The sequence below is a fragment of the Pinus tabuliformis genome, chromosome 1_1, assembly GCF_031772625.1.
Source record: "Pinus tabuliformis cultivar Carrire ecotype Pingquan chromosome 1_1, CPIR1, whole genome shotgun sequence".
NCBI lineage: Eukaryota > Viridiplantae > Streptophyta > Pinopsida > Pinales > Pinaceae > Pinus > Pinus tabuliformis.
In genome coordinates, this window is record NC_142297.1 from 446,135,159 (window position 1) to 446,279,337 (window position 144,179).

Here is a 144,179-nt window from a genome sequence, read left to right on the forward strand (position 1 = left end):
AGTGGCTTCACAGTTCCCTCCAAATTTGTCGTCCAAGAAAAAGAGAATAATTATAAGAAAAAGCACACCATTCACTTGGATTGGGGGCAATCTCTTCAAGCTAGGCCCAAATCAAATTCTGAGAAGATGTGTCAAGGAGGAGGAATTTTTTGACATCCTTATGTGTTATTGATGTGCACTAGTATTGCAACAAGAATGCTGCAACTCTTAGGGCTACCAAGTTTACTTTATCAACTAGGGGTTCGTACAAACTTGGAGGTGACAGTGTTGTACACATAAGTAGATTCAATGGGTCCATTCTTTGTCACTGCTGAGCTAGCGATAAAACACTAGGGTTTCTCAAACCAACCTTCTGTTGATTTAGAAGAAGTTTGATTACCAATGGTGAAAGGGGAATTTTACCCTAATTGAGAGAATTGAAATATTATCTACTATAGGAATGAAAGACTAAAAGAAATGCTTAAAGCAAAACAATCATCTAGCTATCTGTTATGAGATCTTGCTTCAGAAGAATTGTAAGCTAAGACATGTGGAATTGTAAGCTAAGACATGTGGAACCCTAACTATCCTAAGCATGCCATATGATCTAATCAAACACATTACTTCTCTTCATATGCATGAACACAGTAAACTTTTTCTTTTTGTCCTTTTTGTGACAACATGAATTCTAATTATTCTTTATTATATGGCATGTGGGTTAGGTGTGGTGAGAGATGGTTGTGAAGGGTCAGATGGCTTGAGAGGCAAGAAAGGGTCTTCTCCTATCTTTCTGGATTCATTTTTCACAAATCGGCCTCAAAAAAGATCATTATAGGTCATCCTACAGGTTGTCCTAATGCACCTACAAGATGTCCTAATTCAACTAAACGATCCTCTGTATTCCTACAAGGTCAGGCCGAAAGCATAAGGAGTGATTTGGAAAATGGTATAAGGCTTAGGGAAGGTGAACGATGGAAGGAATAAGCCAAGGGAGTGGCTACGACTTCATCAGAACTCAAACCAAAGTTTCTAGGATGGTTGGATTTTCTCAACAGACATGGCAAGTTGTTCTTATGAAATGATGACTTGGTTTATGGACATAGTGGCATTTGGTGATCATGGATGGATGGGTTTAGACTGGGGCTACTAACATGAGATCTTCCTGCACTATTGAAACTCCTACAATACACACATCACTAGCATTCACCCATAAATCATGTCAAGACAAGAAATATCTTCAAAAACATAAGAAAACATAATTTCATCATTCATTTCCCTAGTTCATGCATGGAAATACTTGTAGCCTATTGTGAAACACCATGAAATATAATACAAAGCTGAAGATATCATAAATAACAACTGTAACCTATCATTGAAAACTGAAATATGCTGGCCTAATTAGCAGAAAGCCCTAAATTTCAAAGAAAGAAAAATTCTATCTTTTTGGTGCTGAGTGGGAGTTTTTCCTTCAAACCATGGTTCCTGAAGGGAGGAGTGAGGCAAGACCCATATGTTATCATCCTTTTTGGTATTCCTTTATCTCTATAAATCTACTGCTAAATCTATGCACAAATGGAAGCAAACTAATCAAATTCACGAATACTTGCAATGAAACAATGCCAAAATTAATTCAACAAGTAATCTATGAAATAACCTAAGCATACAAGTACAGTAAGAAGAACCTCTACTGCTAGGGTTGGGGCCTAACCCAAGAGCTTCAGCCCTCTAAGTCAACTCAGCGTTGGATCAAGGAAATGCTCATTTTCATTAACATATCAAAAAATACATAATAATGTTTTTCCACAATCCTTCAACTTGAAATTGCTTCGTTATCCTGCATAAACAATCTGAATCCTAATGAGGCTCTAGGCCTCCTTATTTATACAACTGAAGTCTCCAAAAACATCCTTAAATCTATGTATGCTTGGCTCCCAAACTCAAGATGAACTGGTTCTTAACTATCACTGGCTCGGTTGCCAATGATCTTCATGACTCGACTGCGTGCAACTCTGAGCTAGTGTGATTTGATTGAAGGATATTTGAATGACTGAGGATTTAATGTGGAAGATCCATCTCCTATAATCTCTCCTTATTGTCTCATTTGAGTTCTTGCACCTTAATTAGTCAATATTGCCATGATTTTCTCCCAAAAACCTGCAATCAATGCACATTAGACCACTAGACATAACATCTCAATTTTACTCATCTCATTAAGAAAAATATAATTAAAACATGTAAGGAATTATGAGAAGAGTTGGTTTTAGTAAGCTTGCAAGTGTATTAAGGTCCATATATTTACCCAATGATGAGCCTCATCATCTCCCCCCTACGGAAAGTGTTGCTCATCCTTTGAGAAATTTAATCTATGTCCATGTCCTTCATTGCTCTAGTGACTTCCTTGACATCCCATGCCTCTGCTGTAGTCTCCTCTTCCTGTGAATAAAATCCTTCCTTCCTCTCTATTTCTTCCCACTGCTTCCTTTCTTCTTTCTTTTCCTCCTTCCAACATTCCTAAAATAAATGGTGGACCAAGCCTCCAGCCAATCCAATTGATTTTGAGTCTTTGCAGAGCCTACTTATACATGGGGGTTCTATTTAATGCCTCTCTCGTTATGTCAGGAGAATGGTATTCTCTGATTTTTAGGCTGTAAGGAAAGGTTTTCCATCTCCTTTGGAAAGCTTTCATGATGTCATATCCTAGCAATATGAACATGTCTTCAACGTGTGTGACTGCTTGTTCTTGTACAACCAGGTACCTAGGTGCAAGCCTAGGATCATTTGCAATGAGGTTGTGGGTGTTGATGACAACCATTGGGTTAGATTGTTCAGCTCTGATCATAAGAGGTTACGTCTCTTCTCTTGGCATTACCTTTTTTTATCTCTATAGCTCTTGCCTCCTCATGATTCATCCATGATGCTAAGGCCATCAATTGCAAGTCCCCTACTTTTTAATTTGGGTCCCACACATTCAATTCGGTCAAGGCCAAGTTGTGTAGGTAAAACTCAGACATTTTTGCTCTATCATCCAAGGTGCTTTGATCACAGAGATCAATTAATTGTGTATAGTCTTGGAAGGGCATAGTGCCTTTCTATGTTAGAGTCTTGATTTGGAATTGTATCCATTGTTCCTTGAGATACAAGGCATAAGACTTTTCTCGCATCCTGCACTGGATTTCCTCCGAGGATAAACTCGCCATATTTTCCAACTTGATTTCCATTTCTTGTAGTTGTCCTTAGCTATGAATTCTCTACTTCTAACTAAGATTTCATCATTGCTTCTCTGTCCCTTATGCTTCTTAGATCTCTGCACATCTCCTTCAATTTCTCCTCCATGTGGCCTACATACTCCACTCCTTTTGACCTGGAAATTTTCATCCACCTTTGTGTCGTTTCCCTTTCTTTTTCAAGTTCAAAGAATAGGAGAATCGAAAACTTCTATGGGATTACCCTACCTCCTTCAATGAACTTGTGGTAGGAGCTAATATTGGGTTGTGGAATAGGTTCTCTCAGTTCTTGGTCTTCTTTCTTTTTTTCTTGTTGAGTGATACCTTCTTGATCCCTTTTCTATGTTTTCTGTAGGTTTGACAGAGTTTCCTGTAGGATGGCCTTTGCATCCTATAGGTCTGTTTGTGTCTCGTGTAGGAGAGCTTTTCCCTTTTATGAAGCTGACCTTGTGACAGGCCTCCTAATATAAGTGATGGGAGATTTGGGAAAGGCTTGTTCTGATGATCCTTCTCCTTGATTATTCTCTAGAGGGGCTATCTTTTCTTTCTTCTTTGGTGAATCTTCAATGAAAATTGGAGTTTTGGTGGGGGTTTGAGGTCTCCCTCATCTAATCATAGTCCTCTTTCTTGTCCTAAAGTACAGTGCGGTTTGTCTTTGCCTCTTCCCTTTTGATTTGATAGGTGTACTTAGGGTAGTAAGAGAAGTTGTTACCTCTTTCTCTATGGGTTCTATAGATACCCTTGGTGATTCTTCCCCTTCTTTGCCTTGAGCTGTAGACCTCTTTTCATCCTTCTATCTTGTTTCCTCTTTTCCATTTTCCTTCTCATTCTTTTCTTTGTCTCCACCTTCCTCTTCTTCTCCCTCCTCTATTTCCTCACTCTACCAATCTGTCTCTTATTTTATTTCTTCTTCTGTCTCTTCTTCATTCTCCTCCTATATTTCTTCTTCCTTTTACTCTGTTTTTTCTTCATTTTCCTCCTCTGTTTCTTCTCCCTTCTCACTAGCAGTAGGGCTTCTATCATATTCAAGAGCTTGAATTTATCCTCCTACCTACATGTCTCTAAAGGTTGTCCATGTAATAGGGAGTCTTAGGTTTTGTAGAGCATATTCAAGAATGAGCTTGATCAACCCATGATTGCCTAGTTGTTGATGTTTTCCCTCCTACACTTTCATGCTCATATATATCATTGATTATAGAAGGAAATAGGGTATTCTTAATCTGATTTGAGGAGGTGTGTTCTCTCTAAATCTTAGTTATTGGAGGAGTATTTAGTGGTATCCATACACCACACGTTATCTCCCTTCACATGATATGTATTTAATGAGGTGGTAACTGACTCCTCCATTGGCTCCTCTCCTAATATTTTCTTTGCAAGGGTATTGTTACCCTTGTCTTATTTTATCCAAGGTAACCCTAAAGGGAGTGTAGTGATTCTGTTTATAACTTCAGGGGTAATTACAACTAATAATCCTTTCACTGTAGTGGTGGCATTGGTCCTAGTGAGCGGTATGAGTGAGAGAGCAAATTCTCTAGCCACATCATCATTGTATCCTCTCATCCTCTAAAAGAACCCCATCCACTGGTGCCTTGTGAACATTTCTCCTACAGAAGGATGTTGGTGGATCCTTACTGTGTTTGTGGGTTCCCTCTTTTTGAAACCTCCTTTCATCTTTCCCTGTTAATTGTAGCGGCTTGTGTGGATAAAATTAAAGAATTTTGGTAGGTGAGGGAGGTATGAATGTTAATTTTTAGTGACATGAAATAAAACTCCCCTACACTGCAATTTCCTTAATCAAATTGAGGATTTTTTCTTCTTTCAACTGGAAAAAATAGAAGGTATAGCTCCTACCTCACTTTGCTATGTTTTGGTAAGGAAAACATTTGATTTCTCCTCCCTTAGTGCCCATTGATAGTCCTATAGGTTTAATCCTCCATATCATGTAGGTTTCCTTAGGCTTCATGTAGGTTTCCTATAGGTTTCATGTGGGTTTCATATAGGTCTCCTGCACTATAGATGTTGATTGTCTCTTGTATGTGCTACTTCAAGAAGGATGAGAGAAACCTCTTTGTTTGATGAATTCTCGAGATTGTTAATGCTCTCTTTGTATGGGGATCAGTGTTATATTTCCATATATGGATGATCCTCTGGGGTGGTGTGTTGGCTGTCTAAGTACGAGAACCTCCTTTTCGACCTTTGGTCCCACTACCAGTCCATCATTCCACCTTACCTCATAATCATCTCCCACTCCTTTCCTTCGTAACTTAGCCATTTTTGGCTTTATTCCCTTTTTATCCTGATTTGATTTTTACGACATGTGGAGTGTTGGCATTATGATGTATGTGTTGTACTTGATGGCAACCCACTTGTAGTAGAAAAAATCACTTGTATATGGTAACTAGGTGAATCTACGTCACTAGATGAATCTACAAGAGAGATCTCAGATGTGACAGAATGCATGGCAGTTGTGTTTACAGATGTGAAAAAATGTAGGGCAGTTCAAAGAAATCATTCTAGAAGTAATGTGGAAAATTACAGTGTAACAGGTCTATTCAGAGGTAACACGGCATTGGTACAGAAGAACAAGATGGAACTAAGGTCTATTGATCAAAATAAAGAAGGTAAAGTTAAAGATTGATGTAAAGAATTTTAAGAAGTATACACAGATACACTTAGTCAAAACAACATATACACGCTAATCCACAGAAAAAAAGAGTGTATACTTATACACGCACTCCCACAGGAGTAAAAGCATGTACATGTTGGAAAACCAAGGTTTTGGTTGGAGGTATTTGATCCAAGGTATTTTGGTCCAAGGTAATTGTCCAAGGTATTTGGTTGGAGGTATTGACCCTAGGTATTTGATCCAAGGTATTGGTCTTAAGTGGTCTTGGTCTGAGGTATTGACAAAGGATCTAATTATATAAGGAGGAGAAGGTCAAAGGGACAATTAGACAAGTAACATATATCTTATGAAGTGTTAAATCAAAAGAAAATATGCATGTTATGGATTTTTGATGATTTTGTTGATCTAAACTACGTATGCACCTGAGTGTTTGATGATGGATGAGACCTAATGATGGATCAGGATCATAATGACATATCATTATGAGATCTGATAATGGATAGGCTAGACCTAATTTCTAACACACATTTTATCCTTTATAAGTGATGATCTAGGTATGTCCGAAGTATGGAATTGCAGCGAAGTTATAAGTAAGTACTTGCAGATCTATACGCAGGTTCACTTTGAAGTTATACGCTGGTTCACTTTGAAGTTACGTATACACACTGCTTCGGCTCTTCCAAGTAGCATATGAAAAAGAAAAGCTTGATGTTCAGGGATGACTAATCTATCAAATCAGTATTGTTGTTTTACTATTGTTTGTCAACGATGTCTTCTTAGATCTAAAAGTAGAACTGAATGAATAAGGAAATTGAGTCTCATTGATTGATTGATTGAGAAAGAAGGGTCATCCTTACTGCTATCTATTTAGAACTCTGTAGTATGATAGTAGATCTTCAGAATGTCACTAATTGTTACAATTTGTGGTTCATAGGTTTTATGATTCAGTATCTTTAGAACTATAAGCGGGTTGGGTAAAAGGAAGTAGAGTATACACACATGTTTTCTTCATTAAAGGAGCGTATACATTCTGAGACATGAATTTTGAGGTTACAATTAGTTCTGGTTGTTCATACGGTGTTCTGGGTTCAAATGTGTGTACTGGTTGCAGTGATCTATCTGTTCTAGTTGATTGGTTGAATTTGATTAAGTTTGAATGAATGGTTGATTCAGTTGTGTCAGAGGTTTCAATGATTGATTGTTCAATTATATCAGAGGTTGATGATTGGGTTTCAATGATTTGTTGATGCAGATGTATTTTATGGTTGTATTAGAGCGGTGATTTATTTTGAGATTCAATGATATTAATGGATCCATTGTGAAAATTTGATAAAACGTGGCCTTCAGATTGTGGTGTTGTATTCTAGGAGTCTCTAGTCTGAAAATTTATGAATCGTGGTTCCTGGAGGAAGAGAGAAGGTCGTAGCCTTCTATGGGTTGGTGCCTACATACTAGTAAAAAAATTGGCTAGTACAAGAGCTAGGGGGTTGGAACTCCCTTCCAGTAGAAGCTGGAAAATGAGAGAAGGTTATAGCTTTCTGCAGGTGGGTTCCTGTGTACTAGTATGAGTTTGCACCAGCACAAGATTGTAAAGAAATTTTATTATTATTAAAAGAAGACAAAGACGATAGCAGTAGGTGGGTTTCACCCACATTGGGTTTCCACCTTAAATCTTGGTGTTCATGTGTGTTGCTTATGTGTGATGGTTTATTATATTATTACTGCACATGGTTACTGTTTAATGTTTAATAAAGTACTAATGCACTGATTAAAGATCAACATATGATGAATTAAATGAATCATAAGTTCACAGAATATACTCTGGTTTCCTTAAGAATAGTTGCATGCACATGCGAGTACCCTTCACTGAAGTAGCGTATATAAATCTGATTATGGAAATAAAAAAGTTATTGACTTGTAAATACTGATTCACCCCCCCTATCAATATTATTTCCAACAATTGGTATCAGAGCAGGTCCTTTGGTAGAAGCTTTATTGTTTGAAGGAGATCTATAGTAACAATGGGAAGAAGTTAAAGAAGAAAGCACCTCAAAAGAATAAGACATCTCAAAGGAACTATGATAGTGGGAGAGATGATTGGCCTTTATGTGGAAGCAAGTCTTCGGATTCAAAATCACCTCAGAATGAAGATGAACAAGCAAAAGAACTATCAGGTACGAATTTGTTGTCCTCTGGTGATACATTTATCTGTTCATTTGAATATAATGAAAGTGATAGCGAAACAACTGAATTTTCTCTTATGAGTGAAAGAGAAAGAAATCAAATAGAGGCGGATTTTAAGAAGCTCACAAACACAATTAGAGATCAAAAAGATCTAATTGATAAAAGGGAATGTTCCTACAAAGAAGAAGTTACCAGATTAAAATCTCAGTTGGAGGAAGGAAACAAAGTAAGGAAGCAGTACAAGGAAAAGGAAGAGAAATGTCAAAGGCTGAAGGATGAAGTAACATCATTGAGAAATGAGGTGAATGAAAAGGACACAACAACCAAGGAACTTATAGAAAGAACCAACTACTGTGAAGGTCTTGAAGCTGTGGTCATTTCTCTAAAAGAAGATCTCAAAAATTCAAATAAGCAGAATGAAGAACTACTCCAAGCATTTGAAGAAAAAGAAAATGAAGTTCTTGAATTAAGGCAACAAGTGGAAGAAGGAAGAAATGTTGAAAATAGCAACAAGAAATGCTAAAAATATAATTTCTAAAAATAGCACTGCTATAAATAGTAGTTCAGCCAATGTTGATCTTAGCAAAAATGGATGGAAAAATGGAAGTGCTAAAAATAGCATTCTGTAAGTAGAATTTCGGGATACATTCCTATTCTAGTCAATCCATATACTAAAATAGTGAAGTAAAATTCGAATTTGATCTTAGCAACAGTTTGTAAATTAATTAATTAATTCATCTTGAGTTAATTAGTTAAGGAAAATCAAACTTGAAGTCTATGTGGGGACATGAAACAATTTCTCCATTAATTGAGGAATTTATCCATCAGCTAAAGAGATAAAAGTGAGTTGTAATATTGAGTTGTAATTAGTTGACTTAGTTAACTGAGTCAAGTCCAGTTAGATTAATTCAAACAATTTGTTGAATTAATGTAAGTTCAGTTAGTTAATGCTTGCATGCATGTAACTACTGCACTTTAGATAACTGAGTATTCTCTCATAAATAACTCATGCATATCAGTTTAGTCAGAGACCCAGTTGAGATGAGATGGAGGGGAAGTGTACTATCAGTTGCTAGAATATTCCATTATGAATATATCTTGCACGCAGAAGGAATTCTTTCCTTGACGATTGTGCAGTTATATCAAAGTTTATAATGAGTGTGATGAGGCCAATTCACACATGTGACATCATTGGACCCCAAGAAAAATTACGCAAAGAAATAAGAGGCTTAGAGGGCTTGAGGAGGACATATATAGTGTCTATTCAATATGTGAGTTGTATTTTTTGATTGCAGAGAGAGCAGGATAGCTTGAGAGCTAATTCTTTTTGTAACTTGAACAAGATTTCCACTTGTATGATAACATAGAGTTGGAGTTTTAGGTTGAGGCTTTCCCCATGATATTTCTTCTGTGTTATGTGTGATTAATTTCTCATTCTCATTTATATGTGTTCTCTTGATCTTGCTCAATCCGATCAAGCTTCTGCAAAGTGTTGTAGAAGTAGATCTTGTATTTTGTTTTAGGATATTACATAATCTGTTGATCTACAGTGGGAATTTCTACATGAAAAGCTGAAGAAATCATGAAGAAGTAAAATCTTGAAAAGGAAGAGCAATATCATACTGAGGTAAATATCCTAAAAGGTAAATTAGCAGGAAAGGATAAACTTTTACAATTTCAAGATAGTACTAAGATTTTGGATGGTATTCTTAGTAGTCAAAGGTTTCCTGCCATCAAATCTGGTATTGGTTTTCATGAAACTATTAAAGGTGAATCTAGCTCACAAACTGAAGCAAGGAACTCTAATGCAAAATCTAAAATGCTCAACAAGGAGATAAGAGGTCAACCCCATCAACAACCAAGGAAAGAAAATATTCAAAGAAAATCATTTACTCCTAACTATGGAAGTGATAATTAGTTCTTTCCTCTAATGAATAATGTTGAATGTTTTATATGTCATAAGTTTGTACATGTTGCAGCTAGATGCAGAAGTAGAATGGTTCAAGCTAATAACCCTCACACAAAAATATCATCAGCTTACAGGTACTTGAAGGGATATTGTTTCTCTTGCAATATGTTTGGTCACAAAGCCATTGATTGCTATATAAGGAATATAAAACATATAATATGTTATTCTTGTAACAAGTTTGGGCATATAGCAAAAGTATGTAGGAGCAAATCTCGGTCAACATACCAAAAGGAAAAAATATCATCACACTCCGAGGTATGGAAGAAGAAGGAATTATAGTATGAAAGATGTGGCATAGCTGAGTGTACAAAAAGAACAGACTCAAAAAGAACTGAAAGTATGAAATTTCAATGTCTTAATTCTCATATGCAGTTATATTGAAGACAAGTCGTGTATATACGTGAGTTAGAAGCTGCAAAGTCTCGTATATGTTGGTTTGATGAAGAAGCAGTGGGACAAACTCAGAAAAATGATGAAATATGGTTCAAACAATTATTAATTATCTTTTTGGTCTTCATGATTGATGACTACAGTCTGTGGATGTTATTTAGAAGTGCTTTTTATCCTCATGAGTTGTTGATGGATTGATGTATATCTGATTGATGATGATGCCTTGATATTTCTTACTGATATATGCAATGATTAGATCTGACAATGAACAGGTGGCATAGGTTCAGGGGGAGAATATGTTATACTTCTAATAATGCATTGTTGGCATTATGTTTGTAAGTTTTTGGTACCTAATGCTTCTTGTCATTGGTGATGATGCTTATGTGGCTAAAGTATTTAAATGATACATCATGCTATGTTGAGGTTATGATGTTATTCAGATCAGGTTTATGGATGATTGTGGATGACTTTTTGATGATGCATACAGTACATATATGTTGCTTACATGGTGATCTTCATAAGGACAAGGAGAAGTACAAAGATTGTGTACACAACTTCATTATTTGATGATGAGCCACTCATTTCTTTTATGCTACTGTCATCATGCCTTCAAAGATGCATAAAGTTCATATGGTGTAGTTATGATGTAGGATTCCTATAGTTCTTGGCTCTCACATGGTTGAGGATTGTTGTTGTTGATGGTATCAAGAAATTTTGACAAGTGATTATGAGCTCATGGTTTGATAGATACATAGTTGATGGATACACATTATGTTGGATACATGGATGATTACTTAAGTTGAATATTGACAAATATCATTGGTTGGCCAAGAGAATGGTGTTATTACAGGTCTCATGAAGACATAGCTATTTGAAGACATGGATATTCGGATACATGGTTTACTTAGCCACATAATGATGATGACTTCTTACTTTATGATGATAGGTTGATACTCACATATGTTGGTTATTGTGGTTAATGCTTATCAGATGTGAGATGTTTGCTAGTGATGATACATGGTTGATATATTGAGGGTTCTTGTGGAAAGATCATGCAGTTCTTGTTGATGATTTTATAATCATAGATAATGACTATGGTGTTTTCACATACATATGATAAGATGTGAATGATTTTGTGTTACCTTTTGGAGATACAACATATCCTTAGTTGATTCATGGAAGGTTATGATATGTCTCTTTTTACTAAGGAAACAAAGCAAGTTGATATTGATGAGATCAAGAGGATGAGTTGACATCTATATGCATCATACTTTGTCACAGGTTGATGATAATTACATTTTCATATATTGGGAACTAATGATGGACATATACTGGTTGCTGGTCTGGATGTTGTTGATAGATGGTGCAAATCATACATGATGTATGATAGTTGCTGATGGCTATCATGTTCTTTTTTAGATCCTTGGTCTTTGTTATAAATGTCATATATATATCATTCGATGTAAAGGTCATATAAAGACCCATGATGTAATAATTGCTATATTTTTATTCATGTATAAACAATTGGTATATCCCCACTTAGTTGGGAGATTGATGTATGTATCAATCATTGGTGATAGGAAGGTCAAACTCACATAGTTGAGTTATAGAGTCATGTTATTCTTTTGGAAAATATTTTTGCAAACTTTGCATGTGCTCAGGGGCAGCATGGACGGTTTAGTGCATCACATCAAGTACAAATGTGGCGTTTAATCAGAGAATTCAACATGTACCTAGGGGGAGCATGATAAATGTTTATATTCAGCTGTTCAGATATGAAAGTCTTCAGTTTGGTCAAAATATCTTGGTCTACCCTTTGCCCTTAATGTCAAATGGGAAGAGTATTTTGGTGTTTCTTGTTATCTATAACAGTTTCTATAGCTTGCAATAATGAACACCAACATGGTTTCCATCAAGTCCAAAGGGGGAGATTGTTGGCATTATGATGCATGTGTTGTACTTGATGGAAACCCACTTGTAGCAGAAAAACTCACTTTTATATGCTAACTAGATGAATCTACGTAACTAGATGAATCTACAGGAGAGATATTAGATGTGACAGAATGCATGGAAGTTGTGTTTACAGATGTGACAAAATGTAGGGTAGTTCAAAGAAATCATTTCAGAAGTAATATGGAAAATTATAGTGTAATAGGTCTATTCAGAGGTAACAGGGCATTGGTACAGAAGAATAGGAAGATGGAATGAAGGCCTACTAATCATAATAAAGAAGCTAAAGGAAAATGTTGAAGTAAATGAGTTTAATAAGTATACGCAGGTCCACTTAGTCAAAACAACGTATACACGTTGGTCCAAAAAACAAAAAGAAAGGATACATATACACACACTCCCACCAGAGGAAAAGCGCATACATGTTGGAAAACCAAGGTTTTGGTCTAAGGTATTTGGTCAAAGGTGTTTTGGTCCAAGGTATTGGTCCAAGGTATTTGGTCCAATGTATTTGGTTGGAGGTATTGAACCTAGGTATTTGGTCCAAGGTATTGGTCCTAAGTGGTTCTGATATGAGGTATTGACAAAGGATCTAAGTATATAAGGAGGAGAAGATCAAAGGGCTAAGTAGACAAGTAATGAATATCTTATGAAGTGTTAGATCAAAAGAAAATATGCATGTTATGGGATTCTAATGCTTTGCTTGATTTGAATTAAGTATACACCTGAGTGTTTGATGATGGATGAGACCTAATGATGGATCAGGATCATAATGACTTATCATTATGAGATCCGATAATGGATATGCTAGATATAATTGCTAACACATGTTTTATCCTTTATAAGTGATGATCTGGGTATGTATGAAGTCTGGAGTTGCAGCGAAGTTATAAGTAAGTACTTGCAGATCTATAAGCTATTTCACTTTGATAAAGTTGCGTATACATGTTGGTTCAGTGCTTCCAGGTAGCATATGAAAAGGAAAAGCTTGATATTTAGGGATGACTGATCCATCAAATCAATGTTGTTGTTTTACTGTTGTTTGTCGATGATGTCTTCTTAGATCTGAAAGTAGAACTGAATGAATAAGGAAATTGAGTCTAATTTATTGATTGATTGAGAAATAAGGGTGATCCTTACTGCTATCTATTTAGAACTCTATAATATGACAATAGATCTTCAAAATGTCACTGATTGGTATAGTTTGTGGTTTAGAGGTTTTATGATTAAGTACCTTTAGAATTGTACACGGGTTGGGTAAAACAAAGTAGCATATACATGTAGGTTTGCTTCATTAAAGGAGCATACACATTATGACACATGCCTTTTGAGGTTACAGTTAGTTCTAGTTGTTGATGCGGTGTTCTGGGTTCAGATTTGTGTACTGGTTATAGTGATCTGTCTGTTCCAGTTGATTGGTTGAATTTGATTAAGTCCGAATGAATGGTTGATTTAGTTGTGTAAGAGGTTTCAGTGATTGATTGTTCAATTATATCAGAGATTGATGATTAGGTTTCGGTGATTGGTTGATGTAGATGTATTTGATGTTTGTATTGCACTGGTGATTGATTTTGAGCTTCAATGTTATTAGTGGGTCTAGTGTGAAAATTTGATGAAACGTGGCCTTCAGATTGTGGTGTTCTATTCCAGGAGTATCTATTCTAAAAATTTATGAAACGTGGTCCCTGGAGGAAGATAGAAGGTCATAACCTTCTGTAGGTTGGCACTTACATACTGGTAAACAAATTGGCTAGTACAAGAGCTAGGGGGTTACAACTCCCTTCCAGTAGAAGCTGGAAAATGAGAGAAGGTTGTAGTTTTTTGCAAGTGGGTGCCTACATACTAGTATGAGGCTAAACCAATATAATATTGTAAACATATTTTCTTATTATTAAAAGAAGACAAAGACGATAGCAGCAGGTGGTTTTCACCCATATTAGGTTTCCACCTTAAATCTTGGTGTTCATGTGTGTTGCTTATGTGTGATGGTTTATTCTATTATTACTACACATTTTTACTGTTTAATGTTTAATAAAGTATTGATGCATTGATTAAAGGTCAACATATGATGAATTAACTGAATCATAATTTTACTAGATATATGCTGGTTGCCTTAAGAACAGTTGCGTGCACACGCGAGTTCCCTTCACTGAAGTAACATATATAAATATGATTATGGATATAAAAAAATCATTTATTTGTAAATAACGATTCACCCTGCCCTCTCAGTATTATTTCCAACATGGAATGGTCTAACTATTTTCTTCTCGTCGACTAGCTGAAGGTGGCCAAGTTAACTAGCCACCTTTACTTATAAAATAAACTCTCACATAATCCTACAGTTTTTATCATATCGTACTAACGAAAGAGCATGAGTAAGATGAAATACCTTTGGGTAATATGCTTTGATGATGATGCATTCTGGAGAGTGATGTCTCTGTGTTGTGTTTTCGTAGCATATTATTTTGTGTATTTTCCTGTTTTGATGTTTGTTTCTTTTGATGTGTAGGTGCTGGAGAGTGATGCTAGTGATCTTGTTCCTACTGCTGAGCTATGGAGGAGCTTCTTAATCCTTGGAATCCTTGTGCTAAAGGTGGCTATGAACTCTGAGGTTTCCTTTGTGGGATAGGCTGCTACAGGATTTCCCAAAGGATACCTACAGGATGTTCTATAGCTACCTCTCCCCTAAAATTTCATACATTTTCCCAACTCTGAAGCATGAGGGATGTGGATATGAGTGGAGAAGGGTGATAGGGAATGGTAGGTGAGAGATGTTGTCTCTAGGTATTTCTCCTCTTTTCCCGCTTCTCTCTCTATTCTATTTTTTTTTTCTTTCGTAATTGTATTTTTTTGAATTGATTTCTTTGATGGATGCAAGGGTGACATGGCAATGAAAGGAATGGTTATGATGTGGTGGAGTGAATTATTTTTTATCCAGACATAGGCTTTTCATCCCCTTTCTTTAGGACTACCTTTTCAAGGCCACTGTAATTCCTATAGGAAATTCTTGTAGGTTTACAGGGAACTCTATAGGATTACAGGGAATCCTGTAGAAAACACAGAGCTTGCATAAAATGAACTGGAGGGGTTCACAAGTGGAAGAATAAGTGAATAATTAAAGATATGAAATGGGTGGATTGAAAAATGGCTCTTGTACATCCTTCTGTCCCTCTCATGTTGTGCTTATCCTCCTCTTGTTGATCTGCAAAACAAAATTTCCAAATTTTTTTGTATCTTTCTCTCTCTTTTTTTTCCTTCTCTTTTTGTAAAACAACTAGTTTGCCTCCAAGGAGGTTTTCATCCTAGTTTCCTGCCCTGGGTGCCTCAAAAGAGGTTTTCACCTAGATATCTTTTTATTTTCTTCTCTTTTTTTTTTAAAACACCCTTGGGCCACCTCAAGAGGTTTTCAACCCAACAGTGGGACTCAGGTGCCTCATGGAGGTTTTCAGCCGAGTCTCTTTATTTTTTCTTTTATTTTTTCTTTCTTTTCACGGACTTGGTGGGGTGGAAGCTGAGACTTGGTCCACCACCATCACTATCTTGTTGATGCTATTGATGAATTCTTGATTCCATAAGGGCTTCTTTAGTTACTTAATCTATAACCATTATCAATGGTTCTTATCTGTATAGAACCATTATCATGACATTTTTCTATGAAATAAGGCCCTAACCTTCTAGTCCTTAAATCACCTTTAAAATCCTTGTACCAAGAATCATACAACAAAGCCAAATCACCTTCTTGAAACTGTTTGTCCCTTATATTATTGTCATGCCAAATTTTCCTTTGAACTTAAGTCACCTCTGTGTGCAGGAGGGCTTGCATCCTAAATTCATCTAACCCATTCACCTGGAGCGATCTTTCTTGTTTTCCCATGGTGAGATATGAATCCAGTTTTGTTGCCATTCTTAAGGTGTTGTATTCAAATTCAATGGAGTAAAAGGCTTTCTTACCATAGACCATATCATAAGGAGTGAACCCAATGGTGGTCTTCCAGGTGGTATTATAGGCCTAGGTGGCCTCAACTAATCTATCTACACAATCCTTTCTACTGCTGCTAATAACTTTGGTCAGAGTGCCTTCCAGCACTCAGTTGGTTACCTCCACTTTCCCATTAGCCTGTGGGTGGTAAGGAGTGGTTTTTCTATGCTTGATCTTGTGTTGGATTAACAAATCCTCAATCATGTGAGATCTAAATTGACTGCCTTGATCAATGACCAATTCTCTAGGGTACCGAAACTTATAAAACACATTTTCCCTTAAGGATTCTGCCACCTTTACTTTTGTTGTTGCTTTGATGACCTTGGCTTTCAACCACTTGGTTAAATAGTAAATGCACACAATGATGTACTACTTCTGTCTGGATGGAGGGTCAATGCACCCAATGAAATCCATGCCCCACTTGCCAAATGGCTCGAAAGTCACTTGAGGTTGCAGAGACATTTCATCCCTTGGGGTAGGTTTCCCCATCCTTTGGCACCGATCACACTAACTAGTATACCTCCTCACATCTTAGTGAAGAGTGGGCGAGTAATAACCAGCTTGTAGTACCTTGAATGTTTTCTTCTGGATGCAAAATGACCTCCACAAGGCCCATCATGACAGGCCAGAAGGATGTCAAATACTTCCTCCTCCCTGTCACATATTCTCATAATTTGATCTAGGCCTAGCTTAAAGAGATTTCCCCCAATCCAAGTGAATGAGGCACTCTTCCTTACGATATTACTCTTTTCCTTGGAGGAAAATTTGGTGGAAACTGTGAAGACACCAACTAATTTTCTATGCCAACAAACCATGGAGAGAGAACTGAAATGGTGAATAAGTGTTCATCTAGTAATTGTTCATCAACCATTCCTTCCTCCCCTACATGCAATGTCAATCTAGATAAAAAAATATGCAACAACATTCTCCTTACCAAGCTTATCAATAATAGTTAAATCAAACTGTTGCAATAAAAGTAACCATCTAATAATCCAAGAATTTACATCAGGTTTACTCATCAAGTATTTAGTTGCAACAGGATCAGTATGTACAAATGTTTGGTAACCAATAATGAAATTCCTAAATTATTCAATGAATGCACAATAGCTAGGAGCTCTTTTGCAGTCATTGTGTAGTTCATCTCGGCTTTTAACAAATTCTTAATGATGAAGTAAATGGCATAAAGTATTTGGTCATATATCTAGCCTAGGGTTGCTCCTATGGCTTTGTGAGAGGCATCATCATGTATATGGAAAGGAAGAGCCCAATTTGGGCCTCGGAGGATAGGTGCAATAGTCAACTTTCCTTAGGATGTCCAGGGCTTCTTGACAACATTCTAACCATAAAAATTTGGAGTCTTTGGTCAATAACCCAAATAAAGGAGAAGCTAACTTGCTGAAGTCTTTTATAAATCTCCTATAGTATCCTGCTAAACCTAAAAAAGCTTCTAACATCCCTCTGTTTTTGTGGAGTCGAGACCCTTCTGATGATGGCTATCTTATTTAGGTCTACCTATAGTCCTTCCTGAGATATTGAGTGACCTAGAAAAATCCCTGAGGTCATCAATAACTCACATTTTTGGGACTAAGGGATAAGTTCATTTCAATGCACTTATTCAAAACCCTACCCAAGTTAGAGAGAGCCTCTTGGAAATCACACCCATAGGGTGTAAATTCATTGATATAAAATTCTATTGCATCATGGACTAGCTCGGAAAAGATACTCAGGACTGCCCTCTGGAAAGTGGCAAGGGTATTTCATAGACCAAAAGGAAGGACCCTATGAGCAAAAGTACCCCAAGGATAGGTGAAGGTGGTTTTATCTTGGTCCTCTCGAATAATCTGGATTTGATTGTACTCACTAAACCCATCTAGGAAAGAGAAAAAAATTGTCCTTTCCAGGCCATATAACACTTGGTCAATGAAAGTTAGAGGGAAATGGTCCTTCTTTGTTGCTTTGTTTAAGTCTCTGTAATCAAAACAAATCCTCCACTTTCCATTTTTCTTTGGGACCAGAAACAAAGGAGACACCCACTCATTGTCCAAGATAGGGTTAATGAATCCTGCATCCAACATCTTTTGCAATTCTTCTTTGAATATATCCTTGAGAGTTGGATTCATTCTCCTTTGGGGTTGTCAGACTGGTTTGCAACCTTCTTTGATATAAATTTGGTGAGTACACATTGAGGGGTGCACTCCCTTCATCTCTTTGTAATTCCAAGAAAAGGCATCCAAATAATCCCTTAGCATGTTACATAGTTCTTCTTCTTGGTGTACAGAAAGAGAGGGATTGATTTTCATAGTCCTTTTAGGGCTGAATTCTATTGTCTTGACACGAGTAGGGTTTCACTCAGCTAAGCATAGACTAATATGATGGTTTCTCTTGGCTTCCTTCACTACTTCCTCTAGAGACAAGGTGTTGGGAGTTGGATTTTGGAGTATGTGTTCAATCAAATCATCTTCATTAGGTTGTCCTCCTCCCATTGTAGTTTCTAGGGTATAGATTTGGGTAGAGTAGAATTCATCTTCTTCCTCCTCTTCTAGCCATAAAGGTAAATCATGTTCTAAAGATGGTTGAGCATGAGGATACAAGACCAACTTCCTGGATAGATGCCCATTTTTTATAGTCATGTTTCTAGCCCTGCAGCTTATGTGGGCATCGACAGTGGCTAACCGAGGTCTCCCAAATATGAGAGGATAACCATTAAACTTGGCCTTAGGTTGGAGAACTAGGAAGTTTGCAGGGCACTGCCAAGAGTCAATGCAGACCATCACATCCTCAACAATTGCCTCAAGGGCTATTGTGGATTGGTCTACAAGCTACAAGAATGTCGTGGTATTTCTTAACGAACCATGGAGTTTCAACTTGAGCATGGTGTCCTTAGTCATTACATTAATGACAACCCCAAGATCAATCAAGGTATGTGGGACAATGGTGCCATTAATGTGTAGATCTACAACAGGGATTCTAGGGTCTAAATACTTTGGCCAAATTACCCGCCCCAGCATTAAGTCAGATAGTTGTCCAATGACATTAATTATAGGGGTGTTTCTTTTTCGCCTCCATGGATGTTCGAAACACTTCTCTTTAATTAGTTTGTTGTAAATAGGCACATCTTTAATGACTTGGAGAAGTGGAATTTTGACACATAGATTTTTCAATTCACCCAAAAGTTCATTTTCTTCTCAGGTAGGATGGACTAGATGAGTTAATATTTCAAGAAAGGGTGGTGGATTCACTCTAGGCATACTTTCCTCTCTTTCCTCCTCACTATTTCTAGGTGGAGATGGGGGTTGGTTGTCTGGTAGTACTCTCCCATACCTCAGGTTGATTTCCTAAATTTCCACAACATAAGCAGGGTATGATGTCTCTCCACTATAGACTGTTGTGTCTATTTGTTTTTCGGGTTCCAATTTGGTTGGGCATGCCTCTGAGGTTGTTTAGTTGGAGCAAGGTGTAAAATATGTGATTGAGTAGGAGGTGTAGGAAATAAAGCTGGAGAATTGTTGTATGGGGGCCTCCACCCTTGGGGTGGTGCATTCCACTAAGGTTGTGGAGGAGTATATGGATGAAATGGTTGGTTGGTCGGTTGGGAGTGGTACTAAGGTGAAAAAGACCATGGAGAAGGTGTAGACTAGGAGGGATAAGTAGGGGGCCCCCAAGATGGATTGGATGTGTTTTGGTTAGGGTTTTAATATGCATAGGATGACCCTTGCATACCCTGTTGGTATGGTAAAGACCCATGAGGCATTCTTTGATTTATGTAGCAGAGTTATTCAGTCACTACTTCAATTCCATGATACATAGCTTTTAATCTAGGTAGAGAAAGGCACTTTTCTATGGAGTGGTTTTCTTCACAGGTCGAGTAAATTTCTATAAGGTTTAATGGACATTCATTCCAAGGGAAACTTCTTGTGCATATGAGGCAAAAGATTTCTAATGCTATCTTTGATTCCTCTTGCTTCCTCTTGATGTGCATAGTGTCCATCTGTAGGGAAAGGGTCTGCAACATTTCACTCTTAAAATCTTCCAACATGTTTCCAATTTCACCTTTTATAGATGTGTTGGAAGAGGATGAGCTGGCCACTGGTTGACTACCCCTACCCTTTTTCCTAGCTGCCTTAGAATGGTTCTTAAGACAATATTGATATCTTGATAGGGTAGCTGGTAGATGTCCCCTCTTGATAGCAAGTTATGGTATCCAGAAGATCTTCCCTGACCCCCCTTAGTAGGACTAGTTTTAGTGACTTAGGATCAAGTGTGAAACTGGCCCTTTTGTAGCTAAGATGGAATCTTTCCTCATAATCCTCTAAGGAATCATCATGCCCCAAGGTCATTATAAAAATTTCCTCTTTAGTTTCTTTGCATCTGCAGTAGTCCCTATACATGTTGAAATCTTGCTGAATATGAGCCTAGGTGGTGATGCTATCCCCAAGTAAACCCACGAACTAGTGCAGAGCTGCATCCTTAAGAGTGGATGGGAATAATTTCAACTTCTTATCATCATTGGTGTAATCGTAAGTTCTACATATGACATCGAACTCAAACAAGAAAGTATCTATATCTTCTGAGGTCAAGCCATGAAAGTGAGGAAGAGCATAGGGGCTTATGTTTTTCATCTTGGCATCCCCATTGGTTTACCTGATGGGAAAAGCACCCTCAATTATTTCTCTATCCCCTTTGTCATTTCTATTTTCAGACATTAGGTCACTTGGAATAGGTTCTTCTTCTTCTTCTCCTATAGGATTTTCAAAAACCTTTGGTTGTTCGCCTAAGGGGTCCTCTAATTCATAGCCACTAGAGACGAGGGAAGGTTGGCTATTTAAAATGGTGGGGATATTTGGTAGAAATTTTCCTAAATTATCCCTATTCTATGAGGCATGAAAGAAGTTTTTTTGTTTTTTTCTTTTGTTTTTCAAGCTTTAAGACTAATTGTAGAATCGAAAAGATAAACTGAATGGAAACTAACTGCTGAATGAAATCTCTTGCATAATAGAAAGGAAAGCAAACAAAATTACAACTATCTTGCAAAAAATAAAACTAATAGTAGAATGAAAGAGATAAGAAATTGAAGAAAGAAAGAAAAAATCACATCTACTCAGACACCTCCCCAGCAATGACACGAAAAAGTGATGAGCACCAGTATTGCAGCAGGAATGCTGCAACTCCTAGGGCTACCAACTTAGTTTATCAACCTGTGGTTCGTACAAACGTGGAGGTGACAATGTTGTATACATAAGTATATGCAATGGGTCCACTCTTTGTCACTGCTGAGATGGCAATAGACCACTAGGGTTTCTCAAACCATCCTTCTATTGATTTAGAAGAAGTTTGATTACCAATGGTGAATGGGGAATTTTACCCTAATTAAGAGAATTGAAATATTATCTACTGCAGGAATGAAAGACTAAAAGAAATGATTAAAACACACCACTCATCTGGCTATATGTACGAGATATTCCTTCAAAATAATTCTAATCTAACACATGTGGAACCCTAACTATCCTAAGAATGCAATCTGATCTAATCAAACACTTCACTGCTGTGCATAGGAATGAATGCAATAACCTTTTTCTTTTTATCCTTTTTGTGAAAACATGAATGCTAATTCTTCTTGATTTCATGGCAGGTGGGTTAGGTGTGGAGAGACATGGTTGTGAAGGATCAGATGGCTTGAGAGGAAAGCAAGGGTCTTCTCCTATCTTTCTGGATGCATTTTTCACAAATCGACCTCAAAACAGGTCACTACAGGTCATCTTATAGGATGTCCTAATGCACCTACAAGATCCTTGTATTCCTACAGGATTAGGCTGAAAGCATAAGGAGTGATTTGGACAATGGTATAGGGCTTAGGGAAGGTTAGCGATGGAAGGAATAAGGCAAGGGAGTGGCTAGGACTTCATCAAAACTCAAACCAAAGTTTGTAGGATGGTTGGATTTGCCCAACAAGCATGGAAAATTTTTCTTATGAAATGATGACTCGGTTTATGGAATTAGTGATTTTTGGTGATGATGGATGGATGAGGTTAGACTGGGGCTACTAACATGAGATATTCTTGCACTATTGAAACTCTTACAATACACACATCACTGACATTTACCCATAAATCATGTCAGGAAAAGAAAGATCTTCAGCAACGTAAGAAAACAAAATTTCATCAACCATTTCCCTAGTTCATGCATGGAAATACTTGCAGCCTATTGTGAAGCACCATGAAATCTAATACAAATATAAATATATCAGAAATAACAACTACAACCTATCCTTGAAAACTGAAAGATGTTGGCCTAATTAGCAGAAAACCCTAAATTTCATAAGAAATCAAAATTCTATCTTTTTGGGGTTGAATGGGAGTTTTTCCTTCAAAACATGGTCCCTGAAGGGAGGAGTGAGGAAAGACCCACCTATTATCAACCTTTTTGGTATTCCTTTATCTTTATAAAGCTACTGCTAAGCCATGCACAAATGGAAGCAAACTAATCAAATTCACTAATACTTGCAATGAAAAAACACCAAAATTAATTCAACAAGTAATCTATGAAATAACCTAAGCATACAACTACAGTAAGAGGAACCTTTGTTGTTAGGGTTGGGCCCTAACCCAAGATCTTCATCCCTCTGAGTCAACTCTATGCTAGATTAGGGAAATTCTCATTTTCATTAACATATCAAAAATACATAACAATGTTCTGCTACAATCCTTCAACTCGAAAGTGCTTTGTTATGTTGCATAAAAAATCTGAATCCTAATGAGGCTCTAGGCCTCCTTATTTATACAATTGAAGTCTCCAACAAATTTGTTAGATCTAAGGGGCTTTTCTCCCAAACTCAAGGTGAAATGGTCCTTAGCTATCACTGGATCGACTGCAAATGATCTTCATGACTCGATTGCCTACAACTCCGAGTTAGGAGGCCTATCACCAGGTCAACCTCAACAAAGCAAACCAAAGAACCTTTGACCCCATTTCAGAAAGGGAAGAGGCTCCAATAAGAAACATAGCCAATCCTACATGAAACACTGTCATCACAAGAGGAAACACAAAAAAATAGTAGGAAGGACAACAAGGAAAAAGGAAAGGCAAGGAAGCAACAACACAAGTACTAGAGGAGGAAGATGCTCCAAAGACATTAAAAGGAGAATCCCAAGAGCTACAAGAACCTAGCCCACAACCCAATCTCAGCTCCTATTACAGATTCATTGAGGGAGGAAGAGTAATACCAAATAAATTTTCCATCCCTTTCTTCTTTGAGCTTGAGAAGGAGAGAGAAAGGGAACATCGCTGGATGAAAATTTCTAAATTAAAGAATGTAGAGGATGTGAACCATATGGAATAGAAGCTACTAGATATGGGCAGAGAGTTGAGTAGGATAAGAGATATGGAAAGAGTTATGAAATCTCAACTAGAGGCTAAAAACATATGGTTGAGGAGGCAAGTACAGGAAAAAGGGAGCCAATTGGCCACTATGGAAAGCCTCTCTATGGAGGCACCCCAGTGTAGAATGCCACCAAAGTCATATGCCTTGTACCTAAAAGATCAATGGTTGAAATTTCAAATAAAGACCCTTGCAAAATGAGGGACTATGCATTTCCAAGACTATATGTTGCTCATTGAGTTTTGTGACAAAATCACCCTAGAGAATAAGGTCTAGATATCTGAATTCTACTTACACAACTTGGCGTTAACATAATTGAATGTGTGGAACCCCAAGCCAAAGCTGGGGGACTTACAACTAATGGCCTTTGCATCATGGATGAGTCGTGAGGAGGCCAGGGTTAAGGAAGTAAAGAGGGTGTTAGAAAGAGAAGAAAAAGAGCCCCTTTACATTGGAGCAGAACATACCAATTGCATTGCTATCATTAGCACCTAAAACATCATCGCCAATGATCCCCATCTTGCACCAAGATACCTAGCTACACAAGAGCAAGTAGTCACTCATTTTGATGACACCTTGAGATTTCTAGGAGATGAAAGCCAACAAGCATGCCAAAGGAGACGTGCACCCTACCATACAACCTAAGGATTAGGGAGTATCATTCCCCTGAAAGAATGAGGGATCCACTAAAAAGGACCCCATTGTATAAGAAGGCACTACAGAGACTCAAAAGCAACTGGATTGGTTTGAAACTCAGTCCACCATTTCTCTTAGGTATGTTAGAAGGAAGAAAGGAGGAAGAGGAAAGAAAGCAATGGGATGAAATAGATAAGCATGCAATATTTTATCCACAAGAGGAGAATACATCAACAAAATCTTGGGATGTTAGAGAGGCCACAAGAGAAATGAAAGACATGGACATAGATTAAGTTGCTCGGAGGATGAGCAAAACTTTCAGTAGGGGGGTGATGATGAGACTCATCAAAAGGTAAATTATACGGACCTTAATACCACTCTCCATCTTATTAAAATCAACTTTTCTCACATTTCTTTACATATTTTATTATATTTTTCTTAGTGAGAAGGGTAAATATGGGATGTTATGTCATGTGGCCTAATGTGCATTAATTGAAGTATTTGGAGCAATTTTGGCTAATTTAAGTGTAGGAACTCGAAGTAGACAAGAAAGATGGATTTTAGGAGACTGGATCTCCCTCATTAACTCCTCAATCATTCGAATATTCCTCCACCAGATATCATCAACTTGGAGTTACAAGCAACCAAGCCCACCAAGGTCATTGGCAGCTAAGCTGGTGATATTTGAAGATAAGTTAATCTCGAGTTTGGTAGCTAAGCCTCTCTAATTTAAGGAAGTTGTTGGTACCTTCAATTCTATAAAAAAGAAGGCCTAGGGCCTCATTAGGATTAGACATTTTTTGCTATAACCAAGAGGCATTTTTGAGCTAAGACATTGTGACTAATTACTCGTATGTATTTTCAACATTTTGATGAGAATGAGAAGAATTACCTTGATCTAGCACTGACTTAACTCAGAATTTATCCAAGTGGGTGTTGATGGCCACCCACCTATCCAACTTGGACCCCTCAACTATCTCTTTCAGTTTTTCATTTTCCTCAATTGTAGCACAATTTACTATTTTTGGCAGTTTTACGGGTCCTAAACTTCCGGAGCCATTTTAAGGACCTAAACGACATTTTTTGGGAAAAACAGGAGCTACATGGGGTGTACAATGATGTTTCTCACTCAAAAGTTGTAGTCCTTAGATAGATATTTGTAACGAGGTATTGTGTGCGTCAAACAAAGATCGTATGCCAAAGTTACAACCTCGGGAAGTTGATGTACCAATTTACCCAAACAGGGCCCACAGTTTGGCGTTTCATCTCCTAGGGTTAGGTTTTTGTATTTTTAGGGTTTTCCATTATTTTTCAACAATAAATAGGCCTTCGATCCTCATTGTAACATAGTTCAGAGGCATGTAACCGCCACATCTCTCCTCAAAGATAAGCTACCATCGCCCAAGCCAGTTTATTTCCATTTCTGTTTGTAACCATATTTCAGTATTTTACATTAATGAAATGAAGTATCATTTCTACTGCATCTATGTATTTATGGTTATTTTTTTAATTTTTTGCATTCCTATTTAAATCGAGATCAAGAAGGTTGAAGCTCTTGGGTTAGGGCCCAACCCTAGCAGTAGAGGTTCCTCTTTTTATATATGTATGCTTAGATTACATTCATAGTTAGTTGCTGAAGTGACTTCTGTTTTTTTAATTTGCAAGTATTTAGATGATTACTTAGGTTTCTTCCATTTGCGGATAGATAAATCAGTGGTACAAAAGTGAAAGTAAATACTTCAGAAAATCTTGTGGTAGTGGCCTTTGCCTCATCTCCATTATGGGATTATGGTTTGAGGGTTCCATTCTCACTGCTCAAAAAACAGATTTATTATTTGATCACTGCATAACTTAGGATTTCTTGTTGCATAGATCATTGTTTCTCAATTCCTTAGAAGTACCTACAATTTTCATTTTGGTTTCTTGAGTTTTCTATGGTTTAGAAGCACTTCCATTCATAGAATTAGCCATTACCTATTAATAACTATGTTTTTCCTAAATTCAACTCATCTTTTCCATATATCAATGAAGTTGTGCATAAGTGAAGAAAATAATGTATGTTTTTGTAGGATTTTCTGATCTATAGGGAGACCTCATCTCACTAGCCTCATCCAAGTCTTCTCCGCCAACGCTACTAAAGTCCACCAAACCCTAATCCAAATATCAGTTTTGTAGCAATGGACATTTTCCTTTAGCAAATCAAATCATCTTGAAGACTTGGGTTGAGCCTTGGGTATTGTTCACCTCCTTTGTGCCTTATTCCCCCATTAGACACCTTTCCCACACTTAATTCTACCTTTCGGACTCCCCTATAAGCTTTTAGCCTGTTTCCTATAGTAAAACAAGGCATCCTGTAGTAGAGATAGGACATCCTATAATACTACAGGAAAACATATAGCAACATGTTTTAAGTCTGAATTGAGAAGAAATGGTCATCTAATCTTAGCTTACACCTCCACTGGGTTTCCATACTCCCAACGCCATTCCAGACTGATTTCCCCATAACTGTCTCCCTTGCCAAAGAACAAATTGGTTAAATTAGCATTTTTATTCATAAAATTGAAAATCAAAAAGGTCTTTCTGCAATTCCTTGTTAGCACATTCATGTTGCAGTCACAATAGTTTTAGGATAATTCCCATACTTTTTGAAATCAAGATAACTAGATGTTATATGCAAGGTTAAGTTAGGTCTCTTTTGCAAGAAATATATGTAGATGCTTAGCTAGATGATTTCATGTCACTTTATATCACTTTCCAATTCAGCACTTTCATTTCCTAGAGTAGACAACATTTCCTTTCTACACTAAGAATAGTTTTCCCCTTGCTATTTGGTAGTTAGACTCCTTCTAGTCAATAGAAGATTGGTTTGAAAAACCGTAGTGGTATATCACCCAAGTTGAAAAGTGACAAGAAGAGACCATTGCATTTATTGTGTATACAACACAATCACCTCCAAGTTTGTACAAACCCCGGGTTGATGAGGTAAAGTTGGTAGCCCTAGGAGTTACAACATCCTTACTGCAATACTTGAGCTCAGCAGCAGATTCCATCGAAAGTATGTAACGTGGGTACTCCTTGGATACGTAATTAAATTCCACATCCAACGAATTCTCCCGCTTGAAATTTAAGTAAAATCATTGGGAGACAAGTTGAAAAAATAAATTTTTCTTTTTTTACTTATAAATTTTAATAATGTGATCTAATCTTGTTTTATTTTTTCCACTATTATTTTATAGTATTCCATAGGAGGCCCATTTTGTACCTTAAAATTTTTGTAATGATTCGTTCACAATCTTGTTGTAGATGCTCCTATCTTTAACAATATTAATCCTACTCATATAAGGGTTATAGACTCAGCCACAAAACATACATCACAATCTCCTACCCTTAATGGTCCTTCTGCAGCTTTCATCTATCAATATTTAGGCCCTAACCATTGTGTCAAACCTATCCTAAAGTCTGGGTGATACCCATGTTCCTGTCAATTCTTTGGTTTCAGAAGATTTGTGTTCCCCCTGCTTCTATAAATCCCTATCAGTTGAACAAACCTCTACCCTCGTTTGGGTTTTCACTAGATTTTGATTCCCCAAAGGGGGTTTCCTCTAGTTCTTACGCTCCTTCCATATACCCATCATATAAATACTCACTTAATATAACTCTGATTCCTTATTTCCCCTCTTCTCAACCTAGTGATGAGTTATGTGTAGATCCCTTTTTGTCATTTCAAAATGTTATTATTCAAAAGAAGAAGAATAAAAAAGATATGGATCATGAAGGAGATGGTTTGGGTTGAATTATTAAGGAAATATTTATTGTTTCCTCTTCTCCAATGGCCCTTAGAGCTGAGCAACCCTCCTTCAAAGGTTCTCCATGATAATATTGTCTTTAACATTAGGGGAGTGGGAGGGAATCCTACATTTGTTTCCCTTCGCAAATTGATTGACACTCACCACCCCTCCATCCAATGTGTTTAGGATACCATGGTATTGAGCAACAAGGAAAAGAAGGTTATATACAAAAGTATTCTCGATTGTTACATTTGTCTAACATATGTTATGGGTCGCTTAGGGGGGCTTCTGGTTATATGGAACCCCTATGATGCAACTCTTAAACCTTATAAATGAAGGCAAGGATTATAATGGATGGTTTTTTGAGAGTTTGGAATGATTCATTATTTTAGTCAATTGATATGGTCCTTATGAGAATAGAGACGCCTTTTAGGAACAACTTCAACTCAGTGGATTGCTTCAAGAATATTCCCTTATACATACTAGTGATTTAAAGTTCACTATATTTCCTAGTGAGGTATGGAGTACCAATGCTAAAAATGACCATTCTTTGCCTATCGCTTCCCAACTCCTACAAGAACCTATCCTCATTGATGTGTGCCTTATCCCACTTGCAGCTACGTGGAGAAATGGGAGATCGAGTGAACACCTAGATTGTTCTTTAATTATCGATTCATTGGCCACTTGTGTGGGTAGATTCCAATCCTAGATTTATCTTTATGTTAATCCAATCAATTCTCCATATCGCTTCAATTAGAATTTTATGCTTACCCCTCCAAATTTCATTTTAAGTTTAATCACAATTGGCTTATGGAGGAGTCCTTCACTGCCTTTGCCTATTCATGTTGGAGAAATATTCGGATACATTTTTCCTTGTTCGTTATGGAAACTTGGGTGCATAAAATGTCTCTTCTCAAACCACATGTTAAATAGTGGGCCATATCACATATTTTTGATAAAAGACAAGAATTGATTGATATCAAATTGGTCGTAAATTTAGCTCAAAATTATTTCTTATCCTTATTTTTCTGGATTCCATAAGGGAACAACTTGTTACTTTGGCTTAGAGGAAATCCCAACCCTTAAAAGCTAACGAAGAACATTGGAAATAAAAGAGAAAGGTTATGCGGGTTAAAGAAGGAGAAGGTACATACAAGTTCTTTCACAACTTCAACAATCATCAGAGGATTAGAAAATCCATTTGGGACATTCAAGGCAATGTTGGTAATTTGTTTTTCTCTCACAAGGATTTCTAAATGGTTGCAAAGGATGAATTTTACAAACTCTTCAAGGACCTTCGAAAAAATTGTACTCAAGCTCAAATTAATGTTATAAAACATTTTCCCATATTCTTCTCAAGAAATGAATCTTCAATTGTAGAAATTCCCACCTTTAGATCACCTGATATTGCAATATACTAAAGAAAAATACTTGATCTACTTCTACAAACAATTATGTGGAAGCTTAATCGAATATGAGCAAGATCAATTGAACATATATAATTGATAAGAAGAAATTAATCACACATAACACAGAAGAAATAACCAGGGGAAAGCACCAGCCTAAAACCCCAACTTTGTATTATCATACAAGTGGAAATCTTGTCCAAGTTACAAAAATAATCAGCTCAAAAGCTTTCCTGCTCTCTCTATAATCAAACAATGAAGCTCATAGACTCAATAGACAAGTATATATCCTCCTCAAGTCCTCCAAGCCCCTATTTCTTTGCACAATTTTTCTTGGGGTCCAGTGAAGCCACATGTGTGAATTGGCCTCATCACACTCACTGAACAAGAAGAAGTAACAACACAATTCTTTTGGATAGAAATCCTTCTGCATGTAAGGAATATTCACCAAGGAATATCCTAGCAACTGATAGTACACTGTCCCTCCATCTGATCTCAACTAGGTCTCTGTTTGAACTGACATGCATGAGTTATGTATGAGAGAATATTCAGTTAACTAAAGAGCAGTAGTTATATTCAAGCATGCATTAACTAACTGAACTTACTTAATTTAAACAAATTGTTTAAATCAATCTAACTGGAATTGACTCAGTTAACTGAGCCAACTAATTACTACTAAAATTAGAACTCATCCTTATCTCTTTAATTGATGGATAAAATCCTCAATTAATGGAGAAACTATTGCATTTCCCCACATAGACTTCAAGTTTGATTTTCCTTAATTATTTAAATCAAGATGAATTAATTAATTAACTTACAAACTGTTGTTATATCAAATTTGAATTTTACTTCCTATTATAGTTTATGGACTGAATAAAATAGGAAGGTGTCTCGAAATGCTATTTATAGAAAAGTTATTTTTAGCACTTTCACTTTTCATCCATTGTTGCTAAGTTCAACACTGGCTGAAACTGCTATTTATAGCAATGCTAATTTTAGCATTTCTTGTTGCTATCTTCAACAACGATGATGGGTGGTCTAGTCACATTAGATGAAATTAACAACGATGATGGGTGGTCTGGTCACATTAGATGAAATTAAATAAGTCCTTAAAAATGTTTCCAACGAAAAAATTATTGAAAAAAATGAATGGACCGTTGAACTCTATTTATCATTTTTTGATTTAATGGGTGTTGAGCTAATTTGTGTACCTAAATTAACAAAATTATTTCTTATCAATCCGGGTTGTTTATGCTTTGAGGCAAGTTCACTATATGTGAAGATCAGATGTAATCAAACCTTGAAAGATAAGTTATTCAAAAGCTGAAAGTAATACATCCTATAACTCTAATTCAATTAGTTTAAAAAGAGGAAAAACATTGAAATGGTTCTTGACTCAAGAAGTCCACTTTTGCCTCAATTACCACTTAATGAATCAGAGATTAAAACCAAGAAATTAAGATGGATAAATTATTAATGAAAGAAGCTCTTAACTTAAGAGACACATAAGGTATTCCATCATAATTCATTCATCTCAACATCAAAATCTCAATAAGAAACTACTTGCATGCAAACAAAGGAAACTAGTTTTAATTCATCATTTTAGTAGAAGGGATGCTCAACTTGAACACTTGTTTTTCCAACTTGATAAAGTGATGAATAAGCTAAGAAATAATGAAATAAATCACTATGCATGAACCATAAATCAATCTGAAATAAAGCTTTGAAAAACTAGTTCTACAATAACCAGATTACAAGGAAATAAAACTAGTTAACAAGGAAGTGTACTTAGCTTGGAATGGGGGCCCTCCACCCTTGCCTTGCACACTTGAGAGGTGATATCAGAAGCTTAAATTCAGTCACACATCCATAGCATTGAACAACAAAATAATAATAACACAAGTCTTCAAATTAACTCCTCAATCCAAAGGTGTCACAACATAAAAGTATAATAAGTCCATACATAAGCCATCAAAGTTTTGGCTTTAAATAAGAAGTCTCATGAAACAAACTGATCTATATTCACTCAAACAAACTCATCTACTCTCATCCACCTATCTAAGTCGAATTCATTACTCCCATCCCAAGAAAGATGACCAATCCTATAGAATCTCAAAACTACCCTATTTCTATGGGATTTCTGAATGACTAGTCATGATTGACTAGCACCAAATGGGCCTAATAAAGCTTGTTCTGTTCGAACTAAGCATAGCTAGCTTAGTCCTAGTTCCCAAGCTGTCCATCCATGCATTCAATTCGTGCCCAAGTGTCCTGCAACCATATCAACCATAGAGCTATTACGGGAATTTCTGAATCTGCCAATTTTGCACTAAAAACCAAACTTTCATAAAAACTTTAGAAATTGAGAAATTAAAATTAAATACCTGAATGGATATCAAATATACATCAAAATGGGATAAATGAAGGGAAAATGGATGGGAAATAGATGGATTAGTAAGTTTCTTAGAGCAAAAATAAGACCAAAACTAAGGCCCAACATCTCTCCCTTGCTTATCATCAAGCATGTCCCCATGCTTGCTTACTCCTCTTTGACCTTCTTCTCTCTGTAGTAGATGTTGTACCTATAGATGCTTCCTGTTGTGCTGCCCTGACCAAACAATCCAAACCTGTGTCATGTCTTTCCCTGAACAAAGCTGCTTTGACCTTCAGTTTTTCATACTTTGCCTGCCACGTATTCTTTTCCTTTATCCATTTAAATGCTTGCTTAGAAAGTAGATCATTTTTCCGTTTCAGTCTCCCCAATTCTTCATTTAATTTTTCATTTGTCTTAACCAATTTAGCATTATATTTCTTATTTGCCTTGTTTTCCTCTTTTAATTGTTTCTCCAAGATTTTGCTAATTTCCAATTGGTCAGTTAAGTCCCTGATTCTTCCCAAATTGATTTATTTTTCAAAATCTTGTGTTGTTTTCATTAGTGATGCTACTGTTGCATCATCATATGAAGAATCCCTCTCAAATACTTCTTGTGCAATGTCATTTTCTTCTTGTTGTCTTGGGGAATATGTTTCTACTTCCTTGTCTAAGTCAATGGGACTTTTATTCCTAAATCTTCTAGGAATAGACATAACAGATGTTTCATTTTCCTGCATGGCCATGTTATTCTGTTGTTTAGCTCTTGTTCTAGGATACAAGGGTGAATTCATCAATCCTCTATTTTCCTACTTTGTTTTATCCTGTACTTCATTAATCTGTTCAATGAACTGATTTTTAGACATGAACTCTCTCCATACTATGCCTTCTGACCTCACCTGATACTCAACTAGGATTTTGATCAATCCTTGGTGGTAAATTTGTCCTGCTTTAGGCCTGTGTTCATGTTTTACTATTTCAATCATTCTCAAGAGGCTCCTATATAGGAAATAAGGCAAGTTAATCCTATCCTCTCCCTTAATATGTTGTAGAAGCCTGACATGATACAAGTGGGCAACGCTATATCCTCTATCACAAGTCAAAAACTTTTGGATGACCAAAACCAACTCACCCCATGGTTCATTGAACCATTCCCTGGGTATCCCTTTTGTTCTATCAAAAGTCCCTTTCCGGTTCTTCTCAAGAAAGAAAGTCCAAGCTTTCTCCTTGAAGTGCAGGCCTTTGTAATACTTCTCACCTATCATGGGTAGATCTAAAGCTTGGGAAAGATATTCCTAGGTTACATGAATAATAACATCTCCTACCCGTGTCTGGTCCTGACTGAAGTTATTTATAAAGTCCCTGGTTATTTGTTCAGAGTGGCCATCAAATTTTTGTAAAAAGCTTATCATCCCTGCTTGGTAAAGTTTTTCTATAGTTTCCTTCCCCCAGCTCTCTATCTGAAATTTTGGCTCTACTCTGACTGACATTGTTTCTGAAAACCAGTGAATGAATGCCTCTGCTGTTACTAATTTCATCTTGACAATAAAAATATAACTATTGTTCGTTTTCAAAATGAAATTTTGAAAGCAAAGAAGCTTACCTTCCTCCTCTCAACAATTTAACTCTGATTTCCTTAACCTCTGTTTACTCTTTCTCTGCAGCAGCACTGTTTTAGTTCCCTGTTCAAGCAAGCAAACACCTGTATACCCCTGTCAATATGCTAATCTCTGTTCTTGAAAACAAAATACATATGCAAACAATGTTCCATGTATGCTCATCGCCTTATACTGTTGCCAAAATCAAACCATAGTTTCACTGTGTATGTACAATCAAGAAAAATAAGGAATGTTTTGACTACAGTGCATGCATATGGCTCTCGGCCTCATCATAAAAGTTTTTTTAAATTTCCAAAATGCTCTCGGCCTCATCCTAAATTTTTTCAAAAATTCTCTCGACTATATCATAAAAAATTTGCAAAAATGCTCTCGGCCTCATCATAAAAGTTTTGGAGATTGCAAACATGCTCTCGGCCTCATCATGAAAGTTTGAAGATTGTAAACATGCTCTCGGCCTCAAAACAAAAATGATAAAAAAAAACACAGCGCATTTAAATTTCATTTTAAATGGCTCGGCAAATGAACTCCCTTTGGCAACCGAAAATCGCACATGACATGGCTCGTTCGGCCCTTAGAAACTTCAATCCCCTGTTTCGGTTAAAACAAAAACAAAAACATGCAGCAACAAGGGTTTATAACATAGACATATGGCGTTTTCATGCATATGATATGTTAGGGATTGACTGTTGTTGAAGTGTTAATGGAACAACGTGCAATAAAACAAAGTGTATAATCAAAACAAAGCGCAGTGCGCATTTCAACCAACAACGCGCACAATTCAATCAACAAATACTGCCATGCAACACAAACACGCCATAACAATCATATTTCGGTGCCTCCTCTGTTCATAGACTTCATTGTGAACACGGCACGTCGTTAAAACTCCACATATGATGCCAGACCCTAACGTGTTATCCATGCAATGAGTTCACATTTAAATGCTGCGCGATTCACTAGTAGTTTATGCCATGATTTACGCAGTGAATCAACTGATTTATTGTTGTGGTTTCGGCGTTACCTGTTGTCAACGAGCGCTGAGGAATATCCGGTGCTCCAAATCCCTGTTCAACCGTTCAATTGACTGGTGGCAAGGGCAGAGTAACATAACCATTAATAACAGATAGTTCACAACTTATACTCCACTGTTTGCCGAGCTTAAACAATTATTCCATTACCTGATTGAATCCCGAAAATTGGTGATCACTTGTCGTTAGAACCGGGATGATTTTCCTTCTTAAATCCGCCTAAACTCGCTTCTCCCTCCTTTTCACTAGTATGTAGCTTCAAACACCATCTTTCTGAGCTATTTGGAAATGAGGAATGAGGTTTAAACAGTGCAAGAACTCGGTCGGTTCATGACCGTTTCATGGGTGTACTGTGCACCTCTCGTTCTTTGGTGTTACAGTGCGTGGTTGGTATGGCCGTCCTGTTTGACCAGTCGCCCGACTGTGTCATGAGGATGGCCGAATCATCATTTTATTTTGAATGGCATGCGCATAACCCTTGTACAGTGCACTGCCCAATGACAACCAGTTGCCATGCCACGGTGTTGACCCGTTACCTGTGTGCTGGCCGTTTGTCGTTTTGGTTATGTTGTTTTATTCATTTCTTAACCTTTGGCTGCATTTAACATTATTGCCACCGTCATGTGCTCCTCATGCATGCAATGATATTCAGGCATCATTTGTATTGCAATGAGTGTGTATGCAATTACCATTTGATAATACCCTGCCGCAATACTTATATGCACAGTCGTGCCATATGGTTTGCGCGCGGCCGTCCACCATTCCTTATATCATATGTGCCCTTCCTAAGTTTATACCATATGCCTTAACTTATGTCATATACCATATGTTTTATATCATATACCATATCCTTTAACTTTATATCATATGCGCTTTGGGTTATTATATATATATATATATATATATATATATATATATATATATATATATGATATAGCGCATGCACACCATTTGGACTATGGCATATAGTTTGATATGGTATATATTTGCTTTGATTTCCATATAGCGCATGAGTTTTGTTTGTTTTGATTATATAGCACATTTTTATAATTTTAAAATGACCATCTTGGGTCATATTTAAAATTATCACCATCACTAATGCTTGAGTTGTATGTGCAGGTTGAAAAGTTGTCCCAGTTTGGTCTTTTTAAGCTCTTAAAGAAAAATACTTAGGAGTTAATGGGGTTAATGATCATGAAATAAATAGGGAATATGTATGGAAATGAAATGGAATATTATGTATAAGGGTTATAGGGTATGTATAGGGAATATAGGATATGAAATGATAATGAATATCCTCAGGTACTAATTTCAACTTAACAAAAACTAAAAATTTCTAAGAAAAATTTGAATTTTCAAGCACAAAATGACTATACATATACTCCCCTGGATGATGTCTATACAAGTGGGATGAAATCAATTGATCAGATGTTGTAGATGGATCAAAAAATAAACTTTATTGTTGCTCCTTGTTCTTCATGCTCTGGTTCTTGAATTGTTGGTCAGGTCCCTCTGTAATGATTCTTTGTTTCAGGTCCCTCTGCACTGCTTACAAAATATGTACATTTTGTTATGACATTGGCAGGTCTTTCAGGTCCCTCAGCAATGATTTCTTATTTCAGGTCCCTCTGTTGACAATACAAGTTCCTTCTATACTTCAGCTTTCCAGCTAAAGATCTGATGCAAGTCTCCCCCTTGTTTAAGATGTGACGTGTCCTCAAGTCAATTGTTGGTGGAGAGTGCCTGCATTGAAATTATGTGAGAACACTAGAACAAGAATAAGGAATTCATAGAGTCCAAGTTGCCCTGGTTTTCCCCTATGAATTCGTGTTTGCTAAGTGCCAGTTGCCTGGTTTTCACTAGCAAACAAATTTTTTTTTTTTATTTTTTTTTTATTTTTATTTTATATATATATATATATATATATATATATATATTATTCAACTACAAGACTGGAAGATGGCTGAGCCTGGTGTGCCATGACTTCCAGTTCTGTATCTTCTATCAGTTGTTTCATAAATGCTTCTTTACTGATAGGCCTATTATAAACTTTGAGCCTATGTCCATTCACTATAAATGAGGTGGAGTCCTGGTCGATTGTCCTGATCTTGACTGCTCCATTTTCAAAGATTTCGTCAATTTCATATGGGCCTAGCCAGTGTGTTGTGAACTTTGCTTTGAAGTCTTTGAATTTGGAGTCAAAAAGTAATGCCCAGTCTCCCTTGTGAAATGTCTTTGTTTTGATATATATGTCGTGCCACTTCATTCTTTTTTGTTGCACCAATGTAGTATGTTCTATGGCTTGTTGACGATGCTCATCCAATTGATTCAGTTCCATGATTCGCTGCTGTTGTGCTTCTGTCAGGTCTAGTCCTAGTTCAGCTGCTAGTCTGTATGTTTGTATCTGAAACTCTATTGGCATTGGGCAATAAGGCATCTTTTCCATATACTAATTGGTATGGACTAAAACCAGTTGCATTCTTCCATGTGATTCTGTAGGCCCATAGTGCATCTTTTAATTTTTCAGACCAATCTTTTCTGTTCAGTTGTACTTTTTTTGTCATGATATTTTCTAGGACTTTATTTGTTGATTCAACCTGCCCATTTGCTTGAGGATGATATGGTGTAGATTTCCTGTGTTTGATCTTGTATTTCTCTGTTAGATCTCGTACCAGCTTTGATGTAAATTGTGTTCCTTGATCTGTGACAATTTGTCTAGGTACTCCATATCTAACAAAGGTTTCTTCAAAAAGAAAGGTGACCACTGTATCTTATGTTGCTCTGTTCACTGCTTTAGCCTCTGCCAATTTGGTTACATAATCTGTACATACTAGGATGTACCTCTTTCCATTTGATGGTGGATTGATAGGTCCAACAAAGTCAAGTGCCCATTGCTCAAATGGTTCTATGAGGACCTCTGGCTTCAGCGGCATCTCATCTGTTGTGATTGATCTCCCTGTTCTCTGGCAACTGTCACATTGCTTGACATATGCCTTAGAGTCTCTGAAGATGGATGGCCAGTAATAGCCTAATTGCAGCACCTTATATGTTGTTTGTTTGTCTGCAAAATGGCCACCACATGGTTCATCGTGACATGCTCTTAGAATGTCTAATATTTCATCTTCTCGCACACATTTTCTAATTATCAAATCTGAACCAGTATAAAATAAATCACCATTTACCCAACTATACCTAGAACTTTCTCTAACAATTTTTCGTTTTTGCTTTTTAGAGAATTGAGTTGGAAACTTTCCAGAAGATAAATAGTTTTCAATGTCTGCAAACCATGGTGTTCTTACTGTGATGGCAAACAAGTGTTCATCTGGAAAGTTATCTACAACCGGATTTGGATCGTTGGGTGAATGTATGCGGGACAGAAAGTCAGCGAATTGATTTTCCTTGCCTGGTCGGTCTTGTATTGTGATATTAAATTCTTGCAATAACAGTAACCATCTTGTTATTCTGCCATTGGTGATGGGTTTATTCATCAAGTATTTGATTGCTGAATGATCTGTATGAATGAAAACTTGATATCCTATTATATAGTGTCTGAATTTTTTTACTGCATGTATAACAGCTAACATTTCTTTCTCTGTGACTGTGTAGTTCAATTCTGTAGGTGTTAGATTCTTGCTTATAAATTATATTGCATAATTGAACAAGTTCTCTTTCTGCCCAAGAGAGGCACCTATCGCGGTATCAGATGCATCAGTTGATATATGAAATGGCAAAGACCAGTTTGGCCCACGGAGAATGGGTGCAACTGATAATTTCTCTTTCAGAATGTGAAATGCATTTTGACAGTCATTTGTCCAGTGAAATTCAATATCTTTTGCTAATAGTTTGAATAGAGGTTGGGCTATTTTATTGAAGTTTTCAATGAATCGTCTATAATAGCCTGCATAGCCTAAGAAAATTCTTACCTCTTTCTATGTTGTAGGAGGCATTAAGTTCACTAGGACTTGGATTTTTGCTGGATCCACCTTAATTCCTGAAGCGGAAATATGGTGTCCCAGAACTATTCCTTCTGTCAACATCATATAGCATTTCTCATTGCTTAATGACAAATTTGTTTCAATGCATCGTTTCAGAACTTTCTCAAGGTTATTTAGGCAATCATTATATGTGTTTCCATAAACTGTGAAGTCATCCATATAAACCTCTACACATTCATGAATTAGATCAGCAAATATTGCAAGCACTGCTCGTTGAAAATTTGCAGGTGCATTGCATAAACCAAATGGAAAAACATTATATGCATAGGTTCCCCATGGGCAAGTGAATGTCGTCTTGTCTCGGTCTTCTGTTGCTATTCTTATCTGGTTGTATCCGCTAGACACATCCAAGAAGGAGAAAAATTTCTTTCCAGCTAATGAGTCTAACACTTAATCAATGAATGGTAGAGGAAAATGATCTTTTAGTGTAGCTTTGTTTAGTTCCTGATAGTCCACACATACCCTCCACTTTCTATTTTTCTTTGGTACAATAACCAGTGGAGAAACCCATTGACTATCTGAAATAGGATAGATGAATCCAACATTTAACAATTTTTGCAATTCCTCTTTTACTATTTCTTTCATCATGGGATTCATTCGTCTTTGAGGTTGTCTTACAGGTTTGAGTTGATCATCTGTATAGATGTGGTGGATACATGTGCTAGGATGGATTCCTTGCATGTCAGTTGGAATATTTCTGTAATAATGCAATTACCTCTTGCTCTTGTGCTAATTGCAACTCGTTTCCAATGTTTAAATGTTTTCCTGGATATACCTCAATTGTTTTTATTGTTGGATTGGAGATTGTGTTTACAGGAAAGATGTCTATAAAAGATTTCCGCAAAGTTTGAACAGTACAAGTTTCCTGAAAACATTGATTCAAAAGGTTACTTGCAGCTTCATATTGGACTTCTCTAAGCTGCTCTGAAATACTTGGTTCTGAAATGAAAAGATCCATTAAGTCTTCATTCTCTTCTTCTTCTCTAAAATCAAAGAATTGATTTATACTTAAAACTGATTTAGTTTGCTGTTTTTCTTGAGTTTCAAGCACTGATTCTAAAGGAGTTGATTGTGCAGGTGAATAAATAGCAATGTGTTTCCTTTCATCTCCATGTGAAATAATCATACTTCCTGATCTGCATCCTATGAAGGCATTACCAGTAGCTAACCATGGTCTGCCTAAGATTAGAGGATGTCCTCCCAAATTTGTTTTTGGTTGCAAGATAAGGAAGTCAACAGGATACTCCCATGAATCCAAAGAGACTATGATATCTTCTAATATTCCTTCAGGAACAACTTTAGATCTGTCTGCTAGTTCTAAGATTGTAGAGGTTGATCTAATGTTGTTTAAATGCAAAGTTTTTATTGTCTCCATTGTCATTACATTTATAGCTGCTCCCAAGTCTATTAATGTGTTTGCTACTGAGAAATTATTTATTGATATAGTAACCATAGGGATACCAGGATCAATATATTTCTCTACTATGGTTTGTGTAGACATGAGGCTTGCTACTTTACCAATGACTTGGATTGTAGTAGGATCCTTCTTCTTTTTCCCTGATTTCTTAATGCACAATTCCTTTATTGTTTTAGCATATATTGGTATTTCTTTAATTGCCTTCAATAAAGGAATTTTTGCATAAGCATTTTTTAACTCATCTAAAATATCAAATTCAGGAAGGGTTATTTCTTTTTGTTGTTCCACTAACCTTTCAGGATAAGGTGGTGTTTGTGTTGTAATGTTTGTTCCTTTCTGAATTTGTATCTCAGTTTGTGATGTTTCAGGTGATTCTCCTTGTTCAGTTGGTTCTTCTATGATTGGAGGAGAATCCTTTTTAAGCACTTTTCCAGACCTTAGATGGACATCATTAAGAGGAAGAATTGAATATGTGGGAAAACATGTTGCTTCCTCTACAGTGTATGTAGATTTGTCCACCTTATTATTCGGATTTGCCATTGGTTGGGCTGGTAATTGAGTTGGTCTGGGTTGATTTGTGGGTAGCTGTAACTGTTGTGGTTGGGTCAACAACGGTGGTGGATTCTGCGGTGGAAATGGGATGGATTGTGGATATGCAGAATGTTGTTGTTGAAATGGTATGGATTGTGAATATTGTGGATATGCAAATGGCTGTTGGTATTGTTGTTGGTATTGTTGTTGATACTGTTGAGGTGGATGATTTCCATAACCATATCCTCTCCAACCTTGTGCAGGTTGTTGTGAATATTGTTGTGGAGGCCAAGCTTGCCATGGCATTGGAGGGGTCCAAGGATTTTGAGGTGGATAGAGGTAATTTTGTTGAGGGAATTGTTGCTGATTTTGTTGAGGGAATTGTTGCTGATTTTGTTGAGGCATCCTAGGTTCCCATGGTCTTCGTGGTGCTACATAATAAAAACCTTCTATTCCTGGCACTTCTTGCATTGAGTTCATTTGTAATTCTTTCAATCTTAGACAATTTTCTGTGGAATGATTTTCTGTACAAAGTCCACAAACCTGAACACTATCCAAAGGACATTCTCTCAATGGATGTTTCTTTCTACATTTGGAACAGAAGATTGCTAGAGCTTGTTCTTGTTCTTCTTTCTTCTTGTTTGCCTTTAGCACATCTACTTGTGTCCCTAATGTACTCAAGAGGTCTGTTTTGAAGTTTTCCAATAAGCTTCCTATTTCAGCTCTTGTTATCCCTCCTGCAGCTGACTTTGCTACTTTTGAACTTGCTTCTCTTCTTCCTGTTTTTATCTTCCTCTAGAATATTTTTGACATAACTCAACAATTTCTTCGAATGGTAGGTATGAAATGTCTCCTTTACCCATCACATTCAAAATGTCAAGGTATTCATCCCTTACACCCTTGAGAAAGATTGTTCGAATGGTTTCTTGATTTAGAGAGTGTTGTTTAGATTTTTGTAAATTATATGCAAATATTTCCAAATATTCTTCTAAACTTTCATCTTCTTGTTGTGTCATTCTGAAAACATCTTCCTTTGAATCTCTAGATCTACAATAAGCTTGATATTTTTTAAGGAAGACTGATCTCATATCATCCCAAGAAGCTATTGTTTGTTCTCCTAAACCCATAAACCATTTCAAAGCTGCTTCTTTTAATGTTGCAGGGAAAATACGAAGTTTATGAATTTCATCAGTGTATCCATATGTTCTACATAGAATATCAAATTCAAACATAAATGCATCAGGATCTTCAGTGGACATTCCATAAAAATTTGGCAATACAGAAGGTGGAATATTTTTCATTTTCACTTCTTCTCCTAATATTGCACTTGTGTCTACTATTGGAAAGCCAAAAGTAGCCTCCTGATCATTACCATCTTCTTGTCTTTTCCGATCATTTTCTATCTTTCTATCATTTTCTTGTTTTGCCTCCTCCTCTCTCTTTCTTCTCCATTCCCTTTTTTGTCTTTCATATTCAGCTCGTTGTTCAGGAGTGAAAATAACAGATCCATGTCCCTCTTCTGCCATTGGTTGATTTGTTTCAATTTTGAGTGGAGTTTCAGGTTGTTGGAAGATAGGAGGATTTATGGATGGAAAGACAGGTTGTTTTCCTTTGATAATTTCTTTTTGTTTTCCAGAAATTGAAGATTGTTTTTGCTTTGCTTCCCAAGCTAACAAAGTTTGCCTCTCAATTAAAGTTAATCTTTGTCCAGTTCTTTGTTTTTCTGCCAATTCCTCAATTATTGGATTACCAGTAACTGGGGTGTTTGATGATCCTATCTCTATTTGTGGGGGGTTTTTAATAAATATACCTTGAGGATCTCTATATCTAGGCATAAAGAAACATAACTAAAAAGGGATGTAACTAATGTTTTTGTTGTTTTGAAATTTATCTTTCTATTGACTATGCCGATATTTGCCTCCCTGACAACGACGCCAAAATGTTGAGCTAATTTGTGTACCTAAATTAACAAAATTATTTCTTATCAATCCGGGTTGTTTATGCTTTGAGGAAATTTCACTATATGTGAAGATCAGATGTAATAAAACCTTGAAAGATAAGTTATTCAAAAGCTGAAAGTAATACATCGTATAACTCTAATTCAATTAGTTTAAAAAGAGGAAAAACATTGAAATGGTTCTTGACTCAAGAAGTCCACTTTTGCCTCAATTACCACTTAATGAATCAGAGATTAAAACCAAGAACTTAAGATGGATAAATTATTAATGAAAGAAGCTCTTAAATTAAGAGACACATAAGGTATTCCATCATAATTCATTCATCTCAATATCAAAATCTCAATAAGAAACTACTTGCATGCAAACAAAGGAAACTAATTTTAATTCATCATTTTAGTAGAAGGGATGCTCAACTTGAACACTTGTTTTTCCAACTTGATAAAGTGATGAATAAGCTAAGAACTAATGAAATCAATCACTATGCATGAACCATAAAGCAATCTGAAATAAAGCTTTGAAAAACCAGTTCTACAATAACCAGATTACAAGGAAATAAAACTAGTTAACAAGGAAGTGGACTTAGCTTGGAATGGGGGTCCTCCACACTTGCCTTGCACACTTGAGAGGTGATATCAGAAGCTTAAATTCAGACACATCCATAGCATTGAACAACAAAATAATAATAACACAAGTCTTCAAATTAACTCCTCAATCCAAAGGTGTCACAACTTAAAAGTATAAGAAGTCCATACATAAGCCATCAAAGTTTTGGCTTTAAATAAGAAGTCTCATGAAACAAACTGATCTATATTCACTCTAAAAAACCCATCTACTCTCATCCACCTATCTAAGTCGAATTCATTACTCCCATCCCAAGAAAGATGACCAATCCTATAGAATCTCAAAACTGCCCTATTTCTATGGGATTTCTGAATGACTAGTCATGATTGACTAGCACCAAATGGGCCTAATAAAGCTTGTTCTGTTCGAACTAAGCATAGATGGCTTAGTCCTAGTTCCCAAGCTGTCCATCCATGCATTCAATTCGTGCCCAAGTGTCCTGCAACCATATCAACAATAGAGCTATTACAGGAATTTCTGAATCTGCCAATTTTGCACTAAAAACCAAACTTTCATAAAAACTTTAGAAATTGAGAAATTAAAATTAAATACCTAAATGGATATCAAATATACATCAAAATGGGATAAATGAAGGGAAAATGGATGGGAAATAGATGGATTAGTAAGTTTCTTAGAGCAAAAATAAGACCAAAACTAAGGCCCAATAATGGGGAACAATATTCTTCAAGTTGTGGAGTAATCTAGAGCAAAGGAATTGGTATCTAGGACAATTAATGCCATATTTTTATCCTTTATTCCTAAATTTCCAAAGCCTCTCACTTACAAAGATTCAAGGTCAAAATTCTTGTTCAACTTGAGATACAAATGTATAGCCAAGGTCATTTCCATTTGGATCATGCACAAACTTTCTAGTTTTCTACCACAAAATAGTTCATTTTCCTCATCTAATTGATTCATGATGCCATCAGGGTGACACAATAAGTTATGAACTCCATCAAGAGAAAGGTGCTCAACTTGATGATACTCAAATTGGACTTAGTCAAGGCATATGATTGAGTCAATTGGGACTTCGTCAGGTTGTTACTTTTGTATATTGGTCTTGATTTAAAGATGACTAGCTAGATTATAGGGTGTGTGCCTTTTGCAGATTTCTCTGTTCTTGTCAATGGTTCTCCTACATATTTTTTCCCTTGTTCTAGGGGACTAATGTAAGGATGCCCCTTATCCCCTCTTATTTTCAGCCCTTCCATGGGTCCTCAAATGGATTTCCTGTACATTTGGAAATGATCAATAAATTATTATTGGGAAAAGTGATTTCATGGGAGGGTCTACAAGTTTACTCTTCTTCCCCAAACTTATCACTTCTCTGCATACAAAAGGAGTTTCAAACTTTGTCATGTCTCTGCCTATTTCCCAAAGGATCAGAGTACTTGGTTCTAGAAAATTTCCTTGGATTTGGGCCTATAGGGGTCTATGGCTATAGAATGGGACTCTTTTATCAAAGGCCTCATAGAAAATGGGTTTTTATTGTCTAGAGATGAAGACACAATAGTTTGGTGTTGGAATTCGACCACTAGTTAGATTACAACCAAGCTAGCCTATGATTTCATCATCAATTTTTCTTCATATCAAATTAAAATGTGGTTGTGTAAAATGCTTTGGCACTAGCCTCTTCCACCTAAATTTGTGTGCTTTTTCTAGCTTGTCTTGGAAAATCACATTCTCACATGTGACAATTTGCTTTGCAAGGGATTTCATATGGGGATGAGACAATTGATCATCTCTTCTTCTAGTATACTCTCTCTATGTGTTTATGGCTAGATGAGTTTGGTCTCTTTTCCTTATTTTCTTCTTGTATGTAGTGGTGGGATCACAATATGGGACCTTTTAAATAACTACTTGTCTTCATTGCCTCAGGCATATGGAAGCTAAGGTACAAACAAATTTTTGAGGGTCTTTTCATTAATCCAAATTACATCCTCTCTTAGATGGGGTTCTTCAAAGAATATTTGAGAAACCTTTGCACAAACTATGCCATCCATTCTATTTTCCTCATAGTCACAATTCCTATCTAATTGGATTTTTTGATGGTGCATCCCAATATTACCATTGTGGTGGCCATGCTTATATTATACAACACATGCCATCTACATTCCATATCTGGGAAAACTTTGGTGAATAAACTATTACTAAGGCTAAGATATGTGCATGTTAGGCCCTTCCTTATTTTTCAATCCTTATGCATCTTACAACCCTACATGTATTCAATGGCTTTAAAGGTGTCATTTATTATATCACTAGAAAAAAAAATATGTAGGTTTTAAGTTTAAGCCATTTTCACTCTCTTACCTTTCACCATATCCATATAGAGTGGAACAAACATGTGGATTCTCTATCTAACAAGGCTATTAATGACAAAGGTGGTTTCATTTTATTTGAAGAAATGATGGCCATGAAATATTAAATAATGGTTGACTTTCCATTGCCCCAAATAACTTTTTTTCTTGAGAACAATAAAAATATCAACGAGAGGTCCTACTCGAGAATCACTATTAAATTTACATTGCAACAACAAATAGTGTGATGTGGTTCCATCCACCAATGAACCAAATCACCCTTTTTGAGGTCATGTTTAGACAAAAATTTTGCATGATATATATGTCTTACATATAGTACAATTAGCAAGAATGGGGGCAAAATAGTTTTAGTGCATTATAAGAGAACATTGTTAAACCTTTGGTGCAATCTTGAAAATATTGATTCCATATTTTTTGTGTCTGGCTCTCTCAACCATTGTTACAACTGTAGAAAGTTGTAGATTTTTGTGATCTACTCACTTCATAGGTCTATATATTATAATATTTTGCTCATGTACTCCTTTCTTATTGAATATAATGGATGACATTTTCCTTACAGAGAAAAACTATATCGATTAGTAATATTGATAACAAAATCTATGACAACATGATTTTCTTTTCTTATTTATAGTTTATTACATTCGACCTATTTTATACATATACACACATATATGATATTATGTTAAATTTAATATCGATATAAACTAAATACAACATTCAATTTATTTGTTGTAAAATATAAATTTTGTACATTATATTATGTATGCTTTTATGAAATTATAATGATTATTTATATTTTTTTGAATATATATTGATTAATAGTTTCTGTAAAAAAATAGAATTTATCGAGTTAAACCAAAATATAACATTTAATTTGATATTTTTTTCATTTTTAAAATGTACATTATTTGATTTTTTAAAAATAATTTTATTAAATTAAATATTTATATAAATTAAAATGCAACATTCAACATATTACAGATATGGTGTATATATAACATTATTACAAACACAAAAACATAGTAATATAAAAAACATACACAAAAAACAACTAGTACAACATAAAAATACAATTATTGGACTTATATTATAAAATATTAAAATATATATTTATTAATCAAACTCGAAAACAAAGTTTTATATTATTAAATTTAACATCAATATCAAATAAGTATAACATTCATTGTTATTTTAAATGTATAATAAAAAAATCAAATTTATTGAAGTCAAAATATAAATTAAATTACCACATTTAATCTCATAGTTGTGTTAAGCTTGGTAGTACCTAATTTTTCTATTAATTTAATAGAAAGTTTCTAATAGTTTTAAAGATAGTTAGGTGGCCTCAAGTTGCCCTATGGGAAATCAAGTCTGTTGGCCACCTAACATCATGGTATGCCATCCAAAAACAATAAGTTTTAAGTTTTTTTAACCACACAATATATGATTGTATGTCTATGCTTATCCTACCATCTACTTGCCTAATGGCATAACTGTTTATGCATTGAAAAGTGAAAGCTATCTGCATACTTGTAAACAACATCAAAAACTTCAGAAAGAGACATCATAATAAATAATGTACTTCCTTAGCTGAAGCAGATTCCACCAGTGAGGGGTCCTTTGTAGTAGACCCTGGGAGTTCTTTAAGAGAAAGGATGCAAGGTATGCGGCGGAGGCGCCCATCCTGCTTCGACATTTGGAACTAGAGTTTATGGAATTCTTTATTATAGTTCGGGAATTCCTGCACTGCAGTAGCCATGCTCATAGATATATTTTCCAAGGCCTTGCCCAAAATCCCTTTCATAGACCAGCAAAAAACTAAGGTATGTTTAAAATGGGTTACGCGACCTTGAGTATGCTAGGATCGGGCACCAATATCCTCCAATCCTCAACATCAATTTCCATTGAACCTGTTTGGCGGTTCAGATCTGCCTCCCATTCATCAATCAATTGTCTTATTTCATCAGTTGTGCTTTCACGGTAGGATTTCACAACGTTATTGACGATGCTCACAATAGGCTTTCTTCCTCTAGGTTTTCCACTGGGTGAATTGGATTGGCCCATTGCCTACTTGCATTTGTTCTTCCTCCAACGACCCCACGGGGCAAGGCTTTGGGTTCAAGCCGCCACATGAGCCATGAATTCCATTTTAGGACCTGAAGGTATGTATGACTGAGTACTCGTAGGTGGTATACCAAAGCCATAGCAACCTAACTTTCGGGTCTCGTTACTAACCTACCCACCTGTCCAGGGACGAATAGACAACCGTAAAACTAGAACATGGGTGTTGACGACCTTCCTTTCTTCACAATTTTTTTAACAATGTTCCCCGATATAGGTAGGGGTTCCATCACCTTACACCGAGACCAATGATCAGACACAAAACTATCAATGTAAACCCTATGGGGCTGGTGACCATTATGACCTTTATTTTTAAGAGGCAAACTCAACACAAACCAACTCACACGGAAAGGGCCCAAAGGTTTGCTCCCACTGGGCATCTAGGGTGTCTCGGTATCAGCATAGTCCCCCCACACCGGCTTACCCAACACCAACCCATCCTGACTCGACTCAGAATTCCAGTAGCCATAAGCTTGAGACTTCACTAGCCCACCCCAAAGCCAAACCAGGTCTAACTTGGACAGATACAAAGTCATGGGTTCTATTACTGTGAGGAAGCCCTAGATTAATCCCCTTTGGGATAACCATATGCCAAACATAACAAAAACAAGAGCATGACCAACCAAATTACCATAATTTACTCACCAGATAGACACATGCATTGTCAAGATATGACACATACCCTTTAATCCCAATGACTTCAGACCAGGCCAACCCAATTCTTTTACCCAGAAGACTCTCTTGATGTGGAAAAAGGAAAGGTAGTGGACTACATACCAGATAACCAACACGAAGGAGGGTTGAAGGCACACCAAGGCTTGTCTTTCTCCACAGAAGCTAACACCGTCCACCAACTCCTTTTGAGCCAGGACCAGAGACTTGCCACCGAAACAGTGCATGCAAACCAATAGATGCCTACACCTTGAATGGCTCCCCATGCCGCCACCCATGATGATATTATCTTCCTGCACGAGGTGACCCTACCAGCCTTGCCACGCATGTGGAAGGTGGTGAGTTTGTCCTTCGAGGTACGCAACATTGATTAGGGTGAATGCTCCACGGATCCACTAGACACCCCAATCGGAGACATAGTTATGTATTTTTCAAATATATTACTTTTGAAAAAAATAATTTTATTAAATTAAACATTAATATAAATTGAAATACAACATCTAACTTATGTATAAAATTATTACATGCATATAAAGAGAAATATATAAAATTAGAATTAACAAATATATAAGATAAAATTAAAATACAAATTCATTGAATTAAATAAAAATGTAAAGTAAAATACAACATTTAATTTCATAGTTATTCATATTTTTGAAAGAAAATAATTATATTGAATTAATCAATCTAAATATAAATATAATATTCAACTTCTTGCATATGGTTTCTTGCATATGGTTTTATGTATGCTTAAAATTATTAAAATTATTACAAATCTTTAGAAATATATGACCACAAAAATACAACTAACAAACCTATAATACAAACCAAAATATTTTAAGAAAATAATTATATTGAATTAATCAATCTAAATATAAATATAATATTCAACTTCTTGCGTATGGTTTTATGTATGCTTAAAATTATTACAAATCTTTAGAAATATATGACCACAAAAATACAACTAACAAACCTATAATACAAACCAAAATACAAATATTTACAATTATATCATAAAATATGGAAATATATATTAATGGATAATATTGTAAAAAAATATATATTATTTAAATTAAACCTCAATATCAACTAAATATAGTATTAAATTCATTTGAAATGTAAATCGTACATAAATTATTATGCATATCATAGTGATATGGCGGTGTCATGATTAATCATTTTTTTTTCTCCAATATATTATCACGTCATTATGATTATTTATATTTTCCAAATATATATTAATTAATAAGATTTCTAAAAACATTAAATTGAACCAAAATATAAATTACATTTTCATATAATATTATGATATTATGTATAAACTTATTATCTAAACAAAAATATGATGATTTAACACTTTATACATGAAATAGATATATATATATATATGAAGGAAACAAGAAATCAGTTTTATTAAATTCAACATCAGTCTATCTTAAAATACAAAAATTCAACTCATTTGAAATATAATTCTTACATATGATATTATATGTGTAAATATATTATACACGAAAGAAAACAAAAACGAACAAACAATGACATAACACAACAAACAAGTAAACACATGCTACAACATAAAAACAAACAAACATTTAAACTTTTATCATCATAAAACATCTTGTAATAATATATATTTTTTAAATTAAAAACATTTATTTTCTATTGAAATGATATGATTTTAAAATGTTGAGTGTTTAATGAGATTCTTAAAGAATTTATGATTACTTATAGTATCAAGAGTGTGGTGTATTTTTATCATAATAAAACATTTGTAATAATATTTTTTTTTTAATTAAAAACATTTATTTTCTATTGAAATGATATGATTTTAAAATGTTGAGTGTTTAATGAGATTCTTAAAGAATTTATGATTATTTATAGTATCAAGAGTGTGGTGTATTTTTGAAATATATTGTGATATAGCTAGTCATTTATATTTTTTTAAGGTATTGTGATATTGTCATTTCCATTTAAAATTTGGTAATAAAACAAACAAATAAATACATTATACAACACAAAAACAATTAAACATTTAAACTTCCATCATTATATTTTTTTTGTAATAAATTAATTTTTTTAAGTGTATATTTATTTCAATTAAGGATATTTATTTTATGTTAAGGAGGAATATTTGTGATGTGTTTTTAAAATGTAAAGTGTTTGATGAAACTTATAAGGAATTTATATTTAATTATAATATTGTGAGTGTTATGTGTATTTTTGAAATATATTGTGATATTGCTAGTCATTTATAGTTTTTAAAAGTATTATGATATTGTTATTTAATTTAAATTTCCTTAATAAAACAAATAGACAAACACATAATACAACACAAAAACAAAAATATTTAAATTTCCATCATTATAAAACATTTTGTCATAAATTAATTTTTAAAGTATATATTTATTTCAATTAAAGATATTTATTTTATTCATCTCATCCTTGCTGATAGAGGAGATGAAATAGAAAAATAGGGAGAGCCGGAACAGTGATGCCTTATCTGTATGAGGACAGTCCTAGAACGGAAACAAAAATAAGTCATTGAGTGGGAGATCTAAATCTAGAGGGAGATCTAAATCTCTAGGAAAACCTGTAAAGGTGGTTTTATGGAAATGCGGAAAGGAAGGGCACTACAAAAGGGACTATAAATCTAAAGCTCTTGACAAAGGAAATGGATCCGATGATGCTCCGTCTACAGAGGCGAAAACCACCTCCAATGAAGGTGGGGATGTGTACATGGTTTCTTCAAGTACACATGTAGATCAGGAGGCATGGTTGATTCACTCAAGTGCATCCTTTCACTTCCCTCCCCGTAGAGAGTGATTCTGCGAGTATGAGAAATATGATGGTGGTGATGTCTTCTTAGGGGATGATAGGAAGGCTAGAAGCATTGGTCGCGGAAAATTAAAGTTGAATTTTCAAGTTGGAAGGGTTAGAACACTTTCGGGTTCTCTGACTATTCCTACATTGGCCAGAAATCTGATTTCTATAAGAAAGTTGGATGATGCAGGTGTAAAAACAATGTTAGAAAGGATACCTACAAGATGGTTCTGGGAGTGCTAGTATTGATGTGGGGAGTTCAAATTGGAACTTTGTACAAGCTGCAAGGTAGCACTGTTGTTGATGGGTGCAATAGTTCTGTGGTTCCTGAAAGTGGAGCAAAAAATCTAGTGGTCACTGGGGAGAAGACGATGTTGTGGCATCAAAGGCTTGGACATATTAGAGAGAAGGGCCTTCAAATACTTCATGGTAAAGGTATGGTAGAAGGCATGAGTAATAGCTTTCTTGATTTTGATCTCTGTTAAAATTTTCTATATGGGAAGTAAAATTGGGTGAGTTTCCTCTTTGGTGGTAAGAGGGCGAAACATATATTAGAGCCTATGCACAATGATGTGTTTGGACCTATGAAGGTTCCATCAGTGGGTAATTCTATGTACTATGTATCATTTATAAATGACTTCTCAAGGAATACATGGATATATTTCCTTATGAAGAAACCTAAAGTCATTGACAGGTTTAAAGAATTTAAGGCTCTAGTGGAAAACCAGACATAGAAGAATACAAAGGTGTTGAGCACAGATAACGTGGAGAGTTTTGCAGTAAGGAATTTGAAGAATTCTGTAAGAAGTGTGGTATAGCACAGCAGAAGACTACTCCATACACACCTGAGCAAAATGGAGTTGTAGAAAAAATGAACAAGACGTTGATGGAAAGGGCAAGAAGCATGTTCAGTGGTGTCAGGTTAGGATAGGAATCTCGGCAGAGGCGGTGGAGACAACATGTTACCTGGTCAACAAATCACCTTCATCAACATTGGAGGATAAGACTCCACAAGAGGTATGGAATGATAAGAAACCCTCTCTTTGACTTCTGAGGGTATTTGGATGTAATGCATATGTACATGTTCTAAAGGAGAAAAGAACCAAGTTGGATAGTAAATTTGAAAAGTGCATCTTTATTAGGTATAAGGATGGTTTAAAGGGTTATAAGCTTTGGAACCCAGTAACAAGGAAGGTTGTGTACAGCTGAGATGTGGGTTCAGAGAGGTGAAAGATGTTATTAAACATGAAGTCCCATCAAAGGAACTTGAGAAGATAAAGTTTGAGCTAAAGGAGGAAGAATCAGACTCTACAGCAGAGGAGGAATCAGAAGATGAAGAGCCACAAACTCCGGGTGTGAGAAGATTAGTTCGAGAAAGAAGGAAACTAGAAAGGTATAGTCCATCTGCTTTCTGTTCAAATTTTTCTTTATCTATTACTGATGATGATCCCAAAATAGTGAAGGAAGCAGTAGATTTAGAGGATGGAAAACTCTAGAAAGAGGCCATGGTTGATGAAATGGCATCTTTGCACAAAAATGAGGCTTGGGATCTGGTGGAGCTGTCGGCTGGAAGGAAACCCATTCACAGCAAATAGGTGTTCAAGAAGAAGACAAATGCAGAAGGAAAGGTGGAGAAATACAAAGCTCGGTTGGTAGCAAAAGGTTATTCCCAGGTGTCGAGAATTGATTTTGGTGATATTTTTTCTCCTGTTGCCAAGGTAGCTTCTATTAGATTACTTCTATCTGTTGTTGCTGCTTCTAATTTTGAGGTAGAACAGATGGATGTGAAGACAACATTTCTCACGGGGATCTAGAAGAGGGGATCTACATTATGCAACCTGAAGGCTTTGTAGTGAAGGTTAACAAAGAACTAGTATGCAAGTTAAAGAAGTCCTTGTATGGGTTAAAACAGTCACCAAGGATGTGGTATCAAAAATTTGATACATTTATACAAGAACTTGGCTTCACCAGAAGCAAAGAAGATCACTGTGAGTATTTTAAATTAATTGGTGACCGTGTTATTTATCTAGTCTTGTATGTGGATGATATGTTCCTGGTTGGAAATGACAAAGAAATTATCCAGGATTTGAGGACCAAATTGCCGTCCAAATTCGACATGTACTATAAACTATATTTTGGGACAATAGTGTAGAGGTTTAATATGCAGGATAGTAAACTGGTGAAGGTTCCTATTCCTATAGGTGTAAAGTTATTGGCCAAACAGTGTCCCAAGACACAAGAAGAGGAAAAGAACATGTCCCGTGTTCCATATGCAAGTGCATTTGGTAGCCTGATGTACATGATGACCTGTATTAGACCAAACATTTCACATGGAGTGGGAGTATTGAGAAGGTTTATGTCAAAACCAAGGAAGGAGCATTGGACAACAATGAAGTGGATTTTCAGGTATTTTCGTGGAACTAGTGATTATGGTTTGTGCTACTAAGGAAGACTAGGATTGGACAGAGTTTTGGATATCCATGGCTTTGTTGATATGAACTAGGCTAGAGATATGGATCAGAGAAGATCTACAAGTGGGTATGTTTTTAACCTATTTGGAGGTGCAGTCAGTTGGATGAGTAAGAAACAATCTGTAGTGGCACTATCAACTACAGAGGAAGAATACACGGTAGCCACTCATGCAAGCAAGGAAGCAGTTTAGTTGCAGAGATTGTGTTCAAGTATGGAGTTAGTACAATGAGCTATAAGGATAGGCTGTGACAACCAAAGTGAAATTTTCTTGGCAAAGAACCATGCTTACCATTCAAAGTCAAAGCACATTGAAGTTCAGTATCACATTGTGAGGGATATGATAGAAGACAAAAAGGTGTTGCTAGTAAAGGTGGACACTTTGAAGAATATTGTAGATGCAATGACAAAAACTGTGAGCTCTGAGAAGTTCTCTTGGTGTAGAGAAACAATGGGTTTTGAAGGTCTGGATAAATGACTAATCTCTCATGTGCCCCCTTTTGGAAAGAAAACAACAAGTGGGAGAATGTTGGGTTGTGTTATATTCTTTCCACGACTAGACCACATAGTTAACCGAGGGGTTAGAGGGGGGTAGAGCCCCCCCTTCGTTGTGCAGATTGCACAATGGGGGGGGGGTCACAAGAGGGCTAGTAGCCCCCCTATCCAGGGGGTTTGAGGGTGGTGGGTAGTCCCCCTCTACGATCCGGGGTGTAGGTTTTAACCATGTACAAAAATTACCTACATACGAATTCTAAAACATAGAAAATAAACAATGTAGAGCATAACACATAAAACACATATAGACACAGATTTTCCCCTGGATCCAAAAACCGGGACAACCATCTTGATTTTTCATTATGTTCCTTTGAATGTTATAATACATATTTATACATGTCGAAGCATCCAATACCATGGACCGAAAACCATCGCATCCAAAACCATGTGCGCAAAACATACACAAAACCATAGGTAGGTCTACCTAACCTAATATAGGGTCCAAAACAAAAAAAAATCGGGGTGCTACCCCGGACCCCATAGAGTGGGGTTACCTGCACCCTTCAAACCCCCTATGACTCCACCCGCTATGCAACCGACACAACAAAGGGGGGGCTCCATCCCCCTTCTAACCCCCTGGTTAACTATGTGGGCTAGTCATGGAAAGAATATAACACAACCCAACATTCTCCCACTTGTTTTTTTCTTTCCACTGGGGGCCACAAGAGAGCTTAGTCATTTATCCAACCCTATAATGGCCATTGTTTCTCTACACCAAGAGAACTTCTCAGAGCTCATATATTTTGTCAATGCATCTGCAGTATTCTTCAAAGTGTCCACCTTTACCAGCAACACCTTTTTGTCTTCTATCATATCCCTCACAAAGTGATATTGAACATCAATGTGCTTTGTCTTTGAATGATATGCAGGGTTCTTTGCCAAGAAAATTGCACTTTGGCTGTCACAATATATCCTTATAGATCCATGTACTAACCCCATACTTGAACACAATCTCTGCAACTAAACTGATTCCTTGCTTGCATGAGTGGCTACCATGTATTCTGCCACTGTAGCTGATAGTGCCACTACAGATTGTTTTTTACTCATCCAACTTACTGCACCTCCAAATAGGTTAAACACATAGCCACTTGTAGATCTTCTCTGATCCAGATCTCCAGCCCAGTCTGCATCAACAAAGCCATGAAAAATCAACACTCTGTCCAATCATAGTCTTCCTTGGTAGTACAAACCATAATCACTAGTGCCATGCAAATACCTGAAAACCTGCTTCACTGTTGTCCAATGCTCCCTCCCTAGTTTTGACATAAACCTGCTTAATACTCTCACTGCATGTGAAATGTCTAGTCTAGTACAGACCATCACATACATCAGGCTACCGAATGCACTTGAATATGGAACACGGGAAATGTCCTCTTCCTCTTCTAATGTCTCGGGACATTGTTCAACAGATAACTTTACACCTACAAGAATAGGAACCTTCACCGATTTACTATCCTGCATATTAAACCTCTGTAATATTGTCTCGACATACTTCCTCTAGTTTAAACAGAGCTTCCTCTTTGTCTAATCTCTTTTAATTTTCATGCTCAAAATATATTTTGCAACACCAAGATATTTCATGTCGAATTTGGAGGACAAATGGTTCTTCAAATCCTAGATAATTTCTTTGTCATTTCCAACCAACAATATATCATCCACATACAAGACTAGATAAATAATATGGTCACCAATTAATTTAAAATACACATAGTGATTTTCTTTGCTTCTAGTGAAGACAAGTCCCTGTATAAATGTATCAAATTTCTGTTACCGCATCCTTGGTGACTGTTTTAACCCATACAAAGACTTCTTTAACTTGCATACTAGTTCTTTGTTAACCTTCACTACAAAGCCTTCAGGTTGCATCATGCAGATCCCCTCTTCCAGATCCCCGTGAGAAATGTTGTCTTCACATCTATCTGTTCTACCTCAAAATCAAAAGCAACAACAACTAATAAAAGTAATCTAATAAAAGTTTGGCAACAAGAGAAAAAGTATCACCAAAATCAATTCCAGACACTTGGGAATAACCATTTCCTACCAACCGAGCTTTGTATTTCTCCACCTTTCCTTCTGCATTTGTCTTCTTCTTCAACACCCATTTGCTACCATTGGGTTTCCTTCCAGCCGACAACTCCATCAGATCCCAAGCCTCATTTTTGTGCAAAGATGCCATTTTATCAACCATCGCCTCTTTCTAGAGTTTCCAATCCTCTGAATCTACTGCTTCCTTCACAGTTCTGGAATCATCATCAGTAATAGATAAATCAAAATTTAAACAGAAAGTAGATGGACTATACCTTTCTAGCTGCCTTCTTTCTCGAACTGATCTTCTCACACCCGAAGTTTGTGGCTCTTCATCTTCTGATTCCTCCTCTGCTGTAGAGTCTGATTATTCCCCCTTTAGCTCAAACTCTATCTTCTAAGATTCCTTTGGTTGGAATTCATGTTTAATAACATTTTTCACCTCTCTGAACACCACATCTTGGATGTACACAACCTTCCTTGTTACTGGGTTCCAAAGCTTATAACCCTTTAAACCATCCTTATACCCAATAAAGATGCACTTTTCAAATTTACTATCCAACTTGGTTCATTTCTCCTTTGGAACATGTACATATGCATCACATCCAAATACCCTCATATGTTAAAGAGAGGGTTTCTTACCAGTCCATACCTCTTATGGAGTCTTATCCTCCAACACTGATGAAGGTGATATATTGACCAGGTAACATGTTGTCTGCACCGCTTCTGCTTAGAATTCTTGTCCTAACCTGACACCACTGAGCATGCTTCTTTCCCTTTCCATCAATGTCTTGTTCATTATTTCTGCAACTCCATTTTGTTGAGGTGTATATGGAGTAGTCCTCTACCGTGCTATACCACACTTCTTACAAAATTCTTCAAATTCCTTACTGCAAAAGTCTCCACCGTTATCTATCCTCGGCACCTTTATCTTCTTCTCTGTCTGGTTTTCCACCAGAACCTTAAATTCTTCAAAACCTGTCAAAGACTTTAGATTTATTCTTAAGGAAATATATCCATGTATTCCCTAATAAGTAATCTATAAAGGATACATAGTACACAGACTTACCCAGTGATGGAACCTTGACAGGTCCAAACACATCAATGTGCACAAGCTCCAATATCTATTTTTCCCTCTTACCACTAGAGGCGAAACTCGCCCGATTCTACTTCCCATATACACATTTTTCACAGAAATCAAAATCCATAGAGCTATTACTCATACCTTCTACCATACCTTTACCATGAAGTATTCGAATGCCCTTCTCTCCAATATGTCCAAGCCTTTGATGCCACAACATCGTCTTCTCTCCAGAGACCACTAGATTTTCTGCTCCACTTTTAGGAAACACAAAACTGTTGCACCCATCAACAACAATGCTACCTTGCAGCTTGTACAGAGTTCCAATTCGAACTCCCCGCATCCATACTAGTGCTCCTTGAACCATCTTGTAGGTATCCTTCTCGAACATTGTTTTTACACCTGCATCATTCATCTTACTTATAGAAATCAGATTTCTGGCCAATGCAGGAATATGTAGAACACCCGGAAGTGTTCTAACCCTTCCACCTTGCAACTTAAACTTTACTTTTCCATGACCAACTATTCTAGCCTTCCTATAATCCCCTAAGAAGACATCACCACCATCGTATTTCTCAACTCACAAAACCACTCTCTATGGGGAGTGAAGTGAAAGGATGCACCTGAGTCAATCAACCATGCCTCATGATCTACATGTGTACTTGAAGAATCCAAGTACACATCCCCACCTTCATCTGAGGTGGTTTTCGCCTCTGCAGAAGGAGCATCATCAGATCCCTTTCCTTTGTCAGGAGCTTTAGATTTACAGTCCCTTTTGTTGTGCCCTTCCTTTCCTCATTTCTAGCACACCACCTTTACAGGTTTTCCTGGAGATTTAGATCTCCCTCTATATTTAGGTCTCCCACTCGATGACTTATTTTTGTTTCTATTCTAGGACCGTCCTTGTAAAAATAAGGCATCACCATTCTAGCTCTCCATATTTTTCCGTCTCATCTCCTCCATTAGTAAGGATGTGACTATTTCATCAAACAGCAAGGCAGTTGCATTGCTACCTATTGCAATAACCAGACTATCCCACAAATTTGGTAGAGAACACAACAAACTAATGCACTTATCTTCATTTGAAATTTTTATATCAATAGATGAAAACTGACTTACCACAGTATTAAACACATTCAGATGCTCTGTCACGAAGTCTCTATCTTTCAACCTCAGGTTATATAGCTTTCTCTATAGGAACAATTTATTCACCAAGACTTGGATTGGTACAAAGTCCCTAACTTGTCCCACAAAGCCTTTGTCGTAGCTTCCCCTAATACATTTAGCAATATTGAATCTGAGACACACAATTGTATTATGCTCTTTGCCTTTCGATCCAACTTCTTTCATTCTTCATTACACTCACATTTGTTTAGTACCCAGATCTACCGTGATCCACTGATCTTTATCCACCAATAGATCCTCCATCTTGAGTTTCCACAACTCAAAACTCTAACCATTACATTTCTCGATCTCTATCTTTCCACTGCTCGTCATCTTCTTTCACTACCAGATTCAATCCCGCAGATCTCTCATTGAATAGGGTCTACCACAGGCCTCGGCCAAACCCCCTAGCATCAAAGGCATCCCCTTGAAGCCAAAACAACTCTGATACCAAATGTAGGTTTTAACTCGTACAAAAACTACCTGCATATGAATTCTAAAACACTGAAAATAAAAAATGCAAGAGCATAACACATAAAACACATATACACAGAGATTTTCCCTTGGATCCCAAAATGGGGACTACCAACTTGATTTTTCATTATGTTCCTTTCAATATTACAATACATATTTATACATGGCAAAGCATCCAATACCATGGAACAAAAACCATCGCGTCCAAAACCATGTGCGGAAAATATGCACAAAACCATAGGTACGTTCACCCAGCCTAACATAGGGTCCAAAAACCCATAGAGTGGGATTACCTACACTCATGAAACCCCATGTGACTCCCCTCGCTATGGAATCAGCACAACAAGGGGGGGGCTCCACCTCCCTTCTGACACCCCGATTAACTACGTGGGCTAGTCATGGAAAGAATATAACAAAACCCAACACAGGGCAACACCCCGACGGACCCTATATTAGGTTGGACGGACCTACCTATGGTTTTGTGCATGGTTTTCACACATGGTTTTGGATGTGATGGTTTTCGGTCCATGGTTTTAGACATGATATTTTTCATTCCATGGTATTGGATGCTTCGACATGTATAAATATGTATTGTAACATTGAAAGGAACATAATGAAAAATCAATCTGGTAGTCCCGATTTTCAGATCCAGGGGAAAATCTCTGTGTATATGTGTTTTATGTGTTATGCTCTCACATTGTTCATTTTCTATGTTTTAGAATTCGTATGCAGGTAATTCTGTACGGATTTAAAACCTACAAGTTTTAGCTACAATATTTACTAAATTTTATTAATATATTTAAACACATTATTATTATTATTATTACTACATCTCTTACATAATACAATATATAAATTCAAAAATTCAAAAAAAAGAAATAGAAGACAATGACATTCCTCACCAATAAAATACATTGCTCACCTTAGCCATGTCCATGGATATGATGAGAAATTTAGAGAAAGGCATATCCCCTTCCTAAAAAGAAATACTAATTTTATTAAAATAAAATTTGAGTGTTTTTCTGAAATATAATTTAGAAATAAAACAATAAAATTATATATTGTGAAATTACATATCTATCTATCTACTTCTAATTTAATATCACTTCCCATTTCTGTAGAATTTTGTAGAATTTTTCCTACAAATCAGCTAGCTCTGATACTATGTAGAACTTTTTCTACAAATCAGCTAGCTCTGATACCATGTAGAAATTTTCACCTGTAGATCAACCTGGTAATGCAATGTACTAAAGCAAAACACTTGATCTACTTCTACAACCAATTTAGCGGAAACTTAATCGAACATGAGCAACATCAATAAGAACACATATAACTGATATGGAGAAATCAAACACACATAACACAGAAGATATAACCAGGGGAAATCACCTGCCTAAAACCCCATCTCTGTATTATCATACAAGTGGAAATATAGTTCGGATTACAAAAAGCCTTATCTCGGAAGCTATCCAACTCTCAGTACAATCCCTCTGCTGCTCATAAATAGTCAAAGGCTTCTCACAAACCTTTTCCTCTGCCCTCCAAGCCTCCTATTTCTATGCACAGTTTTCCCTGGGTCCTCCAGCTATAACCTGTGTGATTCTCACCTCACACACAACACTGACCTCTGAAACCTGAAGGAGATAAATCCTCATCATGGATGAGCTTCCTTTATAGGAAAAATATTCATCCAACTGATAGTACACTATCCCTTCTCTGATCTCAACTGGGTCTTTGTCTGAACTGACATGCATGAGTTATTTAAGTTATAATATTAAGTTATCTAAAAATACCAGTTGTTACATACATGCAAGAATTAACAAACTGAATCTCATTAATTTAACAACTTGTTAAATTAATCTAACTAGACTTGACTCAGTTAACTAAGCCAACTAATTACAACTCATCCTTATCTCTTTAACTAATGGATAAATTCACCAATTAATAGATAAACTATTGCATGTCCTCACATAGACTTCAAGTTTGTTTTTCCCTAACTAATTAACTCATGGAGATTAATTAATTAATATTTTAAACCGCTGTTAAGACCAAATTCATTTTTACTTCCTAGAAATAGACCAGGGGCTACTATAAATAGGAAGCCAACTTGAATTGCTAAAAATAGAGCTTCTATTTTTAGCACTTCCATTTTTCATTCTCTATTGCCCAATCCAACATTGATGCCCAAATTGTTATTTTTAGCACTTCTATTTTTAACAATTTCTTGTTGCCATTTTTCAAGACTCCCTCTCAGCAAGAAAGGCTTCCTCTCGAACCCGATCCTGTACCTCTAGAATATTCTGCATGCAACACATCTACTAAGTGTGGTTGCTCCAGCAACTCTCAGAACAAAAAAACTCCCAACTGACCTCTCTGTTGGGCTAGAAACATAATCTGATGCTGAAGCTCTACCTACTGCTGACAAGTGCTCCCTCTCTAACCTTTGCACTACTACAACATCTCCATGCATATCACACTATTGCACCCTTCTCTATGCAACCCTGCACTATGCAACACACTTGTGCCTCTCGCATTGTTGCAGCCTGCATGCTCTACGCTGTCTTGGGATTCCCTGCACTGTAGCTCTCTCTGTCACTCCATTCACATCTGTCTCTACCCAATCAGTCAGTTCCTGCTGCTCCACATCGGGGCTCTCATAGCAAAGTCGAATCAAAGAGGTTGGGTACCTCAAGGATCTTGCCCTTCCTCCTTGGGATGATCACTCTTTATTGCCTCACCTCCTACCTGGAGGTATGGCTGCATGTGATCCCTATGCCCAACTGGCTCGAAGTTTTCTCATACTGGAGGTCTCTACATGAGTAGATGTCTCTACTTGATCTCCACTCAGCTTCCCCTATTGTGGCTGCTCCACAACCTCCTGAAGCTGCTGTACCAATCGTGGCTCCTCCATAATCGTTTGAGACTTCTTCTAGCTCTGCATGTTGAGAGGTAATATACCCTCCCTCTCTACCACCAAGTCCACATCAATTGCCTTACTAATCAAGGCTTTGCATGCATCTTGAACCTCGAGAGCATACAAGTTCTTGGCTAGCACACCAATCTATTTCCACTTTCCTGTCGTCATGAAATTTTGTAGAAAAAGAGTTGATTTTAAATCAACGATATCTCCCTCATCCAAACTCCGATTCAACTGATGTTTTTTTTACTTTGTGTATTTTTCCACAAGGAATCCAAATATTCTATTTGTTTATGAAAATTTTGTACATAAATTTTTAGATCTGCTCTGCAAAATCTCGGCCCAAAACTCAAAACTTTGAGATCTCCTCTCAGTGTACTGTTCTCTCCTTGATCACCTATGCTCTGATACCATGTAGAATTTTGTAGAATTTTTCCTACAAATCAGCTAGCTCTGATACTATGTAGAACTTTTTCTACAAATCAGCTAGCTCCGATACCATGTAGAAATTCCCACCTATAGATCAACGTGGTAATGCAATGTACTAAAGAAAAACACTTAATCTACTTCTACAACCAATTTAGCGGAAGCTTAATCGAATATGAGCAACATCAATAAGAACACATATAACTGATATGGAGAAATCAAACACATATAACACAGAAGATATAACCAGGGGAAAGCACCTGCCTAAAACCCCATCTCTATATTATCATACAAGTGGAAATATAATTTGGATTACACTTAGCCTTAGCTCAGAAGCTATCCAGCTCTTAGTACAATCTCTCTGCTGCTCATAGATAGTCAAAGGCTTTTCACAAACCTTCTCCTCTGCCCTCCAAGCCTCCTATTTCTATGCACAGTTTTCATGAGTCCTCCAGCTGCAACCTGTGTGATTCTCACCTCACACACAACACTGACCTCTGAAACCTGAAGGAGATAAATCCTCATCATGGATGAGCTTCCTTTATAGGAAAAATATTCATCCAACTGATAGTACACTATCCCTTCTCTGATCTCAACTGGGTCTTTTTCTGAACTAACATGCATGAGTTATTTAAGCTATAATATTCAGTTATCTAAAAATACCAGTTGTTACATACATGCAAGCATTAACAAACTGAATCTCATTAATTTAACAACTTGTTAAATTAATCTAACTAGACTTGACTGAGTTAACTAAGCCAACTAATTACAACTCATCCTTATCTCTTTAACTAATGGATAAATTCACCAATTAATAGATAAACTATTGCATGTCCTCACATAGACTTCAAGTTTGTTTTTCCCTAACTAATTAACTCACGGAGGTTAATTAATTAATATTTTAAACTACTGTTAAGACCAAATTCGTTTTTATTTCCTATAGATAGACCAGGGACTACTATAAATAGGAAGCCAACTTGAACTGCTAAAAATAGAACTTCTATTTTTAGCACTTCCATTTTCCATTCCCTATTGCCCAATCCAGCACTGATACCCAAATTGCTATTTTTAGCAGTGCTATTTTTAGTACTTCTATTTTTAGCAATTTCTTGTTGCCATTTTTCAACAATCTCTACTTCATATCTCCTTTTATTTCGTGTAACGGTCATCTTCTATAATCCATATCCATACATATTCTATACCTTGCATTGAACATAAACAAACACAATCTAGAAAATAATATGAACTCAGAGGGTGGTACAAATATATGAGGAGGGATGTTGCTGGCGCTGCAACTCGATAGAATAGGATCTACATAAACCCTAACAACCATGATAAATTGATCAATAACACCAATATAAAATTCCATATAATCCTACCTCTGGCTCGGATATAACCTATTGATTTTATATACATGAATTGCAATATAGATAAAAAATAAATAAAAATAAACCCTCAATCAAGGGAGAACTGCACATAATGAAGTAACCAACCACTCGAGTGATTCTAAATCACTATCACACATATAGCTGATCCCTAAATAAAGGGATAGACAACTCAATGTTCTAGGATTTACACAACCCTAGCACCCATGATAAATTGATTGATAATTGCAAGATGGAATTTCACATGACCCTGCCTCGCTCTGATAAGACCCATTGACAATAGCATATGAATTGCAATACATATAAAAATAAATAAACCCTGAATAGAGGGAGAACCCTGGCTCTGATAAGGCCTATTGATAATAGCATATGAATTGCAATACAGATATTAAAAAAACAAAAAAAACTCTCAATACAGGGAGAACTCCATATAATCAAGAAACCAACCACTCAAATGGTGTCAGATCACTCTCACTGTCGATGGCGGTGCAAATGGTATTAGTGGTGCTTCTGCTCAGAAGCATGATGAGAAGCCCCTTCCCCCCTCGAGTGAGTGGTAGCAAGAGTGAGTGATAGCAAGTGAATTTCCCTTCTCGATACACAAAGAAAGGGTTCAATTGGATAGCAAGCAGGTTGCCCTCCATGATACCTAAAGAAAGGGTTTGAGCAGTCTCTCTGCCCACCCTTGCTAGGGCCGATGATGTTGGTGGTTCAAGTGGAATTGGTGGTCTACAGTTGGTGGAAAGAAAGAAGGTAGTTAAGCATGACCAGCAATAGGCAAGTGGATTTCCCTAACCATGTTTGAAAAATATAATAATTTCATAACTAGAAACTAAAATGTAAACCCAGGTTCACTATAAAATTGGAATGCCCGTGAATTTTTATAATTATGAAGACTATGTACATGTATACTTTACATCAAATACCTAAAAAAAAATGTGTTTACCAATATGGAATCAATAACTGGTTGTAGAAATTAGAGGTGAGCTTACCTGCGAGACTGAAATTCAGAAAATAAAAGCAAAAATAAACTCCGACCCTAAATAAGAAAACAGTCTTCACCTTCACCATCATAAAAACAGAAAATAAAAAATATACATAACACAACAATACAACAGAGAAATATAAAATAAAAAAATATGTAGCGCAGCCATACAATGGACGAACAATAAGCATGGTCATCAACAGACCATCCAAAAATGCAGACCAAAAGTTCTAACAAATGCTCAGTTCACCAATGCCGCTCGAAAGCCAGCTCCTCTCCTATACATTCGAATTTAAGACATAGATTAAATGCGGTTTTACTAAAATTTTAAATCCGTCCACTGACAGGCTCGCATAATACCGTTACCATTAGGCGCTTAGATGGACACGTATGAAAAATTAACGATTGCCTTTTTGAATATTTTTGAAATGTATTCATTCTCCACTCGTTGAATTTTATAAAATTATATTTTTTTATTGATTATGTTTTCCCAGTATTTAAAATTAATTTGTTAATAATTTAATTCCAAGTTTTTTAAATGATTTAGTTTTTTAATATTTAAAATTAATTCATTAATAATTTGATTTCAATTTTTTGAATAATTTGGTTTTTAACAATTATCTTTAGTTTTTAAATAATTTAGTATTTTAAAAATTAATTTTAGTTGAGTTTTAAAAAAAATATAAAATTAGATTTACAAAATAGTTAAAAAAAAACGATATCGGATTGAGATTAAATGTTGTTAAAAACAAGTTATTTTATTATCTTAATTTTGATGATGGGATATAAATTCATAAAGTTTTATGGATAAAAAGTTAAAATGTAATGAAGGATATTATTTATGGGATTAAGATTAAATATTGTTTAAAAGTGTCAGATAAAAGATTTATTTGGTTCTCATGATGAACCACACTTGTTGGTTTGGAACACCTTGCCAAAAAATTCTCTCATGTGATTTTTACGGAAAGACTTTGTTTAATGCATTATCCCATTACTCTAACTTTTATGATGATGAGAGTACATGATATTAGCTTTTTTGTAAATACTACTTGGGTTGAAAATACCTTTTGACATTAGTGTAAGACCTAATAGTGCTTCTAAGTGATTGGAAGCTCACCTTCGAAAAATTTAAGGAAACATCTTAACAATCCAAAACCGAGATAATGACAATAGTGAAAGTTTATCCTTATGTGGCATGGTTTTCCTTGAGTAATGGTAATGAGTGATATTGCATTCAAAAATAGCAACAAGTAATGGTTTTCCTTCTTGTTGGTTGATAATTGAGTTCTTTTTCTTTTCTTTGTTGCAAGGACAACCATCACTAGTTCTTATCGAGTAATATTGGTTTACTCATCATTATTATTCAATGAAAACCTCTTCATGAAACATAGTTTGTCATAGTAGACTTTAAATATGTTCCATTACATTAGACTAACAAAAAATCCTAGCCATTCTTTTAAAAATTGAATAATCTAAACCAGAAATTAGTCAAAATGTTCAATCAAACAAGCATGGGTGTCAAGCCCTATAGGTAATTGGATTGGAGGGTCAATTTGGACTAGTTTGGTACCTAACGAGTACACACTGTTTGGTTTCGATGCCAACCGAGAAGTTAAATCACTCACCTGTTTCTTGTTCACATCCTCACTCTTAGTATTTCTTATTGTATGCCATTTGTACCACAATCTCTTTGAACGATTCCATTGATTCACCGACTAGGCTACACTAATAATTCTCTAGGCCTTGGTCATATTTACTGCAAGCTACAATCCACTAGACAAATCCTATAAAATTTCCAATTCGAATCTTGTAAAGAATTTGGAAACTTGGTTCACTGTAATAATAACATTATTGATAATATTGCCATGGGTATGCATGAGAAGAATTTTGGTGAAAGTGTGTGCACTTTCCAGTCATGTGAACCTAATCAAATTCCCAAGTAGAATAGTACCAAGCATCATCAGTAGAATCAGTCGATTGCCTCTATCATAATGGAACACACGTGGGACTATATGAAATGGGAAGGAGGAGAAATTGATGTTGGATAGTGTCATTAGGGGATTCATTCGAGGACTCGTATCAGACCCTTACACACACTTGCAGGTTTGTGAGCTTCACTTTGCAATATTACCTTAACTAATAAACACTTTTAAAGGAATGGTGATGGTGGCTATGGGGTGAGACATCTGTGTCTTCCTATCCTTCCTTCTGCAACGTCTACAAGTATAGACGTAATAAAGGTAAATAGGGATTTTTAAAAATTGAACTCGAATATAATTATGGAAGTTGGAACTATTTAAAAGTGATTTTATGCTTTGTTGAAGAAGTGAGTTTAAATGACTTCGAATATCTATATTTCTTGGAAGGTACATATACATGTGCTCCTCGTTCTTCAATCATAGAAACATGACAGATAGAAAGTCAACATAATTTGAATTTGGTAGATTTCTTATATTAAATCATATAAAAAATATTACGAAATATAATCTCAAATTGCTTACTAGTCGGCCACTAGGTAAACCATACCAATATCACAACATTATTGTTGTAGGCCATACAAAATGTCTAAAACAAATGTAAAAATATATCAAAGACAATACAACCTATGCTAGAGGTATGGGAGCCTCCTTAATCAACATATTCAACAAAACTATGACCAAATATCAAACTAACAAACATGATAGAAAACATCTAGGTCATGGGTGAATCTGCCTGGATTGTGGTTGGTGGTCCTCTCTCTTCCCTTGAATCTGTGAATCCCAAATTTGCTAGCTTTTTGCTAGCATTGATACCATGTGATCTAGTTCCTTGAGATATCTCTACACCTCACCAACACTCAACAAAATATCACATTCTTTTTTCAACCTTTCTATCAAGACACTGGCCATGAATTTTTTTAGCTATCGGCAAATGTCGAAGGTTTGGATATATTGTGTATGTAATGTCCTCATGCTTCTTGTATATGGTACCCAACTATAAACATAATCCTTCATTTCTAAATTTGATATGAATCTCTCCTCTTATCTCCAAATTAACGGAGGATTGTTCCTAAATAATGTTGTTACAAAATGTTCAACTATCGACTGAGTTTCTGAGGTGGAAGGGATTTTATTGATGTGTTGATCCCACATACATCCAAAGCCACCACCTCAAGGCATTATTGATCAACCATCAAGAGAGCAAGGTAGAATGTTGAATGAAGAGATGTGCCAAACTATTTGTTCCAAAAATGGTTACCAACTTTGAAAGAGAACATAGCCACTACTAGAATTCCATTACATAAAGGCTACAGATCAAGATTTCCAAAATATGGGAACTATACCCTCCTTGTTGAAACAATGACAAAAAATAGAGACCCAAAACCCAAAGAGGGGTGGAAGAGGTAATATCCCACTCTACTGAAACTCAACCCAAAATTTCAAAAAAGAAGAAATTTGACCAACAAGATAGAGACCCAACCAATGTGACCAAAATTTGCCAAAGGATGAGACCCCACACCATGAAAAATGCTGTAAATAGAGGTCACGAGAAACTAGAATATTTAATGATGATTTTTGAGAAAAAACACTTTAGATATGTATCCATTGAACCAAGATAGGACTGAATATAACTCAAGGCTAAGGAGGGTTTCAAAATTTCCCATCATAGATAGAAAACCTTAAACACATCTTAGAAAAAAATCGACTAGAATAAAACAAACCTAACCATAGTAGGAAGAATGTGTAGGAGGAAGAGACCCAACCACATTGTCAGAGACTCCAAAGATAATGACTTTTATTAATCAAACAATGAAAGAAATTTTTCTAGATATGATAATTCAAATATATAGCACAATGTACAAATATAGGACAACACAAAACCAAGGAAGAGAACTTGAGGCCCAACAGGGGCTCATTTCTTCCTAGTAAAGATGTAAAATCTTAGTGATCTCTTAAAAAGAACAAAAAAATCACCACTTTAAGTAGATTATAATCCTCGGGTTGCTAGAAAAGATTCAATTACTAGGATAGGAGAGAGTTGAAACCTACTATTTAAAAGCCACTATAGACTCAAAATCTTGAAAAAGTGCATGAAACAAGTGAAATAATTCCAAATTAAGGTGGATATCCTTACCAACTAGCTCCACGAAATGCTTATCAGCTACATGGCATCCCTTATTTTCACCATGAATGAATTGTTATCATATCTACCTTCAATGGATTAACAATCCACATTGTGAACTACTAGTAATTTTGTCTTATGTGTTTACATATCTTGAATTTATGTCTTCGTGCTTGAAAGAACCACATGTTTAATTCATAACTCATCTTGACGGTGCTCCAATTTAGTTTTCCCAAGTAATCTACTTTTTCCTCTAAAATAATATTTAGAATTCATCTACATATTTGATGCTCTAAGTGTTTTTTTCACCTTTATTACACTCACCCTCCTACAAGGATTAAACTTGATTCCATCAAAAAGACTGCCTACCTTGCCCTTGTGGAAAAACCCTTTCTCTCTTCATCATGTCACTTGACAAATTATAAATTTGACATGACTCCATGCCCAATGGGTCTACCTCCTTTATTACCATCAACCCTTTGAAAAACATACCTTGTTGAGCTTTATACCTAGCCTAAAATCAAATTATTTGAACATCCTAAGTGAGAGAGCCCTCTCCAAGGCTAAAAGGGCTAGATTCTAGCCTAAAAGTGGTGTATGGTTACCTATGGAATTTCTCTCCTGAACCTAGGGAAATTTGCAGAGTGATAATAATCTAAATAGTGATCCAAACAACAATATCGTTTTGTCATACCTCCATGCCTAGGTCGTCACGTTATCGCTTAGCTACCAGTTTCCCTTTTCTGCGACCCCCAACCCCGCGTCGAAGTCTGCGGGTCGCTCCCTCCACGACCGGATGAAGAACCACCATGACCAACGCGACGACCCATCGAACCATCACACCCCCCATGAACCATAGAAGTTTCCCAACCTTCTCTGCTAGCGGTGCAACTGCCCCAATCAGAGGATGAAGATGCGTCCGCTGCCATTGTCACCTACAAATAAGAGCCCCGCCCTCCCAGACTGGCAAAAATTAATTTGGTCGGAGGGAGTGAGTGAGGGTCCCGTGGCTCGAGATGTATCGCAGTAGTATTTATGTTAAGTTATGGGATGTTCTATGCTTATAACAGTTTACTTCCTTTTCTTATTATATTCCACCGATTAGCAATCACATGTACATAAAGTAAAGTGCAGATAGAACATTAAACGATCGACAGAAAACAAGCCAAGACAAGAGACACAAGATGTGGCGGCTAGCGAGGGACAAACCCCACAATGTGTGGGGAAACCCTTTGATCAAACCTTATTTTATCTTCAATAATTCAGCAGAGAGAAATAGCACAATAAATCTGATTCATATCAGCAGTAGCAAACCCTAGATCAGTAGCATCAGCATTAGCGGCTTCATTTTCAAACTAGGGCAAACCATATCTCACAAACCGACAGTCGGATTGACTTCATTCCACCACCAAAAGTTTCAGCTTCCAGAGGAGGTTCAGATGAACCTACAACGCAGTTCATATGAGGAGATCTTCTAGGCCACGCAAGTCAATCTTTACTTCTGCAGTTGCAGCTTCAGTTTCAGCAGTTTCTGGCTTCAAACTAGGGCAGTCGATATCTTGCAAACTGTTCATCGGATTGACTTCATTCCACCACCAAAAGTTGAGGCTTTCAAAGGAGGTTCAGATGAACCTACAACGTAGTTCCAAAGAGGAGATCTTCTAGGCCAGACAAGTCAATATTTACTTATGCATTTGCAGCTTCAGTTGCAGCAGTTTCCGGCTTCAAACTAGGGCAGTCGATATCTTGCAAACCGTTCGTCGGATTGACTTCATTCCACCACCAAAAGTTGCGGATTTCAAAGGAGGTTCAGATGAACCTACAATGCAATTCCAAAGAGGAGATCTTCTAGGCCACGCAAGTCAATCTTTACTTCTGCAGTTGCAGCTTCAAATTCAGCAGCTTCCGGCTTCACATGTGTGAGAGAGAGAGACCCATTTCAGCGCAGTAGAGAAGAGACTCATATCTGTGCAGTAGAGAGAGAGAGATGTGATGAGATGAGTGAGTCCAAATGAGGAAAAGTCCTCTTATATTTATACACAACGTTGGTGGGTGAATAGATGCGACTGTTGGGCTTCTGAGCCTACATGAGTTGTACGTCGGCTTGATAATAATTCCATAATCAAAATAAATTCATATCTCCATGAATACTTATCGGAATTGGATGATATTTATATCAATACTACACCTCTCGATGAGAGTAATCTAATAAAAATATTATTAGCCATGAATAAGATGACCCACATGAAGTTTTGCCCTGGTTGCCAATCTTAACAATTTCCTTCTCCAAGAAAATACGAAACAAGCATAGAGTGACTATTCCACTCCTGGATTGTGATTCTAGGGTGGCCTCCCAATCCCATAGTAAGAGAGATACCCAATTTGATAATGGTAACCACTTGATGCTAAGTCCCCAAAACGATGAGGAGACTATTAGCTCTGACTATGGTAACTACCGGACATAAAGAACCCATACCGATAAGGATATTATTAGTCGTAGAATCACAAACACCAACATTTCGTAGACAAAAATCTAATGAGACACCCTATGAGTTGCACCCTCCCCACCACAAGAGGCTTATATGGATACTCAAGGGATAAAACTAGCAACCATGAAGAGCCAAAAGAGAGACAAAAGATCAAATACCCAACCACCCACTGATAAGGTCACCGGTCACCTCAATTGTAGTGAGTCGAACCCTTAGCCTTCTTCAAGAAGCCAGCAACCACCTACAAGGAAATTAAGCATCCAATTCAATATCCCCAACACTAAGCAAAAGGCATCGATGGTGGAATTTCCACCGGTCCCATTCATGATGCCAAACATAGGAGTTCTCTCTACAACTCGAGCTCGATTCTCGATCATTAATCCTCCATAATAGCCACAACATTTTTCAAAGCATATGTTCATGACCTTCCAAGTACCCATGCTACTCATCTATTTCCTCTCCCATCAAGGTTGATGGATGATTCATACACCCAATATTAAAATCCCCTATACGAATATCACCATGAGAGGACATATTTTTCAGCCCCCGCATCATCATCCATGTGTCTAGCATCATCCTCCATGTGTTGGGTTTATTACTATGTTTCTCATCCCCATCGGGGAACATTTTTGTTTAAATTTAATAAAAAAATTATATAATTAAATTGAAATAAATATTTAAAAATATTTTGAGTGTGAAATGAGAGATTGAGCAATGATATTGTCCCATGGTCTTGTACCAAAGCCTATTTACAAGTTATTAATATCTATGGCAAAGTGGATATGAATATCCATAATTAAAAATATTGTTATATTGTAAGTTTATGTGCTTAGTAGTTAAATTTAAATATGGCTACATGATCATTATTCTATTTTATAAGGTAAAATGGATCTATTGTAGCAGCTGCAACACCCTCCATAATTTTGGCATGCATCGAAATTTCGGAGCCTTTGTTGGTTTTTCTACTGATGGTTGCAAACAATCGAGCTCATTCCATGAGCTCTTGTAGAGTCTTTTACACCGTTTGCTTGTCTAACCAACGATCTTCTTTTGGCATGTGGATTTCTTTGTCATTCTTGCGGTCTTGTTCTGGAAATTTTGAAGGTTGATCTTTGTGTGCTTGAGTTGTCTTCGCTCTATGAGCATTAGTTATAATCACACACAAAGTTGTAAGAACTTTTTGCGTAAGTGTCGTCATGATCGTTCGAAGGTCTATCTCAAGTGTTGTACTTCTCGCCCTCAACGTCAAAGACAATCTCACTGAGCACATGTTTTTCTTGTTGGTTTGTGGTGCCCTGTCATCGAGTGATGCTAAGTATCTGACCATAATGTCACATATATACAAGTTCACCTGCTCTCGCACTTAGCCATTTTTCTTGAAAATCTGTCAACCAGACTAAACCCTTCAACCAGACCCCAACTAAGCTGCAATGCACAGTCTCAACTCTCAGTGACCCTTCTCTACTACCTAGAATTGTGCAATGCTTGAGGTTGTCCTCCCATGCAGCTACAATGTGCAATCCTGGAAGTGAGAAGGTTAACTGTCTCCCAGAATTGTGCAAAAGTTGTCTCTGGGCCCAATCCACTCCATGCTTCCCTCAGAATAAGTTATCAAGCCTCCCTTTGGTCAACCGGAAATTTGCACTGTACTATGACCCAGGGCTGCACTCTTCTCTAGAATTGCACAGACATACCCAACTATCTGCCCTACACTCCCTGCATAAATTGCATAGTCATGCTAAGTTAGGCCTCTTGTTGGCTTTTTCTGCACTATCGCTGAAAATTGCGCAGATCTACCTGGTAAAACTACTCCTGCCCTACTCTGCACTGTTTCGAGAAACTGCACAATGCTACTTGTCCTACACTATGTCTTTGAAATGCAAAGTTATGACCAACATCTCCCCGCAGCCCGACATGCCCTACTCTAGAAAATTGCACAGAATTTGCTTCGAGTGCCCCTTGCTACCTAGCTCTGTCTCCCTTAGATAATTTGCACAGATTCTCAACTGGACCCAAAGTGACCTACCTAGTCCTCGCCCTAGAAAATGTGCAGAACTGTCCAACAGTTCTCCCAAGCACCATGCCTTGTCTTCCTCCCAGGAATTGTGTAGTTCTATCCAGCTGAGTTCAACCTTGCAGCTATCACTATTGTCCCTGATTGCAAAATTTTGACTCCCAATGACCTCTGTGTAATTTTTCTCGATAGTTTTCTATGGCCTCTCATCCTTGCATGAGCTATGCTTTGTGTAGTTTCAGTGCCTTGTCCTCCCTCCCGGTCACCTGGACCCGAAATAAAAAATAATGCATCATGCTAGACTAGGAGATTTTTTGATTTGATGTCGTTCCATCATGAGTGAATTGCAGGAATAGGTACATTGATGGAACAAGGTGCGAAGACGAACGAGATGAAGAAGTAATGCATGCTAGAATAGTTTCCCACAGCTAAATGAGTGTACAAATCACATCGAGCAACAAGCGAAAGGGATACATGCTTCTGAACCATCAAGAAAAGACAAAGAACATCGAAGACCCCACAACACTTTTCCATGCAAAGGTGAAGACACAACACACTGAGAGCACATCCATCACTCAGAAACATAAAAACTTGACATGGACACCACAATCAGTGAGTACATGTCAGCAGTGTCATGTCGAGTTGTGTCATGAGTTGTCTTGCCCACATCACTACTATGGGCCATACTTGTTGTAATCAATGTAATGTAATGTGAAAGTCCAAGATACACACATATGAAGTTGAAGAGTCACGTCAATTGAAAATTCATAAGAAGTTGAACGGTCATGAGGGAAGTCCAAGAGTCACAAGGGTCAATCATCACCGTTGGCTATATATACCCCCTCATTATATGAGCAAAGGAATTTTCACCTTAGCTCCTCCTGCATAGCCTTGAGAGTCTGTAGTCTTTTCTTTGAGGAGCGAGCAATGGCTACAACATCCCACTACTAGGACTAGTGATGTATGGTGTACAGATGTGTCTTGGAACTTTTTCTTAATTCAGAATCCTGTTAAGACCAGCACGTTTTCATGCATGTTTTGTATACGTTTGTAAGACTATTATTTAAGCATTTGTAATGCATGTTTTCTTAACATATACCAAGATAGTTGAACTAATTTGGTTATTTCAGTACTTACATTATTGAAGATGTGTTGTATTGTTCATCATCGATGTCTCATCCCTGTGGACTATTCCGCATGATACTAGACATGCCATCTTTTTGTTTTGGTTATCACCACTGTCACAATGTCCCTATGGACTACTCCGCGGGATACTCGACATACCATATATTTTTTTTATGGTTGTAACGACTGTCACATCCGTGTGGACTAGTCTACTAGGTGGTGTACGTGTTTTCCCCTTCACCTCGGTTTTAACAACTACCACATCAATTGTAGACTACTTTGCTAGATGCTAGAAAAACCCTTGTTGGTTCGCGTGTGTCTCTCCATGGGTGGTACTACTACCTCTCATATAGATGATCACTTTACTCTCTTCCCTTACAGTAAGAGAACACGGACACAAGTCACATTACGCATTCACTAGGCACACGTACCTTGATTTTTGAAGCCACACACATAAAAATTTCATGTGTTGAACAACAAGAGCTAAGGAAAATCTCTAAGACAATGGAAACCAGGCCATCGTACCGAATGGGAAGCCTACACCAAACAGCGTGAGGTTTAGCTGGGATTTCATACTAGGGAGATCCCCTTTGTTGGCAGGTCATGCCTTCCCATTTTATGAATCTTGCACTTGCTGTTTGCATGAACGATCATTCACTATTATCTGGACTCATCTCATGATGCATTCACACTTCTCATGTTTCAGTTGCCCATCAGAGGGACTGGGTTGCCTTGGCCCAGACTGTTCCTTTCTCGACTAGCACTGGACATTTTTGGAAGCAAAGGCTCTAGCTTCCCTCCAGAAATTATGCAAGTCTAGCCAAGCACTAACCTCTAGGCTTGCATTGCATAATTCTTGGAGGCAATGTCTTGTTGGCCCCAGAAACTATGCAATGTAGTTTGTTGGTTGCATGTCACTGCTGACTGTAATTGCACATTGCTCAGTTTTAGTCCTCAGCAGGCCAGTCTGGACTGTGCATTACACAGTTCCAGTAGTTATTCAGCCTCTTGAAAGCCCAGACTGTGCCTTGCGCAGTTTTGGCATTCAGTCTCCCGACCTCCCGGTAGAAATTTTGAAACCTTCATTATGGTTTTCGACTGAATATTGCTTTTCATGAGAGTTTCCATGTCTCCAGGTATCACAGGTGTTCATCTACCGCTCAACAGAAAAGGTATAATGGTTTATAGGAGGGTAGAGTTGAAGACACCGTTCAGAGCACAATTGGGGATGCAGTCAATCAAGTGTCTATGAAATCGCCTACCCACGAAGCATCAAGTTGTTCGTAGACAAGGACATAAAGGTATGATGACACTAGCATCACAACAAGCAGCACCATCAACAACAGCTGAAGGAAACATATTGGATGAAACAAATGCAAGAGGAAGGTTGTTGACAACACAGAGGCGGAACAAAGTTGCAAGCTCAAGAATATCCACTTGTGATTAGAGAAACTTTGGAGACTCGGGCTATGAGGTGACGACATGACATGAATATCACACGAAGGCAGAGAACGGAAAAAAGAAGGAGTTGCATGTGCTAAAGCAGCAAGTCAAGGAAGAACAGTAGTTGCACAGATGAGAGAATGAGTTGCAGCAGGAACATGTATAGCAGGGTGTGCAACATGTACTCATGGATGAAACTGCGCCTATACAAGTTATAGATCCATCCTAGCAACTGGAACGAAGCAGACAAGGTGAGCAGTGTTGTTGATCACATGCAAGGTAATGCAACATCATACATGTCATTGTGCACACACATGCGATCCCACCCATTCGACACACAAATTGAGGCGAAGACAATAGGTAAGTCCGACTGGAGCTAAACATGTATTTTGACAAGTTGATGTGCATGGGCACCAACACATGCTTGGGGAGTATGTTATAGACAATTTTGTGCCTTGCAGCATCAGGCATGAATTGTAAATAATCCAAGGGATCCAAAGTTCCCTAAACATGATGTTCCTACCCCTAGAGGAACAAGGTCAGCAAACCAATAGCTCTCAGATCAGTTCTCCACCTGAAAACACTCAAAAACAAGCAATCCTGAAATCAAAGCAGGTGCTCCACTAGGCTTCTGCGCTGAAACACAACTCCTCCATGGTGTACCTGCGTTGCAAAGCAGGTAGAACAAAGGCCACCTGCGTTGAGCGAGATTGGACAAGTGGCACACTGAGTCATTGCTCCAAAAATGACACTTGGATCATGGATTTCGCCTTGTGATGAGTCAGAGACTCTGTTTCTCCAAGTGGAAGCAAGGTTCTCCAAGTGGACTTAAGAACTGAAGATCAACTGAAGGGAGAGAGGACACAAGGCAGCTACGCATCAGTTGCAAGCTGACTCATCCTTTCTCAATTCATCTATATATTGAGCTCTCTCCTATGAGCTCAGGAGGCTGGAATTTTGTGCAAAGTAATGATATGCTGTTGGTTTCACTATAGAGCTATTGGGTGATTGCTTGAAGAAGGTGAAGAGGAGAAATTCTTTCTGCTGGGAGGTGTTACTGGATTGGGGCCTTCAATGGTTGTAACACTCTCAGAACCTTTACTTCTTCATTAATAAAAGCTATTGAGATTCTTCTATATACTCTTGTTTCAATGATATATTGTGATAATTGTATATTTGGTTTATACTAATCCTTGAACCAGTTATGATTGCATGCTTCTTGTAGTTTCCTTCTTTGTTATTTTGCAGGATCTCATTGTAGCTGGGCCAGCAGAAGAGCAAGGAGCTGGGAACAAGCAGCCAAAGAGAAGAGTTTGGATTCGACATTAAGCACAAGGCAACGGTTAGTGCATTTCCTCACTCTCTTTTGCTTTCATAAAGAAGTAAACCTTAAGTAGTTTTCCTTACAGTTGTTGCTGAGGTACTATCACCCTTAGAGTGGGATAGGGTCATCCGAATCGGATACTTTTCCCTACAACAAACTAGCGACTCCACTGGGGATCGTATCTATTTGATTGTGTTTGTAGTATTTTGCTATTCATTTCCTGAACAAAAGAGTACCGAATCGAAAAGCTTTTGACTATATCAAAAGCGAAGTAGAAGGCAGCTACTCTAGCTCATTTTCTGAGCATGTTCATGATTTGAAGAGCTGATCTACAAGGATCCATGTAAGCTCTTAGTGATAGCTTTTCACCTTCCTTATCATCCCTTGCTGTGTGCTTGACTGACTGCTTCTGATTTGAGCAAAAACTGTGCATTTTTGAGAAAATTATGACCCGGAAACTGTGAAAACGCAACTTTCGTTTTCCAAAGCAGGTAGTACACAAGCTACCTGCTTTGCAACGCAGGTCCCGAAGGGGCTACCTGCGCTGAGAGCCAGACTGGCTGTGCAGCACCTGCGTTGGCCCAATTTTGCCTAGTGCAGTTGGGGTTTCCTCCCTTTCTCTTGCATGTTTTCACTTAGATTTTGCTGCAAGTTGTCTTTCTTGTACCTGTTCTGAAACCAACATTACTTGCCATCATTCTGCCTCTGTTATATAACGAAATTGTACTTGTTCTTTTATATTTCTTACTTCATTTACAATTTCCCATAACGAAGAGTAAACTAGTCTTGCTTTGGCCTCTTAGATCTGAACCTGTGTTAGGCGTTTTGCTGGTCTAAAGAGTTAGCTTGTTTGCTGTCCATAGCTGATTAGTCTCTTTACTTTCGTCATTATGGTTTGATTTCATGCATTTCCAGTGATTAAACAAGTAAATCTTAAGGTGTCTTTTGATTTTGGACAAACTTGTTTGTTTTCGCTTTAAATCGAAATCAAAGTTATATAACAACTTTCTTTTTGTAACCCATCAACATTAAGAAAGGGAAAAGAAAATACATGCATTGTGCATTTTTCATTTGACTGTTTGCATGACAATTTAGGAAATTTTGCATTAGTGTGTGCTCTATGATCTGCGTGAAAAGATTTGCCTTTCTTCTCCTCAGTAGTTAAGATTTTCAAAGTTGAAAGATTGAAAAGTTTGCTTCTCATCTTAGACTGCATTCAGGAATTTGTTACATACATCTCGTGGTGATCCTTAAAGGCAAACTGCTAAACAAGATCAACATTAAAATAAATTCAATTTACATAACAACGCTTTGTGACATAACACAAACATATAGAGGTCTAGGTAGAGACGTGTTCCGGCGTCGTTAAACATAGTGACTGTCGATCTCTACGAAGGTGGGTGATTCCTCCTGAGAGTCGGTGGCACTAATATGGACTTGTGCTCCCACGTACCGTCGCGTATATACTGGGAGACCCCTATAGGGACAAAGCCTTTATCCATAGGAAGCCGTGTCAGCCGCCCTACTGATCGCGATGCAGTGAACACAGCGTTCACGAAGATCGACCACCCGTACCGTAAAACGTATTCTGTGGTTTCGCGAAAAGTTTGGCACACCCTCTGCCTAGAACTCCAGAGAAGTTTCTTTTGGCCTTTTTCAAACTCTATAACTGAAAAAGTCCATCCGAGCATTTGTCACTTCGGGCTCGTTAAAACATCGAAGGCGACTAGAGTCATCTTTAGCTTTTTCTCGACTCTTAAAACATGAAAAAGAAAAGTTGTGTCTAAAGCGTCGTTAATAAAATTTATTTTAAGCGGAACATAATCACCTGTTATTCCCACGTTGATCTTTCGGTTGAAAAGTATGGAGCCCACCAACCAAGGAAGTCACTTTGGCGGAAGTTCCAATCCCTTCTCCTCTTGGGGAGATGTTGGTGCGCCTCATATGGCCACATTGTCACTTCCAGGATTAACAATTGGCCTACCTGTATGGCTCTTTTCAACTAATGTAGTTCAGATCGCCACTAATCCTGAGCAGTCGAATCAACAGTCAGACCAGTCTAGAGCTACCCACCAGCCTTCCACTTCTTACAATTCTTCCTCTGATCCTTCATCTTCACAAGGTAGAGCCGGCAAAAGTCAGCCTCCCATGGAGAAGAAGGAAAAGAAGCAGAAGGGGCCTATGGCGAAGGCGACTGGGGGCAAGCAAAAGACATCTGACAAAAATCCACACACTGCACCGACCGGGCCTAAATCGCCATGTGTCATTTGCAAAGGGACCCACTTCCATCGTGATTGTCCTTGTATTCCCCGGATACTAAGGGATTGGTCCCCCAGGTTGCACAATTCGGTAGCATCAACCTCTGGTAGTCATGTTGATTGCAGTCCGTCGACTAGCGAGAGTGAAGGACGAAGAGGGAGACCAAGATCACCCTGTATGTTGTGTGAAGGCAATCACGCCATCCACCATTGTCCATTCTTAGATGAGGCAAAGAGAGTTTTGGAAGATCGTCCGGTTTCACCGTTACGACTTCCTCCTGGATATCAAAAACTCGCGCCTAATCCCTCGATAGTTGAAAATCCAGCCGGCCCGCTCAAGTGGTCAGCTGAAGTGTCAGTCATTGAGAATGAACCTGCTGAATCCAGACCAGACGAAAGTCTAAAGGTCGAAACGGCAGTTGACCCGGTTCTTCCTTCAGAGGTTTCATCCTCCAATGACTCCGTCATTGAAGACCCATCTTCAAATGACACCCTCACTGAAGAGGATAAGGATGACACCGTCCATATTATTTTCATCAACACAGACTCTGATGAGCATCAGGGCAATGCGCCCATTCCTTTATCGCAGGAAGGAACATCGTCAGGGTCATATCCGGCCGTGTATTCGGTCCCACCACCAAGCAACCTGGTTGTATCCTTTGATTGGAATCAACTAGGCAGACCCCGGTTACCAGCCAGTATCCCATTCAGAATCATAGTCCAAATCTACAGAATGGTGGTGGCTGGAACTATCATTGATGAAGAGGCATCTGTGAGTATCCTTTCCTCTATTGCTTGGAAAGCACTGGGTTGCCCGGCGCTTTTACCTGAGATGAGAAATCTATCAGGTTTTGATAAAGGAACCAGTCGCCCGTTAGGGATTCTCCCCAATGTTCCAGTTACATTGAAAGGGAAGACAGTTCATATGAACGTCATGGTCGTCTAGGGACCCTTGGTGTATAACTTACTCCTTGGACGAGACTATATATATTGCATGGAGGCAATAGTGTCCTCACTCTTTAGAGTCATGTGTTTTCCGCACGAAGGAAGAATGGTCAAGCTCGTAGACCAACTTTCATTTCCAGGATCACGCATCGCAAATAGTCAAATACCATCCCTTAACGATTTGTTCACTCAAGGAATGCCTCCACCCTCGGTTCTACTTCCCGATGAATGCGAGTGATTCGGAAAGAAAGAACTAGGACCCAGGGGGCATGCACCCTGGCCTGCCTTGGGCAGAGGAAACCTTGGGTATAAAGTTAATTTCCGCAGAAGAATGGACTAGTCCGTACCCCGTCCGAAAAAGGAAGAGAGGGTTGTTCTAGGATAAAATTCTTTTGTCAAAGTTATGTGAGCAAAAAGATCGACTCCCTTTGTCTAAAAAAGTAGGCTCTCCTAAGGAGGAGATCCATTTGTGGCGGCAAGTAGCCACCATCTTTGAATGTCAAGCCTCACCCATTAAAACATATGTTTTGAAGGATAAGTAGGGGCAGTCTCCAAAGAAAGAGATGAAATTGCTGCAACAAGTAGTTACCATCCTTAGCAACCTAATGATAGACATCGCCGAAAAGAGAGTTTAGTTTGCGGCAGCAAACAAAACCATTTTTCGGATAATAAGTAAGAGGAAAGAACCTTGAAATTATACTTTATACCTGGGGGCATGCAAAACTTTTGGAGTGCAAGCACGGGACGACTATTTATTTTTTTAAATTTTTAGGTCCTCCCTTTAAACCTGTAGGTCTAACCCGTTAAACTCGTAGGATTAGCCATTTCCAGCTTGCATAAAGAAAGGATGTGGGGCAAAAGTTAAAACTTGCCAAATTGGAGTAGCTAGTGAGGTATAGCTCCTTAAATAAGAATATCTCACCTGAGGCGTTCCTTGTATTAAGACTGGTATAATTGAGCAAGGTTTGAACGCATTCAAGCTCCTTAAAAAATGAACTGCCCCTTAAAGTTTAGGGGGCATATGCCTCGTCTGCATTATTATGCTGGGGGCATCCATAATCGAGCAGTTTTTGTACAGAGTTCATGCTAGTTAAAAAATAAACATAAGTTGTGAGCAATCTTTCCCTACAGTTCAAGCTCATCCAGAAAAAATGAACCGGTAAATAACCTTGAGAAATGTAACCTTTGACTGCCATATTAAAGCCCTTGGTCGTGTTCTTGCAGTCTCACCTCCATCCGTTCATTTGGCCAATCGTTCATCTCCATATGTTTGTTTACCCATTTTGAGGAACAACTGCGAAGAGTGATTTCACTTAGCCATCCTTGTGACACTGCCGTGATTGGAAAATTCCAACCTGTACCTGGAATCTGCTGCTATCCCTGTTTATCACTCGTTCCTCAAAAGACGAGTCTTCTTTGAGCTCTTTTCACTGACTCGTAAAATATGAAAATTTTGCCGAGTTTTGGCCTTCCAGCTCGTTAAAAGGACCGGAAGAGCTATCCCTCCTCTAGATTTTAATCTTTTTGGACCTGAGGGATTATTGCACAAAAAGATCGAGCGCTTGTTTTGTTCGGCTCGTTAAAGCAATCGAAAATTCATCCCTTCTGTATTGTTTTATACTTTTTCGGACTTAAGGGATTAGATGACGAAAAAGGAATTTTGGAGTTGACTTTATGTACCTTTTCAGACTCTCTAAAAATGAAAAGGACCGAGTTATCCTTGTCGTTAGACTCGTTAAATTAATTAAATAGCGAAAAACTTGTCTTTAGACGAGAACGAGTTTCCCTATCGCTAGGCTCGTTAAATCATAGCGATGGGCTTGCCCAAAGGGCAGGTTATAGAACAAGCATATGTTATCCTCCTCAAGCTTGATAAAAATAAAGAGGTACTGGTCAGCAATGACTGGGGAAAAATTGGGAGAACCTCACAGCTTTAATGGTAGCAAGTCGCTCTTGAACATGACACTTTGTCCTCCGTATCACATCGGGTTGGGTTGTTTCATTCACCGGTCTCATCACCATGGTCCTCGCCACACCGTCCACATTTGGGGTAATGCTACCAATCCATCACATCAGTGTCGTTATATGTTCAAGAGATGTTGTTTTGCAAAGAGTCAACCGTGTCCCATCCACTGCCATACATTGTCCTTCATCCATTTCATGACCGTCACCCTGAATCATACGTCACAGTTTGTTTTCACCTCATCACAATCACTAGCTCCGTTCCGTGTCACTGATGTGGGATTCATTAAGGCCCTCCTTTGACGGGTCGCTCCTTGTCGACATCAGCTCATTATCCAAGGAGTTGATCTAGGAACAACCCCTCCAGTACTTTGAAGCTTGCATGCCTCAATGGCAAGTTTCTCACTTCCGGCGACAGGTATACATCAATGACCTTCGACCAGAAGATTTTGCATGGTGGTCGACGCCAAGTCATTTATTCCCACCATGTGAATTGTACTTCTGTACCTTGAGGGTCATCATCCTTATCGGTGATTCCTTTCGCACTTGTTAACGGTTTACATCATTGACCGGTAATCAAGCGATGTCTTTCCATGTTCGACTTCAAGAAATTCTCACATGGATCGACTTGTACATCGAGTGAAGATCGGAAGAGATTGAAGACCCCGGATCTAGTTTCATCCATCCGGGCTGCGATATATATTCAGGATATAAAGACATTTGATATGTACATCATTACAGCAGATGATCATCCTTCTCAAAGGATGATAATTTCAGCAGAGAATTATCAGTCTACCATCAGACGATCGTCTGTTCTATGTACCAAAATGTATTTATAAAGCTGAGCATGGGAATACCCGCCTCAGCTAGATCATGAAAAAGTATGAAAAATAATGTATTGTATTGTATCTTATTACAGGACACTTCTCAGCAGATTGAATGAACTTCGGATCCTCCTAATAAAGCATTTCACCCGATAAACGACCTCATACTTTAGGGGGCATCTGTTATAGACAATTTTGTGCCTTGCAGCATCAGGCATGAATTGTCAATAATCCAAGGGATCCAAAGTTCCCTAAACATGATGTTCCTACCCCTAGAGGAACAAGGTCAGCAAACCAACAGCTCTCAGATCAGTTCTCCACCTGAAAACACTCAAAAACAAGCAATCCTGAAATCAAAGCAGGTGCTCCACTAGGCTTCTGCGCTGAAACACAACTCCTCCATGGTGTACCTACGTTGCAAAGCAGGTAGAACAAAGGCCACCTGTGTTGAGCGAGATTGGACAAGTGGCACACTGAGTCATTGCTCCAAAAATGACACTTGGATCAGGGATTTCGCCTTGTGATGAGTCAGAGACTCTGTTTCTCCAAGTGGAAGCAAGGTTCTCCAAGTGGACTTAAGAACTGAAGATCAACTGAAGAGAGAGAGGACACAAGGCAGCTACACATCAGTTGCAAGCTGACTCATCCTTTCTCAATTCATCTATATATTGAGCTCTCTCCTATGAGCTCAGGAGGCTGGAATGTTGTGCAAAGTAATGATATGTTGTTGGTTTCACTATAGAGCTATTGGGTGATTGCTTGAAGAAGGTGAAGAGGAGAAATTCTTTCTGCTGGGAGGTGTTGCTGGATTGGGGCCTTCAATGGTTGTAACACTCTCAGAACCTTTACTTCTTCATTAATAAAAGCTATTGAGATTCTTCTATATACTCTTGTTTCAATGATATATTGTGATAATTGTATATTTGGTTTATACTAATCCTTGAACCAGTTATGATTGCATGCTTCTTGTAGTTTCCTTCTTTGTTATTTTGCAGGATCTCATTGTAGCTGGGCCAGCAAAAGAGCAAGGAGCTAGGAACAAGCAGCCAAAGAGAAGAGTTTGGATTCGACATTAAGCGCAAGGCAACGGTTAGTGCATTTCCTCACTCTCTTTTGCTTTCATAAAGAAGTAAACCTTAAGTAGTTTTCCTTACAGTTGTTGCTGAGGTACTATCACCCTTAGAGTGGGATAGGGTCATCCGAATCGGATACTTTTCCCTACAACAGAGTAGCATAGACACTACGCATCAATATGTTTCCAGTCCAGTCACACCAGGATGACCATGTGCATGCTATCAAAATAGTTGGACAGAAGAGCCATATCAGTGCACTCGGATGCAACGAAGGAAAGAGTTCGCTTCAACAAGATGTCACCAGTGAGCACACAGACACTATCATGGACAACGAAGCTTGGCATTAGCTCACCACCTTTGACCATCACAAGCATGTCAAAAGCATTGGTCTCACCATAACGGTCCGTGTGTCAATGATGTCTTGCATGGCTTGCTTAAGCCATTTTTTCTCACAGGGGTACATGTGCATTGTATTGTAACGTCTTTTCAAGTGGAATTTTAAGTGTTGATAGTTGAATGTAATAGCCATAAAGTAGTTGAAGAGTCATGCGGATAGATGAATGGAACCACAGGGGAATGTTAAGGGTCACCCTACCCTTTGCTATAAATAGTATCTCATAACTCATTCTATAGGTTTTTGGTCAGCCAAGCTTTGATAAGACTATCTTAGAGAAAGCTTGGATACTAGACATGCCATCTTTTTGTTTTGGCTATCACCGCTGTCACATCCCTATGGACTACTTCGTGGGATATTCGACATACCATATTTTTTTTTCTGGTTGTAACGACCGTCACATCCATGTGGACTATTCTATTGGGTGGTGTACGTGTTTTCCACTTCACCTCGATTTTAACAACTACCACATCCATTGTAGACTACTTTTTTGGGTGTTGGAAAAACCCTTGTTGGTTCGCGTGTGTCTCTCCATGGGTGGTACTACTACCTCTCATCTAGAGGATCACCTTACTCACTTCCCTTACAGTAAGAGAAGCTGGACACAAGTTACCTTACGCATTCACTAGGCACATGCACCTTGCTTTTTGAAGCCACATGCAAATAATTTCATGTGTTGAACAACAAGAGCTAAGGAAAATCTCTAAGATAATGGAAACCAAGCCATCATACGGGATGTAAATCCTACACCAAATGTTATGAGGTTTAGTTGGGACTTCATATTGGGGAGATCCCCTTTGTTAGCAGGTCATGCCTTATCGTTTTCTGAATCTTGCACTTGTTATTTGCATGAATGATCATTCACTATTGTTTGCACTCATCTCATGATGCATTCACACTTCTCATGTTTCATTCGCCCGTCAACCGGACTGGGCTACCTTGGCCCAGATTGTTCCTTGCTCGTCTAGCACTGTGCATTTTCTATAGCAAAGGCTCTACCTTCCCTCCAGAAATTGTGCAAGTCTAGCCAAGCACTGACCTCCAGGCTTGCATTACTGCCTTGTTGGCCCCAGAAACTACGCAATGTAGTTTGTTGGTTGCATGTCACTGCTGAATGTAATTGTGCATTGATCAGTTTCAGTCCTCAGCAAGATATGCTGGATTGTGCATGACGTAGCTCTAGTAGTCAGTTAGCCTCTTAAAAACCTAGACTGTGCCTTGCCCAGTTTTGGTAGTTAGTCTCCCGACCTCCCGATGGAAATTTTGCAACCTTCATTTTGATTTTATACTGAAATATTACTTTCCATGAGTGTTTCCATGTCTCCAGGTATCACAGGTGTTCATCTACTGCTCAGCAGAAAAGGTATAATGGATTCCAGGAGGGTAGAGTCAAAGACACCGTCTAGAGCACACTTGGGGATGCAGTCGATCAAGTGTCTATGCAATTGCCTACCCACGAAGACATCAAGTTGTTCATAGACAAGGACATAAATATATGACAACAGTAGCATCAAAGCAAGAAACACCATCAAAAGCAGCTGAAGGAAACATATTGGATGAAACAAATGCAAGAGGAAGGTTGTTGACAACACAGAGGCGGAATAAAGTTGCAAGCTCAAGAAGATCCACTTATGATAAAAGCAACATTGGAGACTCAGGCTATGAGGTGACGACACGACATGAATATCATGTGAAGGTAGAGAACGGAACAGAGAACGAGTTCCATGTGATAAAGCAACAAGTCAAGGAAGAACATGAGTTGCACAGATGAGAGAAGGAGTTGCAGCAGGAACATGTATAGCAAGGGGCACAACATGTACTCATGGATGAAACTGCTCCCTTACAAGTTATAGATCCACCCTAGCAGCTGGAACAAAGCAGACAAGGTGAGCAGTGTTGTTGATCACATGCAAGGGAATGCAACAGTATGCATGTCATTATGCACACACATGCGATCCCACCATTCGACACACACACCAAGGTGAAGACAAGAGGTAAGTCCGACTGGAGCTAAACATGTATTTTGACAAGTTGATGCACATGGCCACCAACACATGCTTGGGGAGTAGCATAGACACTATGAATCAATATGTTGCCATTTTGGTCACACCAGGATTACCATGTGCATGCTATCAAACGAGTTGGACAGAGGAGCCACATCAGTGCACCCGGATGCAACAAAGGGAAGAGTTCGCTTTAGCAAGACACCAGTGAGCACACGGACACCATCATGGACAACCAAGCTTGGCATCAGCTCACCACCTTCAACCATCACAAGCATGTTAAAAGAGTTGGTCTCACCATAACAGTCCAAGTGTCAAGGATGTCTTGCATGACTTGCTCAAGCCATTTTGTCTCAAATGGGTACATGTGCATTGTAATGTAACGCCTTGTCAAGTGGAAGTTCAAGTGTCGATAGTTGAATGTAACAACCATAGAGTAGTTGAAGAGTCATGCGGATAGATGAATGGTATAAAAGGGGAATGTCAAGGGTCACCCCACCATTTGCTATAAATAGTACCTCATAACTCGTTCTATAGGCTTTTGGTCAGCCAAGCTACGATAGGACTATCTTAGAGAAAGCTTGGACAGTGTTGTAACACACCTTGGCTTCTCCACTGCATATAGCTAGTATATGTCTTTCGAGGAGAAGTTGGTTGTGGCCGTAACATTCCAATATTGGAACTAGTGGGTGTACATGGATGTATTGTATGGCTGGAACTTACACTTCTTAATATAAGAAAGCCAACACGTTTTCATGTATATGTTCTTGTTGTAGTTGGACTATTCTGGTTGCTATAGTAATGTATGTTACTTAACTTACGCATTTGTGTATGAACTATTTTGTATGCAATTGTATGAATCTTGTTGCAGATGTGTTATTGCTTTGAAAATCACTTTGGATTACTCGCTATCTTACTTTCCATCCCGTGATGCATCTTTGCTTGTGTGTTCCATTCCAATCTGAGTATTATTACAGGTTTCAAAGGGGCGCGCTCACCTCACTCCTCATGTGTTAGAACCTCTCGTGCACCTTCCTAGACTCGCCATGGCTATCACACCCTTGCTACCAATAGGGACTTCTTAATTTCCTCTATGTGAAATTGTGGTCGAGGAATTACCGTATGACCCACAGTTGGGAATCCTACACCAAATGGTCTGAGCTCTAATTGGGACTTCTTACCGGGGAGATCCCCTGACATGTTGGCAGGTCCAGCACTCTGAACATTTCTGGCACTAGAAAGAGGGTTAAATGACAAGCTGAGCTCTCATCACCTATTTTGAACCTTTGCATATCTATCATGGAGTCTTGCACTCTCCTCCCTCCAAGATGTTTTTCGCCTACCAAATTTGTTACCATCACGAGGGAATTATTTGATATGTTGTCCACATACATGTATGATGGTGAAGACGAAGTGGCCAGGCCTGAGTTCTTACATGACTTTCTTGCCTTGCTTCATGAGGAAGAAGGATAATCTGATGAACAAGCTAGCCTACTGCCTACATACACACTTTGTGAATCTCCACATCGGTGGTTGTGCAGCCTACTAGCTGATAGCGTGCACTCGCTTGAGCACTTCTATGATCTCATTGAAGACACTATCTATCATTTTGATCGAGAACATCTTGATAAAAAATTGTTGCAACAATGGAAGGATCTGCATGGATCGCCTATGCATTTTTGGCAGCGCTTCCATGATCTGCAGTTTCAAGCTACGAAGAGCCAGATGAAATTTACCTATATTTTGGGATAGATTTGAGTATTGTCTTAAGAAATCTACCCATCCCAGGAAGAAGTTCAAGCTCAAACCCCACTCAACATACTTCGGTGATGGAGCTGCACAATCACAGATGGACATGGTCATTGTCACAAGTGACTTTCCACCGTCTCGTCATCAAACAGCTCCACCATCGCAGAGTGATGTGGGAGAGCATGAAAAGACATATTTTGAACAGTCACATCCTCCCGATACATCTGTTGGTTATGAGTCCCATACCTCGTCACATGTATTTCATACCTCAACCTCCATCTTCGTACTTTGATCATCCTCTGGTTGACATTATCTTGTGTTCATCCATTCCGGACTCTACACTTGTTTTGAACGAGGATCGATCTATCGACAGAGTTGGTGTTTCAAAACCAACATGCACTAGAATTCATGAGTATGACGGGGAGCTTGAACATCCATCGGCAACAGAGGACCATCCCTGACTATCTGTACCTCCTCCATTTCTTCTTGACATCCTTGATGACCCTACCATCCCCGATTTTGCATGCACATCTCCATCTACAGATGTACCCATTGTTGACCATTCACAAGACACACCGGATGTCAAACCATCATCTGACAACGGAGAGGAAAAATCATTCATTGAAAATCCACTTGATCTTTCATCTAGTTTTTCCAGAAATGCAGAGGGTGAACATCATTTCTTCTCATCTACCCCTTTGTGTGATTCATCAAATCATGAGGATGGAGACCAACATCCTGAGTTTTCTGATCTTGGCTGTCGTGATATCTTTACCTCATCATCTGATCACTATTTTGATTATTTCATTGTTAATCCATCTAAGCCACTAGTCCACAATGATCTATCTATCAACGAAGTTGAAACCCCCCAGAATGTCGAGGCACTTCATCCCAAGCTAATGGTTATGTCAGGCCCTCACTGTCTTGAGGTCAGTCTCACTTCCGATTGGGAAAATTTTCAAACACCTAAGGCTCCCCATCACTCATCTCTATGAACTGAAGAACAATCCAACACTCAGATTTCACTTCCTCCACTCGAACAACACAATCCCATTGCTCATGCATTGGAGGAATCTTACAGAGCAAGCACACTTGCGCAACATAAGTGGTCTACCTTTCTCACGTTTTCTTGCACATCATGGTTAAGGGAGTGCATACAAAAAATCTACACGGAGTGTAGCACAACACCATGGAAAGTCCACAGAGTGCATGACATGCGCTTTCACTCATTTTTATTTTGTGGATGCTCATAAGCTCGGAGTGTGTTTGTTTTCATTGTTGTATCTTTCACATTTTTTGTTTCGGACAACTGGGTTTCTCGCGGACCAACCCTTCACCAACATAGGTCAACTAATGCACCAATGGATGTATTGGAACTATCAATTCATGTGACCAGGCCCATGCACCGCTAGCTTAGGAGTAGGAGTAGTGTTTTCTTTTGGAGTTGTTTTCTTGCATGTATGTTTGCTTCCTTCTTTATTTGGTTGTTTTCTTGCATGCTTGTTTGCTTACTTACCTCACATGTTTGTTTGTTACCCTGCTTGTTTTCTTACTTTCTTTTCTTTCCCATTTACTTCTACTTCTACTTTGTTTTCTTGTTTTGTGCTCGTAGGTTAGTTTCACATGAAACTGTGTGTGACTCTTGAAACAAGCTGGGTAAGGTACAAGAGGACTTGTACAACTATCAAAATTTAGTTATCTATTATTTTCTCTCTTATGTAAGAAATTGGTATCTTCAATCCATGATATGTCGATGGAAAATATGTACTGTTCTAAGTGAACCTTGGTGAAAAAACTACGCTTGTGTGCTAACTAGTGTCACCTACTCTAGTCAGTTTTTTTGGGTTAGCCCTTGGCAACTCAGTCAAGTAGAGTAAGGTGAGGGGGAAAACCTTAACATGCACGTCAGAGGTATACAATAAAATACTTCTCTGAAGGAATAATATCTTCTACTCTTAATAAGTCTAGAATCCTCTTTCGCCTCTGAAATGAAAAAGTGGTATGCACAGTTATGAAAATTAAAAAAAATGATGAAAAAAATTAAAAACTAAAAAATTTCGAAAAAAAAGAAAAATGAATAAGGCGAAACAAGAGAAAGGATTCATGCATAGAGAGGTGATGCAAGTAACTCCACCAGGGTACTGACCAGGCTTTCTAGTAGCGGAGCCATGCTTGTGTTCCTATGTGACTCCACTCGGGTACTGTCTAGGTCTACTGGGAGCTGAGAAACACCAGAGATGAAACTAAGACTCTAACGACTATACTGCTTGTGCACCAATATACCCCTCAACCCCAATTGAAACAATTGTGTTGACTTGGCTTGAAATGTGTGTCAATTGACTAAGACCTTAGCAGACATTATACCTTATAATCAAGCAAGTGTGGAAACCAAGACGAATTGAGAATTGAACAATACTTTTGGAGGTGTTAGACTTGCTTTTCATGAAAAAGGTCAATTCATAGAGCTGGAATTCTACCAATGTATCGCCAAGTGTTGTAGCAGCTACGACCACCCTACAAAATTTTTCCTTAGCTTCGTTTTAGAGCCTCCCTGCTAACCTTTCACAGAAACATGTCTTACTTCATCAAGTACACAAGCTTCAGTGATTTTCTTGCAAAATTCTAGCCTATGCATCAGAGCTTGTTTCATTCCCCTCACAGGCTATTTCTCTGGACTTGGTCCAACTATAGGCTGAGCAACTCCCTTAAGAAATTGCACAATTCTTGAGGGTAACCAAACTTCCCTCCAGAAATTACGCAATTTTGGGGAGCAGTGAGCTGCTCTACCCAGAAATTGCACAATCCCTTTGGGTAGCCAGCCCAGCTCCAGGGAAAATTTTAAGGATGGAAAATTATCTTGAAGTTTAAAAACATTGGCGAATCTCACTAGTCCTAATATGTAAACTATAAAATGTTTAGTGATATATTTGTAAAATTATTCAAATTTATAATGATTTCACATATAGTATCTATATAATGTTGGCGAATTTTAAGGTAAAATATTTTATATTGTAAAATTTGGGTTAATCATTTTTTGAAAAAATGGAAATTGATGAATCGTGTTTTGGAAAAATCATGGAAAATTAGCCCAATTACAAATATTATCCCCTAAAATTTTCCATGCACATCTCCCTCCTAGAAATGCGCATTTTTCCCCCTCAACTAAGCAGACTGTGCATGTGTAGTTGGGTTGACCAGTTGCCTTCGGGACTGAGGAAAACTAATTTGCTTGCATGGACTGCTTCTCCCAAGGTAGAATGCAAAGGCATCCCTTGGTTCAAGAATCTATTTTTAGCAGCTGGAGGTTACATGCAAGGATCATTTCAGAAACCTCCTGCCAAGTGTCTCTTTTCCTAGATTTGTGGCATTTGCGCCACAACCTCCATTTTATAAAAAATCATCAATCAGACACTGCAGAGCTCATTCCTCACATCGACCTTGCAGCTCTGACATCCCACATTGCATCTAGGAGTCTTCGACACATTCATCTCAGTTGTTTTGGGGTAAGTTCGCTTTTCATGTATTGTAATGCGCTTCTGTCACTTTTTGTCTATTACTTCCTGTGAATGTTGTATGCTTGATTTCAGTAAGCACTTGCTTTCGTTTGTATGTATGTTAGCTTGTATAAACACCATTTCAATTTTTTTTTACATCTCACTGTTGTCACATGCATGACACTGTTTTGCACAGGCAATCGCCATTGCGACGACTCGCTTCACACACATGCATGCCTTCCCGTTTTCTGAATCTTGCACTTGCTATTTGTACGAATGATCATCCATTGTTGTTTGCACTCATCTCATCATTCATTCACACTTCTCATCTTTCAGTCACCCATCAGCTGGACTGGGCTTCCTTGGCCAGGATCGTACCTTGCCTGACTAGCACTGCGCATTTTCGGAAGCGAAAGCTCTACCTTCCCTCCAGAAATTGTGAAAGTCTAGCCAAGAACTAACCTATAGGCTTTCATTGCAAAACTTTTGGAGGAAGTGTCCTATTGGCCCAACAAACTGTGCAATGTAGTTTGTTGGTTGCATGTCACTACTGACTAAAATTGCACATTGTGCAGTTTCAATCCTCAGCAGACCAGGATGGATTGTGCATTGTGCAGTTCCAGCAATCAGTAAGCCTCCTGAAAGCCTATACTGTGCCTTGTGTAGTTCTGGAAGTCAGTCTCTCGACCTCTCGGTGGAAATTGCACAACCTTCATGATGAGTCACACAAGTATGTTTCAAGTCAGTTCTCAAGTTCGTTTTGGTTTTCGACTTCTTGCCATGAGTGTTGCCATGTGTCTAGGTATCGTAGGTGTTCATCCACCTCTTAGCAATACATGTACAATGGTTTCCAGGAGACCAGAGCCAAAGACACCATTCATAGCACACTTGGGGATGCAGTTGATCAAGTGTCTATTAACTTTCCTACCCACAAAGACATCAAGTTGTTTGTAGACAAGGACATCAAGGTATGCCAACAATAGCATCACAACAAGAACCACCATAAACATTAGTTGAAGGCAACATACTGGATGCAATGAATGCAAGAGGAACGTTGTTGACAACCAGAGGTGGAACAAAGTTGCAAGCTCAAGCAGCTCCACTTGTGATGAAAGAAACTTTGGAGACCCAAGCTATGAGGTGATGGCATGACATGAAGATCGCATGAAGGTAGAGAATGGAACATAGAAGGAGTTTCATGTGCTGAAGAAGCAACTCAAGGAAGAACATGAGCTGCACAGACAAGAGAATGAGTTGCAATAGGGACAGGTATAGCAAGGGGTGTAACATGTACTCACGGTTGAAACTATGCCTGTACAAGTTATAGATGCACCCCTGTAGCTGGCATGAAGTAGACAATGTGAGAAGTGTTGTTGATCACATGCAAGAGAATGCAACAACATGCATGTCATTGTGCACACACATGTGATCTCACCCATTTGGCGCACAATGAAGTAGACAATGTGAGCAGTGTTGTTGATCCTGTGATGCACCCTTGTAGCTGGCATGAAGTAGACAATGTGAGAAGTGTTTTTGATCACATGTAAGAGAATACAACAACATGCATGTCATTGTGCACACACATGTGATCCCACCCATTTGGCACACTCACCAATCTGAAGATAAGAAGTAAGTCTCACTGGTGATGAACATGTATTTTGACAAGTTAATGCACATGGCCACTAGCACATGCTTGGGGAGCAACATAGACACTATGCATCATCATGTTGCCAGTCCAGACACACCAGGACGACGATGCACATGCTATCAAACAAGTTGGACAGAGTAGCCATATCAGGTGCACCTGGATGCAATCAAGGAAAGGGTTTGCTTTAGCAATATGTGACCAATGAGAACATGGACACCATCACGGACAACCAAGCTTGACATCATCTCACCACCTTCGACTATCACAAGCATTTCAAAGAGTTGGTCTCACCATAACGATCTAAGCGTTAGTGATCTCTTGCATAGCTTGCTCAAGACATTTTGTCTCACATGGGCACACGTGCATTGTAATGTAACGTCTTGTCACGTGGAATTTCAAGTGTCGATAGTTGAATGTAACAGTTATAGAGTATTTGAAGAGTCATTATGATAGATGAACAGTCTCAAAGGGGAATGTCAAGGGTCACCCCACCCTTTGCTATAAATAGTACCTCATAACTCATTGTATAGGCTTTTGGTCAGCCAAGCTTCGATAGGACTATATTAGAGAAAGCTTGGATAGCATTGTAAAGTGCCTTGGCTTATCCACTACACAAAGCTAGTATATCTCTTTGGAGGAGCAGGCAGTTGTGGTTGTAACGTTCCACTATTGGAACTAGTGGGTGCACATGAATGTATTGTATGACTCAAACTTACACTTCCTAATATAATAGAGCCAACACATTTTCATGCACATGTTGTTGTTGTAGTTGGACTATTGTGGTTGCTATAGCAATGTATGTTATTTAACTTATGCATTTGTATATGAACTATTTCGTATGAAATTGTATGAATCTCGTTGTAGATGTGTTGTTGCTTTGAACATCACTTTGGATTGCTCGCGATCTTTCTTTCCAGCCGATGATTCATGTTTTCTCGTATGTTCCCTTCCAAGCGGAGTACTATTACAGGTTTCCAAGGGGTGAACTCACCTCACTCCCCATGTGTTAGAACCTCTCATGCACCTTCCTAGACTCACCGTGGTTGTCACACCCTTAGTACAAAGAGGGGCATCTTACTTTCCTCTATGAAAATTTATGGTCAAGGCATTACCGTACGACCCACTGCTAGGACTCCTACACCAAACGGTCTGAGGTCTAATTGGGAATTCTTACCGGGAAGATCCCTTGACATGTTGGCGGGTCCAACACCATGAATAGAACATTTAAATTGTTTTTCCCATTAATATCCCCTACCACACTAAATTTAAAACTAAAACAACATCTGCAAGTAACATAAACCATATACTGTCGATGGGAGCCAAACAAAGATGACAAGAACTTGGACCTCGATAAAGTGATTTTTGAAGTTGACACCACAAGTTTAATGCTCCAAATACAAGCATGAAAGCATGCAGCATGTCAAAATCCCTACTACAAAATGTAATGTATGGAAGAAAATAAAAAAATAAAAAATTGATTTGGGAATAGGAGTAAGGCATGCAATTACATGAAACCATGCATTAGAGTATATGCAATGACCTTTTTGCATCCTACAATGTGTTAGAAAATCAAGAGTATATGCATACCATTATGAGAAGATGGTTTCTTAAGAGCATATTGTCCGTGCCAATAATTATTGGTGGTTGGTGCTTGCCATTCCTATCAAAAGGCATTGAATTTTTATTTATGTATATCAGCCCACATTAGTTTATAGACTGACATTGATGCCTCACAAGTTGAAAGTCGGACCCTAGTTTAAAATATTCACACACACACACACACATATCCACTATTCATGACAAGGAAAATTCAATAGTGTGGAAAAAGTTACCATAATTGTCTAGTTAGTAAGGTTGAGGGCACAAGAGAGGAGCGATTCCAATCAATAATTTAATATACTAGGTGATGTTTCAGTTATCTATATATATAAAATGTGCATCATTTACAACAATAGATTCATAATTAGGCAAATAATATGTAGAATACCAGTATAGAACTACTAATTATATGTCCATAATTAGTCATTTTCCTTTTACAATATCTCAGGCAATGAAAGATGGTCAAATATTTTTATGCAAATTTTTCATTCACTTATTTATCTTTATGCTTCTTGAACCAGTCATGCACTCAATAGATTCTTTTCACTAGATCCTACCATCAATCTAAAATGAACATGAGTACCTATGCATGGTAGTTGATATATTTAATAATATGTGCACTTTCATGTATGTAAAAATACCATCAATGGATAAAAATAAAAAAAACTTTTTCTTTGGATAGGTTTGGGTGTAATTTGGGATACAAAGGAGAAGGATTTCAAACAAGGACACCATATTTCTTAGTGCATTTTGGACTACATTGTGAGAGAATATAGACAGAAAGTTGAGGATACCTACAACATTCCATCCACCAGTAGATGGGAAAACAATAATTAATAGGACTTTAATACAACTCTTGAGGGGTTATAGTTAGAATCATACTAAGAATTAGGATTAAAATGTGGTATATATACAACACCTTTATAACAGAAACTTGTTTTGGATTGTAACTAGTAAGTCATAATTCGAAACTTGTTTTGGATATTTTCCACCTTCACCTTTGGATATTTCATATGGATAGGATGGAGTAGTGAGGGAGGATCTCATAGGGAAATCTTTAAGGTTAGAGAAATTTGTTGAGAAGCTAAATAAGATCCATCTACTAGTATAGGAGAAACTGGAGAAGTCATATAAAAAATACAAGGCCATGCATGATAGACATAGGATAGAGAAGTTATTCATGGTTGGAGGCGTAATAGAGTTATGGTTGAACAAGGAGAGACTAAAAGGTCTTAGTAACAATATAAATACTATGTGATATGGTCCTTTAGAGATACTAGGAAAGGTGGGAGATAATGTCTATAAATTAATACTACCGCCATACATATACATTTAATCATTGGTGAATGTGAAGCAAATTGAAACTCTATGAGACTTCCATGAAGGATCAATAAGAGAAGCAAGTTTTACCTTCTATAGATGATTTAGCACTAGATTCTGTAGAAATTTTGAATAATTTAACACATATTCACAGAGATTATCCTGATCATACAATTATAAGCGGAAAATGTATAATACATAATCTCCTCTATGTTGATCATCAATTTACAGAACCAGAAACATTCACAGGCACACATAGAAGCATCAATCAAACTCATTAACACAGTATGTATCCCGGGGAAAGCATCTCGCTAAAAACCCCACACTATCTGTATATTATATTAATTGAATCATGTAACATTACAAAGTACAATGCTTATCACAAGCAATCCAGTACCAGATCCACCTATTACACACAATACAACTCAGATCTGATCTCCAAATCTATTCCACTGCTTGCTTGCCTCTCCAGCTTAATACCTGCTCAAGAATTGATGAGAATGGCTTACCAAACTCGTATTTGACCTGAAAATAATCACTCACACTCTGTTGGACGTGAGCACAGGCTACAATTCTTGATATTGTCCAATTCATTGGCATACTCAATCCCTCGGATTGTGCAAATCATCATGCACAACTATAGTCACAACTGATAGCAATCTGATCCTCTAACACCTGTCCCTGCTGAACTGAACATGCACTGACATGCAACTGAGTTAACTGATGTATTCTATAGTTGCATTATGAGTTAATAACTTGTGAATTAATTAATAACTAATTCACCCAACTCATCTCTAGTCTATTGATCAGTTAGACTAAATACAACTAGTTTAACAAGGCTAAACTGAACACAACTCCATCAATTGCACCTCCAGTCCACTAAACTCAACTCACTTGAGTTCTAACTGAAGTCCTGCATGCAAATATTAGGCATCCCATAGGTAACCATGTATTTCCCTCTGGGATATGCATGTACCACATCTGTAGCTCATCCTAAAGTGCTCCAAGAGAATAAGACAAAGTTTATAGTCTAAATATTTTTATGAGACAATAATATTTGACTTTTCTATTTTTGACAGCCAGTCTAAAAATAGACTTTGATCACTCACACTGTGATCACTCACACTGTGGTCACCCACACTGTGATCACTCATATTGTGATCACCCACACTGTGATCATCCACACTGTGATCAAAAATAGAACTTGCGCCATAATTTGCCTGTGGGCTCACTTAGTGAAGGCGACTCTTTTCACTAAGCTCCATCATCTTGTTGCATTATCAACAAGCATTTCTTGTTGCACACTTTTCAACACCCCCTCTCAACAAGAAAGCCTTCATCTCAAACCCTATCCTGAAACTCTGGAATGTTCTCCATGCAACACATCTGGCTGGTCCAATTGCTCTGTAATCAAAGTCTTTGATTGCTATTGCCTCTGTCGACTGAAAAACTCTGCATCTCTGTGCTCTTCAGTATCTGACTGCTCTAGCCTCTGTCACTTTGATCTCTGACTGCATCCGTGCTGCTGCTGGTTCTATCTCCCAACATTGCATCTGCACTGCACCTCCCAACTGACCTCCCTGTTGGGCTAGAAACATCCTCTGATGCTGAAGCTCTACCTGCTGCTGACAAGTGCTCCCTCTCTGACATCTGCGCTACTGCAACATCTCCATGCATCTCGCACCATTGCACACCTCTCTGTGCCACCTAGCACTGTGCAAAACACTTGTGCCTCTTGCATTGCTGCAGCTTGCTAGCTATGCGTTGTCCTGGGATTCCCTGCACTGTCGTTCTCTCTTCCGCTCCACCCGCATCTGTCTCTACCCAATCAGTCAGTTCCTGCTACTACACATCTGAGGCTCCCGTAGCAAGGTCTCATCCAAGAGGTTGGGTACCTCAAGGATCCTGTGTTGGGTCCCTATAATACTAGTGATTACCCCATTACTATTGTAGTTATACCCCTTATTTATATTGATGTACCCATGTAGTGCCCATATTGTTACTATTGTGCCACATAGAAGCCCACTATTGTTATTGTTGTGCCCTACAATATTATTGTTATGTAGGCTCTGATTGTATTGGGACCACTTAGACTCCTATATATAGAAAGGAGGTATTTTCATTTGTATCATCCAAGAATTGTTCATTTATGTAATGTAAAGGAGGTTGCCCCCTCGAAGAGGCTGAATTCTAAGGCGTTGATCTTTCTTTTCTATCTTTTCTTGAGCTGGTTTCATAACATTTGGTATCAGAGCTTTGGATTCTAGGGTTTCGCTGCTCCAAACAGGTCATCGTGGCATTTTCGCTATCACTTTTTTTCTGTGACGTTTCAGAAGTGACAAAAAAAAACCCATTTGAGAAGACATCGCGCTGAACCTTGGGTCCGAATTTCAGAGCTTTTCGCGCGATATTTTCGGAGATATGATCTCAGGAAGTTGGTCTTTTTGATGACTCTTGAATTACACTCAAAACAGGTGACCTGGGGAAAATCGTCATAACTTTCTTTCTGAGCATCGGATTGAAGTTTCGTAAGAAGGTATAGAAATAGGACAGACTGTAGTTTTTTGTGGGTGTTTTTCAGATCCAAAGGTCGAAACAGTGACTCGGGGCACGTCGTACAACTTCGCTCTACTGAACCAGTCTAAAAGCAAGTCACCGTGGGAGATTTCACATAACTCTTCCTTGGAGAATCCAATTTGGCTCAGACTTGTGGCATTGGAAAGAGGACACAGAAGGCTACTACAGGTAGCAATTTCAGAATTGGATGATCCGAAATTACATAGATACATCAGATTCAATATCATGCTTCTATAAAGTGAAAAAAGGTGTGTAGTTTTTTTTTAATTTTTGTGTAAGCTTGGTTTAACGGAATTCAAAGGGCATAGTAAAGCATTATTATCGGTAACTGATGCCCCGAGGAAAGAAAATGAAAACACCTAGTAAGGAACCTGAAAGCTCTAGCATGACTCATGATGAGGACAAAAGAAATGTTAATCATGATTCCATAGACTCTAATGTTGGATCAAAGACTCACCATGTTCCAAAAATCGATATGAGGAAGTTTGATGGCAAGGATCCCGCCACATGGATATTACAGATGGAGCAATTTTTCGATCTCAATAATGTGAAAAACACACAAAAGGTACGTATGGCAACTTTATATTTGGAACCAAATCAGTTTTTATGGTATCAATGGCTTTGTTCTCGTAAACCATTTATCACTTGGGCAATTTTTACGGAAGAATTGATAGCACATTATGAGGATACAAAAAGCAACACTTTTTTTAGCCAATTGATAAGTCTCAAACAAAAGGGTTCAATAATGGAGCACATTGAGGAGTTCCAAAAATTGAACATAAGGGTAAAAGATATTCCAGAAGAGCATAGGATTGATGTGTTCATAGGGTCTTTAAAGGATAATATCCAACATGATGTGCGCCTTTGGGAACCTGATTCATTAGAGAAGGCATTCAGGTTAGCAAGAAAAATGGAAAGCAAAATTATGGCAACTAGGAAGCATACCATTCACAACTATAAAGAAGGAAGTGTTGTTGCCCATAGTCTTCCACAACCTACAAGGTTGACACCACAACAATTGGAAGAAAAAAGAGCAAAAGGGCTTTGTTACAATTGTGATAGCAAATACACAAAAGGTCATAAGTGTGCTGAGAAGAAATTATTCTACATAGATTGTGAAGAGGAAGAAGAAAAGGAGCAAGAAAGGTCAAAAGAAGAGGATATATTCCAGGAACAAAGCCTAGATGAAGAAAAAATAAATCCGACCATATCTTGTAATGCATTGGCGGGAATTACCACTCCTCAAACCATCAAGATAGAAGGACAAATCAAGAAGAAAAAGGTAATAGTGTTGATTGATTCAGGAAGCACCCACAATTTTATTCATTGTAGGGTAGCAAAAGAATTGAATTGCTTCCTATATCCAGCACCAGAGTGTCAAGTGATGATTGCAAATGGAGGAACAATAAATTGTTCTGGAAAGTGCCATAATATCAAGCTATCCATGGGAGAATATGTATTGACTAGCCCAATGCTTTCCATTCCAATGGGAGGTGCTGATGTTGTACTAGGAGTCCAATGGCTACAATCCTTGGGTACAATAGCTTTTAATTTTCAAGAACTTTTCATGAAATTTTCTGTGGAAGGAAAGGAAGTTGAATTAAGGGGTATTGCAGGGAAACCAGGAAAGATAATCAGCTCTAATGGAATGACAAAGCTTCTAAAAAAGGAGCAAAGAGGTGTAATTGCACAATTATGTTCGCTAGATGTTTCCACATTGGAATCATCTATTTCTCCAGATCTCCAAAAAGTCCTGGACAATCATTCCAAGGTATTTGAGACTCCCAAAGGTCTCCCACCTATGCGTGATCATGATCATGCTATTCATCTGATTCCAGGAAGTGTTCCTCCAAACATCAGGCCGTACAGATATCCATATGTCCAAAAAAGTGAAATTGAACGTATGGTTGCAGAAATGCTAGAGGCTGGTATAATTCAACCGAGTCAAAGTTCTTTCTCAGCTCCAGTAGTATTGGTGCACAAGAAGGATGGATCATGGCGCATGTGTCCAGATTATAGGGAGCTCAACAAGCTCACTATTAAAGATAAGTTCCCCATTCCTGTTATTGATGAATTACTGGATGAATTGCATGGATCAATTTACTTCACCAAGTTGGATCTTCGTTCGGGATATCATCAAATCAGAATGAAGATTGAAGACATTCCGAAAACAGCATTTAGAACTCATGAGGGTCATTATGAATTTTTGGTCATGCCTTTTGGCCTTACCAATGCACCTTCAACATTTCAAGGTTTGATGAATTCAATTTTCAAACCATTCCTTAGAAAATTTGTGTTAGTATTTTTTGATGATATACTAATCTACAGCAAGTCTTGGAAGGATCATGTTGAACATGTTGACAGGGTGCTACAACTATTGGAGGAGAAACAATTATATGCAAAAAGATCCAAATGTTTCTTTGGAGTCCAGGAGGTGGAATATTTGGGTCATATTGTATCTCATGAAGGAGTTAAGGTAGACCCTAGCAAAATTAAAGCCATTAAGGAATGGAAAATCCCCACATCCATAAAGCATCTGCGAGGATTTCTTGGGTTGACAGGGTATTATCGCAAGTTTGTTAAGAATTATGGGAGAATAGCAGCACCTCTAACAACATTATTGAAGAAAGATTCATTTTCATGGACTTCGGAAGCAACAAAGGCCTTTGAACATCTTAAAGAGGCAATGTGCCAAGCACCGGTCTTAGCTACACCGGACTTCACAAAAACCTTTATTGTGGAATGTGATGCTTCAGGAAATGGAATTGGTGCTGTTCTAATGCAAGATGAAAGACCCATTGCTTTTGAAAGTCGTCCAATCAAGGGAAAGTTTTTAAGCAAAGCTATTTATGAGAAGGAAATGTTGGCAATACTCCATGCACTTAAGAAATGGCGACCCTACCTAATGGGAAGACACTTCAAGGTAAAAACGGATCATGATAGCCTTAAATACTTTTTAGAACAAAGATTATCCTCTGAAGAGCAACAAAAGTGGGTCACAAAGATGTTGGGTTATGACTTTGAAATCATCTACAAAAAAGGGAAGCAAAATGTGGTGGCAGATGCACTCTCAAGAAAGGATGAGGATGTGGAAGCATTGTTGTGTGCCATTTCTATTATCCAACCAGATTGGATAAACGAAGCAAGGGAGGAATGGAAGAATGACGAAGAAGTGTGGGCACTTATTCGAAAGCTACAACAAGATTCCAGTACTTCTGATACATTTAGCTGGAAAAATGATTCGTTATGGTACAAAGATCGCTTATACCTCTGTAAGAATTCCCAGCTAAAACAAAAGATTCTTATGGAATTGCACACTTCTCCCTTAGGAGGGCACTCAGGATTTTTAAAAACTTACCACAGGGTTAAGAAGGAATTTTTTTGGGATGGCCTTAAATCAGATATTCAAAAGTTTGTGGCGGAATGTTTGGTTTGCCAACAAAATAAAGTTGAAACAATTAAGACACCGGGTCTATTACAACCTTTATCCATTCCAAGCCAACGTTGGGAGGAGGTTTCAATGGATTTTATCACAGGTTTACCCAAGTCTGAGGGAAAGAGTGTCATCATGGTGGTAGTTGACAGACTTACCAAGTATGCACACTTTTGTGCATTATCACATCCATTTAAAGCCAGTACAGTTTCTACTGCATTTATGGAAACAGTTCAAAAGCTACATGGAAACCCAAAGATTATTGTAAGTGACAGAGATCCCATTTTCACTGGAAATTTTTGGACAGAATTATTTTCTTGTCTTGGTACTCAGTTAGCTCATAGCTCATCTTATCATCCTCAATCTGATGGGCAAACTGAGATAGTAAACAAATGTTTGGAAGGATATCTTCGTTGCTTTGTATCTGATAAACAGACACAATGGGTCAAATGGTTGCCTCTGGCTGAATGGTGGTATAACACTTCCTTCCATACAGCAACAAAAATGACCCCATTTATGGCACTTTATGGGTATCAACCACCATCCATCACATCATATTTAAGAGAAAATTCTAAGGTTCAGGCAGTGGAACATCACATCGAACATCAACAACAAGTCCTCCAACTCTTAAAGGATAACCTTGTGTTGGCACAGAATAGAATGAAACAACAGGCAGATCAACATCGCAGTGAAAGAAGTTTTGATGTAGGTGATTGGGTATTCCTACGGCTACAACCATATAAGCAAATGTCCCTCAAGCAAGCTAAGAAGGATAATAAATTATCACCAAAGTATTATGGTCCGTACAAGGTGTTGCAAAAGATTGGTACTATGGCATACAAATTGGAGCTTCCTGCAGCTTCTCGATTGCACCCAGTTTTCCATGTTTCATGTTTAAAGAAGGTTATAGGCGACAAGCTCCCAGTTCAAACAATATTGCCAGAACTTGACGAGGAAGGAAAAATTATATTGGAACCAGAAGCAGTCATAGAAACAAGAACTCGACAGCTACGAAATCGATCAATTTCAGAGTATCTTATCAAGTGGAAGAACTTATCCGCTGAAGATTCCACATGGGAGGATGAGAATTTTATGCAGAAGTATCCAGAACTACTCAAGCGTTGAGGACAACACTTTTTTGAAGGAGAGGGGCATGTTGGGTCCCTATAATACTAGTGATTACCCCATTACTATTGTAGTTATACCCCTTATTTATATTGTTGTACCCATGTAGTGCCCATATTGTTACTATTGTGCCACATAGAATCCCTCTATTGTTATTGTTGTGCCCTACAATATTATTGTTATGTAGGCTCTGATTGTATTGGGACCACTTAGACTCCTATATATAGAAAGGAGGTATTTTCATTTGTATCATCCAAGAATTGTTCATTTATGTAATGTAAAGGAGGTTGCCCCCTCGAAGAGGCTGAATTCTAAGGCGTTGATCTTTCTTTTCTATCTTTTCTTGAGCTGGTTTCTTTTCTTGAGCTAGCTATGCGTTGTCCTGGGATTCCCTGCACTGTCGTTCTCTCTTCCGCTCCACCCGCATCTGTCTCTACCCAATCAGTCAGTTCCTGCTACTACACATCTGAGGCTCCCGTAGCAAGGTCTCATCCAAGAGGTTGGGTACCTCAAGGATCCTGCCCCTCCTCCTTGGGACAATCAATCCACATCACCCCACCTCCTACCTGGAGGTATGGCTGCATGCGATCCCTCTGTAATATCCCTCCCCTTAATAATAAATAATAAATAATAAATAACAAAAATAAATAATAATCGAAATAATGAATAAATAATAATTAATAAAATAAATTATAAATAATAATAAATAAATCAATTAAATAATAAGATTAAAAATATATACAAAAAAATCAATAAATAATAAAATAATAAAATAGAATAAAATAGAAATAACCATACTAAAACTCTAGATAAGAATAAGGAAACTATCAAAAAAAAACTATCAACAAAAATGAAATAAAACAAGAAATGGAAACTATCAAAAAGGAAAGAAATCAAAAGAAAGTGGCATGAGACTTCTATTTAATAGAGGGCAAGGAAGATGAGGGATCATTATTCTTTCCGGCATTGTTGTATCTTCCATTCTCTTGGAAGAATGTATACCAAGGCTTAGGGCACTGGCAGTAGTAGTTGATTGAGACTCGGGGGTGGCCAGTTGTCTTGCACAATTGAGCCTACGGTTGGGTGGAGAGTCGTCCCCACAATCTTGTTGTCATCTGGTAAACTTTGTTAGCAGGTAATATAGATATCAAATTATTTGTCAGCATATATTTCTATCAAGAATTTAATTTATATTTTTGTACTGTTACATATGGTATCAGAGCTTTGGCTCAACCCTTAGGGTCTATGGGCATCTTTAAAAAAAAAAAAAAAAATTGTTGGAATTTTTAACTTGACTTGTTTTGAAGTTACAGGATGGTTACTTCCAGGAGGCCGCATATTTTTTTTCTTGAGATTTATCCATCAGTGAACAAGTATGTGTATGATAAAATAAACTTGGTATATTATGCTTTGAAGATATAGTACACTATTTCAAGCGTTTTCAATGCTCATCATATATTCTTGGTGTCCCTTTCTTTATTTTGTTTATATGGAGTTATTTGATTGATTGTGAGGATTAAATATCTTGGTTGTATGATCATTCATGTCATGGAGGCACTGCATGCAAGGGGCATAGCCATCATACATCCAGCTTGGTTTCTTTTCATCTCATTTGATGTCTGGAATATATGGTATTCGGCATATCTTTTTCTTTTTTTTGTATGCTTCTCTAAGTTCATATCCATGGCATTCTGAAAATGTAGAAAATTCAGATATGCCAGTGTGTTCGTAGCATCATTAATCCACGATGCTGCGCCGATCTTGTGGGGATCGACTATTATCTTAAATCCAAAAGAATAGAACATAACATTTGTATGAACGGTCTTCCCATGCCCTGTAGGATCTTATGAATGTAATCCATTTCTGTGCATCGTTGGAATTAAAATGCAAGGCACAACGTTCCTTAAACGTAAACAGATGAAAACCTTCCAGTGTCTTTTTCCATAAATGGCCTGTTATATGCATTTTATTATAGCATATAACTTAGAAATCTAGGATGGCCACTCTCTTTGGCATTTATTAGCACATGTACTTTGAACTTATTTTGTAGTAAATCATTTTTTAATTCACTCCCAATTTTTTTATTTTATTTTTAATTGACAAGGGACTAAGGTATGGATGCGAAATCAAAGATACCCATGGTTTTGTAAATTAGAAAAATAACTTTGTTTTCTGGGTTTTATCGGTTTCCAGTGTCTTTAGTTTAGTTGTATTGGCCTCTTATATCTCTTCTGTAACATACGCACTTTTTTTCTTCTGTTTTCTCGGTTTCAGATTGGTGTCCTCCTTGCATCTCTATTTTATTTTGTCATTTTTCACAAAGAAAAATTCAGAACTCTTTTATTGCATGGAAGAAAATGGAAAAGAGCATAATTAGCTACCTGCTTGAAGCTTAAGCACAGTTTGTAATACATCTGCAAATTGTCTTGAAAAGTTAAATATTCAAGTTCACTGATTATCCCTACTGACATGACGACAGTCCTCCTATGTATACTAAAAAAAACAAAAAAAAACATTAGCAACATTAAGTTTAGAAAACAATTCAATGTTTGAGTTTTTATTTAACGGTAATGTCACTAGCCATTTTTGAACTGCTAAACCAACATACAAGTAGTTATAAAATGTTAAATCAAGGAATTTTATTTGCAGACATATACAATGTACTTTACTTACAAAATAGCTAGTTTTGATTTCAAGAATCAGCCCGTTGTTTTTGCCATTTTCTTCTCTGAATCTTTGCAGTATCAAGTGACTTTAGCTGCAGAATAGCAGTTTCTGTTTGAGAAATGTTTTGCCCGTTGTTTTTCCATTTGCTTCTCTGACTTTAGCTGCAGAATAGCAGTTTCTGTTTTGAGAAATGTTTTAGGTCAAGGCTTTGCTCCATCCTTACTCGATATATTTTGGACCATGGTCTTTCTTATCTCATTTAGAAGATTTATTGCTTTGAAATAATGAACTTTACATATCTTTAGTTAATGTGGCAGGGAATCCTTTCTATTTTGATGCTTTCAGTCTCTACAATTACTGCCAAAAATGCTTTCTTTGTGCGGATGAAACACCACCCACGATTTGAGCTTTTTGATCAATAGCTTTTCTTTTTGGCTCACCACAGCGACAATAATATACTCTGGTGAGATTATTTTTCACTGCACTTAACCCCATCTCTTTCAGTGAAGGGTTCTTGTTGTTTGATAATTTTTGACAGTTCTGTACGAGAAGCAATATTTTCCACTAAGATCAGGATCAGTGTTTTTATTTATGGTCTTGAAGATGTTGGCTACTATGCATACATTTCTGAGCTAAGCTCTTCAATGATCTGTTGCATAGGACTCGCTTCTCGTCCCAACGTTAATGAATTTGAGCCTTATTCAGTTTGCTTGACACGTTTAATTTTGTGGATTGTAAATAAATTGAACCTTTAGAGGTGCTAATCTCTCCAATGATTTCTCAGGTGTTGCAATAGACTTCAATTAAATTGAACCTTCACTAATTTGTGTCTTTAGTATCTTGACAAAGGTTGTTTCACTGTATTCTGTATATCAATTTCTGAAGTGAATTAAGGTCCAAACCCGATTGTGACACTTGTTTTGAAACATTGAGTATTAAAGTTTGACAAAACATTAAGACAAATGTTGTTTCCGTGTATTCTGTCTGTGTATTCGAATGTGGTGGAATATCCCCGAGCATAACCTGTATGGCAAGGATCAAATCATTGTAGTCATCTCTTTTGATAATGGAATTCCTTTAGTGTGTTTTCTCTCCGAAACAATTATACCCTTTGGCTGCATATAATTCAGGACTTATGTTTGTCTCCATAAATCTTGAGGAAGGAGCAGCTGGTGCTATGTCAGATACAAAAGCTCTAACACTAAATAAGAATCTCCTTGGAGCTTGAAAAAAAAAAAACTTTGGTATCTGAACTTATCCTGTACTGCTCCATTAAACTGAATTTACTTATAGGAACTGCTCTCACATGAGCCGACATTACTATAAATTCTTTCCAGAAGGAATGTGGCTGCCATGATTTGAGCCCAAAAATACTCATTTATATCAGTCATAGTCAAAAGATACTCACAAAGAAATCTGAGTTTACTTGCTGATATACACCTTGCATTAAATTTAAAAGCGCACACACCACCTAAAGTATACAGTCCAGCAATAGTATGATTTCTGAGGTTCGAAATGATGATTGCTTATCAAATTTATCAAAATCTCCATTGATGGATGAATTACTTATCTAAGACAGATACTTTTTATGGAGCATCTATAACAAAAACAATCTAATTAGACTACTTAAACTACTTTCCTGAAGCTGCATTAAATGTTATGTCTGCTTGTTGTGCCGATGAAACCGACATATTTATTGCGTTCATGATGTTTTGCAATGGGAGACACTGTCACGGGCATGGCATCCATATTAGCCATAAGCGAAGGAATCATGGCTGAAATTTTATAAATCAAACTAATTAATATTATACCTTTATACGTATATTAATTAGTTTTTAATAAAAGCTAAAAGCTTTTCTATGGAATGTTAGTAAATTAAAAATTTAAGTGATACTATATTTTCACAGTCTCTTGTCTAAATTAACAAATTATAGATTGATTTGCCTTCATCTCCATAAATCAGGGTTTTTGAGACCTCTTATAGGTACCACACCCTTCATGGCCATTTGGGCATTTCGGAGAAGTTTCCAAGGCATTTCCGAGAGTTTCCGATACTGATATGTGGGAAATTTAGGAGTTCGTGCAACAGAGATTTATATTTATTTAATGACTTACACAATAGTTATGTGCATCTTCAATTGGCTGTTTATTTCAAGAAATAAATTTTTAAATTATGTATCAGATTGTTTGTTTCAGCTTAAAATTCAGTTTTTTTTTTTAATATGCACAATAGATTACGTGTCACAATGATTTTATCGATTTGGTTTGAGGCTTACTAACTGACAACTATGGTGGAATATCAAAATTTTAACCTTTGCCTTTACACTATTATTTTCAAAAGAGAGAGAAATCAATTCTTCACGATATTTCTCAGAGCATCTCAACATTCCGTAGCTTTAATTTTGAGTTTGATTTCGTAAATGTGGCATACGGGAAAAAGAAAATATAGTTTTGCTATAGTTTTGCAGTAAATAGGATAGCTCATTGAAGGAGACGTCCAACCTGTCTTGCATGCTTTAAGCATATGATGACTTATTTGTTCATATGAAGAGTTCAGTCCCTTCGTTTCAGTAATTGTTTCAGGTGTTGGGTTGTCAGAGCTCAGAGAGTAGTGACAATATAATATCTGAACATAGTAGCACAATTAATTCTCTTTACGAGTTCACATGTAGATAACTTACCCGGTGTCATTATAATTGTAACAGGTACTGTTTGATGCCAGATTGTCTATTTTTTATACGCGCGTGAATCATTCATGTGGTGACTTGTCAATGTCTATTATTTCAATACTTTTGCAAGTCAGTACATGTGGACAAAATTTTAGGCAAATCTCGTCAAACTCACCAAGACGTAATGAGTTTGATGGGTTGACCAAGACACTGCAACTCTGATGAGTTTTATTGAATCCGACTTACTTTGACTTACTTTGACCATTTGATAGATTTGCACAGACTTTGATAGGTATTTTCCTATTTTAAGAATTTCATGAGTCTTACTTATTTGCCAAGTTTTTCCGAGATTTCTATGCTTTATGCCCCATCTCAATATAATGGAAGCCCATGCCCTTTATCATTTTAAATTAATGTAATTTAAAAGGGCGTTAGGTCTTGTAACCATCTACAAACAAATTCTAAGCTCTTGTTTATGAACAAATCATTAGTTGATTTTTGGTATAGAAAAATAATATCCAAGCAGTGTAGATGTTAACAATAAAATGGGAGACACTGTTTTCATTTTTAATATCATGAATCTTTGATCTTTGTAAGGTTATAAAAATAAATTTGGCATGGTTCATACATATTTGGTTAAAAAAATTCACTGCATAATTATCACAACAATAATCTAAGTATCTTGGCTCTTATTGTATGCTTCTTCAGTGATGAATCTTGATATTGACTGATAATATTATTACAGTGTTTGGTTGCATTATTTCAATGGTGTTTTTGAGCGTACAAGGTCTCTACATCAACCTTCTTTTCTTTTTTTACAGTGCATCAACTTTCTTTCTCATCACATTTTGATCACTGATCTGGCAATGGTAGAGTGATTTACTTGTTAAACTAGCTACAACTAGCTTATTTCTTTAGAATCATTACAAAAGTCTGATATTAAATTATGGAAGTGAGACCTGAAATTCCAGGGGTATCATCATTTGTTTTGGAGGATCAACTGTAAGTGTGGCTATCATTGCATGCATATGCAGGTGACTTGATTTTCACTGTTAGAAATTTGATATTTTCTCAAAAGTCTGATATAGGTCTGATCTTGACATTACAGTGATATATTACCTTTGCATTTGGCACTAAGCTTGAATCTAATTCATTAGTACTCCTTATCTTGCATTCAGTGATCATTTGAGAAGTGATTTGGTGGACTGATTGGATCATCTAGTGAACACCACACATTTACAATTTTCATGAACAATGATGATAGTAGTGTTTCCAACTGTTTCAAAATCTAAAATGAAGATACTATTTAATGAATAAGAATCTTTTGTCCAACTTGAAGAAGGGTGAATTTATAATAAAGCAACCAAATGGTATTGAGATAGGAACTTGACGAGATAAGAAAATATTTTTTTGTGGATGAAAATGATAATTGTTAAGTGATGTATGTATAAGTCAACATGGATCAACAAAACCTCATGCAAGTAAATAAGCATGATATAAAATTAAATCATGATGACCTAGTGTTGCATATAGAGATATTGGAACCGATAAGACAAGGGGTAAATGGATGTAAAACCAAGGGATTTTAATTTTGAGATAGATGATTTAAAAAATGATTTTATAACTAGTAATATCTTAAACAATGAATTTCGCAAGAATTTCCTTGGGAAAGGAAGAATATATGATGAGAGATTAAGACTCAAGATGATGAGGCTCATGTGAAATTTAACGATGTACTTAGATGATTATACCTATGGTGTAAATGGTCAACTTCCTAGTGGAAAGAAGTGGAAATGAATATTGAAAAACCAATTGGTATCTTGATGAAAACATAACACTAATAGAACTGATGAGATAACATAGAGCCTAGATGGATGTTGAATAATCTTAGTTCATAGTTGAATGTTTGTAAAGTAAATGAAATTGATTTTTCTGATGAATCATGATAAGAATTTTTATAGAGTATTATTCTATATTGGATAAGTATTGAGATATTTCTCATATTGACGATGATTCATGATATAATGGTAGGAGGATAATGATGTACATGTGGTTCTTATAGTGATGATGTATCCTTATGATGATAGTGATATGCATAGGTATTATGATGTTATATTCATTTACTACGTGATTATAGATATTTAATGTTAAATACTATGATAAATATGATATGCATAACGTGGCACATGAATTATGATGCTATAATATGAGGTTATTGACATGTGGTTCAGTTATTATGTGAAGTCATGATATGTCTTGATGCAAATATGTTGATGTTCTGACTTATGATGGAATTCATGTGATAGTTGCATACAAATTTATGACATGCATGAGCATGCAGTTCGTTATCATTCATAATGTTGCAATTAAAATGATGAATGTTCTCATGCTGACATGCAAAACTTGGCATTTGGATTATTTTTTTATGATACTATGATGGTATAGCTAATCCATTGGTTGCATGTTGAGGTGTGATGATTGACAGGACTCCACAAATGGGCCAAGAGGGCCTGTTTATTTGATGATATGGTTAATGCATTGGATGCATGTGGAGATGTGAGGATTCACAGGACTCCACAAATGGGTCGAGAGGGCCGGTTTATTTGATGATCTCGTGTGAGCCCATATGCACGAGGGAGAATAAGTAACACCATATGGGCTGGGGACAAACTCAATCAACACTACATATGCCAGTGGTTCCTTTGTCTTGTGTATAGCTCTTGATGGATAGCTCTTGAAGAGCTATGAGACCATCTTGAGGAGGCCAAGTGCCTGATGTTCTAGGCTTGGTGCCTAGTATTGGATTGGGATACCGAAGTCCGGAAGGGTTGTATAAGACTTCGATGCCTGGGGCTGTGCGCCTTAGTAGTTGTGGAGGGAGTGGGCCAGCCTTGCGAGATACCCGGGGTCATTGAGTACCGGATTGGATGCCTACCTTGGGGCAGATGAGGTCTGAGTCAGGCGCGAGCCTTGGGGCCAGCCTTGGACTAGGATACAGACCGGGTCAGGCTTAGCTTGGTGCCGAAAGTGGGAAAAAGGACAGAGATCCCTTGAGATTTCCCGGGGTGTTGGGGACTTTCGATGCCTGCTGGTTATACTAGTTCAGCAGAGGGTGTTGGCAACAGGAAGTAAATAAAATAATAAATAATAAATAATAATAAATAATAAATAATACATAATTCAACATAACTTCGGGACGAAGTTCCTTAAAGGGGGAGAGTATGTAATATCCCTCCCCTTAATAATAAATAATAAATAATAAATAACAAAAATAAATAATAAATAATAATAGAAATAATGAATAAATAATAATTAATAAAATAAATTATAAATAATAATAAATAAATCAATTAAATAATAAGATTAAAAATATATACAAAGAAATCAATAAATAATAAAATAATAAAATAGAATAAAATAGAAATAACCATACTAAAACTCTAGATAAGAATAAGGAAACTATCAAAAAAAAACTATCAACAAAAAGGAAATAAAACAAGAAATGGAAACTATCAAAAAGGAAAGAAATCAAAAGAAAGTGGCATGAGACTTCTATTTAATAGAGGGCAAGGAAGATGAGGGATCATTATTCTTTCCGGCATTCTATCAGTCTGAGGTTGTATCTTCCATTCTCTTGGAAGAATGTATACCAAGGCTTAGGGGCACTGGCAGTAGTAGTTGATTGAGGCTCGGGGGTGGCCAGTTGTCTTGCACAATTGAGCCTACGGTTGGGTGGAGAGTCGTCCCCACAATCTTGTTGTCATCTGGTAAACTTTGTTAGCAGGTAATATAGATATCAAATTATTTGTCAGCATATATTTCTATCAAGAATTTAATTTATATTTTTGTACTGTTACACCCTCATCCCACCTGGCTCGAAGTTTCCCCCTACTGGAGGTCTCTGCATGAGTAGATGTCTCTACTCGATCTCCTCTTAGCTTCCCTTGTTGTGGCTGCTCCACAACCTCCTGAAGCTGTTGCACCAATCGTGGCTCCTCCACAATCGTCTGAGACTTCTTCTGGCTCTGCATGTTGAGAGGTAATATACACTCCCTCTCAACCACCAAGTCTCCATCAGTTGCCTCGCTGCTCAAGGCTTTGCATGCATCTTGAACCTCAAGAGATTACAGGTTCTTGACCCGTGAACCAATCTGCTTCACCTGTCTAGTGATGATGTGTCTAAGGAAAACCTTTCCCTTACTAAAGACTACATCATAGCCTCTGTCTTCCAGCATCGCGATCAACACCAAGTTTCTCTTCAGTCCTGGTACATACTTGACATCGGTCAAGGTAAGGCAACCTCCATGCTCCCTTTGAAAAATAACCATGCCTACACTTGAGACACTATACTTCTCATCATTACCCATCTCTATGATTATCTGGAGATCTTTCTCCTCCAAAGTACTGAACAAACTTTTGTCACCGGTCATGTGGAAAGAAGCTCCACTGTCAAGAAACCAACCAATTCCCATCATGGATGAAACCATGCATGCGAAGAGTGTGAAATCCAACTCAAACTGTGAAGCAAGTGCCTCACCTTTAGATCCTTCCCCGGATCCCTTCTTGGACTTCTTCTTTGGGCAATTAGTAGCATAATGACCCAACTCATGACAACGAAAGCATATCACCTTCGCCTTGTCAACCTTCTTCCCATCATTGGAAGAATTGGATTCGGAAAGAGAAACCTTCCCCTCCCCCTTCTTCGCCTTACTCGCTAAGGCACAGTTCTCCTCATCCTGCATGGATGAAGAACCGTCTTTGGTGCTCCGCCTGATCTCCTCCTGCACAAGATCTGACCATAGTCTTTCCCATCCTGGAAATTTCTCCCGACCATTGACAGAGTCCTGATAGGAATGCCAACTCTTTGGAAGACCAAGGAGAGTCAAGCTCACCAAGTCCTCATCATCGACAGTAACCCCACACTTCCCATCTCATCTCGACACTGAGTGAACCTCGTGAGATACTTGGGCCTACTGTCACCCTTCTCGCATTTGATGTTTCTGATTTTATCTTTGAGCACAAGCTTCCTCTAATCGCTCTTGCTTTGGAATAATTCTGTTAATGATTTCCACATCAAATATGGAGTAGCCTTTCCATGGAGGCTGGACACAATGTGATCCCTCACGCCCTCCAACAGAATTCTTCGACATTTTGCGGTCTTCTTTTGCCAAGCATCAGCTTGAGTAGCATTAGTAGGCTTTGGGACATCCGTATCTATGAACTCCTTCAGCCCGTTATCATCCAATACTGCCTCCATCCTGTCCTTCCATGCAATATAGTTTGAGCTGCCCTCAAGAGCATACTCCAATCGCAATCCGTTGAAAAACATTGCTGCGTTGTCACCAAGAAAACACTGTTTCAAATTCGAATTCCACCAGCAACCAACTCAACCGCCTCGGATCTAAGATTCGTGAGAACACAATATTTCTTGTATAGAGATTGATTGTATGGGCATTCACCGGATATTTCACCTTCCAAAAGAAGGATGAATCCAGAGGCTACCTAGCCCGATTATAGACTCTTCCTGAAGAAATAGAATGTAAACACTTCCTGAATAGTAGATCAGATGATCAATCCTCGCTTGATATCCTGTAAAAATATCTTCTACAAATCAAGCTGCTCTGATACCATGTAGAAATTTTGAGTAATTTAACACGTATTCACAGAGATTATCCTGATCATACAATTATAAGAGGAACATGTATAATACATAATCTCCTCTACGTTGATCATCAATTTACAGAAGCAGAAACATTCACAGGCACACATAGAAGCATCAATCAAACTCACTAACACAGTATGTATCTCGGGGAAAGCATCTCGCTAAAAACCCCACACTATCTGTATATTATATTGATTAAATCATGTAACATTACAAAGTAAAATGCTTATCACAAGCAATCCAGTACCAGCTCCACCTGTTACACACAATATAGCTCAGATCTGATCTCCAAATCTATTACACTGCTTGCCTGCCTCTCCAGCTCAATACCTTCTCAAGAACTGATGAGAATGGCTTACCAAACTCGTATTTGACCTGCAAATAATCACTCACACTTTGTTGGACGTGAGCACAGACTACAATTCTTGATATTGGCCAATTCATTGGCATACTCAATCCCTCTGATTGTGCAAATCATCATGCACAACTATAGTCACAACTGATAGCAATATGATCCTCTAACACCTGTCCCTGCTGAACTGAACATGCACTGACATGCAACTGAGTTAACTGATGTATTCTGTAGTTTCATTATGAGTTAATAACTTGTGAATTAATTAATAACTAATTCACCCAACTCATCTCTAGTCTATTGATCAGTTAGACTAAATACAACTAGTTTAACAAGGCTAAACTGAACACAACTCCATCAACTGCACCTCCAGCCCACTAAACTCAACTCACTTGAGTTCTAACTGAAGTCCTGCATGCAAATATTAGTCATCCCATAGGTAACCACATATTTGCCTCTGGGATCTGCATGTACCACATCCGTAGCTCATCCTAAAGTGCTCTAAGAGAATAAGACAAAGTTTATAGTCTAAATATTATTATGAGACAATAATATTTGACTTTTCTATTTTTGATAGCCAGTCTAAAAATAGACTTTGATCACTCACACTATGATCACTCACACTGTGGTCACCCACACTGTGATCACTCATATTGTGATCACCCACACTGTGATCATCCACACTGTGATCAAAAATAGAACTTGCGCCATAATTTGCCTGCGGGCCCACTTAGTGAAGGCGACTCTTTTCACTAAGCTCCATCATATTGTTGCATTCTCAACAAGCATTTCTTGTTGCACACTTTTCAACAGATTCTTTAATCCAAATGGCATCCACCCATTGTACTTACCCATGGCACCTTCCCATGGTATTTACCCATGGTATTGTAATTGAAGAAGGCTATAAATGAGGAGCGTCACTTTGTAAAAAGGGAATATTACACAAGTAAAAATGTAGATGTAACTTTTTCTCGTTATTTTAATAATGGATTTATTAGTGTGTTATAATATCCCTCCTTGCAATAGTATTATTTGGTTATATTGAGTTATGGCATAAAAGCCATATATATATATATATATATATATATATATATATATATCTAAGGATAATTACTCATCAATAAATAGGATGTATGTACTTGGGATTGAGACACCTAGAAATGAGATGCTTACCATTTCTTCATGATAATATTATAGATGAAATTCTAGATAAGCTTAATGGATGGGAGAGAATATTCATTAAGTTATTTAGCTAGAGAAATATTCTAAACGTGGGAAAATATAAAATCTTTGCGAGAGAGAAAGGAGGGTTGTTATGGAAAATCCTAGGCAAGTGGATAAGGAATTCCACAAAAGTGGGACACCGCTAAAGAAAATATATCATGAAGGAAAGGTATTAAATACCTTTGAAGGGGATAATCAAGAGGTTGTTGAACCTTGGGAAATTATTCTCAGCTTGGGGGTGATCTGGAGGATATCAGTTCTTGGTTGGGTGGCGCTGCTTGATTCCCAAGCGACTTCCTACAATAATTCTGGTTTGAATTATTGTGTTATGTGATTTCTTTGGTTTCAACTGTTTTTGTATTAATTTCTCTTCATTTCCTGAATAAATATGTAAATTTTTTTATATATGAAAGGAATGTGGGTATTCAAGAAATCAGAATAAATTCCATGAGAATATTTTTCTTCTAATATCACTGCATGCATGCACAGTAGGGGAATAAATTCAGTAGTTGAAATCGATTGCATGGCTACCCTATATGATTATTTATTATAATGAGCTTCGTAATCCGATCTGAATTTACCCTGGTGTTGTAAGTTTGATTTTATGAAAGAAATCCATAGTAGGTTATGATCCAAACTTAATAAAATATATAGCCATAATCTATGGGCTTCAATGATAATGCTATTATGTTTCGATTTTTTTTGCAAATAAGGATTAATATTCCCTGCAATAACAACCATATACCAGTATATGGTGTTTAAATTGTCTGCGAGCAAATAGGAAAATAACTCAATTAATTGCAAGATTGTCATTATAGAGTGTGTCCATATAGAAATTATGTTACATAAAACATGGGAACGAAGGATAGGAAATATGACTACGATTCAATATGAAACATTCATTATTCTTCATCGTTACAAAAGAAGATACAATTATGAAAGAGATTTCTGATTACAAAAATTGAGTTACCCAAAATATATAAAAAAAGGGGCTCAGACTTAACAGTCCCTTTTGCCGTATTGTGCAAAGCAGGTCACACCCTATCCTTAAACATTTCAAGTAAATCCAAATTTTATATGGAATTTTATAGTTTGGAGTAGGCCGACTCTAATAAAATCGATAAGGATTCATAACACATTACAAACAATGACTCCACGGTGATGGTTTTAAACCTGATGTGGGGTTAAAAAGAAACAAGATAATTACAATAAAAAAAATTGTTTTAAGTTGTGATTTTGGAACCACCCTTTTAAAATCTTAGTTTCACCACGAGGAGTCAACAAGATTCACCTATCACAATGATCTGACAACAATGACATTATTTAAAGGGGTCCGAGAATATGTCTCACTTTCAAGAAGAAAAATGAGGATAGTAAACAGATTTGTAAAGAAAAAAATAACCATTTTATACCGTTGAGGAAGATAATAGGGAATGACAAGTAAATCTAACAAATAAATTCAAGTGGAGGCATGCCAAATTAGTTTATTATTATAAGTTATAAGAAAAGTAAAATTTGAAGTAGTCAAACCGAGTTGGAAAGTATTTGACACCAAAGGAATTAAATCCCAAAAATTAAGAAGTGCAGAGAGCACTCTAACCTTGATAAGCATTGTTCGAGAATGAATACAATGGTGTTGGAGTTCAACGGAATAAACCTCTCATGATGATGCAACCAATCAAATAAAAAACTCTTGCGTCCGATAAGTTGCATTCCTGCCATTAGAACAATGACATACATATGGTTAAAAAATTTACCCAAGTAAAAATAGATAAGGAAAATAATAGGAATGAGTCAAATAAAATAAATATAATGTGGAAAAGAAAATTGAAAAAGAATGCACTAGAGGGTAAGAAACTATTAACTAAACAAAGTAATTTGAGATGCCTAGGCTGAGCTTGAGGATCACTATGGAAGCAAAAGTGTGAATCGATGGGTTTTTGTGAAAGAGAAACCCCAAACATCGGTAGGTAACTAAACCTTGTTGCAAAGAAGGCTATAGGTGGGAAGATGACGAAAGGATAGGGAAATGGGTAGACTTAAACTATGAAATAGGCTTGATGCTTCAACAATGTGATTCCTACCCTATGGGGTGCCTAAATATTTGTCACAACAAACTAGTCAACAAAATACCTTTAGGCTTGGAGTATGTATACACGCTCTAGCCTCCAGGTGAACCAATAAGTTACCTGTATATTTGGAGTGTTGAAAGTGTTGAATTTGGAGCTAGGAATCAAAAGGGTTGGATCTCAAGATTGTTGGTTGCTTTGAGGAGAATATGAGCATGGTTCTAAAAGTAAGAACCCTCTACACAAGTGCCCTACCATCAACATGCCATCATGGAGGAGGGTGATAGAGATGTTTCAAGATGCCAATCCCCAACACTAGGCGAGTGAAACCACCAAGAATGGAAATTGTTTCCTTGTTATTACAAGGAACCCAGTACTTGCGATGGTTAATGAAATTGACCTAGACTTCAAAGAACCTCTGTATTTGATGTTACTATGTATTTCTTAAGTTTCTTTAGCCTTGTTAATGGGTTTACAATGAGAAAGTTATATGGTACATGAGCAACGTGCATGAAAATAAACTTAGACCAGTCTTCCATTATTTCCAAATACACGCCTATCACCATTGAGACTGTTGGAAAGATTTTTAACATTTGATTCCGAGAATAATCCCAAGGGAGAAGAGGTATGAGTAAGTCCTTTGGGCCTAGAGTGAAGGAAAGAGAATATTATTTTCTAGTGATCAAATCTATGAAAACCATTTGATATCTTTGGATAACGAGGATAGTTTCATTCCCCAAGAAGGTTGTGTCATGAATACAGGGTGCAAAAGATATAAATAAGAGAAAAACTCCCAAGAGAAGGAGGAGCAATAGTAGATGGTGATGGCAAGGTTAGGGAAAAAACTTCAAGTAAAACTTCAAACCTTGGCATCTGGGGCTTCGACACCATTTGGCTCAAATTGATTCAGGTAAAGCTCCACCAAAAATGGGTACTTGTGAAACCCTCTAGCTGATTTATCCATGAGGCAGTAGGTCAGAAATGATAACATCAAATATTCTATCTCAAATTGGTTTGAAGTACTAATTAGGGATGTACAATTTCCCTGTAACAGGCCTTTGGAAGTTTAATTAGATACCCACTCTACCAATATTAGCCACCGAAATTGTTGCAAGGGAGGACACCTAAATTCTAAGTTGCAAAGAGCCCTGCGATAGAGGGAATTAAACCCAAATGAAATAAAGTTGTTTGATCAATTATTGGAAGTGGTAAATTAACTGAGATAGTAAGCCATGGAATAAAAACATCACTTGTAAAAGATCATAAGTGCATAAAGGAGAGACTTCCATCGACCCTGAGAAAAAAAAATTGACACCATTTTAATAACTAATCTCAGTAAGTGTGGCATGGAGGTAGAAACCTTTCCTCTACAACAGGGGTGACAGGTTCATCCATAGTGTGACCGGTTGGATTCGACCCATATAGCCAGCGATAGAAAACACTCGAGAACCCTCCCTATGCAGAAAAACAAGGAAGTGTTAGCCTGCAAGTAGGCTAAGGTAATTGGGATGGATAAGGGTTAGGGTTCAAAAATAAAATCAGCATTGTTGGTTTATTTTGGAAGATTCTTGTTTCTTAAATGCAACCCAACGTTATGCTCATCTCTACCCATGTGAATCATAGGTGGGAGAGGAGACATGGTAGAAAAGGACGTGCAACACACCCACCTAGGTGTGTCCTCCTTAAAGGATTAACGTGTGAACGATTATTATCAATGGTACCGAGGCAGATCATCGTATTCAACATGTGAATTCAATATACACATATAAAGGTAAAAATATATGATAACCATATGCATCAATAAGGCTATGGACATAAGGCTTATCACCATTATAGGGTGATAGTCACAAATTCCATAGGTATGGGGGTATGTAGCTCAAGGCATGCAATTCAATAGGTATGGAGGTATTTGGCTCAAGGCATTTAATAAAACTCGTATAATGGGTGTAAAAACAATAAATAATAAAACAAGAAGATATATAAATACATAGGGGGACATATAGAGAAAAGAAGAGAGTCTATCATGGGAAAATAAATATGATCAAAAGAAAAACGGAGCTAAGGAGAGGTACATGACAAGTGGTATCAGAGCATGGGTTCAATACTAGAGCCTATGGCCAATCCATGACAATAAGACATAAATTATTAATAGTTATCCCAAATTTGGAAAAAAAAATATCCAAGCGATATATAAATTGAAAATGATATCGATCAACTATGGCTTACAAATTGGTTCCTTTGACAAATCAGACATGCCACTTAACTATACATGACACTCAGAATAAGGAAGGGAATGTTCAATTCCAATAAGGGAACAAAATAAATTGGTTATGAGGGAAATAAGATGGAAATATTTGTTATCAAAGTCTCACTTAGAATACTCCATCAAATTAGTACGATGTTTGACCCATTCACTAGTAGTGGGTGGGGTCATGTCAGGATTAGAAGAAAAGGGTAATTAAGATTCAAGATTTAATATTGGAAACAAGTTGGTTTTTTTTATATATATCAATACATTGAAGAAGACTTAGAGTTGGAATATTTTATGAGGTTTGAAATGATAAATGTGAAAGAATATGCATTGAATTTCCATTAAAAGGAAGCATATATGATGGATTTAGAAGGAAGCAAAGTCAAAACATGTGTCAATGTTTCACATACAATCTTTTGTGGTCTTATATAAAACCCAAAGGTGATATCATCGTTTCTCTTCAATCTGATTAAGAATGTGTCTGATCTAACGATCACGATCTAATTGTTATGTGGATAAGGAGTAATTTCGGTGACAATGGGATATCAATTCCTTTTTCTAAGGAAAGTGTGTGCATTGTTCTAAAAATATAAATATCTAGAGGTTGAATTGAAAATGACCAACAACGTATGTGCCACTTTAAGTTAATTAACACCTATAGTCTTGTGTAGTGTTGTAAGGATCAACTGAGACAGGTGGTGAAAGGCACTGAGAGGTGGAAAGAATCACTCAAATCAGTGACCTGAGCGGTGGAAAATCTGATCTTTAAAAGGAAAAGTGTGATAAATAAAAATTTTGTCAGAAAAATGAAGATTGAAATGTGCATTCCACACATAATAATTGTATGATGTACAAGAATCATCATTAATTAAGAGAAAATAAAATAACAACTCGAACTAAAATTTGAGAATATGAAGTATTTATATGAACTTGTCAAAGTATGAAGGGTGTCTATAAGACACAGGTTGAATGATGCCTATCAACATAGATAGAAAATGGATTTAGAAAAAGAGTTAAGAACTATTAGCTCATAGTTAAAGTATACAAAAATATAAAACTAATGGCATAAGAACCATGTTATATGTAAGGAATGGTTCAATGGAATGTATTGTGTCTACCAATGTCAATTGAGATACCCTACTAGGAATGTGTTTAGGAAAGTGAATGAAAGTTAAGGATTAAAGGGAGGATACAAGAATCATTAAGTACAAATTCCTACAATTATACTATGGTCACATGCTTTAGAGATTCAATCTTAAGGTGATGTAATCAAGTAAAAAAAATTGAACTCTGATGTAACATAATGGCAAATTACCATTAATTGCAGTAATATTGACAATTAAGTCTTTTGGTAAACTTAAAAAAGAATGGATGGGAAAATTCTATTCCAACCGATAAGTTAGAAAATCGAGGAAACAATTGATTACAAGTTCGAAGGTCAGAAGAATTATACATGGAATTATCATGATGAACTTGAATCCTATGGAGTGGAGAATAGGTCAAGTCGGTAACATTCATATCAAGAAACCAAAATTTAATAACATATGTATTGTGAATCTTATATGACTGGAAGCTAAACTGCCAAAGATATTTGGAGTGGAATGGTTTGAATAACTTGTAAAATAATTTTGGGAAGAAAGTGAAAATTTCTACAAAAAAAATGATGACTGAATTGGTGATCTCCTCGAATTCAGGGAATTAGACAAAATTTCCTCGTAGATGAACATTATAAATTTCAATATCTAAATATCAATAAGCATGCAAAATGCTATTAAATGGAAAATATTATACAAGAAATCAAAGAGCAACATGATGAGAGTTGACTTGATTAAGGTCACAATTAAGGGGATCTAACCCACCAGATGTAGGAACCATGTGTGGGATGACCTACACCTACATGTGTAAGACATCTGCGTAACAAATGGGAGGATACGAAAATAATGATTTCAAATTTCATTAGCTCCTAACAACAGATAATAAACTCTAAACTAGTGGTAATGAAGAAAATGGAACAATCTCCAAATTAAAATTAGAACCTGGCAGGGATGAAGGAAAAAAATAAGGTGTTGTACCGTGAAAAACACACCAAGCTGAAAAACTAATGAACAAAGAACAACTGGCAAGGGTGAACAATTAAGAATGGGAATTTTTGAGTCCACTTGCAGGTTATTTGAATCATAACCCCACAAATAGTAGTTGTACAACTGATAAAATTGTACCTAAATTATAACAGGTTACAAATAGGTGCTTGCTAAATGTTACCCTACTACGAACAATGTGCGAGGTGAAATGTAATTTTGTATCTTGATGTTATAAATAAGCAATATTTATGATAATGAGCATGGCCTGCGGTATTGAAATAATGGATATAATAATGATGTTGGCCTCATTTTGATGCATGTAAATAGTATGTTGAATGTAGGTGGAAGTTATTAAACATATATTCAATGTGTATTCTGGAAAAAGGGCATGGAATGAAGGTAAAAGTGTTGGGGAATTCAATTTAGGTCGTGATCCCAAATGAGAAAGAAAAAGATGATTGTAAATGAAACCGACAATGCAAGGCAGGAAGCAGTTTCCTTTTGGTTAAGAGAAGATGGAAAATTCTCTAACCATGTGAAGGCTCTTGTAAAATACTAAATTTCACATAAACCACCAAATTGGCACTATATTATACTAATCAATATTTTTTTATTGCAATGTTTAAAATTTCAGTCTTCACATATATCGTACTTACCAAAACAAGTACAAGATAATCTTCATATAATTGTTTTGAAACAACTACAGGTAAAGTTGAGAGAGATCTTTTGGCAGAAGTCATGGTATCTCAACTCATGAGGAGGACTAGACTATGGAATTGAGTAGTTTCTCACGATAAAACAAAATGTAGTGATACCTCAAAGAAAAAATATGAAAAGTGGAAAATTCATCCAATCATACTTTAGGAAAAAGAAACTGGACCAGAAACAATGAGGACAGCGTTAATAAAAGGGGAGGAGAATGTAATATCCATCCTTGCAATAATATTGTTTGGTTATATTGAGTTATGGCAAAAAATCCATGGAAAAATAAATTTTATATATATATATATATATATATATATATATATATAATTTATTTTTCCATGGATTTTTTTGCCATAACTCAATATAACCAAACAATATTATTGCAAGGATAGATATTATATGTATATATATATATATATATATATATATATATAGATATGTATGTATAGATATATCTATATATCTATATATAATTTTGTAGAAGGATAATTACTAATAAATAAATAGGGTGTATGTACTTGGGATTGAGACATTTAGAAATGAGATGCTTACCATTCCTTCATGATAAGATTCTAAATGAAATTCTAGATAAGCTTAATGAGTGGGAGAGAAAGATCCATTAAGTTGTTTAACTGGAGAAAGATGCTAAACGTGGAAAATCATAAAAGCTTTACAGGAGAGAAAGGTGGGATTTTATGGAAAAGCCTAGGCAAGTGGATAAGGAATTCCACAATAGTAGGACGTCACCAAAAGAAACCCTATCATGAAGGAAAGGTATTAAATACATTTAAATGGGATCAACAAGAGGTTGTTTAACATGGGGTAAGAATTCTCAGCTCCAGAGTGAATTAGAGGATATGGGTTCTTGGTTGGGTGGTGCTGCTTGATTCCCAAGGGACTTCCTATGGTCATGCTGGTTTGAATTATTGTGTTATGTTCTTTCTTTGGTTTCAACTGTTTTTAAGTTAATTTTTCTTCATCTCTTGAATAAATACGTAAGTTGTTTTTTTATAGATGAAAGGAATGCAGGTATTTAGGGAATGGGAATAAATTCCATTAGAATATTTTTCTACTAATATTACTGCATGCATTCGTAGTAGGGGAATAAATTCAATACCTGAAATTGATTGCATGGCTACCCTATAGATGAGATTTTACTAGTAATTTAACTTTTATTAACTAGGACATAACAGAGGCTATATGATTATTTATTATGTTGAGCTTCGTAATCCAATCTAAATTTACCCTGGTGTTATGAATTTGATTTTATGAAGGAAATCCATAGTAGGTTATGATCCTAACTTAAGAAAAGATATAGCCATAAACTATGGGCTTCAATGATAGCACTCCTATGTTTCAGTGTTTTCTGCAAATGGGTATTAATATTATCTGCAATATTAACCATAGAAAAGTATATTGTGTTTAAATTGTCTGCAAGAAAATAGGAAAATAGCTCAACTAATTATAGAATTTTCAGTATAGAGTGTGTCCATATAGAAATTTTGTTACATAAAACGTGGGAATGAAGGATAGAAAATATGACTACCATTAAATATGAAATATTCATTATTCTTCATCATTACAAAAGAATATACAGTTATGAAAGAAATTTCTCATTACAAAAATTTAATTACCCAAAATATATAAGAAAGGGGCTTAGACTTAACAGTGCCTTTTGCCGAATTGTGCAAAAGCAGGCCACACCCTATCCTTAAACATCATAAGTAAATCCAATTTTTATATGAATTTACAGTTTGGAGTAGGCAAACTCTAATAAAATCGCTAAGGGTTCGTAATGCATTACAACCATCGACTCCACGGTGATGGTTTTAAACCCGACATGGGGTTAAGAAGAAACAAGATAATTACAATAAAAAACATATTTTAAGTTGTGGTTTTGGAACCTTCCTTTTTAAATATTAGTTGTACCGTGAGGAGTTAACAAGATGCAACTATCACAACGGTCAGAAAATAATGACATTACTTAAAGGGCTATGAGAATATGTCTCACTTTCAAGGAGAAAAATGAGGATAGTAAATATATTTGTAAAAGAAAAAAACCATTTTATACCTATAGGGAATAACTGGTAAATACGACAAATAAATTCAAGTAGAGGCATGCCAAATTAGTAAATTATTATAAGTTATAAGAAAAGTAAAATTTGAAGTAAAATTTGAAGTAATCGAACCCAGTCAGAAAGTATTTGACACCAAAGGAATTAAATTCCATAAATTACGAAGTGCATAGGGCATTCTAACCTTGATAAGGATTGTTCGAGAAAAACTATAGTGGTGTTGGAGTTCAATGGCATAACCCTCTCACGGTGTAGCAACCAGTTAAATACAAACCTCTTGCACCAGATAAGTTACATTTCTGCCATTAGAACAATGGCATACATATGGTTACAAATTTTACCCAAATAAAAATAGGCATGGAAAAGAATAGGAATGAGCCAAATAAAATAAATATCATATGGAAAAGGAAAAAAAATGTACCAGACAGTAAGAAACTATTAACTAAATAAAGAAATTTTAGATGCCTAGGTTGAGCCTGAGAATCATTGTGGAAGCAGAAGTGAGAATTGGCGGGTTTTTTCAAAAGAGAAACCAAAAAAATTGGTAGGTAGTTAAACCCTATTACATATAAACCTCTCGATGGGAAGATGATGACATGCTAGGAAAATGGGTAGACTTAAACTATACAAGAGGCTCGACACTTCAACGGTTCGACTCTCAGCCGACAAGGTGCCTGAATCTTTTTCAGAACAATCTAGTCATCAGAATACCATTAGGTTTGGAGTATGTCTACACACTCTAGCCTCCAGTTGAACCAATAAGTGACCTCTATATTTGAAGTGTTGGAATTTTTGATATTGGAGCTAAGAACTAGAAGGGTTGAATCTCAAGCTTGTTGGTTGCTTTGAGGAGAATATCAACATGGTTATGAAAGTAAGAACCCTCTACAGAAGAGCCCTGCCATCAACAGATCATCATTATGGAGGGTCATAGAGATGTTGTGGGATGTAAATCCCCAACACAAGGCCAGGGAAACTACCAAGAATGAAATTTTTTCCTTGTTATTACGAGGAACCCAATACCTGCGTGATGGTTAATGTAATTTACCCTGATTTCAAAGAACCTTTGTATTTGTTGCTACTTTGTAGTTTTTAAGTTTCTTTGGACTTGTTAATGGGTTTTCAATGAGAAAGTTACACTGTACATGAGTGAGGTGTGTGAAATAAACTTAGTCCTATCTTCCAGTATTTCCAAATGCATGCCTATCATTGTTGAGATTGTTGGAAATATTGTTAGCATTGATTTTGAGAATAATCCCAAGGGAAAATAGCTATGAGTAAGTCCTTTGGGCCTACAGTGATAGAAAGAGAATATTATTTTCCAGTGATCAAATCTGTAAAAACCATTTGATATCTTTGGATAACCAGGAATAGTTTCATTCCCTAGGTAAGTTGTGTCATGAATACCAGTTGCAAAAAATATAAATAAGAGCAAAACTCCCAAGACGTCCTAGAGAAGAAGGCATATTAGTAGATGGTGAAGGAAAGGTCAAGGCAAAACTGTCAAGTAAAACTTCAAACCTCAGCAGTCAACATCATCTGGCTCAAAGCTGATTCAGGTAAGGCTCCGCCAGAAACAGGTACTTGTGAAACCCTCTAGCTGATTTATCCAAGAAGTAGAAGGTCGAGAACGATAACATCAAATATGTTATCCTAAATTGGTTTGAATTATTGATTAGGGATGTGCAATTTCCTTGTAGATACACTTTGGAATTTTAATTAGATATCCAATCTACCATATTAGCCACTGAAATTGCTGAAAGGGATAACACCCAAATTCTAAGTCGGAAAGAGGTCTGCGAAAGAGGGAATTAAACCTAGATGCAAGAATTTTTTTAGATCAACCATTGGAAATTGTAAATTAACTCAGCTAGTAATCCATGTAAGAAAATAATCACTTGTGAAACAACATAAGCACATAGAGGGGAGACTTCCATTGACCTTGAGCAGAAAATTGTGACACCATTTTAGTGACTATCTCACTAAGCATGGCACGGTGGTAGAAGCCATGCTTCTCAACAGGAATGACAGGTTCATCCATAGTGTGATCGGTTGGATTCACCCCATATAGCCACCGATCGAAAATTCTCAAGGACAAGTCCTTTGCAGAAAAATAAGGAAGTGTTAGCGTGCAAGAAATCTAAGGTAATTGGGATGGATAAGTGTTAGGGCTCAAAAATAAGTTCGCCATTGTTAGATTATTTTTGAAAAATCCAGTTCGTTGAACGCAACCCAACACTGTGCCCATCTCTACCCATGTGAATCACATGTGGGAGAGGGGACGTCGTAGAAAAGGACGCGCAACACACCCACCGAGGTGTGTCCTCCTTAAAGGATTAAGAGGTGAACGACTATTATCGATGGTACCAAGGAAGATCATTGTATTCAACCTGTGAATTCAATATATACATATAAATGTAAATTTATATGATACCCATATGCGTCGATAAGGCTAGGGCCATAATGCTTATCACCGCTATAAGGAAGTAGTCACAAATTACATAGGTATGGAGGTATTTAGCTCAAGGCATGTAATAAAACTGGTGTAATAGGTATAAAAGAAAAAAATAATAAAATAGGAAGATATATATAAATACATAGTGGGACATACATAGAAAATAAGAGAACCTACCATGGGAAAATAAATATGATAAAGAAAAAAGTGGAAATAAGCACAGGTACATGACATGTGTTTTCTTTTTCATTGGCTCTACAGTTTCTTATATCTTAATCCCCCAAGATCTTGATCAGTGGTATCAGGGCGGTTGTGACTCTTTCAAAATCAAAGTTTTAATAGGGTTTCCAAGGAAAATCTAAAAGCTTGTTACGCTAAATTGTTTCGATATGCAAGGGTTTTGTAAACCCCTCACCTTTATCCTTACGATATGCTACACTGGGGATTTCTTGCAGTTACTGTACATGATCCTTGTTGGCACGATGCTCTATGTCATGCTTTATTTGTATATTATTGAAGCAATAAAACTTATAGCTTGTTGAATTTAACATAAAAATACACAAAGGTATTTGTAATAATTTATTAATATACATAAAAAAATGTACAAGTGACTTGAATGTTACAATGAGGACTCACATATATACTAGGAAAGTGTCCTTTAATGATTGGGCATTTTAGTCATGCCTTTTCAATTAACTAATGACTATTTAACATAATCGTTACTTCATTATTTATTATTTATATTTATTTATGTTTATTTTATTTTATACAATTTTATGTTCATAACATTGCCCCTTCAAAAGCTTTGTCCTCAAATATTTTCGTTGACAATTTTCTTCTGTTTGCATTTGTCATTTTGACATATGTGTCTCGACGTCATTGGCACCTCCGCTTGTATAATTTGTTGGTAACACTGTCTTGAATCCAGGGTTATCAAAAAAATTTTGTGATATAATTAATATATATATATATATATATATATATATATATATATATAATTTAATTATAATGTTACCGTACAATGGATATATCTCATCGCAAATGTATATATCAAAACTATATATGTCACGACCATATATAGATTGATTTTGTGAATCACCAGGGAACACGTATATATGACCCAACGTTTGACCGGGGACACACCCTATGACGGTGCCAACAACACATTTTTTATTATTATTAACATCAAAAGCGTAGAAGTTTTTCAGAAAAATGGAAGGGAAGGTTATGACGGTGATGGTGCGGAAGGTTGTTGGAATAGTGGGTGTGATGGTGAGGAGCATGATGGAATAATGGATGTGGTCGGGGAAAAGGCTAGTGGAGAGAGGATGGTAGAGTAACACGGAAACAGAAAGTGGAATGGCAGCATGGCAGGGGCAGAAGCATGGACTCACAACAATTTTTTTTTGGAACAATGGCAAAAAATTGATGGCATGTTTTGAGCCCTCTATAGCTCTATTCTAGCATCCTCTGTGTCATGTTGATAAGAATACTAATATACATTAACAAAGGAAACCTATCCAATTCGATGGTTTTTCGTGTTTCATAGAGACTAGAAACTCTCTTCCATGTAAGATATGTTGACCCGCCAATTTGTTGAATGCTAAGAAAATGATATCAACGTCTTTATCCATATCTACATCTACCTCTAAGTGTAAATTATCAATTGCATCTTTAGTATTCCCATCCATCATTACAGGATCATCCCTAATAGAGATCACATTCTCCTTCAAATCAATTGTTCTAACACAATTATTGTACAACTCTGGGCCTGCTAAACCTACAGATATCTCTAATTTGGATAAATACATAGCCATTTTCTCACGCTTAGTATTACACGACTTCAGTACATTAGGAGGAAAAGTACGTCAATGATTTTCACTTATAATCTTAGGTGGACAATCATTAGATCTTTTTATCTCAATACTTTTTGTTGGAATGTTGTTGTCATGGCCAGAGATCTTCTGAATGGAATTTGGAGAGCTTTTAGTGAAAAGTATTTCAATGTTTGTTATAGGACCTGGAGAATGATTGTTGTTTACATTTTCTCCAGACAGACTATGCCTCTCTAATGAAAGTTGCATTGAATCCACTCCTTCAGACATGGCTTTAGATTATTCTTTCGTGGTTATATCATCGATGCTCCCCTTAAGATAAAATTTACGTTTTAAAGTTGTAACAGGTTTCCTGGTTGTGTTTTCTCTTTTCATAATCAGAAAATAAGGCTTCAACGTTGTATGAGTTATGGCTTTATGTTTTTCTTTCGTGGTTATATCACCAATGTTATCCTTAAGATGCAATTTATGTTTTAATGTTGTAACATATTTCCTGGTATCAGAAAAGAAGGCTTCAAAGGTTTATGTTGATATTCTATAGAAGCTTCTGGATTCTGATACTGACACATATGTCCTTTATTTTTATCATCCATATTCTTCTGAACCACAATACTTAGCTTTTCACTGAGTTCCTTCTTACCACTGCTTCTATCAGAACTCTTTAAGATGCTTCCTAGCTTGTCTTGGATTTTTTCTGGCATATCAAACTCCATCAAAGTGTCTGCAACGTGTTATTTAATAGTTTCTCCTAAGATTGGAATATCAACTCTATCATTTTCATTTGGATCATCATCTTGATTATTTTCTGCAACATATTCATCTTCAATATTATCATCATTCTAGTCAAAATCTTCTTCTCTTGCTTCACCTTGTTTTGTTTCTCCATTTCTATTATCTTCCTTATTATTGATTTCCTTTAGACATGGTGTAAGTTTTGCATATGATTTTTCCCATTGCTCAAGTTTTTCTTGAATTTTACTAAACTTCTCAATGAATTTAGGACGTAAATTTAATGGCATATTGTGTGGCGAACAACATTCAAAGACTCAGATGGTTATATTGTGCGGCGGATAATGTTCAAAGTCTTGCATGGCTCTGATACCACTGAAGCAACAAAACTTATAGCTTGTTGACTTTAACGTAAAAATATACAAAGGTATTTGTAATAATTTATTAATATATATAAAAAAAATGTACAAGTGATTTGAATGTTACAATGAGGACCCCCATATATAATAGGCAGGTGTCCTTTCAAAATTGGGCATGTCTTTTAGCGATGACTTTTCAATTAACTGATGACTATTTAACATAATCGTTATTCAATTATTTATTATTTATATTTATTTATGATTATTATTTTATACAATTTTATTTTCATAGCAATCCTCTACCGCAACAAGTTCACATTAGTTAACAAAAAAGCTCAAAGGTGTCAGGTAAACAACTACTCCATGCTTGTGGACAGTGTGCCTTCAGAGTATGTGAAAATATACATGCATGAAAGTGGAAGTAGGAATAGAATGAATTCATTAATTTTGACCTAATTTTGTAAAGCGCATGCAATTTCTGTAATGGATTGAAAATCTCTTCCCTGCTCCCCTTTTATCGAGAAAGAATTTCGCACCATGCCCTCTATGAACAGGTGAATTTCAACCTACCATTCTAATTCTACAAAGGAGTCTAGTTAGTTATTAGTGATTCCTCATGGTGTTAGTGGTTATGGATCTATCGTATAGTACTCTATTGTGCATATTTATTTGTTGGGCATGCCAGTGAATTGAAGTGGGAGTTATTGTATGCACCAGAGGTATTGTGTTTGAGTCCAACAATGCACTTTTGGAAGCCTTTACCTACTTCCCATACAAAAACTTGTCCAACCATGGATTCACCCATGGCATGTGGTGACAATCCACAGGAAATGGTGATCATAAGAGGAGTTTCTGCAATGTGGGAGTTAAGCAAAAATTACGACCATGTAGTCCCATACACGTGACATATCTATGGATCTATGTGTTTCCTTTTCTAGCATGTTTTACCTTTTAAAATATGGGTTACGAATATTATCCAATTCCACAAAGTGTCATTGATGGCCAAGGCCACAATTGCTAGAAAATGGTTGTGTCAAACTATAGGGATTCAAATGCCCTCCACCACGGTTTATGATTACCAATATATTGGATATGGAAATCATGACACAGGATCTATGCATAGTCATGGCATTTGTATATCACAATTTTAGAAATATAATTTTCCCATATTTAGTTGAGTGGTGTGGAAGATCTAGTGAGAAGCTTGTGATCTAGCTTGGTCACGAGCCGAGAATTTTTCTAGCCAATGTATAATCAATCTGACAACTTCTATATTCGAAACACATGGATAATGATGGAATGTCTCCTCTTGTCCAAAAAATTATGTTAGTTTTCGATGGTGAACAAGAGTCTCACTAGTGCCAAATCGTTGCATGTACATGTAGTATGGAGAATCTTAGGGCATCAATTGTGATCACCAAATATATCAACAAAATGACAACAAACATTATTTTAAGAGCCATGTTTGGAATGAGCAATGCCAAACTAGAAATAAAACTATTTGAAGATATGATCTACTTGGAAGATAGATCAAAAGGTTGAATTTGGGACCACATTGGAGAGTTGTGTTATTCTGGGGGCTTCGTCCCTATCAAGGATGGGTAAGAAGAGAAATCCTTGTCTTAATAAGTGAGAGATAGAGGATGTTATTTATGGTGAAAACTTGGTCTCTGTTGAAGATGGTAATAGGAATGATAATGAAAATAATAGAAATGGCAACGGTTGCATCATTCCATAACCGTTGTGCACAAATGGGGGTTTGAATTTGTGTGTGGTTTGGATGATAAGATCTCTCCCATAGCTTATGCTAGGCAATTTTTTCTACAGCAAATCATTTGGGATAGACCATCTCTAGATATACTTATTATCACTGATTGCGATGGTTTGTGTGATTTTAGAGAAAAAAATTTGGTGGATTCTCCATCGTCTAATTAGACACATCTTTAAACATTCAATATGAAGTTGTGGTATGATCAATATCTTGAGATTCTAGGTGATACGAGGATAAAGGGAGATATGCTTGTTCTTATCAGGCCTAGTAATTGACCAATTTTGTCGAATGAGACACTGAGATTATATCCATTAGTTTCATGGATTGTAAGACATGCAAAAGATATAGTGATTCCCAAGGGTGTGAATGTTATGTTGGACATATTATCAGCGGACAAAGATCTAAAGTATTGGATGACGGTGCAAATGAATTCAGGTTTGATTATTTCCAATATGGAGATATTGATGGACTGCTCAACACAAAAAACCACTTCGTCGCCTATTGGAGGAGACCACCTGTCATCGTTGCTTCATGTAAATCTCACTAGAAAGACTCTCCTTATTTGATGGCTAGAAGGAGTATGTCATAAATCCTTATGATGGGCCTCCAAATCAGATAAAAATTAAGACCCATCTAACCTTTCTTATGCACATGAAGGTTATATTAAATCTCTCCTTCTACACTTAATAATGTTTTTTAGCTTTAATATGTTCATTAGGAAGGTTTAGAGATGATTTTCTATTTGTGCCTAATATTATTTATTTTTGTTCAACATTATGACAATATTGGGCAGATTATGAAGATTTGGAGAAGGATATAATTTAGGGAATTTCTTCCTACTACAGGAGGATCAATATTGGATAATAAATCAACAAGATATTATGAAAGTATTGCACAAATTCTGGAGCTCCAATGATTGAGAAAATCTACAGATGTGTTCCTTGTCATTTAATGCATATTCTTAGTGTTGGGAAACAGATCCATTTTTTGAGGGATTTTGGAGGGGAAAATTTCCTCCTTTCATGGAGCATTATTCCTAATCATTTTGTATAATTACCAATTTGAATTTTCCTCTAGGGGTTTGCTTTTCTTAGTCTTCTTGTGGAGAGAACTCGTATTTTTGTAGCTCCACTTTCATTTCTTGTATGGATGTAATTGTATTGATGGAAATAATGAATATTGCTACCATGTTTAAGTTATAAATATTGGTATCCTTCATAGGACTCTGAGTTTCCTTGGGCTTGTCCATCCCAGGAGCCTCAGATCCCTTTTGTATAATTTTCTTTTCTTCTTATTCACATGCATCTCTCGTTCTTGTTTTTTACTATTTCTACATTTAGTAATGATTATTTCTTGTTGTAGGATTAGGTTAAATGGTTGAAGTGAGTTATTATGTAGCATCAAAAGAATGATTTAATCCTTTGAAAGGATATTGAAGGTCATAGTAATCATTGAGCTACTTGGATTAGTTTTCTTATTCCCAAATCTAAATTTTTGGAAGTCCCTTGTCGAAAATTGTAGTAATTTTCTGCTATTTTTTTGAACATGTTAATGAGCTTCAATCAAGTTGATTCCACTTCCATTATATCATAAGAATGTTCAATTTAATAAAAAACTTACCTTTTTTAATTTTCACTTGGTTAGGTTAGGAATTTGATTAATTAACTAGCTTACTAGTTCTCGAATATCTAGATTTTAGACTAGTAATTTTATGTTATTTTTTAGCATGTGTTAGCAGGGGCATTTTTGAGTGCTTACACTTCGAATGGAGACCTAAGACATCCTATTCAATAAAAAAATGTCTCATCCAATTTTTATTTGAGTTACTTGATCATTCAGTGAGTTAATCTTCCCGTAGAAAATCCATAACTTCATGTAGTGGCACCTATAACTTCTTGTAGCACTCTTCTAGCATGTATATACTTGCCCATATTTGCTCAAAAGAGTGATTTTTGTACCTTAGGGTTGAATCACAACCTCTAGGCTCTAAATACATGGTTGAGGAATAATAAACACCAATTAGGACATGCATTTTTACAATGTAGATTGGGCCTATTTATTTGAATTCATGCTCTTAGGATTTCAATTACAGTTTCTTGTTCTTGCCTAGGATTAATTTCTTTTCAAAGTAACATCTCCATTTAAGAAATTATTTTAGGATTTGAATTCATTACATTCATTCCATTACATCATGGCAAAAAACGAAGGACACATTTGTTGGCATTATGATGTATGTGTTGTACTTGATGTCAACCCACTTGTAGCAGAACAACTAACTTGTATATGGTAACTAGATGAATCTACAAAAGAGATATTAGATGTGACGGAATGCATGGCGGTTGTGTTTACAGATGTGACAAAATGCAGGAATCAGTTCAGAAGTAATGTACAAGGGCAACACTCTCAGATGAGAGTTCATAGTGCAACATGTTAACAACAATGATTTAGAGATTAGAATACAAAGAATGAAGAAAGAAGGGTATACACAGGTTCACCTTGACCAAGTTGTGTATACACGCATGTTAACAGAAAAAAAGGAGCGTATAACGTACTCACGCACTTTCACGGAAGGAAAAGCACGTACATGTTGGAAAACTAAGTTTTTGGTCCGTGGTATTTGGTCCATGGTATTTTGGTCCATGGCATTGGTCCATGGTATCTAGTCTGAGGTATTGACCCTAGGGATTTAGTCCAAGGTATTGGTCCTAAGTGGTTTTGGTCCATGGTATTGAAAATGCCTAAAAATATATAAGGAGGAGAAGATCATTAGGCCAAGACAAGCATGTCTTGAATATCTGATGAAGTGTGAGATCCAATATGCAGGTTATGGGTTTATGATGCTTTGCTTGATCTGAGCCAAGGAGGAATATCAGTAGTTGATGGAGGACAAGATCTAATGATGGATCATGATCTTAAGGCTTGGAATGGATCATCTCTATATGGTTTGATCATTCTTATTCTAGATCTGTATACTGACGCATGTGATGTTCTGTAAATATTATGATCTGGGTATAACTGAAGTTTGGAATAGCTACAAAATTATGAATGAATATTTACAGATGTATACGCTAGTTGACTTTGGTAAAACTGCATATACACACAGGTTAGACACATCTAAGTAGTGTATACCATATGAATTATGATGTTTGAAGTTATAGTTGGTTCTGGTTGTTGATGCAAAGTTCTGGGTTCTGGTGGCTGTTTACTGGTGACAGTATTCTGCATATTCAGATTGGTTGATTGTGATTAGCTTCAGTGTTGATGGATGAGATCTAATAACAGATCAGGATCATAATGACTTATCTTTATGTGATCTGATGGACTATATCTGGTTGCTAACGCAAGTATTATCCTTTTGTATGTAATGATCTGGGTATGTTTGAAGTCGAGAAGTGCAACGAAATTATAAGTAAGTATTTGATGACATATACGTTGGTTCGCTTTGGTGAAGTTGCGTATACACGCTGGTTCATCTCTTCTAAGTAGCATATGCACTCTGATGCATGGTTTTTGATGATACGGTTGGCTCTGAATATTGTTGCAGAGTTATGGGTTCTGCTTTGTGTTCTAGTGACTGTGTTTTGATGACAGGGTTTCAGTGATTAAGTTATTGGGTGATTTAGAGATTAATGATTGAGTATTCAATGAATGGGTAATGAAATATTTGTATTACAATGGTGATTGATTTTGAGCTTCAAGGTTGTTGATGGGTCCAGTATGAAAATTGGATGAAACATGGCCTTCAAATTATGATGTTGTGTTCTAGGAGTATCCAGTCTGAAAATTCATGAAACGTGGTACCTGGAGGAAGAAAGAAGGTCATAGCCTTCTATAGGTTGGCACCTACATAGTAGTAAATATATTGGCTAGTACAAGAGCTAGGGGATTGTAGCTCCCTTCTAGTAGAAGCTAGAGAACGAGAGAAGGTTGTAGCCTTCTGCAGGTAGAAGCCTGCATACTGGTATGAGACTGCACCAGTACATTGTTGTAAACAGATTTTATTATTATTAAAAGAAGACAGAGATGATAGCAGCAGGTGGTTTTTACCCACGTTGGGTTTCCACCTTACATCTTGGTGTTCATGTGTGATGCTTATGTGTGATGGTTCTTTTTGTTATTAAATACACATGGTTACTGTTTAATGTGTAATAAACTACTGATACTCAGATTAAAGATCAACATATGATGAATTAACATAATCATTAGTTTGTTGGATATACACTTGTTTCCTTAAACACAATTGTGTACACACGTGGGTTACCTTCATTGAAGTAGCATATATGAAATTGAGTAAGAAAAGAAAAAGATTATTGACTTGACTAATACTAATTCACCCCCCCCCTCTTATTATTATTTCCAACAATTGGAATCAGAGCAGGTCCTTTGGTAGAAGCTTGATCACTTGAAGGAGATCCATAGAACAATGGGAAAGAAGCTGAAGCAGAAAGTGCCTCAAAAGAAGAAGACATCTCACAGGAACTATGACAGTGGGAGAATTGATTGGGGAATATGTGGAAGCAACTCGTCAGATTCAGAATCACCCCAGAATGAAGATGAACAAGCAAAATATCTATCAGGTATGAATTTGTTATCCTCTATTGATACATTTCTCAATCCATTTGAAGATGATGAAAGTGATAGCGAAACAAATGAATTTACTCTTATGGGTGAGGAAGAAAGATATCAAATAGAGGCAGAATTTAAAAGGCTTACGAACAAAATAAGAGATCAACAAGATCTATTGGACAAAAGGGAATGTGCCTTCAAAGAAGAAGCTACCAAACTCAAAGCTCAACTAGGGGAAGAAAACAAAGTAAGGAAGCAATTCAAGGAAAAGGAAGATCAATTTCAAAAGCTACAGGATAAAGTGACATCATTAAGAAATGAATTAAATAAAAGAAACACAACAATCAAGAAACTCAGAGATAGATCCAGTTACTATGAAAGTTTTGAAGCTAAGATCCTCTCGCTCAAATAAGCAGAATAAGGAACTACTCCAAGCTCTTTAAAAACAAGAAAACGAAGTTCTTGAATTAAGGAAACAGATGGAAGAAGGAATAAAAGCGGAAGAAATCATGAAGAAGCAATATCTTGAAAAGGAAGAGAAATACCAGGTTGAAGTAAATATACTAAAAGGTAAAGTAGAAGAAAAGGATAAGCTTTTACGATTTCAAGATAGTACTAAGATTTTGGATGATATTCTTAGTAGTCAAAGGTATCTTGCCATCAAATCTGGTCTTGGTTTCCATGAATCTGTTGAAGGTGAATCTAGCTCACAAGCTAAGGCAAGGAACTCTACTGAAAAACCTAAAAGGCTCAACAAGAAGACTAGAGGTCAACCCCATCAATAGCCAAGGAAATAATTTCTTCAAAGAAAATCTCTTACTCCTACATGTGGAAGTGAAAGTCGGTTATTTCCTCAAATGAATAATGTTGAGTGTTTTACATGTCATAATCTTAGACATGTTGTAGCAAGATGTAGAAGTAGAATGGTTCAAAATCATCACTCAGAAAGATCATCAGCTTCCAGGTACTTCAAGGGATATTGTATTTCTTGCAATATGTTTGGTCACAAAGCCATTAACTGCTATAGAATAAATATGAAACATGTAATATGTTATGCATGTAACAAGTTTGGGCATATAGCAAAGGAATGTAGGAGAAAATATCGGGCACCATACCAAAAGGAGAAATCATAATCACACTCGAACATATGGAAAAATAAGGTTGTACAGTCAGAAAAATGTGACATGGCACAGTGTACAGACATGACAGACTCAGGAGAAGCCAAAAGTATGAAACTTCAATGTTCTAAATCTCATAGAAAAGTTTCATGAATACAAGTCGGGTATATACACGAGTTCAAAGCTACACAGTCGCATATATGAAGTTTGAGAAAAATGTTGTGGGATAGGAAGATTGATGTGATATGATTCAGATAATTATCAGTTATATTTTCTGTCATGATGATAAATAATTACAGTCTGTGGATGTTATTTAGAAGTTCTTTTGATCCTCACACGTTGTTGATAGCTTGATGTGTATCTATTTGATGATGATGCCTTGATACTTCTTATTGATATATACAATGATTAGATCTGACAGTGAACATATGAAACAGGTTCAGGGGGAGAACATGCTATGCTTCTAATAAAGCATTGTTGGCACTATGATTAGATGTTTTTGGTATCGAAGAAATGATGATGATGCATATGTGGCTAAATGATACATCATGCTATGTTACGGTTATGAGTTGCCCATGATAAAATCTCATACGATGACTCTCTGATGATGCATATATGTTGCTGACATGGTTATCTTCATAAGGACAAGGAGAAGTAAAAAGCTTGAATACACAACTTCATTATTTGATGATGAGTCACTCATTTCTTTATGCTACTGTCATCATCCCTTCAAAGATGCATAAAGATCATATGGTGCAGTTATGGTGTAGGATTCTTATAGTTTTTGGATCTCACATGGTTGAGGATTGCTGCTGTTGATGATGTCAAGAGGTCTTGAAAAAATACCTTGAGCTCAAGTTTTGCTAGATACATAGTGCTATATACAGTATGCTAGATACATGGATGATTACTCAAACTTGCATTGTTAGTTGGCCAAGATAATGGTGTTATTGCAGGTCACATGAAGACATAGTTATTTGAAGACATGATGATGATGAGTTATTACCTATATGATGATAGGTTGATACTCACATATGTTGATTGATGCTTATCAGATGTGGGATGTTCCCAAGTGATGATACATGGATGATATAAAAGATCATGTAGATCTTGATGATGATGTGATGACTATGGTGCTTTTCACATATGATATAATGTGAATGATTTTGTATGACATATGCAGAGTTGATTCATGGAAGGTTATGATAATGCTTAAGATCAAGAGGATGAGTTGATATCTATATGCAGACATACCTTGTCACAGGTTGATGATATATACACTAATGGGCATATACATGTTGCTGGTCTGGATGTTGTTGATAGATGCTTATGGAGTAGATCATACATTGTGTATGATAGTTGCTGATGACTATCATGGTCTTGTTTAGAAATTTGATCTCTGTTATAAATTTCATGCATATCATTTGATGTAAAATACATATAAAGACCCATGATGTAATAATTTATCTTTGCCTGTTGTAGTATTTTGATGAGTCCCTGATATAATTTGTAACCCCACTATGCATGGGAAGGATGATGTAATAATTGATATATTTTAGTCATGTATGTCCCCACTTTGTTGGGAGATGGATGTATGTATGAGTCATTGGTGATAGGAAGGTCATCCTCACATAGTTGAGTTATAGAGTCATGTTACTATTTTACAGACTCTACATGTGCTTAGGGGGAGCATGGATGATATAGTGCATCTCAACATGTACAAAGGAGGAGTTTAATCAGAAAATTCAGCATGTGCTTAGGGGGAGCATGATCAATGTTTATATTCAGCTATTCAGATATGAAAGACTTCTTTTTGGTCAGCCCTTTGCCCTTGATGTCAAAGGGGGAGAGTATTTTGGTGTTGCGTGTTATCTCTAACAGTTTCTACAGCTTGCGGTAAACAACACCAACATGGTTGCCATCAAGTCCAAAGTGGGAGATTGTTGGCATTATGATGTATGTGTTTTACTTGATGGAAACCCACTTGTAGCAGAACAACTCACTTGTATATGGTAACTAGATGAATCTACAGAAGAGATATCAGATGTGACGGAATGCATGGTGATTGTGTTTGCAGATGTGACAAAATGCAAGAATCAGTTTAGAAGTAATGTACAAGGGCAACACTCTCAGATGACAGTTCACAGTGCAACATGTTAACAACAAAGATTTACAAATCGGAATACAAAGAACAAAGAAATAAGGGTATACGCAGGTTCACCTTGACCAAGCTACATATACACGCAAGTTCACAGACAAAAAGGAGCATATAACTTACACACGAACATTTACAGAAGGAAAATCACGTACATGTTGGAAAACTAAGTTTCTGGTCCGTGGTATTTGGTCCATGGTATTTTGGTCCATGGAAATGTCCACGGTATCTGGTCTGAGGTATTGACCCTAGGTATTTGGTCCAAGGTATTGGTCATAAGTGGTTTTGGTCCATGGTATTGAAAAGGCCTAAAACTATATAAGGAGGAGAAGATCATTAAGCCAAGATAAGAAAGTCTTGAATATCTGATGAAGTGTGAGATCCAGTATGCAGGTTATGGTTTTATGATTCTTTTCTTGATCTGAGCCAAGGAGGAATCTCAACGGTTGATGGAGGACAAGATCTAATGATGGATCAGGATCTTAAGGCTTGGAATAAATCATCTCTATATGGTTTGATCATGCTTATTCTAGATCTGTATACTGACGCATGTGATATTCTATAAATATTATGATCTTGGTATAACTAAAGTCTGGAATAGCTGCAAAATTATGAATGAATATTTACAGATGTATACGCTGGTTGAATTTGGTAAAACTGCGTATACATGCAAGTTAGACACATCTAAGTTGCATATACCATATGAACTATGATGTTTGAAGTTACAGTTGGTTCTGGTTGTTGATGCAAAGTTCTGGGTTCTGGTGACAGTATTCTGCATATTCAGATTAGTTGATTGTGATTAGCTTCAGTGTTGATGGATGAGATCTAAAAATGGATCAGGATCATAATGACTTATATTTATGTGATATGATGGACTAGATCTAGTTGCTAACACATGGATTATCCTTTTGTATGTAATGATCTAGGTATGTCTAAAGTAGAGAAGTGCAATGAAGTTATAAGTAAGTATTTGATGACATATACGCTGGTTCGCTTTGGTGAAGTTGTGAAGTTGTGTATACACACTGGTTCAGCTCTTCCAAGTAGCATATGCACTCTGATGCATGGTTTTTGATGATACAGTTGGCTCTGAATATTGTTGCAGAGTTCTGGGTTCTACTCTGTGTTCTGGTGATTGTGTTTTGATGACATGGTTTCAGTGATTAAGTTGTTGGGTGATTCAGAGATTAATGATTGAGTATTCAATGAATGGGTAACGCAATAGTTGTATTATAGTGGTGATTGATTTTTAGTTTCAATGTTGTTGATGGGTCCAGTATGAAAATTGGATGAAATATGGCCCTCAGATTATGATGTTGTGTTCCAGGAGTGTCCAGTCTGAAAAATTATGAAACGTGCTACCTGGAGGAAGAAAGAAGGTCGTAGCCTTCTGTAGGTCGGTGTCTACGTACTAGTAAACATATCGGCTAGTACAAGAGATAGGGGGTTGTAGCTCCCTTCCAGTAGAAGCTGGAGAATGAGAGAAGGTTGTAGCCTTCTACAGGTAGAAGCCTGTGTACTGGTATGAGTATGCACTTGTACATTGTTGTAAACATATTTTCTTCTTATTAAAAGAAGACAGAGACGACAGCAGCAGGTGGTTTTTACCCACATTCGGTTTCCACCTTACATCTTGGTGTTCATGTGTGATGCTTATGTGTGATGGTGCTTTCCGTTATTAACTGCACATGGTTATTGTTTAATGTTTAATAAACTACTGATACTCAGATTAAAGATCAACATATGATGAATTAACAAAACCATTATTTTGTTGGATATACGCTTGTTTCCTTAAACATAGTTGTGTACACACGCGGGTTGGCTTAATTGAAGTAGCATATATGAAATTGAGTAAGAAAAGAAAAATATTATTGACTTGACTAATACTGATTCACTCCCCCCTCTTAGTATTATTTCCAACAACATTGTATGCTGCACATTAGTGTTGATACCTCTTAAGTTTGTACAAACCCCAGGTTGATAATTAAAGTTTATAGCCTTGGGAGTTGTAGCATTCTTGTTGCAATACTGAGGCTCATCACTTTTTGGTATCGTTTCTACGGAGGTGTCAAAGTATGCATTGTTTTCTTCCCTAGTTGATTCATTTATTTTTACTTTCTGCAAAAACAAAAAATTGCATTAGCCATCTTTCATTTCAAGAACATACAAGTGCATTGCATTAATGTTTTCATTCAATCATAAAAACACTCCCCCCTCCCCCCCATTTGATCATGTGGTGCAGTAAGAGCCGCATTATCATCCACTTTTGTAGGTAGAAGAAGAGGAGGTAATAGAGAAGGTAGAAGAAATGGTTGTAGATGATGACAATGAAGAAGGTCCTCTTGGATTTCCTATTCAAGAATAGATCTCAGTGTGCATATGAAGAGCATCCCTCCATCTTTTCTTCCAAACTTTCATGGTCTAAGGTCAACGGATCTAGAAACCTTTCTCTTTGAATTTGAAATTATTTGTAGATCTTATGGTTAGTTATTAAACACTCAAAAATTGACATTGTTTATTGCAACATTCAAGGATAGAGATCTTAAATTGTTCACGAGTTTAGGGAAATTCAATAAGATCATGGAAGGATATGAAAAAGGTATTTCTAGAAAAATATAAAGATCGTGACCTTAAGGAATAAATATTTTGAATGGATCAAAAATAAGATGAAAGCCTTGAGGATCTAATAGCGACGTTCATGTATAATGTTAAGAGGGGGAATCATTTAGGATCTGACACACTAAAAACCCTCTTACTTAGAACAATTATGGATGAGTGGATTGATATTCTTGATCTCATAAGTAAAGGTGATGTATACCAATTATTATTTAAAGAATTTTTTTAAACATGCAAACACATATAAAGAGGAAGGACAAGAGTAATTAAAAAAACATCAATATTGGTAAGTCAAGGTAGACTTGGAAATTTGTTTCATGACTTCAAAACATAAATTCTTAGCAATCTAAGTGAACAAGTAGAAATGATTAGAATGCAAGATGAGGAAAACTAAGATGTTGATATTTGTGTTTTCCATGTAGAATCACATGCTGCTAAATATTTCTCTTCATTACCAAGGTTGAAGGAAATTTACCAAGATCACAACGGAGCAAGTCAATCACCAAAGAATCTATGTTATGTAGCTCCAAGAGGACCATGGAAGCCTAGTCAACCTAGTATGATGCAAGAGTCTTATTCACAATTTCAAGGTTAGCACATCCATCTCAAAGTACTTGGAACACACCCTTTCCTTCGCAACCTTGGCCATATCAACCCCAAAACTAAAACTTCTCTTGGCAACAAGGTTGGCAAGGAAATTCTGGGAGACATCCACAATATCCTCAATATTCTTCTCAATATCCTCCATACCCAACTCCATGTTATCCTTAACATCTGCCTCCACCACAACCACAACCCCAACCACATCCATCTCAAAGGTCCACTCCCACTGAACTACCTGTACCACCATTTCCAAACCCATACAAGGAAGTGGATTAGCCCACTTATAATACTAAGGTACAAAACTTCCTAACATCTCCTCTTGATCTCAATGATATTCATCTTAGCTCAAGAAGAGTATTTCAAAAAAGAGATTCTCGTGATGCCATCAAAGGATGACATGCAGAAAAAGAAGATTCAAATGAGAAGAGTAAAGAATCATGGGCTGCACTTGATGAAGAGAAGACATCAAAATTAGAGATTGAGAAAGTTCCCTCATGTTCACCACTAGATCCTCTATATGTTCAAGAGAATAATCAACAACAAGAAGAAGATCTGAATTTCATGGAAGAAGAAGACATCCAAGATGATCCAAATCAACAAGTGGACCAGGGGCATCACGACTATATTGAAATATGGTTTGAGACAATCATTAAGTTGGAGCAACACACTCTTCTTCAACAATTCCTAATCGAATCTTAGTCAATGCATTTGGTCTCTTCCATTCAGGTACATTTCAAAGAATATGTTTTGAGCCTACATATGATTTTATTCGTCATCCAATTATGAAAGTGACTCCATTGGAAGTATTGCTATAGAGCCATTTGGGCACATCAATCCCATCGTCCAGATCAATGTTTTA